This window comes from Pholcus phalangioides, unplaced genomic scaffold (genome assembly GCF_987345545.1).
Source record: "Pholcus phalangioides strain wild (caught in Gottingen) unplaced genomic scaffold, Ppha-v1.0 ptg000004l_1, whole genome shotgun sequence".
Taxonomy (NCBI): domain Eukaryota; kingdom Metazoa; phylum Arthropoda; class Arachnida; order Araneae; family Pholcidae; genus Pholcus; species Pholcus phalangioides.
Window position 1 is genome coordinate 51,512,627 of NW_028301597.1, and position 130,823 is coordinate 51,643,449.

General features: G+C 35.3%; 1 protein-coding gene across 1 annotated transcript; it reads right to left on the reverse strand.

Moving 5' to 3' along the window:
• Positions 1 to 13,881: 13,881 nt before the first annotated feature.
• On the reverse strand, positions 13,882 to 121,055 carry LOC149087818 (LIM/homeobox protein LMX-1.2). The gene is made up of 8 exons (XM_089231728.1): positions 120,855 to 121,055; positions 110,499 to 110,834; positions 92,999 to 93,197; positions 23,209 to 23,426; positions 22,465 to 22,622; positions 20,776 to 20,853; positions 17,672 to 17,834; positions 13,882 to 15,251 (listed from the first exon to the last, which is right to left on the reverse strand). The coding sequence occupies exons 2-8, from the start codon at positions 110,539 to 110,541 to the stop codon at positions 15,013 to 15,015; spliced, it is 1,098 nt and encodes a 365-aa protein (XP_089087854.1). The 5' UTR covers positions 110,542 to 110,834; positions 120,855 to 121,055; the 3' UTR covers positions 13,882 to 15,012.
• Positions 121,056 to 130,823: the final 9,768 nt, after the last annotated feature.

A 130,823-nucleotide genomic window follows, 5' to 3' on the forward strand; every position in this document is an offset into this window, starting at 1 on the left:
TGAATCGAGACATTGAACAAGATGGTGAAAGTGGGGGAACATAACAGCATGAATCGGTTGTGGCAACGGATTGTGCATGAGTAGGTTCGAACCACTGAGGCGGCAAAGATGCAGGAGAGGGTCAGATTCAGCCTTCAAATGGGCGTTTTTTTTTACTCCAATATCCTATCGTAAATAGCATTTTTTTCCCTTGGAGATTAAACGGACCCAGTTTCCAAATCAGTGACTTCACCAAACTGCTATTTCAAAAACCTGTAATGGTCATATTTAAAAAATATATACTTCAAAAACCTGGTAGAGTCGAAGGGAGAACTTTCAGTTCATCGCAGCGAGTTGTTTAAAGTGCTTTTTAGAGAGCACCGCTAACTCTTTCTGTTTTTTGAGTTTTCGCTTCGGTTTTTATTTGCATACGATGTTTTCCATTTACTTATTTTTTTTGCTTAGTTTCGCATAAAGTAATTTATTGACCATATATGAGGGGAATAGGATGATAATCTTAGGAGAAATGCGCCATTTTATGGAGCATTAATTTATAATGTTTGTTGTGTTATGATGTGATTAGGAAATCGTTCACCCCTTTAATTATAATATTAACCTTCTGCAGAGGAATTTACAAACGATGAGTTAAACATTTCAGCAATAATTTCCACTTTTTGAACCATGTATTTTCTTCTTTTTTTAGAACCTATTTTCGTGAGAGTTCATTTTAACGCGATCTTTTTTGAACTTGGGTTAAAAGTGGCAGCCATCAGGTATTGAGTAATCTCCAAACCAAAAGAACTGACTATTTCATTTTAATTTTTAGCGAAGAAAAGTTTGAAGGTACCTTTTGACATAGTGCTATAAACAATGCTCCAGTAGAAAAATATCATTAAAAATATAATTTTATGTAACCATTTGTTTATTTATATTTCAAATTTCGTAGCTATATATTTGATTGTATATGCCACTTTTATATGTCTCCAATACTTGTTTCTTACAACTTTTTTTACAAAAAATGCATTATTAACACCTTGCGCGCACGATGAAATAGCATGACACCAATACAATTGAATAAAAATTTATTCAAAATAAATTAAACTGTTCAAATCATCAAATGACGAAAAATATGTGTGATCTATTCATAAATACTTTAGTAGTAAAAAAAATATTAGTTTTTTAAAATTTAAAATTTAATTTTAAAAATATTGAATCAGTGAATTCTTAATCTTTTTTCATCATTTTATGAACTGAACTGTTTTCTTTATTTTGAATAAATTTTTATCACTCACATTGAAGTCATGCTTTTGATCATGCGTTCATGTTGTTGATAATGCATTTAAAAAAAAATTGCGAATGATTAAGTAATAAAGATGTGTAAAACACACACACATTCTATTAACATGTTACGTGTTGAGATATCTTGTAAGTATGCTGGGTGTGATGAAACATTCCAGTCTATCTCCTAGAATTTGTTTGGATGACCGAAAAAATGTGTCCTTTCCGTTCACTCCAGAAGCATGTCTCCCGCTAAATGTCGTTTCATATATAGCTTATTTCTTCACCTAGACCTCAAAAAATGTTAGAAACTTTTCTTTTAAAAATATTTTATAGAATTTTTGCTGACGGTTGAATGGTCAGTTTTGGTTTTTCGTTAATTTCTATCTTTATTACATCTTCACTGAAACAACTCGACATCCGACATTTAATATATCAGGGTGTTGATAATCATTAATCGTAGTATCATCTCCATAGATTTCTTGATCATTTCAAAAATTTTAAGCAACATATAACCTCAATTTCATTCATTTTTAAGATGTTACGAGTCCCTAAAAAAATCCAACTTTTTCAACATATTGAACAGTATTCAAAATACATCGATTGCGGTAAAAGTTACAGTAGATACCATAGTAGGCTGTGAACTTTCCAGTGTTAGCATAAAACTTTAAATTCAATATTTAAAAAAAAACTCATCTCCAACTAAAACATACGCCCATCAAAAACACTCAGAACTTTCTTTATGATTTTTTGTGACCTGATAATAATCAGAGACTTGCTATGAAATTATCTTGCTATTTTGATTGCAAAAAAGGAAATAGATATTTTTCCTGCTATAAATGCAATAATGCTGTATCGAAGAAAATAAATTTTCGACAATTGCGATAGACCAAGAAAGAGATAGACGTGTCTCGGGAAGGAAGCTTGTGTTACGTTTTGCACAGTATCTATTATTACTATGAGAGGGGGTTGGCTTGATTCGGCATTCGGTCGTGTATTTATCGTTAGTCGCCCCGGGGAAGTGGGCTATAGAAGCCCCTCGCGGGCACCAGCCGTCACCGTGTGAACAGCTGCCGAAAATGACAAAGCGATGGCTATTCGTCAGCAAACGATTGACTCACTCGCTTCTACTGCGATTCCAACATTGGGATGCTGGACGCGAATTGTCTGCGAATATAACTATGATAGATCATCACTAGGAATGATGGAAATGGTCTCTCGTTCATGGAAAATCGATTTGGGAAGAATGACGGACATACCTGAAGATCGGAAAAACAAGCATTATCAGAGAAGTTTTTTTTTCTCATTAACAACTAATAACAGCGTCGTTATAAAAACTTCAAATTGTTTTTTTGTTTTCCATGCTTAATTTACGTTTAGGTGTTTTGGGCTGGTATCACAGTATATAAAGTTCTTTGACAAAGACCTTTCATGAAACTTTTATTCAAATTTATTTTATAAAATATCTTTAAAACAATAATTGAATCATATTACACTGTAGAAAAAAAAAATTAAGTTTTAGTCAGTTTGAGTTTACTTGTGTTGTTACCGGTAGTAGCTATGAATCAAGTATTTTTAACAATTGATTTGTCCTTAATAGAGCCCGGAAGTTTAGGCACTAAAAAATGCTTAAAATCGGCACTAAAAAAAGGCATTTACAATTAATTAACGGAAAAAAGGAAAAGAAACAGAAAGTCTAGATATTAAGTGTCCGAGGGACGCGGTAGCCCAGGTCGATAAGATACTCTCCTAAAGTACCAAAGGATGTTTAGAGGTGTCGTGAGTTCGATACCCGGTCCGTCCTTGTCAGAAAACTTTCCTGATGCAAGGGTACAACACAGAAACGGCGACATGACCACAGAAAAAATTGCTACCGCTGGGAGTCCCCCATCGAGGGGTTAGCGCACCAACCTTGTCTCCAGGTGGCAGCAGAAGTGAGATTGAGATGAAAACGGGATCCTTCTATGCCTATACTTCAGCGCATCAGGCCACAGAGCGTAAAGGACTGCGTTCAATTCCCGGTGGAGACTAGTAGACTTTTCCTTCCGAGTTCGCCTCATAAAGTCTAGGAAAAAGTCTTTCCTTCATACACATTAGTTTAGGCTGAAAAAATTCCAAATCATCTCAATCTTCCTAATGGAAGGGGTTGTTTTTGTCACGTTTTTTTTCAAAAAAGAAAAAAAAATGTCGATTTTTCTATCCGCCATTATGTCATCTATAAGTCTTTAAAACTTTGTTTTTCGCAAACTATTATTAATTGAAAATAATACCCCGTTCCCTACATAATAACCTCTCAGACAAAAAAAAATTCTTTAGAGGTAAGATAAGACGTGGCACATAATACGCCCTAACACAGGGGCGTTGCCAGAAATTTCGTTCGGGGGAACCAAAGTGATAGAACAATAGATTTGGCCATCTTTTTCCCTTTTTTCGGTCATTTTCTCACATTTTGGGGGGAGACAGACCCCCCACGTCCCCCCCCCCTCGCTACGCCCTTGCGCCCTAAGAAGTTCGGATGTTTTTTTAACTTGTAATCATAGGATTACAGTAGTGATCCAGGAAAAGTACGATGGTAAATTCGGTAGTAATAGTTTTGCAATTTTTTTTGTGATGGAATTAGTTTTGAAATACAAGTCGGGCAACGAGATGTCCTGGGCACATTTGAAAAATTAATAACAAATCAAGCGATTGACATAAAAAAAGGTGTGATTTGCACTAAAATAATTTTCATTGCCTTTTTGATAAATTAACAAAAGTTTAAATTTCACTCACAGGTGGCGCAATAAAGTGAAAAACTTGACACGTAAAATGAAACACAAACGGTGTGTAATTAATGTTTATGACAATTTGCGTTGCATAAAAAACTACCATATATACATATTTTTATACATACCATGTATTTTTTTTTATATATTTTATGCTACCGAGTATATGTTTGGCCGAGCTAAAAATGGTGCTCATGTTGAAGTGTGGTCATTTTATGTGATGCAAATTGTCGTAAACATTAATTATGCGCTGTTTGTATTGCAGTTTACGTGTTATATCGAGTTTTTCATTTTACTGCGCCACCCGTGAGTGAAATCTGAATCATTTTTGAAAAACTTATAAGCCATGATAAGTAGTATTTTAGTGCAAATCCCACGCTTTTTATGTCAATCGATTTGTTATTAATTTTTAAAACGTGTCCAGCACACACTTCTCATTCTCCCTATATTTCCCCCTGATGTATATATTTTTTGAAATGAAATTATATATAGCTTCAAAATGAATTTTTAACTATCGGGATTTCGATTTAATTGAGATCATGACCAGATCTCAACATCATTTTGTGCAATTTCGTGATTCTAATTTGCATTTTGACGCATGTCGTTCAATAGGTTAGACGACACCGAGTTATCAACTTTTCATCATAAAAGTGTGTGTTGTTTTATTACCCAACAAACGTGTAATAAAATAAAGACTAGTTATTTCACGGGCTAAAAAAATTGAAATTCAGCACGTTCATGACGGATGAACAATTCGGAAACATTTTGAAAGTTTTAGGAATATTCACAGTTGGATATACTGAAAGCAAATTTACGTTCAGTTGGTGAATGCTGGGATCTTACTTGACGATGTGAAGAATGAATAAAACGGTTAAACTCTTTTTCCTCTCAATATATATGTACGTATACGGTTATTGAATACAGTCGGCAAACACTAGAAGAGTTTCAAACGCATGGGTGGGGATGAGCCCGAAGCAGCAGGGGATGAGCACTGGATAGATTATTGAACGCGACCTAAAGTGAAAAAGAAGCAAAGATGGGGAACTTAAGCTCACACTCGGTATTTGTACATAGTGACCTTTAGGATCAGTTGGCTTCATACCCCCCCCCCCACCTTTCCCATCGGCGATTATTGTGTAGGGAATGGGTGGGGGGGGGGATGATCGAGCAGGAATCGGAGTTTTGTGCTCGCTAGCTCACGATGGCCCCTTGGGCGACGGTTGTGAGAAAAGGGAGGTTAATCTTCCCAGATCTGTGTATATTGCTTCCTGGATAATACGGAGCGATAGTAAAGTGGGATGGCAGTTGTCTTCTGTCGCGGGGGTCAATACGGGAATTACTCGATGTTCGTACTGTACCTGGTACTAAGTAAGGACTTGATTCCTGCCTAAAGCCTCGGGGGTTTTATGTCTCTGACCGCGGCGTACATCCGCCTTAATCATACACGAAATGTCTGGAAGAGAGCTTTGTCTCGCTATGATACTCGTGATGCATCTCAATGCCCTGGAGAAGAATTAGAGTCGAAAGATAATAGCATCGATGAATATTTACGATTGATACTCACTGTTATCGATGGAACCTGCGCGATCTTAAATTCGCATTTTTATCAGTTTTTACCTCTTATGTGCAATGTGGTCTGTGGAAAAGTTTGGCGAGGGTTACTACTACTACAAACTAGTAAACCACACATGCACCTCGTCTGCAGTCCTTAGAATTTTGACAAAAGGGTGACACAGGCTGCAGAAAAAATACGTTCCCCTCCATTTAGGTGTGTTCCAAAATGATAAAGCCACACACAGTATTTTATAAATAGCATAATTTGTTTTTTTGGGAGTGGAAATTCTCTTTTAACTAGAAATCCCTGACTGCAAAGGACTAAAACAATAATAATAATTTAATATATATCTGCACTTCTTATAAGACAGAAAGAAAAAGACCCAATATGCTGTATATAGTGGAACCCTGTTAGTGGGACAGTGGTGGTTAACTGAAGTTGGTTTCAAGGTGCGGATGTGAGCTGATTTCGCATTCGAAAAAATCTTTCCACAGAGAGCAGGCACACCTTCAACACGATACATAACAAGAAAATTCTGGTATTTGTCATTTTCACTTCAAAATATGGAAGGTAGCTAGCAGCACAAGTGCAATAATAATCAAGTATAACTCAGACAACATAAATACGTTAAGGCCACGCATATAACCACACAACACGTTCCTGCATGTGATCACTTCATTAGAAATTCCCCAGAAGAATACTTGAGAGGTGTATGTCCGGTTAAGTCGGGGGTTCTTAACCTTTTTCAGCCGCGATCCAAAATCGACAACCCATGGGTTCATTTTGAAATTTAAAGTTAGGTTCGAAGTAAGAAGGATTCGAACTTGGCGGAACTAGTGGCGATAGATTTATAAAAGAATTGCGACTTATGAACTTATACGATCCTTCTCGGAAGCTACTGTGACACAAGTATGGTGACGACCTGTAGGTTAAGAACCCCTGAATTGAGTATTACGCTCAAGGCAGTTACTTCTTATACGGTGCAATGCATTTTTATCATTACAAACTCTCGTCACCTTTTCATTCGATGATGCCCCACCAATAAGAAAATTGAATAGTTTTCAGTATAGCCTGTTTTTATAAACAATTTAAAAAACGCATATTTCCTCAAACAAATTTATCTCTAAAAACGTCTTCGAAATATTCTCTTTATCACGTCATTTTCTTACGGCGGACGCGTAAAATCGTCGAGGAATCATTTCTCGAAGTAATTGTCCGAATGATTCGAGCTGTTGACCGCAAAACTGCTTATTTATAGACACGTACTTCCCGAATTCGCCATTACACTATAAAAAGGATGCTTCGAAATAAAAGTATTGGACGGTGGGTGGGGGCGGGGGACCATCACTAGACGCTTGAGCAGTATGGGAAGGATACGGCTCATTTGCATGTATGCAAATGAAATCGACGTTGACAGAAACCGGCTGGAAGATTCAGAACCAAAGCCCACCCCCCGGCGTCATTTTTCCACTTAAATGGTCTTGAGCTCATTCATGTAGGGTTTTCTCATGCAAACACATACGGGACTCATTCCTCCTCCATGTCTCTTCTTTGAACGGGCTGTTACACGGACTATACAGACTTGCGACATACACTCCCTGCTTCGGATTTGCCATTTTTGTCGCCACCATCCCCTTCAACCGAATGTTGCTCTGAAGCGGCTCGAACACAGTTGCCCATCGATTTTTAAGGATGTCATTTAAGCGGTTTTAAATGAGGCCGCGTGGCCGAACGGCTTTTAAAAATGAGACGACTCCCGCCCTTATAGCGTTTCTCTCTTCTTGGTTTTTTGGCGAAAGAAGAACTTTCCGAGAACTTGGTCGGCTCCACAAACACTGTTTACTCCGTTCTGCGATGTTGAACAATAAATAATAAAGAAAACAAATTTCTTGGAAAAGCCTCGAATGCAACGCGTGACAATTTCTTAGTTAATTAATTATTATATTCCGCGAGAAGAGATGTATAAAAGTGTATTAGTGATGGCTTCTCGTGAATTTCCGTCTTTGGCGTCTTATGTTAATTTTGCGGATGCGTCTAGGTTTGAAAGTAAATTAAACTGAATGTACTTTTCTTCTTGCGTGGCAACGACTGTCAACATTTTTGCAGTTTTAATGTGCGATATCGTCAAAGAAGGAGACTTCGTGTTCTGTTTGTTTTCATTCGGTTAGTCTTATTTAACACTTCTTATGCGGGCTATTTTCAGCTTTAACGGTAAAAGTATTTTTCCTTCTAGGCGCTTTTCTTTTCTTCTAGGCGCTATATTGCAACCCTGTCATAACCCTCATCTCGTTTTTGTTCCACCCTCTCCCCCCCCCGCATTTTATATTGTCTACCAACTTGAATGGAAGGAAAAATATCAAACGCCATTTGTTTTCCCTCGTTTTGAAAGTTTAACAAAGAATTACACACTTGGCAACTTTCTGCAGCTGAAGAACGGGTTTATATTTTAGTCAGACGGGGTTCTGTGGTTCCCAACTACGAGGCGCAAATGCGAGCCGATCTTCCTATTAAAAAGTCTCGCTACAGAGAGCAACAGGCTAACTTCTAACATAGTTAGAAGAACTGGTGGCAGATAGCAGCACTACACATAACAAGCATTACACAGAAACAAAAACTTCACGCAGGTACACGCACATTCCAACATGTACCAATTTATTAGAGGTTCCGCAGAGGAATGTGGACGAGGTGCATGTCTGGTTTAGTAGTAGTAGTCAGACGGGGTTGGACTGAGAAATCTCAGTTTCCCACTTACGATGTGCAAGTTTGGTTTCTAAATCAAAAGAGCATATAGATATATTTTATTGATGTTGTGGTTTCTCTACAGATTTTTAAGATTATGCGAAAGGGGGATTTTAACAGTGGCAACACTGCTGTGAAGACACTATGCAGAGAAATCTGGCAATGCCGTTTAGTTGCATATCTACCCTCTCGAAGCAATTCCACTTTTTTTCCCTCTTCATGCGCAGTGATTACAATAACGTAGACCAGCGGTTTTCAACCTTTTTTGACTCGTGGAGCCCTTTCTGGTGTATAATTCTATGGGGGAGCCCCATTGGCTTATTTTTTATTTATTCATCAAAATAACTGATTTATTTTTTTTATTTAAATTTTTTTTTTCAAATTTACTTTTTTTTTCATTTTTCTGGAGCAGCCGCTGAGCCCCTGGGGAGTGCACACGGTGCCCCAAGGGCTCGCGGAGCACCGATTGAGAACCTCTGGCGCAGACCAAATAAATAACTGGACACGTCATTCATTATACCCATCACCACCCCCATAAAAAAAAAGTAAAAAAGAGAGACAACTACAGTACTTTAAGTACGATTTAGTGTCATGTCATGTTACGTCAGGTCCGACGGTTCTATTCTTTTCTAAAAAGGAAGACCGAACGTGAAAGCTCAGAGATCACGTGATGAGCGATTCTCGATGTGTGATCTCTTAACCTAAAAGAAAAGGATAGAATCATCGGACGTGGCGTGACGTCGCCAAGTCTCAACTCGTGATACTAAAGGACTGACTATAACACTTAACATGTACACGTACATCTTGTGAACATTTTTCTGGCGAAATTTTTCAAACGAATTTAACACATGCAGGAAAATGTATGCTGAGTATATGTGTGTGGCCCCAAAAAAATTTATTATCTCAGAGTTATGCGTGTTTTATGTTCCAGTGGTGCTGATCTCCGTCTTCCATGTTTTGAAGTGATATGACAAATGTCTAAATTTTCTTGTTATGTAAGTATCGAAATGAAGATGCCTGTTGTCTGGGAAGAGACTTTTTCAAATGGAAGACTAGCTCGCATTCGCACCTCAAAAGTCAGAAACAAGAGCAGTGACTACGGTGGGCGAGAAGGTAATACGTAGTGCCGTCGCTATGTTGTAAAACAAAGGCAGAGGGCGAATTGGGATATGTGTTGGAGATCGCGCATCACAAAAATACCTCCAATGACCCAAAGACTACTGCGGAGCATTTACATAAAACAAAGGCAAGATTGGTGAGAGCCTCCAATGAAGAAAGCTCGAGTGTATGCAGCACAAAAACTTGAACCTATGTATATGGCGTGCATAGGGAAGTAAATCCCTTATAACATTAACTCACGAGCCGTTGTTCCTAGAAGCATACTTCCAATTGAAAAAAGTATCTAAATAACGTGTAGACCTCAGATACGTCATCATGTTGCAAGATGTTGTATAGTTGTTGCAATAAAATAAAATAAAAACTTTTTATTTGGTCACCATGTCCTAAAAACCTGATTAGAGCGTTGTGCCCATTACATGATTTCAAGTGCAATATTCGCCTAGATATCTGAATTCGAAAATCACTGAAAATGAAAGGTTTCATAAGAGAGAGGGAGAGGTATGTGGTTCTTTCTAAAACGAGTTTGTCGGTTAGTTTATCTGGTTCTTTCCCTCTCATCTTCAGTGGTTTTCAAATTCAAGTATCTAAGCGAGTATTACACTTCAGATAGTGTAATCTTTTTCTTCTTTTTTTTGGGATCAGGAGAGACAGGGCAACAACTTTCTAATTGGGTTTTTAATACAGGGTGACTAAATAAAAAGCTTTTTGTTTTTTATTTTATTTCAATTTTCGTTAATGGTAAAAACTTTTCTATAGATCCCATCAGCAATTGTATCAGCAACCTTTTGGTATTTGAGGATTGAAATCGTGTAATTTTTTACTGAATCCCAGATCCAAATATTTAAATCTCTCTTCAGGTCCCGCTAATATTGTTCAGTTTACTTACCACGCACGAACAGAACTTTAGTATTTACGATGGAGAGTAGAATCAGCTCGTGCATAAACTGTCCCATCCCTTTGAAGTTGCTTTTGCCGCCTTGGCTCAAGGGGCGTGATTTCAGATCAGGTGCGTAACGTTACTGCTCTAACACTTTTTAACTAAAGCGCGACCTTGAAATACCAGGGTAGCTAACGGCAATTAACCGGTTCTGTCAGAACGACGACGTCAGCTAGTCATGGCACGTCATGAGACAGCCCTTATCAGTGTTATCCGAAAATATATTTTTGAAGATTAATATCACTTCTGTCTAAAATTTAAGGGGGATACTTCGGTGAAAGGAAAGGTATTTTCTTTTCTTTTTTACCGGTGAGAAATATCTATTAGAAAAAAATTACCGTATTTTCCTGCGTATAATCCGCGGATTATCTATTAGAAAAGTGGTTAAACATTAAAAAATGTGGATTATCTACCGCTGCGGACAATCTGCAGAAAATGATGTTATCAGCCTGATGAATATTCTGATGAGTCTGAATCTGAAAGTTTTTGACTGACTGTAAATTTTGTTTTGTGCGTAAATAATGCTATTGTTTCGTAAATATGTTTCATCAATTAGCATACCAAAATGGATTAGTTATTGAAACACAAGATAAGTTTTTCTTTTTAAAGTACTTCGGATAATACTCCGCCTCGGATTATACGTTATTTTTATTTATTTCTTCGAATTTCACGTACGGATTATGCTCCACCGCGGATTGTACGCAGGAAAATACGGTATGTAAAATTTGAAAGAGTATTTTCACTCCTCAATGAAATTTGGAGAAGTAAAATTGAATTTTTATGTGTGAATCACGCATCTAGATGCGTATTGGCGAACACTGGCCTTTTATTAAATGGCTCTGGAATAAACATGCGCGTTGTTCTTCGTGCTTCGAAAAAGTTTTGATATTACAACGCTCCTCTTTCCGGAATCAAACCAATTTTATAGAAAAGAAAAAGTAAAACGAAACACAAAGACAGAAATTCTTAGAATAAGTGATTTAATTGTCTTTCTTTTTTATCTTTCCTCTTTTTTGATAAGCAGCGCGCGATAATATTACAAGGATTCGGTCAATGTGATTCCAAATACGTGTAAAACGAGAAACAAATTCAGCATAATCAATAAAAAAATACAACGGAACTAAGAATTTTAAAAAAAACCGAAATGTGTCGCATCCAGTGACCGAATCATCGAAGGTGTGAACATGACATAATAACTTTTTTTGGAACTCTCCGTGTATATATTTATATATGTATGTATACTGTATATATTTACATTACAGATTCTCTGGCTATATTACAAATGTTTGATCTCGAAGATGATCTCATTTTTAGTGGGATCATGTCGCGAGCGTTTATAGTTTCCGCTCAATTATCATAACGATAAGTCGAAATTATCTTTTTTTTTAAATTTTATTGTCCATTCATAGGAATTTATCTTCTTGTTGAATATTTACACGAAACTATAAAGAAAATGCAAACGTTTTTAAAATGAACTTCAATATGAAATTTTTTGCTAAATGTATTAGAAATATGCGAATAACCAAATTTAAAAATTTGACAAATTTTTTTTTCTATTTGTAAGTCTTGGAAACAAAGACTAATTGAGATTATATTCTGTAATAGATATTTTGTCGAATTTTCGCCAACATTTTCAATGTTGATTAGTAGGGCTAGGATTTTTATGACTTTGCATATTTTTTATGCCTTTTCCATATTTCGCTATTTTTACGCGATACAGTATTTTTTCTAGGTTTTTCAGTAATTTTAGGGTATTTTTCATGATCTTGTAATGATCTCAGAATTTTCGCATTTTGGATCATTATTTTGCATATTTCCATCATATTAAAATGAATAGGGATTTTTCCTCCCTAGCTTCATTTTCCGCAATTGGTGGTTTCAGCAAATAATTGGCAATTTGAATTACCTTTGACATCGTTTTTGGTAATGATTGATGATTTTTCGGTGACATTGGCAACTATTGGCAAAATTTTATTTGTGTACCTTTGACATCATTTTTTACAAAAATTGTCGATTTACTGTAATTTCCCTTATTTTTCTCGAGGAAATATGGTCAGCCTATTTATGAAAGTTATGAAAGCATAACTATAGGATTTTGTGGAACATTTTTAGTTTTTTTTTTCTTTTCAGTGCATAAATATATTTTTTATAGAGCATATTCTGTCGGTTTTTAGGTTACAAAAATCCTAGCCCTACTGATTAATAAGCGACTTCATTTCATGAATATATCAATCGATTTGAGTGTTTATATTTTTACTTTTTGCAGTAAACTGCTAATATTATAAGTTCTGTTTGTTTGGGTTTTTTTTTATAAAATCGCAAAAAGAATAACCCTTAAATTCATAGCTTTGCATGCGCGTGCAAAGGGTTCTTCAAATATTTAAACATTCATTACTGCAGCCAGTTTCGAAATAGAAATTCAGAATCGCCTTTGCGCATAAGGTGAGGTCATATTCTTTCCATTTTATATTTAGATGTCCCAATTAAAATGACAAAAACTCTTTATTTCATGCAGAGCATGCGTGACTGATTTCACTAATTTGTTCAAATTTTTTTGTGTTTGCATTTATTTGTTTTTTTTACCTCGAAGTTTGCAATCCATATTTTTTTCTTAATATAGTTTGAATAGAAGGTAGTATATACACAAGGAGATTATAATTTAAATTCCCATGTGCTCTGAATAGTTTTTCTCAAAAACTGCTTATCCGAATGCTGCCAAATTTTTAGGATACCTTAATAAGACCATGGGAGAGAGATTTATGAAATAAAAAAATAGTTCAATCGCCCACCAGGTGAAAAAGTGATGCTTTTTCATTGAATTTTCCTTTTTCCCACGTATCGTGTATACCAAGTTTCAATGGAATACGTCCACCAGAACGGGCGCTACATAGATCAGAGTAGTGTCAGTATACTGACGGGTGTGGCATTGGTCTGCGCAGTGTCAGTACGTATACTGAAACTACTCAAACCTATATAGGGTCCGTTCTGGTAGACGTATTCCACTGAAACTGGGTATACACGCTATATGGAGAATGGGGAAAATGTAAAATGCAATAAAACTACCAATTTTTTACCTGGTGGTCGAAAATTGAACTATTTTCCTTTATTTCAGAAATCTTTCTCCCATGGTCTCATCAAGATGTCTTAAACATTTGGCTGTATTCGGATAAGTAGTTTTTGAGAAAAGCTACTCAGAGTACAGGAGCTTTAATTATAATCTCCTTGTATATATTTGGAATGCAATATTACTTCAATGCATTTATTTTATGTGCGATTTTTGAGGCTTCATTAATGCCCTGTATAAGCAGTACAATTCAAAACAAAGTCTTTTAATGTGTTTTTGGTCTTTCAATACGTGTCATTAACTATGAAAAATATTATGATCTCGAAAAAAAAGACAAATTATATTGTCAATTGTAATTAAAATTGTATTGTTTTTCATCTTAATTGTGTAACTGAAAACTACCGAAAAAACATAAAAATAAATAATTACAATCTTCAAAAAAAAGTTGCGTTTGAATCTTCACGATGATAAGATTTAAATGCAGTCATTCATCTATAAAGAGTTGCGTTCAAAGTAATTTAAACACTTAAACAAAAACTTCTTACCGCGTCAAATTATGTAGATTTTTCTGATGCCAATTAATTTACGAGATGACCCTTCTGTAGGATTTAACGGCTTCAAAGTGCAATTTATGTCATAAAAACGTAGAAAAATTCACCAGATTTTTCTCTGTTGTTTGCATTACATCAATAAAAAAGACAAACGAAACTCAACTCGGGCTTCACGGAAAAGAAAACATCATTGTCTCTTTTTTTTTTTTTTAAATACTCAGTTTAAAATGTAATAATCAAATCACAGACATAAACATTTTTTTATTGCCCGAACTGGAATCGGGCGTCACTGTCAAGGGATTAACTATTAATGATTTCATAATAATTAGCAGGGTAAAAAGTTGAAAATACTGTAAAGTTAAATAAGTTGCTGAAAGCCTCAACTGTTATATTTTCCACATTTCCCAGTAGTAAATTTCTGTGTCAGGAAATAATTAAACCAAATTCATAACTTGTTTGAAATTTTTCGATTTCTTTTATAATCCCCCCCCCCACTTTTTTTAATCTATCATTTATTTCATTTAATTTATGAAAATTTCCGTTCTGACGATGGTCTATGATCGGTATTTAACGTCATGATTTCCTTTATAATACTTTTTAGACTCGTTTAGAGTATCGCAAGACACTGGCCTCTAATCACAATTTCGAAATACCAGCTCCGATTTCCTGAAAAGGGTGGTCAGTAACGGGCATTGCCATCTAGCTTTGTTGGGGGAAAAAGAACGTGACCGAGTCCAGAATGAAGTAAGATCTAGATTCGATCCCGAGATCTCTCTGTAATGATGTGCGATAAATTCGTACATGATATTTTATCTTTCTTTGATACAGGTCCCGATTGAATGACAGTCCTGAACTTACTCCCTTCCTTTTTTCTCTGAATATGGCAGGTTACAACGATTCGCACACAGTTCATGTCGCTCGTTGAAGAAGAGTCTCGACGTATATTTTTACACTTTTTTGGAGTCCTTACGTGCATAATTATGTATAATCATTATGTATTTCTGTCGCGATTTGCGTTTGTTTCACTAGTTCGTTGCTCCTAGACACTCACAGTCATTCGAACTGAAATATGAAGTCTGCATCGAGTAAAGCTTGTCGATGGGATTCACTGCGGGCGGGAAAATTGCTCCGGACTCGGAGAGTGGCGTCGGCTGGCCTTGGCTTATGAGGACGTCTTCTAATCCGCCCAGGCTTCCTTCGCTGTCGACGCTGATGTCGCTCTTCATGTACTGTGATTCGGGATGTGACGATGAATAGTAGTGACCTGAAATGACGCATCAACAAAAAGATAATTCAGTCAACGACTCTGCCAAGTAAAACTATAATACAGCTCAAACGTTTAGGCGATTGAAACCTAAACGATCCAAACACTGATTTTGAGTTTTTGGTTATTTAATGTAAATTGTGATTTTTTGATCTTACACATTTTGTGCAGAAATCCTACAGCAAATTAATAACATAACAAAAACGAAACTGCAAATCTTGCATATTTGCTGCATCAGAAGTTCTCAAACTGTGCACCACCCACCTTTGTCAAGGGCGTCGAGGTTTTTCGAAGAGATTCTTTGCAAAATTACTCAGGAGCCGCGAATAAGCGTTGATTAGGGAAAGGGGCGCCGTGGGTGGAAAAAGTTTGAGAAACCCGTGCTACTTTATAGCGAAAACAGTGAAAACGCATGCCACAAAAATTAAGGCACAAATTTACAATTATCTGTTTTAGAAATTATGTAAATAATTTCAGTATTTTATGTGATTCTCATTGAGTATATAAGTCAAGTACACGATTTTTTATCGAATGCACAAAGTTTTGTAGCAATTCTGGATAAATCAGACCATGCGTTCACAATATTGCGTTTTGCAGTACTGAAACCGAAAAGTATTGCTTTCCATTGCGATACTCGACATGTGTAAGGGTGCCACATAGGGTTTTCTATTTTTCATGGGGTCGAAGGACTGAAAGCTAGATGATTTAGAATCGAAACATTTTTGGCAATGGACCACTTTTTTGAAAGTTTGAGGTTTTGATGGAAGCACTACCTTGCTGAAAAGTCCAACTTGAACCCCCCCCCCCCAAATATTTCTCCAAATGATAATAAATTGTTTTGTTTCTTGGTAAATTTTTGAATTCTGACTGTCATTTAAAGTCTGTTTATCAAGTTTTGGGACATATAATTAGGTGTATCCATCTTAACCAAACGGTCATTACAGAACTTCCACCTTGCTGTTTATTGAATGAAGTTCTTGGACTATCGCTTAGATCATGCCAATAATAAGAATAATCGTTTGGGTCATCTATATAAATTTCACTTCATCACTGAAGAGTATACGCAGCCATTCACCTGAATATGATATGTGGTCAAAAAGCGGACTTCACGAATTCGTTTACGAACAGTGCAACTCAAAACATTCAATTCTATTTTACGTTTTACTTCATAAGTAGAGTGATTTCGTTGCAGAGATGGTCTTCACGTAAGTCTTTTCTGTCGTCATGTAAACTGATCACTCGGAGTCTTTAGATTTCGATTTTGGTTTATGTTGCTCACCACGCGCTAGCACGTTATAGATGCCTCGTTTAGATCTATTTAATTGAATAGAAATTTCAGGAACGGATTTGCCTTTTGTGACTTCAGCACCCATATCCTAAATACTTCCTTATTCGAGAACTGAGTGGATTTTGGCATGGAGTTTGAATCACGAAAATATTCAAAGTTCGTGTAGCAATAATAAGAAACACTCCTTTGTGAAGTAAATCTGCGTGGCATACAGGAATTTGCATAAATTTGATAAAATACCTATACTTCTGTGAGACACGGAAAATGAGAATTATAATTTGATTTCCTTTGAAGTTTTAGTTTAATGAAACTTTCACCGCATATATTCTAAAACACACACATGATAGATAAATTATCAACAAAATCTATCAGCTATTTTTTATTCAATAAAGTTCAATTGAATTCAAATTTTGTGCTGCATGGTATACAAAACATCACATTGAAATTAATTAATTGTGAGTGTTATCACTTTGGTTGCGAAAACGCGTCAAGTGCTACGAACAATGCTATTTAAAACAATTCAGTGTTCTTGTTTTATCAGCCATCCCTTGTTCGTGATTGGCTATATGCTCTCTGCTAGGAGACTTTTTCGAAAGGGAGACCGTATCGCGTTCATACCTGGAAGTTGGGAAACCGCAGAAAACCAACTTCAGCCGACAATCACTGCGCCGCAAACGGGGTGTGAACCTTGGATTCTCGCGATGAGAATCTGAATGAGAGTCTGAGTGATGCTAGAGCCCAAAAGTGTATTATTATAAGTGTATTAAGTTCAAAATGTTTGATTACAGCATTCAAATTGCTCTCATAAGAATATTAGTTCATTGCCAGTTTCGTTTAAAGGGAAGCATCTGAACACACGCTCTCGTGAAACTGGCATAAGATCCACAGCCAGGTTCAATAATAATCAACTCCCCACGCAGCCACCTCTTCGGACATAAAATTGTGGTTATTTGATTCTGCGAGAAGTATCTGATTCTTGTTAAGTACATAAGTGGCGTATTGAATCGATTCGGGATACGTTCCTGGCGTTTCATATAATGATACATGAGTATTTTTGCTTCGTGAGTACTAAATTTATGTTTGGTGTATTGAAAAAGTTATTTCCTGTCACAAAAGTGTTGGCAGTGCTTACAATAGTCTCCGGCATCCCCGTGGCTGAGTTCGTCCACAATTTTCTTGCTGTCTTTCCCTGGACTGCCGAGATCTGCCGTGACTCCGTTCTGTTGGCCATCGGAACCTTGCTTTTGGCTCTGCTGCTGCATTTGCTGCTGCTGCTTCCTCTGCATCTTTTTTAGCTGCAAAATTAGCAAATTGATCACTTCTGATTAACTCGTCAATTAGCAAATTGATTACGAAGTCACGCAAGAAAACTAAATAAAAACTCCTGAAATCAAATCTGTTAAATGAAACGAATGCACTCTAACTCGGTTATAACAACATAGTTGATCACGACACCTCGTTTATATCGTCAATACAATGACCTTTTCGCGTCCCGTATATAATAATCCTCGTCTATTAATGGTACTTTCTGATTCTCATAGAGAATAATATTAATGATTCCCACACTTTTTTTAGAACAAGGAAATGAAACGACAATGCAAAAATAATGACACATTTCTCAAACTTTTTAACACGTTTTTCTCCCCATTTAATTCTTATTCTTTCGGCTTATATCGCTGTCTCATTGACGTACGCAAAGGGAGGGTTTTGTGGTTCTAACCCCCCCCCCCTCAATCCGAGATTATAGTGTTATTTTGCAGGAAAAAACGTAACCCCCCCCTTGAGAAAATTCTGCGTACGCCTATGTACTTATATATATGTTATAGGTATTGAGCAGTAATTTTATAAGCATTACTATTGTTATAAGTATATCATAGTTATAAGTATTGAGTACTAATTATAAGTTATAAGCATTAATACTTATAAGTATTTGATGAATCCAATATTTATTGTTATTACTTATAACAATAAATATTGGATTCATCAAATTTATTGTCGCTAATTTTTCAGTTTCCATCATTTGTACAAAAGAAATATGGCAAAATATCCAGAATCAATGGATTCCATCCCCCCCCCCCCATTGACATGAAAGAGTAGATAAACTTTGTCCAATCATGCTCAGAAATCACCAACGAATAAGGAAAATACACGAAAAATGCAAAAAAAAAACCTGTAGCAATTCAACACACAGTGGATGTCGTCTTCATAGAAAAATTATAGAACCACTAATTGTGCTCAGCGAAAAAAAAAGTACGTCTGCGTCTGTTCACTTCATCTGACCACGACGTTTGAAGTGACCAAAGTACTTGTTCTCGCTGAACAACGGAGAGTTGAAATTTGATAACCAACCCAAATGGGATCCTCTGTCAGCGTGATTAGTGATTTTATAATTTTTCTCTGAAGATAACACCCATTGTCTGTCGAAATTTTGTATATTCCATGTATTTGCCGTATTTATTGGCGATTTCTGAGCTCCATTGGTATGGGTTTTTTTAAATATCTGTAGCAAAACACACACACGCACACACATATACAAATATCTCTCCAGACATCAAAATTCCCAACTGTGTTTGATCTATGCATTCGTTATCACTTCAAGTGAAAATAAGTGCACAGTTTTTCTGTATATACAAAAAAGGGTGTTCTGTAAGTGCTAATGCTTCTTTATCTCTAAGGTTTCAATTTTTAAAAAATACGCAAAATGTGTTCGAAAATTACCCTGCACCGATTTTGATAGTTTTACAAATACAAATACAACTCCACAACAGGCAAATTGCCCAACGAGGTGGCTGACTTAAGAACATCATGGATCCCCGAGCCATTTTTGGAGGCCCTACCTACTACTGCTACCGGTCAACTCAATTTCAATAGAAAAGCCACAACAGCTGTATTTTTTATTTGATAGGTGACAGCATTAGTTCCAGTTCAGTGATGCTTCTTACATGTATACAGGGTGCATAGGTAGCAGGGCGTATGACGTTTTACTGACAAACCGTTGGTCCTAGTGGCATACTTCCAATTTGAAAACGTATCCAAATAACGTGTAGAACTCAGATACGTCATTCATGTTGCAAGGGGTTATATGGTTATCAAAATAAAATATTAACTTTTTAATACAGATGCCCTGTGCTCAAAAACCCAATTAGAAAGTTGTTGCCCTGTCTCTCCTGAGGCCAACAAAGAAAATTCCACGTTCCTAAGTGCAGTATTCGCAGAGGTTTTTTTTCATTCAAAATCGGAGGAAAGTTGGGGAAAAACAGCACTAACTAACGGACAACGCTTTTTTCCGTGATTTATATTCTTTGAATCTGCTGATTTTTTTTAAGACACTATATAGTTAAAATTCAAAATAAAGAACAGCTTTGTGAGCATTAGTAACAAGAAAGTTTTCTTCTTTGAAAGCTCTCCAGGTTCCGGAATTTTTAAAGGTTCTGTGGCATTTGATCAAGCGGAACCCCCAAAAAAGCTGTCACGGAACACCAGTTGGAAACTGATGCCCTACATCAGTGATTCCCAATGTGGGCAATATCGCCGCCGGAGGGGGGGAGGAAGCAATGAATGATCACGAGGGTGGTAGAAGCTTTGAGTTTTGTATACGATCCCAAGGGTTGGCTTGAATTGAGGAGCCATGGGAAGAGAAATTTTTTGAAGGAGGAGGCGATGGAACAAAAGGTTTGGGAAACTATGCTTTATATCGTCGCACAGCCCCTGACAAAGGTTGGTGATGCTCTTGAGGAGCTGCGTTGCACACTTTGAGAAACACTTCCTCAGGGGTTCAAAAAACTATTATCAATAGTTCACACAGATTCCAAATATATGTTTCTTGGCATACGAAGACCTCACCCGGAGGTGGCGCAAGCTTTGTTTATTCCTACATTATTTACATTACGGTGAAATTACCACTACATGGTAGCATCTGACTGTACACTTTACGCAAGTGTCTAAAACACCTCAGTCATAACGACAGAATTTCGTGGTTTCCTGGCTATTTGTATCGTTTGAATGAACTGAACTGCATGGGTTTCAAGCAAGTAAATAAAATGACGTGATACCAACGAAATTGAAATTATAATAATAAATACAAATATATTAGTATATCCCGTGACGACAATTAAGAAATTACGATTTGAAAATAAATTCTGTATGATTCGAAACTATTTAAGGGTTTTCTTTCACTAGTTTGGATCAATTATAATTTACTGATCAATTATAAATAAAAACTGGGTTTTTTTTTACCTTTGCTCTCTGATTTTGGAACCAAACTTGTACGATTCGGACGCTTAAACCCGTTTCTTTCGCTAGAGATTCTCTCACCTAAAATGAGGAGAAATAGCAAATTAGGAAAAATCTTAATAACCAACGCTTTGTAGCATTAAAAGAATCAAATTAATATCTCATCGATCTGATGGAAGGATTTTGTAAAACCCTTACAGGTTACAAAAAAAAGTGTGTTTATTTTTCTTCACTTTTCTTTATTGTATTTTCTACTTTTTATCGTTTTATATTATTGTCGTTCACTGTATTTTTGTACTTCTGTCTCATTATGTGTGTCTGTCTTTGAAATAATACTAAAAAAGAAGATATACCGGACAGTGTTCATCAATAGAAAAAACTATAGTTGCGTGTGTGACAAATTATCTACTTCAAACTGGATACTACACTGCCCAACACTGATTTTGTTATCAAAGGTTTTTCAGTGACTTTGGGGCGCAATTCAGAATCTGACATTAGTTTTGTCAGATTGGCTATAGTTTTGAGATAAAGTGAAAATTAAATTTCAATAGTAATGCATAAGCAGCATACAAATCACATTCGAAATGTGCGAAATTCAAATCAGTATTAAACTTAATATCAATAAATAAAGACTCCCGATGTATGATCATGATAAAAATGTAATAAAACATTTAATAAAATTGTAAAACAACAAAAAATCGAAAGTAAAAATTCTACGCAAAAATTAGTGGCTACATTGAAAGTTGAAGTGTTGACAGTGTGCACACACTGTTTCGCAACAACTACAGCCGATTCGGCAAAAACCAACACCAGTTTTAAAATCAGAAGCCCCAACATACCCTAAAAACATTAAAATTTCCTTGGGAACATGGATTAAAAATTTTTTTTTTTAACAGTGTTAAGGTACCGTGTACAGGGTGTCCTGAAAGTGCTAATGCGGCCTTTATCTCGTTCGAAATTCGCATCAACAGCCTGTCGTAGAAGTATAGTTTCAATTTAAAGAACGCTCAAATGTCGTTCAAAAATTACCTTGTTTGTTTACCTTTACCTTACCCAGTTTTGAGGGTGAAAATAGAGTAATGAGATATTTCGATTCAAAAATCGGAGAAAAGTTGGAAAATAATAGCAAAAACTACCAGACAACGCCGCTCCTTTCCCCTTATTTATGTTGTCCTTTCCCAACTTTTCTTCGATTTTTAAATTAGAATATCTTTGCGAATATTGCAGTTAAAAACATAAGATATCCTTTGTAGGACTCAGAAAAGACAGGGCAACAACTTTCTAAGTGGAAGCTGGAGGACAAGGGAGGAGCTAAATAAAAATTTAGATTTTTATTTTGTGGCACGCTGTATTTTCAATCTCAAAACTGGTACATAGTAGTTTTTGAACACATTTTGAGCATTTTTTAAACTAAAAACCATACCTCTACGACAAACGCTTCATGAGATAAAGGTCTTATTACCACTCACCGGACACCCTTTATAGTCTTTTTACATCCCAAAACTGAAATTTAAGATATTGTTGAATATGTGAGATACCCCATCAGTACAATTTCCGATTCGTTTTTGTAAGACTCATTGGGTATCTATAGCTGTATTAATAATAATTTTAAGGGGGTGAGATGTTTGCAATTAAATTATATCCAATTTTATAAAATGCAGCAGTGATATAAACAAAAATTGTGATTCTGACCTTCCTGCAGGGTTTTTGACTGATTTCGAAGGAAGCTTTGAAGGCTCTTCTTTGAGCGGTGGTCAGTATTGTCCTAGGCCTTTTTGGGCCTCTTCGGCCATCTTGCCTCGGTTGTCCGTTCAGCGGGTTGTTGGTCGTCGTAACCTGACCATTCTCACCTGAAGCAGCAAAAAGAAGAAACGAATCAAGGTGTTGATAGTTATCGAATTCAAGTAGAAAATTATGAAAGTTAAAAAAATATTTCACACTCAAATTATCAAAACAAAACAAAATGAAGTCATCAGAGAAGATAGGGTGGCCTTCACTCATTAGCACTTGTTAATCGATTGAACGCAATTTCTTTTTTTTTTCAAGCCGAGCACAACTCAGGTCTATCGCCATGGGCAATTTACTACCTAGTGAGTTGTGCCGGAAGTGTATGTACCTAACATTCTGAGTGCGTATCTAGCGTTGTGCATGATTTTTTAGTGCTGCCATCTATATCTTAGAAGTGAAGTGTAATGACTGAATATTTGTGCTGTTTGTAGGACTGTTGCTCTCTGTGGTGAGACTTTTTAACGGGGAGATCGGCTCGCATTTGCGCCTTGAAGTTGGGAACCACAGAAAACCAACTTCAGCCGACCACCACTGTAGTGACGGTGGGGCTCGAACCCGGGTCCCACAGCGGCGATTGAACGCAATTAGCAAGCGACGCTAATCATGCAAGAATAACAGTAAAAAAAAGTACGGAAATAAGAAACGGACCTCTAGTAACGATCTGCATGATGGCCATCTCTTTTTCGAAATCGGGCCTGCAATACAGCCTGCCTCCTCTGACGACGAACTGATCGCCTTTCTGGAGCTGCCGGCCGCATCCGACGCACAAGAAACACGGCAGGTGATATACGTGGTCCAGGGCTCTCATGACCAGTTCCGTTGGGGCTATCGGTAACACGCAACCCGTGCACTTCACTGCGAACAGTCTGAAACGAAATTGGAAAATCATTTTAAATAAAAAATTTTCAATAATTTGCTTAATTTATCTTCATTTCGAAAAATTACAATCAATTTCATTTGAGTTAAAGTTGTCACCGTGTCCACGCTTTTTTTTTTTTTTTGTCTACCTCCGATGCAATAAAGAAATAAGCCATTAATAACTAGTTACGTAATCATCTTCCAAGCTTGTTTCATGACTGCAATAAGATTATGTTTGTTTTCGTACTGCGTACTATTTTTATACGCTTCGTGAGTCAAAATGCCACACAAGAGTGCTTACTATACAGGATTAAGAAAAGGACTTCTCGATGACTACTCAAGGGATTCCACTGATTTGTCTACAAATCAATATCTTTTATTTCAGACTTTGAAACATGTACAGGTGCATTTTCCTGTTGAAACAAAAACTGCCTCATAAAATAGAAATTCTTTCGAAACTCTCTCTTGAATCTGTATTTCAAAATGGCTCTGTCACTGCATAGGTCAGTAATATTTAATAATATCGAGTCAATTTAAATTGCTTCACATCAAGGAAAACATTCTCATCCCACTTAATATCGAAAGAAAACGCTTTTCAGTAAATTCACGTCACTTTTGACCGTGCTGTTTTATAAGGGAGAGCTTTGCATTTCGGTTTTGCATTCGAGACAATCAATTTTTTTATAACATTAGGCACAGTTGGACGTGTGTAAGGCAAGTTTTATTCCTTCTGAATTACATCAGAGCGATTTTTTTCATGTAAAATCTATGGGAATAAGCGTCTTTTTCTGACGAATTACCGTCAGAAAAAGACGATGATTTACGGAGAAAAAGTCTTCTTTCGCAAGCTTTCAGTCCATAATTCTCGGGCCCATTTATGAAACTAACCAACACAGTCTTTAATTCGTTTATTCTTAACATCTTTCAATTCCTTTCGTCATTTTGATAACCAGTCATCGCGTTTTCTTTGAGAGCTAGCTTTTCACCCTTTCAATGTGCAATAAATATGTTCTCTATAGCATCTTCACAATTTCAGAAAACAAATTTGATTTCGCAGCGCATGACTCATCAAAACAGTCTCGACTGTTAAGCCAACATCAGGGAAATGCAAATTTTTTTTTCTTCGCCGTCAGAAAACACGCGTGTCCTCATACTTTTTTCCCAGGTTTTGACTTTTACTATAATTTCAATAGGTTTTTTTTTTCTGAAAAAGTGCAGCACCCAACAAAACTATTTTCAGTGGATAACGTTCAGTTTCACTTGTAGTTGTCACTCTTAAAATTTTCATTCATATAAGTACATGTTTCCCAGATATGACGATTTTTCGTTTATCCTTAGACTTTTTTCCCCACCTTATGTGACGTTGCCCCGTAAAGATTTCTTGGTCTATTGAAACTGCTAGTATATATATTTTACATCAAAAGTTCCAACATGACGGGTGCGAAATCAGAAGTCTGAAAAAAAACAAGAGAAATATTCACCCCGTCAACTTAACCTCAACCGTCGTCCTCTTGCCCTAACAAAAACTGGCGGGAAGAATTGTGTCCCATAATGTCCATTGGTCAAAACCAATTTCAAATGAGATAAATCACCGTGATCTCCATTACTTTCCATGACCTGCATATACGGATACAGTGTATATATTCTACTTTTCGACTCTTGTGAGAATAACCTTTTTCCTCCCCTCTTCTTTTTGCCCTTTTGTCCGTGCTTGTGGCCCATATTGACCATTCCCTGGCCAACCCTACGGGAGATCTCGTGGTGCTCCCCAAGTGGACTCGATTTTTGTTCGAGCCAATAAATGATCACCAACCGACCGGTCAAGCTCAGCATTTCTCCCTTGCTCTCCCCGTCTTATGTCAACAAGCAGGGAGTGTGAGAATCAAAGTATTTACGAAGGTCTGAGGTCATCACTTGTGTGACACATTTGGATTTACGGCTTGAAGGAAGATGACGAAATGTGTGACCACCATAAACGCATGTTTATTTCTCCGTACAATGACCTAAAGATATTGAATAGCGATCCCATAATTTCGCCATGCGTCTTCTTTCAGTATTAGTGAAACCATAAAAAACAGCGAGACATCGTCAGCCGCTAATCATGATTACCTTTATGCCTGAAACAGTTCTTGCATTGAAATCCCTTTCCATGATTCTTGCGTAAAATTAACAGCCCAGAAAATCTTCTTCAATCTTTAAGAAAGCTTTGTAGAGCACAAGAAATTGCAAACATAGTTTATAGTCTTTAAAATAGGATCTTAATAAGTTTCTAAAAGTTTAGAAGTGGTCTCATACCTTTTAACGTGTTGAAAAACTATGTTCTAATAGAAATACCATTAAAAATACTATTTAACCATTGATTTATTTCAAATTTCTTACGAATGTTCTTGATTGTATGTTTGCTGTCCTATGTCGATATAAAGTTTTACATATCTCTGATACTTAGTTTCTTAAAATTTCCAAACCCCCCCCCCCCGTTAAAAATGGCTTGCGCGCATGATAAAATACCATGACATCAATGTAATTGAATAAAAATTGATTCAAAATAAAGAAAACTGTTCAGTCTATATGAAATGAAGCAAAGTTTGAGATTTCATTGAATCGATCTTAAATAAATTTTAAATTTAAAAAAAATTGTTTTAATTTGGAAAATTTCAAACATTTTTAAATTTTAAATTTAATTTTGTGAATATGCATGCTATTCTCATGAAAATGCACACAAGTATTTATTGCACAAAGTTAGTACATTTTTTTAAGTTGCAAGTCATTTGCAGCTTTTTCTGAGATACAGGGTTTATCAAAAACTTTTTTCCTTATTTAATTTTTTATCGGTCCCCTAAATTCACACGCGACTAAATTTTCACTGGAGATGGTGAGCATCAATATAGGGTATATATGACCGAAATTTCAGAGCGATTCGCTCAGTATTTTTCTAGAAATTCGAGGAAAAAATGTTTAAACTTCAAAAAGGACACAGGCTTTAGGGAATGTAGTGCACGCGGCACATCTCTGACAAGTACCAATTCGTTAGAAGTTTACTCAAAGGAATATTTACGAGGTTGCATGTGCGGGTTAGTAGGTAACCAGAGATACCGTGCATGCCATCATTATAATGATGAAGATAGAGACTATGATAGCTTTAAAATGAACGGAACTTGAAGATAAATCGAGCATTATACTATCCCTTAATTTCATATTATCACAATCGTTTATCTATCGATTTTTTGAAAAATAAAGCTCACATTCTGATTACCTTAATCTGAGAAATTCCAGTCTCATTAACTCTTCAGAAAACAACTAAGGGGCGTTTGGATGCCCACGTGTGGGAGTAGGTGAAACTTCTCATTAAGCTACTCATGATATTACTCCGCTTCAATCTAACAGTCCCATATTAGAGCATTCTAAATTATACGCTAGCTGTTCGCTAATCAGCATAACGCATTTGATCGTGCTATATATATATTTTTTTCTTGCTTAAATCTTAGTTGAGTTTTCTTTAGCCGTTTCATGCTAAATTAAAAAGCATTAGCCATTTTTTTCTTCCCACTCTTGTGTGGAGGAAAATGGTGGGAGACAAGGTAGATGTGCGTGGGGGTTGTTGGGTAAAATAGAATGGATCAAAAGAAAGATCTCTTTGGAAAAATAATTTTCTTTGAAGGGGGAAGGAAGGTTGAAATAAGGGCCACACCTCCAAGAAAAGGCAATATCACAGTTTCTCTCTGCTATTAGCACAAAATGGGATTTATTCTAAATGAACCATAAAAACGTAATAGCAGCTCATCATCATCAGATCGCGAGAGAAAATAGGATCTATTTTGTGTAATGACGAACTTTGGAAGGTGAACTCTTTTCTCCGTAGAATATATATATATGGTCCTATTTTTTTTGCTTTTTCTTGTGTATATCGCATTCCTCCTCCTCCTCTTCCTCCGCCAATGAACTCTCTTTGATACTTCCACCGGCGTGTTGCCAGTTTTTGGTTCTCGCCCACATTAAGACGTTCCAGCTTATGGTTCACTTTATTGCAGGAATCGATCCACCCTTTTTACTTGTTTTCTTCACATTTTCTTCTCGATTTTTATAGGGGGTTTCTTTTATTTTTTTATCCAACGTCTGTAAAATTTCAGAAATAAGAGCTCCATCCACTATTATATTATTAGAGCTAAGATTAACAAGAAGGGCTTTTTAAACTGTAATCGTTGCGTTCCTCTTTGCTGTAAGGAACGATTAGTGCTGGTGTCGCAACTGTTACCCCCTTCGGAATCACCTTTTATTAGTTAGATTCACAATTTATTTGTGTTCTTTTAAAGCTAGAACCACACATGTGTGCAGCCTGGTCCAATAGTCATTCGCAAATATGTATTTACTTCAAATGTTTGTTTCATTCTGTTGCCAGGAAGCACCAGTGGCATAGACTGACTACACGCTGGCCTAGCCTTGAAATTGCCAATATATACACCAATTATAGCCAAAAAATTTATCAAAGAAAAGTGAAGTTGCTAACTGTAGTCAAAAAATTGTCAAAACTATATGAAATTGCTCATTTTAGCCGAAATAACTGTCAAGAAAAAGTGAGGTTGCTAAACATAGCCAAAAAAAATTGTAAAAAGTGTCAAGTTGCCAACTATCGTCGATATTGCTAAATAATCGCCAGTGGCAGGAAATATAGGTCTACTGCAACTCACAATTGACTAAAAAGTAATTCACTAAAAAATATGTTTGACAAATATGTATAATGAATATATTTATCTAACTGTAATTAATTATCATAATTAAAGTGTTAATTATCATCATATAATTTATAATTTCGATCCTTGATTTCAGTAAAAATAGAAATTAGAGTAAGATTCGTTGAAAATTAGGAAAAACAGGACGTTTTATGGAAAAGTCGGGATGGCACAAAACTACGGAAGTGCCCTTTAAAATATGGGTCTATGGGTCATATGATTACCTTATACAGTAGAAGTCCGTTATAACGACAGCTCGAAATCACGGGAAAGTTAGTTGTCATAATGGGCTTCTCGTAATAAGCGGTTGTTTTTGTAACTTTCAGCTCTTTGGCAATCACCTGCGAATCACTCGTTATATCGAGATTGTCGTTATAAGCCATTGTAACGGACTTTTACTGTAAATTCCAGTTTCTGGCCTCGCGGATTGAAAAGATTGTGCACCCCTGCTGTAAATAATGAACTTTTTGCGATTCTTGTATTGCTTTCATCCAAAAGCAGCTAAATACGCCATATTACGGCTAAAAAGTCTCAATTTTGTCACTACGATGCTCAGCAACTGCTTAAAGCAGGGATTCTCAACCTATGAGTCGCGATCCAGTCCTGGGTCACATAGTCTTTCGAGATGGGTCGTTCAAATCCCTTAACCCCCAGGGATCTTGAGCTATAAATTTCGACCCAGACTTGATTCGTGAAGGGCTTCCGAGATGTGAAGTGAAAATCCACTTTTGGCCTGGACTGGTCATGGTCACGGCCAAAACTTGATTGGCAGGGGTCATCTGATATGGGTCGTTCAAATCCAGTTACAGCTAGAGATTCTTGAGTTAAAGGTTACGACCCAAACTTGATTCGCAGGAGATTCTTAGACGATTCGTGCTAATCCTCTTACGGTCGTCTTTTAAATGCACTTAATGCGTCACTGATTTTGTTAATTTCAAAAAATAAACAATTCCATGGGTCGCGAAGCTGATCTTGTTGCTGATTTTGGGTCGGGAATGGAAAAGGTTAAGACTCTTCCCCCCCCCCCGTCTTAAAGTATTTAAGCTGAGTTCATAATCATTCTGCATATTACAACATAAATGCGACTAATATTCAAAATATATTTACTTATTTAATTTTAAAGCACAAGCTGCATTTCTTTTCATACACATGATCTAACTGGTTCAAACATCGACTAATTTTGCAGAGTTATGCTTATTTCGCCAAGTATCTTAATCTGGCAATGAATCAGATTCGTTCACAAAATAGGCTTAAAGAAAACATTTATAGGCTATTTCTGATTATTTTGCAAATACAAAGAAATATCATTACGGAAAGTATTTCTTTTCGAGAGTCAATTTTCCGAGAAAAACTAATTTCTTAGAGGAAAAAAAACCTCTGGTTATATATATTTGACATTTTCCCTTCTTTCTACAATCTTCTTTTCCACTAAAAATACTCTACTTCAGTTTAAATTTGACTTATTGAATTCGATCTAAGAACATCGTATGAACTAGTTTGTGTATTTCCAAAAAGAGAAAAAAATCCTTAAAAAATGAAGCTCATTCCTTCTTTAAGGATTTTCATCTTGAACAAGATATTTTTCCCTTATTATTTATTTTACTGACTTTTATTTCACGATTAACTTTTCTGTAATTATTTTTGAACCAAAGAGTGTGCAATTACTACTTTTTCTCTCAGAAAAAAAAGGATGATCTCTGATATTGAAATAAATCTTCAAGATTTTTCTTCTCTTTTTTTTTTGAATCGAAAAGTAAAATAAATAAAATTATTCATGTGTTTGCATCGGTACTTTTTTTTATTCCCATTTGAACTCTTATTTTTAATTTCTTTCGCTATTTTTCAAGTATTATCTAATATGAGGCAGAGCCGCATTTTCGAGGGAGGAAAATCAGATCTTCAAAAAACTCTCGAACAACTAAATATGTTTAGAATTTGAATTTCAGAAGAAAAAAAATAGAAATTAAGAAATTGTAATTTTCAGTTTTAATCTAGGTTTTTTTATGTTTTCAATTTATGTAATTCTAATAATAATATTATCTCTAAATAAAGTTGCATAATTTCTGAAAATCAAATCACATGCAAGCAGTAATGTCTTAACGAGTGGGACAACGACACTCACTAAGGCCCAGGGTCCCGAATCAAACAAAGCCCCAAAAAATTATTAAAGGTTTTTATTCGTTCTGAATTCTTTCTTATTTTTGATTGAATTTTTTATTGTACTGTTAGCGATATGGATCGGTTTTTGCTTCTAAATCAATTTTCTACAGAAACTGAAATAGAGCAGCAAAAATATTTGGGGGGACTCATAAAATTACTCCATGGTCCGGCATTTATTTCAATATTTTTGCAAATGCATGGTAGAAAAACCCGTTATACCAATTTATTGCCTAAATTGTTTTGGTATTTTAGAAAGTACACCTTTTAGTGTTATTTCGGTAAAAAAGTACAGCTATATAACTGCAATACAATTGAATAATCGACGTTAGATTTACCCAAAATTCCAAAACGAACACGGCTAACACACTTCATTTTCTCCTTGACTGTAAACGTAAGAAGTTGGTTCCGAGTTTTATTGCCTTACAATGTAATTTAACAGACTCACCAAGGATCGTTAAAGCATTACGTAACTCCAAACTCGCTATTTTAAGAGCTCTCATACAAGACTGTCGCACTAAAATCCCCGACATTGAACAGGAACTTTTTGATCTCCATCTAACTCTCTCCAATACAGTTGATGACCGGAATACTATCGAGACAACAGGTCCTGGACGAGAACTATGCAATCTGTAGCTAACCATAGAATGTCTCACCAACGAAAATTTTCCAAACTCGTACATAAACATGCCACTCGGAAACATTGCCCCCTCCCCAAGGTTTACAGCAATGCTGTAATTAATTTATCGGAAGTTGAAATCAATGACCAGGAGCTCAGCGCCCTAAAATTTAATAACAATTTCTTTGTCCCACGTAGTCCTTCGGCTTTGCAATTAGTTGCCCCCATCGAAAGAGCTCTGGAAAAATAAAATAAAAATGAAAAATAAATAAATAAATAAAAAATAGCCGTGTTCGTTTTGGAATTTTGGGTAAATCTAACGTCGATTATTCAATTGTATTATCAAACCCAAAAGGTAATTCATTTGTATATAACAGCAGTTGACGTTCGTAATAACGACCTTGCGTTATAGCGAAAATTTCATTATAATGACGGGTACGAAAAGTCCCGAATTTTTTTCATTCATCCCATGTTGTTTTTCATCCAATATAGCGAAATGAAAAGACTGTCAATCCAATACAACGTCAAAACTCGGCTCTGCTCCACCTCTTTTTTGTAAATAAATGTACAAAATTTGTGTTTTTTGTTCGCCAAAATTGTGTTTAACGTTGGTATTGAAGATTTCGGTAAATAGGTGCTTGCATGTAACTAATTTCTACAATTTTATCTAACTTGTTGCATGATGTGTTTATTAATTTTGTAAAGACTGTGTAAGTAATATCGGTATGTCTGTAAACATCCTCGACTCAAGGTTCTGGTGTGGAATAGTTTGAGTTGTTTTCAGTTGAGCGTTTCGGTAAAATCCCCAAATCATTAGAGTCGCTCAGATTTGATCACGATTCTATATCAACGTATACCAGTTTATAAGTTTACTATACTGTTGTGAGAGCGAGAAAAGTAGCGTTGAAAAAAAGCAAAAGCAAATGACAAATTACCACTCAGCTACGCTTCTGTGAAATATTGAACGAATTCGAAACACTGTGAGTGATTTGAGTGATTGATTATGAAACACTTCTTGATTCCGCCGTCAGAGACATACCGCAATTCCATGCGTATACTTCGCCACGGCGTATAATCCGCAGACGCCAATTTCACTACTGTTGCTTTGACAAAAAAAAATTCATCTTATATTCTGCAGTGATGTATAATCCACATTTGAAAATTTCATTCATCAGTAATGAAAAAGATTGTCTAACACGGTTTTTTTGGAAAAAATGCCGATTTTTCTATTCACTCTAAACTTCATCGATAGATCTCTGAAAACGTATTCTTTGTATATTAATTTTTAAGATATGTGTGCTGTTCTAACCTTTCAAGAAAATAAATGATGCAGATAAGAATGAATGAATTAATTAATTAATGTATTTATTTCAATTCATGAATTCTCTCAAATCATTCATTCATTCAGATAAGACGCAGTCGCATATAATCAGCATCAAGAAATTGCAATCTTTATTCAATGCCTAATTATTATGAAAATATGAAATAATTATCGTGTTAATTTCTGGTAGGTCATTTTAGTTTTAATTGGAACCTAAAAACAAAAAAAAAGGTGTGTTTTCCAAAAAATATTTACAATTGCAAATTTGCAATTGTTACAGCAGATTAATTGACCTAGTACTTTAAAGTTTCATCAGTATTACACACTTAAATTAAAAATAGCAATTCTAATATGTTGAATAAACAGTTGCATGAACATTTATTTATTTTACCAACCCATAGAATTACACATTTGCTAGGGAACATTTTGTGGGTGTGGTGTTTTACTGCGTTACACGAAAGTGCAACGAAGAAAACACTTTTACAAGAGCTAAACATTTAACTGAATTTCATTACTAAACATATTTGAAAAAAGTAACGATCTGGTAATCGTGAAGTACTTGTACATCAAGTCATATATCAATCTTATGATTCAAAACACTATAACACTCAACAAGTTATGTAAAGGATGTTACGATATATTAAAAGGACCGCGGATTATGCGTAGAAAAATACTTTCTGTACCTATTTACTATTTACATAAGCAGGAGCATTAAATTGCCCTTTTTTTTTTTTAAATTGGCCTTCATATTTTACTTTTATTCAAAGAGATAAGTCTTTCACGGGCAGAGTTTATAAAAACATTAAAAAAGTATCATATAATTAAGAAAAAAGCCGTTGTATTTTCCTTGTTCGCCTAAGTAAATGTAAAGTACACTGCACAGGAATAAACATCAGAAAATATATTTATTTGTATTTGTCTTTAAACTCTGCTTACTGGGTCATCGATAATTTTGGATGAATAAATTATTTTTTGATTTCAATTAAAAATATTTCATACCTGATATTTATCATTTTCATTTTGGCTCAATGCAAAAGTGATTTAAGAAAAAAACCCCTGACAGCACTGGTTCAAAGTTAAGGCACGCGGAGCTCGAATATGACAAGGACAACAAAGAAAAAATATTTATTATGCAATTAAAAATATTTTAATATCGCAAAGTACAGTGAACCTTTAACTTTGGTGAACCAGAAATTCGCATAACGAGTAAAAATTTTGCGCTTTTTTTACTTAGTTACACATGATCACAACTGAACAGATGGCTCTTCGCTTTTGCCAACACACGTACTGTCCGTACAATACGGACCTTACCCACTCTGGCAGTTTTGAAAAAACTATTTTCACATCGTGCACCGCCTCAATATCGTCGATATAGCCTGGAATGGATGTCACCAACAGAAACCTTAGTTCTGCTTGGGAAAAAACTGGGATTATTACATTATTGAAAGTGATTTTGAGGGTTTGGCTCATGAACAGAAGCCACCAGTTTTCAAAGAGATTGTGTCCTTGGGAAAGACCAAGTCACTAGAATTTAATGAGGACGACATTCAAGAACTGATGGGGGAACATGGACAAGAGTTAATCACAGGCGAAGTGGTGGATTCATTACGTGCAACAGGTTATGGACGGGATCTTGCATGAAGAAGAAAAAATAAGGAGGAATTTCTCTTTTCTCAAATGAGATTAGAGAAATGTGTTAGATGTGGAAAGTCATCCGCTAAATCCTCAAACGGCAAATCCTCAACGGAGACAAAAGCTAGTGTCATAGTATTGGTTAATTTTTAAAGTACAAGAAAAAAAATAAAAGAACAAGATTGTGCGACATTGATAAAAAAATGCCATTTTTACCAATGTTGTTGTCATTTTACCAATTTTTATTATTTATATGTTTATGAATAATTGTGTAAAGAATCGTCCGAGTTCACATTCTTGAAAATATGAAAAAATACCCCATGGAAAAATTTACTTCGATACACGAGCGATTCTGATAACGATAACCATATCATTGTGATATGATTCACGTTCACGGAACGGATTATGCTCTTAAATTGAAGTTCCACTGTAAGTATGCAGGACTGGACAAATCTAAAAAAATGTACATATCCGGTCGGGCATGTAACGTAAAAAAATACATGTTTGGAATCAATATTTTAGATTCCCGAAAAAAACCTTGCTTATATATAGTTTCCCTTTCGAGCAAATTTTCTTTACTCCTTCAAAACGAATGTGCTGCTATCTATTGATGAAAATATGTAGATTATATAGAAAACTATATATATATAATAGCACATTGCAGTACATTAAAAAAAAGAAATCAAATTATTTTTTTGTTTGATGAAATCTCAAAATTTTGTACAACGCAAAGAAGTTTCTCACACAGACCGATTTTGGACAATTTTTCCCCTGAGTTTTGATCAGTGATGGCAACCTGATCTAGGCTGTGGAACTACACAAACCTTGACAAGTGCAACCAATGAGCACATCGGTTACACTCGACCTAATGCAACCTGTAACCTCATTGTTGCATTTGTCAAGTTTTGTAAAAGAACTTTCATAAAAGTTTTATAGTGAGGTCTAACGAAATTTCCCTTTTCATAATACTTTCCCCACATATTCAAAACAAATGTCTTACCATATATTGATGAAAATGCTACTGAATAATTTAAATAATGAGAAAATATTTTATATATATACAGTATATACAGATTGATTCAAAACTCAACGTGCCAATTTTTTGGGGAGGGGTAGACAACACAAAAACAAAACAGAATCACACAGGAATGTATGACCGGAAACCCCAACCTGATCAGCTGAAGGATAAACGAAGATGAAAAAATGAGACGCCAATAATGGGTGGACAAGCTCTTTATTTAGCGCTACTTTACACGAGGACAACACGTGTACACGTTAAGTTTCACGACAAGTGCTCAAAGTTTTTACCATCCACATCGCAAGGATCTCCGTCGCAGCTGCAAACGTCCGTGAAATGTCCAGGTGTTGCACATTACATAAAAAAATGCACAGGTATTTTTGAAAGGGTTCGACAATAAATACGTCGCCGTTGTGATGACTGTGAATGGTAAGAACTTTGAACACTTGTTGTGAAACTTGAAGTGTACACGTGCTGCCCTCGTGTGTGTAAAGTAAAGCTAAATAGAGAGTTTTTCCACCCATTATTAGCTTGTCATTTCTGCATCTTCTTTTATCCTCCAGCTGATCAGGTTGAGATTTCCGGTCCTACATTACTATGTGATTATGTTTTGTTTTTGTGTTTTCTACCTCCCCTAGAAGTTTTTACGTTGAGTTTTGAATCGTCCTGAATATATATGTATTTGTTTGGATTCTCCATTTGTTTGAGAACTCTTAAAATTTCCCATATATTCTAAAAAGATGTTTCCCCCTATTTTTGGATGTTTTACATGCCTGCGTCGGGCATGTGGTCGAAAACATACATGCCGGAGCCGAATTTTTACATGCCCCGGGCATTTCGGGTGATAGATTTGTCCAGCCCTGTAAATATATCCAAAGCAGTCCATGTCGGCAATGCAAAGAACGTCGAGTTCGAACGTGATTTTGGAATGTCCCCCCTCTTGCTTATATCTCTTCATCGAGACAGAGCAGTGGGCGATGTTCTGGTTATAAGGAGGAGGAGGAATGCCCCCGCCCCTCCCACTCAAGTTTCTATCGAAATATCGGCACGAGTTCGTAAAAAAAAAAAAAAAGAATATTGATGGAAAAGGGCAAAAAGAGAGAGAAAATGATGCTGGTGCGTACGTATGTTTGCGTGGTGGCTAGTTCTCGGTGGCGGCTAAAAATTTCTTTTGGGACAAGTCGAGCGGAATAATGTATACGGCGAGCTCTGGAGCAAAAACATGAAGTACCCTGTTAAAGTGGTTGTAACGTGGGCTTTTCCGCTAACGCTGTGGTGTTCTCCTACACATTCGGCTTCTTCCAATTCGATAAGATTCCTTTTTTTTCTTCTTCTCCATCTTACCACTAAGACGTGTTTTAGTTTCAAGGAGCATAAGGAAAAAAAAATGAGCAAATAGTTTTTTTTTCTCCTCCGTTCGTCCTTCTTTGTACTTAAAAATTTTCACTTTTAAACTACCCCGAAAAATTCTATGTTAAAACATCTCTCTCTCTCTCTCTCTTAAAAGCGATGTATCTCGCTGAAGAATAAAAGAAATATTTAGGGAAAAAGTGCGTGTGTGTGTGTGTGTAAAGTTACACGAACCGTGAAATCAGTAATTCGGAAACTTCATGCGGCAGTTTTCAATGATCTGCGTTTATTTAGAAGTATTTTCGCTCGATTTCTGGCGCCGAAACCATTTTTTCCCCCACGTTTTAAGGTGAAAAAATGAAAACAAAATGAACTTTTTATTGCTTAAAATTCTCAGTTGACGTTTACAGAAAATTCAGGGAAATTAATTTCCCACAAATTTTAATTTTGACCTCGAATTATTCAAACTTATCGCAGCCGTATAATAAATGCTCTTGTATAAATCCTGTGAATAGTTTAAAAACTTCAGAAAAACTATTTGACTATATCATAAATCCGTTTATATTTTCAAAAGTACACCTTCAAGCTGTAATTGGTGTAAAAACTCATTCACGTTGAACGTATGGAGATTCGAATTTTTCTTTGAATGTGAAAAGTTTTCACATCACCACGAAAATTATTTAAAGAGAAATATATCTCCCCGTCATTTGCTAGCAATAGAATTAAAATACAAAAAACCATAACTTCGACTAACATTGAAAGGCGTAATTCTAGCTAGAATTTATATGCTAGAATTTCTGAATTTTCTTGGATTGGATTTTGGGTTAACTGGCGCAAGGACCAATTAGGCCAAACTGCTCCTCTGAATTTGCAAACATGGCAAAGTCCGCTGTGTTATATAATACATGAATGAGAAGCATAACCTTTAGTGTTGATAAGTGCATGGTCCCTCATTTTGGTTCGAACAATCCACGTTTCACTTACGAATCGAATGGTGTCACTATCCCGGATATAACTGGGGTCAACAATTTGGGAATTCTTATTGATGAGCGGGCTTAGGTTTTCTGAAAATTGTTCAGCAGTGATCAAAAAATTGAATGGAATGCTCTGTTTCATTCTCAAAAAGGTCTCTTTGCGTTCTCCTAAAGTCATTCTTACTCATTTCCGAGTCTTAGTTCGTCCTGATCTGGAGTATGCCGAAAGGGTTTGGAGACCATACCTGCAGAGGGACATAGACTTGGTTGAGGGAATGCAGAGAAGAGCCACGCATGCTCTTGTTGACACACAAGGCTTGATTGAGCTACATGTACGAAGGAAAACTTGATTTCTTGAATATGTTTTCATGGGGATATGACCAAAGTGTTTGAAATTTTCAACGGATCGATAGAATTGACCACGAGTTATTAATACACCGTCAATCAACTGCTTCGACAAGGGGACCCCAGTATCATTTAGTAAAGGACAATTCCGTGTATTGGTGTCGCAGGGAGTTTTTCTGTAAAACAGATATCAATATTGGAATTGCTGAATGGTGCCTGTGCATGTCAAAAATGTATCGTGAATTTCTGATCATTAAAATAGACATGAAATTTAGCATAGGATCGATCCCAGAAAAAGATTTTATGCTATTTGAGCTTCTTTTGTACGATGCCTTTGGCGGCTTTCGCTAAAACAGAGCAAGTTCATATGCGATGATAGCACAACCAAGATACTGTAGATTAAGAATGTAAAATGAACTTAGTCTGGAGCAGTTTGTAGTACGTGTGAATTGCTACAGGATGAATTTGTGATCCTGCTATGAAAGAGGAATTTATTCAGAATGGTCAAAAGTATTTTTAATTGAAGTGATTGAAAAAAAATGAAAAAGCGCAAAAATGTTATAACTTACATTATTTTGCATCATCAGTGATATTGCTAAGCACTGGAGATGTGGTGGTTGAGGAACATGGAGCACATAAACTGGACATTGAGAAGGTCAAATTCACAAGTACTAACACAGGTTAGAGAGAATCACCAAATCCGGGAAAAGATTAAATGCAGACGCCTACACTGGTTGGGACATGTTCTCCGGCATGGCGGATTCCTGCGAGACGTGATGGAAGGCAGGATTCAAGAGAAAAGGCCCACCTGGGGGTCACCCGGTTCTCAACGTTACTAAATGACGCAGAATGCACCAACTATAACCAACTGAAGAACAAATCCTAAGACGAAGATGAGTGGTGGCTGCTCAATATGGGAGCGAACCAGTCTTGGGATTGATGTACCAATGATGATGATGATGAGCGATATCGATACCTTCAAAATGTAATATAAAGATGCACAGACACACACAATGAAAGAGGTCATGACCCTCCCTCTCTTTCAAAGGTTATCATAAATGAAAGTATATTCAAAAATATTAAAAATATTAAAATAAATATTTAAAAAAAATTAGAATGTAGAACTCCATGCAACATGTAGTATCTATGTTGCAAAGGGTTGTGTGATTATAAAAATACAAAAATTAACATTTTATACGGACATCCTGTCCTCAAAAGCCCAATTAGGAAGTTGTTGCCCAGTTTCGTCTGTGACCAGCAAAAATAATCCCGCGTTTGTAAGTGCAATATTCGCTGAGATATTTCAATTTAAAAATTTGAGAAAAGTTGTTGAAGAACGGCATAAATGAAGAGAAAAGAGCGTTTTCCGTCAGTTGGTACTGTTCTTTCCCAACTTTTTTGTGCTTTTTTGAATTCAAATGTCTCACTTGGAATTTTTTTTTCCATTTTTGTTTTCTTCACGAAAGACAGGGCAAACAACTTTCCAATTGGGTTTTTGAGCACAGGGTGTCCGTATAGAAAGTTAGTTTTTGTTTTTTAATAACTACACAACATTTCGCAATATAAATGACGTTTCTGAGTTCTACACGTTATTTTGATCCTTTGTCTAATCGGAAATATGTCGTCTCTACGATCAGCGGTTCGCCAGTAAGATGCGGCAAGGGGAGTTATGTACATCACCAATCACACTTACATATATCGATCGATGCGTGAATGTGGAAAAGCGTATACCTACCAACAACGGTGGAAACTACGGAGAAATAACGTAAAAGATATGTGGGGGTTTTTCTCTTCGGAAATCTCTATGTATTGCAAACATAAAAAAATAATGGGAAAACATGAATGTTTTAACGGAAGAAATAAGCGAGAAAACTCGTGTCTTTGTAGGAGAGAGAGAGAAACTTTTTTGTGTGTCTTCAAGTTCGGAAAGACGAAGAACGTGTGGCAGAAATTAAATAGGAAAAGAGCATGTCGCTGGAGATTATTTCATGATCCCTTACACGGAAATATTCCTCCAGCGTCATCTTGGGATCATCTTGGAGCTCCAGAACATGCCTTTTTCCACGAAAGCCTTTCTTCTTGGATGCTCCGCGTAAAGTGATCCCGTCACGATTTCCGAGGGATGGTGAAGAAACTCTCGACTTCGTGAATCTTCGGCTTCACATACAAGCCAAGCGCGTATATGTCTACACATGTATAGGTCCATGTAACTAAAACCACATTCTTTTCTATCTCGTTGCTCCGCATTATTTCCCTTCAAAAAATTTTTATATATCCTATCTCTCCACACACCCACCCACACTTTTTTTTTTCAACGCTCATCTTTCAGAGTTTCGAGTGTCGTGCTTGATTTTTACCCCACGTTCCAGCTTATATAAGCTCTACTTTTCTTCTCTGGTGAAATAAAAGATAAAAAAAAAAGCTCATTTGAAGCAGACTGAAAACCTGATTCTTTCTCGCCTTCTCTATTCTGATACGAAGAGAATGAGCAACGTTGGCGGTGGAGCGAGTTGGGGAAAAGAAGAGGTTGTCCTTTGAAAACATGGGAAAACTGTAAAAGGCATGGTGGGGGAGAAAGAACTCTTGTGCAGCGAATGACACAACAACAAGAGCGAACGTCGGACGAATAAGACAAATATACAAAGGGCGAGACGGAGAGAAAGGTAGCATCGTGTAGAAACTCGAGGACTATGGACGACGGTGGTGTTGGATGGATGGAGGGAAGATAGGGGGCGCCACCTGCGCTATGAATTGTTTCTTTCGCTTCCCCTCCGCCCGGAACGTGACGCCCCATACCTCCTCTCTCGCCATTTGCATATTACGCACGGGCAGCAAGCACCAAGAGGAGGGCTAATCGTGGATTTTAATAAACGACAATGGGTGGAAGTTGAAGAGACATGGAAGGCAAGAACCATGAGGGCGGGGGATGCGAAAGAAACGAGAGAAGAGTTGGATGGTAGCACAAGACACACACGCACAATTCAAGGAGGTAGTATGGAGAAGAGATGGTTGAGAAGATGCGACTACACAAGAAGGGAAGCGACACACGCAGTACCGTTACATATATATAAAAGATGCACGAGAGCAAAAGATGCTGGAAATGAGAACGCAGAAAAGGCGGTGCACACACACACACACATGCACATTGAAGAGAAAAAAAAAAGAGTATTGCATGTCGATGTTGACAGGGAGAAAAGGAGGGGGGCGCATGTTGATGGAGGAGAAGGAAAGTAACATAAGTGGATGCGTTTGTTCAAAGCATTCTTCAAGAATTTAAAGGATAAGGAGAATCAAAGATCTCTTTGAAAATATAAAAGGAGGATTTTTAATTCTTGAAAAAAAAATGAATGTATCGAAAATTGTTTTAAATTTATCATTGATTTTGTGATAAATTGGTTGTTGTCCTTTGTTTCAAGATGAATCGCTCATGGTCTCGTTGTTTATAAGGATTTTGAGAGAGAGAGAGAGATCTCGTGCAGTTTCTTAATTGAAAAAATCTTAAAAACTTATAATCGATTTATCACCAACTCATGAATTAGCTGAAAGTGCAAAATGTATTAAAAATACCATAAGAACTCAAATATATTGCGGGTCAACGCCATAAAGAAAAAATACCGTAAACTGGGGTGACTTGGTTACATACTCTAATTTTTCTTAGCTGCCAGAGTGAGCCTCAAGGATTAAAATTTGTTCCCAAATCTCATAATTATCAGGAATTTCTTCCCCGCCTAATTTGCCATAACCTGCGTCTTAGGGTTTCATGAATACATTGCAAAACTTTCTTTACAGTGCTTGGTGGTTAAACGCGTTACGGTCTTGATAGAAGTTTACTTTGGTAAGTACACTTATTTTTTAACCATGAATTATTAATTAAAATAAATCAGTTGGGTAATTATTGGCTGTTTTATTGATTAAATGTCTAATATTTGTGGGGTGACTTGAGGACAATATTTTATATTCGTTACAGACACACACAGTTATACAGATGCCACGAACATATAAGGAAATGTTAGGTTCCAGGAAGTATAGAAATAACGCAGAAGATCAAATCAACTTTTCAATCAATTTAAGAGATTAACATCACATCTAAAGATTAATACCGAAACGGGCATCTTCGACTAGACAGATGTACATTTTAGACATAAAATAGTTGCTCTCTGTAAAATAATTGCTTATTTGTAATAAAAACAAAATTTATGTATGTATTTTATGTATTTTTTTATTTATCCCTAATTATTTCTAGTTGAGTGAGATAGAAATGTGAAAAGCGAAATATCAAGGAAATAGTGCAGTTGCCCCACCTGAAGGGGTGTCTTGAATACGACTTTGTATTAATTTTACTCCATTATAGTAAGCCACAAAACAATTATCCTCACAACAAATAAATTTTTCTTTCTATAGTGGAGCAACTTTCACAATAAACTGTTAATTCGTAAGGCAGATAATACAAAAAAATGCTAAAATCAGTTCAAGTTACTACAGTTTACGGCATTGCATTATTCTAATTACAGAAATTGCACTTTTCATGTAACATTAGAATACTGAAAACTTTTATCCGGTCCTGTTTTTTTGTTAGGCGTACACAGTATTTGCAGAAGGTTCTCAGAATTGATTCTCTTTTATGGTCATTATCAATAGCGTCATTTATTTACATTACATTTATTGCAATAGGTCACCGTATATAAAGCAGCTTCATCAACGCATAAGATATATCAACAAATGTGCCGGCAAATAAAGACATCAGAATAAGATTAAGTCCGGAAACTTTTTATGAAAATGGTTAACATGTCACTAATTTAAGCATATCTTTGTATATAACATGAAAACCTATAGATTTGAACAAGGATTTTCATATTTATTGCAGGCAAACCAGTAATTTTTGAGTAAAATTAATAAGCATGTGAATTCTTCCTGCTACAGCGCTGAGAACAAGATCAGGCCTGATATTGAGCTTCACTGCAAATATACTCATACTGCAGTGAATCTGACTTTAAGCAGAGGAATATGGACGAGGTGCATGTCTGGTTTAGTAGTAGTGACTCGAGTTTTACAGGCGCAATTCGATCGATGTTCACGTCAATCTAAATCACGCACAAAACTTAAATCCTCGATAAATCTGAACATTTCACACATAAATCTTAACATGATACGCTGAATGTGATGGTCATTATGCATACTTACCAATCAAGACGATTGGTAAGTATTGGTAAGTATTGTTAAGCTTGATAAATTTATTACTTTCACCAGCGAACATGCATAAATGCCCAAGCGTCGTTGGCAAAATTTGATAAACACCGAAAACATTATCACTTTTTCTGGCGATTATGCATAATAACCAAGTGTTGTTGGTACATTTGATAAATACCTGAAAGTTATCGCCTTTATCTGTGATTATGCACAATACCTAGGGTAATTGGTGGGTGTGATAAATATGAAAAAAATTCCAAATGAGTCTATTATGTATGATGAGCATAGTCAGACCCAGATATAATGATAACAAACTTTAAGATTGTACTCTTGATATAATAATATATGTATTAATTGTCATTAGTATATAATACAACGACGCCACGCTTGGGTACTATGCATAAGTGCCGGTAAAGTGATTAATTTAGGGAAATTTATTAAACTTAACAAAATGCTCGGTGATTATGCATAATAACCGGTTATTTATAACATTTGCCGAGTAACATATACCCTTATTGTAAAAAAAATCAAAACCACGAAAGAGTTGCATTGCTGTGAAATTAGGCAAATGAGAGGTTGCCTTTAAGACTTGATGGAAAAGAATTCTCCCAAAGGGGGCAGCCTTATTAGAAAAAAGTACTGTCTATCAATGGATTACGCGACACTTGTAACCATTCTGAGCAGAATGTTGGGAGTTGGTCGTACGAGTAAATGAATGAGGGTCCGCGCACATGAGGTAAGACCGAATTTGGTTTTCTCTTGGCAGAGCACAACTAGAGAGGAGCGTCAGCTTCTATGAAAAGTAAGATCTGTTTCAATGGTTTCGTTGACTGTCTTCCAGATACAGATGGAACCATCTTTGCAAGTCGTATCTTCTGCTAGCCCATTTTCAAAGTAATTGGTTAAAAGAGATTTGTCTTACTTATGCTGTGATTGACATCATCTGCAGTGGTGTCGACGAAACTAAAAGAACCTTTGCCACTATAAGTGGTAAACTGGTGTTAACACCCAACAGCTGGTGTGGTGACTGGCATGATATGCAGCGTCGAGTGTTATTTTAAAACAAAAAAGTATCAGCTATAATAATGGCCAATAGATAGCGGTACAACCACAATGACGTGAAAAACGCGGGTAAAATTGTGAGGAACATTTCTTAATGTTTTATTGTTTGAGCATTGCTCAGTATAATACCGTCGACGCAGCTTATTAGAATTACGAATAATGTTATAATTCGGGTATTGTTATCACTATTGCAAGGAACGGATTAAACCCTAGCGTGGGAAAAATTCGTTTATAGTTATTGGGACTTAGGATAATGGTATCAAATATTTTTCCGTCGAAAGTTTTTTGCGAATTTTGAAGCTAAAGTTTAACCAAACTTATTTTTTTCCTGTTTTCCTGTAAGTCATCGTTACCAGGCTGCACGACTATGTGAGAGGCTAGAAGATGTCTGAACCCCCCCCCCCCCCGTTGAATAGTGCTTTTTTTTGCACTATTTGTTATGGGTGTAAGTAAACATAATATTTTAGCTTTTTTAGTTACAAATGTAACAAACGACATGCTTGTTTAATAATAATACAATAACATGAGGATTGAGCGCACACAAAATAGTCTTTTGCGCTTTGTTTACTTCAAGAAGTTTCAAATTTTTGATATTCGAATTCCTACAGACATACTCAGATCTACTTTTCACTATGAATCACTCGAAGTCCGCCGTCAGAATGCATTGATCACCTTTTTTGTGAAAATTCTGCACTTCGACTTGAATGTACCAGACATTTTAGCGTAAATCAGTTTTCACTGTAATAGCATAAATCTTCGTAAGCGAAATCTCTTGCATGTCCCACCATACCGAACAAACGTGTTGGAAAATTCTCCTCTTTTCCGCTTCCTCGGGTGTGGAAGTTATCATGTGCTTTTTGACATTTTTTTTTCTCCTTTTTTTGTACACACATATGGTATTATTTGTATTATATTTATTTTCGTTATTATTATTGTGCCGTTATTTGTATTCTTTGCCTTTCTGTATTGCAACATGCTGTTTATGTTTATTTTTTACTCTTTTCTTCACTCCACTGTAATTGGGCATATGCCTGTTGTGGGAGTTATATATAAATAAATAAATATGCGTGGTTTTTTTTGTGCTTAGTTTGTTGCAATATATATAGCTGAATTATAAATTTTTGAAGTACTTTTTGATTTTGAATAACTTTGCATGTGTGAACGATCGTCTTGTATACAAATCTGCGAGTTTTTTATCTTTATTGATGCTTTAATGAGAGTAGAAATATTTACCATTTTTTGCCAATATTCAGGAAAAGCTGCTACTATAAAAGTAACTTTAGGCTCCGACATTTAGAGATTATGCATACTTCTATCTCTAAAAGAAAAATACAATCTTCTTCTAACATAAACTTTATATCATCTATGCTTAAACCGCGGCTCATAGAGCCAAATATAATACGAAACCCATTTGAATACCAGACATTAATGATTATTTATCAATGAAAATATAAATATTACAACCCTTGACCAACCAATAATTCCGGCTTGTCAACGATTCAAAATCTATTTGAGGAGATTGTATTTCAGAAGAAACATTTTGATCCTACTCAGTGGAGCCTTAACGAGTTCGAGGTATTCTTATTTTTTCTCGTGGTATTAATATATCTTTGAGACCCTTTTTTACTTTTACTGTCTTTAAAACTGTCTTTCTTAGTAAAATGCTGAATGGAAATTGCCAACAACAAAAGTAAATCAAATTATGATGAAGCAGAAAATGTTTTTTTAAGAAAAATCCGGAATGAAATGATTCAAGTTATTTTTTTGCTTTGGGCCCTCGCCAGAGAACACTGATTCTCATAATAACCATTTGAAATTTTCATTATGTTATTCAGTTGGAAATTTTAAACCATCTAATCGCATTGTTACCTCGTAAATTATTAACAAAATATTCAAGTGGCCCATTCGCACTAAAATGTTAAGGACTGGCTTTTTCTTCTTTACACGTTTAAAAAAACCAGTTTGAAAATTTTTCCAAACGGAGAAACATCTCATGTATTTCTCGATTATCACGCATTTCTTGAAATTACATAAAAGTTTGCTTTTTATTGAATTTGATTAAACTTTTGGTTTTGTTTGCATCTAGTGACTGTTTGAAGTTTAATCTTAGTCTGAACCACACTTTGTGAGTGAACATTCAATGTCTGTCTGGAGTGATTTAATGCGGAACTTACTCAGCTCGAATTAGAGTGAAAGTTAAAAGATAAGTTCGGGGACACATCTTATATGCTTCCTCATCCTCTTAAATCACGCGTTTACTTACATAAGGCAAAGAACCAACAACAATTGCACATGGAAGACTGTTAAAACTTTTGGCGAGCTTGTTCTACAGCAGGATATTTTCCCTTCTTCGCCAGTTTCAAGTCCTCCATTTCCAGTTAATTGAAATGGATGGCGTCGTTTCCCCCCTTGGCGTCGGCTGACAACTTCAATGGGGATAAATGCCAAGAGCGGACCGTTTGGCCTCTGGCTTTAACCTTAACAGTCGCCCGCCCTCTGAGAGTTCGTGCACTGTCCGCTCTCCCCCCCCCCCCCCAGCTCTTTGCTTTTCGTCGGCTGATCCCCCGCAGACTTCACAGTGCAATATCCCCGTTGTATGTGCATGTGCCGGTGGTTCCTCTATACTATCCTCCAGAACCTCCTCGGCCTTCATATTGGATTTGGCGCGCGCGCACCACCACGCACGTTTGAGGAAAAAGAGGAGGTAGGAATCCACGGGATACAGGATGAATGGTGGCAGGAACCAGGAGAAGAGCGATGGGATGGGCATCGAGGGATGCCTTCCGTTGAATGGGCAGAGAAAGTATCTCTGGAATGCGAACAATTTTCCCCAGGCTGAGGATTTATGAGCAAAGACTGGGTAGGGAGGGATGTGCAACTACAGCCTGTCTCATTGCTCTCTTTCTCTCTCCTCTGCCAATCTCGCAAGCATCCTCTCTCTCTCTCTCTCTATTCCTTGAGCATCATCCTTCCACTGCTCACCCGACTTCGACGTTGTAGCCGGTGCACGTTTTCGCTTTTCGGCAAGGGGGCTGGAAGGATGGAGGACGACGCGGCCACTGTCACCTTACCTAGTTCGCAGTTTTGAAATGCTAAACGGGAGGAGGGTTTGAGCCCGCGTCCATTGTTCCTCAGTTTTGTTGAAGGCGTGAGTGTGGGGCCCGCCTGTCCCTTTTTCTTTCGTATTCTTTCTGGATTTGTTTTTTAAAACTCTCCTCGAAGCTCCCGGAACTTTTTTTCTTCTTTCTTATTTTTTATTCAACAACCGCCCACTTTTTTTTTGCTTCCCTTGGTGCTCTGCGAAATTTCTCATCACCTTAGTAGTCAGAGAAGATAGGGCGGAAAGAAAAAATTAGAACCAAGAATTTTTCGATTGCTTTTTTGCGTTTTTTTTTCTTTTTTTTGTTCCTTTAAAAAATTATAAAGAAAAAATAGTCAAATAGTTATTTTGCGAATATAATTTTGTTTTTGCAAGTCTTCTCGTATATATGCTTCCTCTGTAGTGGTGGTCTTTGGTGATGATCTATCTCGGATCTCCCAAAGAAAAAATCTTTTCCCCATCTTTTTTCTTTTATAATATATTTGTTACTCATTTCAATTCAATGTGACAATTTCAATTCAATTTTATTCATCACATCATAAAACTTACATTGGCAAAACGAAGAAAATTCATCCAAGGGATCATTGTCGATCCATACTGGTGGACACGATTATTATTGAGTTAATTTTCAGACACGAATAGTAAATATTAATAATAAACTGATCATAATTTAAAAAAACAAATAAAAGTAAATAAATAAATAAGTAACAAACAAAACAATAAAAAAACGCAAGACAGAGAAATCATCTAATGAATATGACATACATACACACACACATATACGCAGGCACAAAATATTACATTGATTTAAATTAAAATTAGTGATTTGTTTTATTAATATAAATAAAATAAATTATAAATGAAGCAAATAATTAGTATTAGTATTAAAATAAATAATGGCAACAACGGAAGGTGCGATTCAGAAATTTTTGAGCGATAGTGTTTTGACTACCCCATTTTAATCACAGATAATGATTAAAATTATCATTTTAATTATTATCTATGATTAAAATGATCTGAACTACTTAACTTTTAATACTCCCTAATATACTCCTAATGCAAAAAAATTTTGAATCTTCTTTAAATAGGCTACTAAAAGTCTGCATATTGATATTGGCGTGGCATCACCTTGTCTGTAAAAGAATTTTTCAGCAAACCCTTTTCTTGTAGAACTTTTCGTCCCACTTACTTATTTAGAGATAATGTCACCCCCCCCCCCTCATTCATGCAAGGCATAGCTAATTGAACGATATGATACTCGCCTAAAGCACGCGTTAAGTGAATTTGATACCCAGTTCTCTCGTCCTTGTCCAAAAAAACTTTCCTGCTGCAGGGGTACAACAGAAACGGCGACATGGCCACAAAATAAGATTGCTATCCCAGGGAGTCTCACATCAAAGTGTTAGCGCACCAACCTTTCATTGAATATAAAAACAAAGGCTGCCGTTTGGAATCGGCAATTAATTGTAGATCCCGGTCTAATTAGCCCTCGTGTGCAAAAAATGACCGTGGTGCGACAAAAATGATGAAATAGGCAATTAAATATAATGTAGAGATGATGATTTTTGGAAGCAAATTCGACACTACTAAACCACACATGCAACTCGTTCATATTCCTCTGCGGAACTTCAAACAAATTGGTACATGTCGGAATGTGTGTGTACGTGTTATGAACCTAACGTGTTATGCTTCGTCATACTGCTTCCATCTGCCATCTATATTTCGAACTATTAAGAGCTGTGAGCCATAAGTGAAGTGTAATGGTTGAAGACTTGTACCGTTGTGGGCCTGTTGCTTTCTGTGGCAAGACTTTGGGAAGATTGAAATTGGCTCTGCTAATCGAATCATCTTCCCTCATAATCCAAACTAATGTAATTAATACACCACAGAAGCATAGATAAGGAATTGCACGGTCCGTTTCTCGAATACATGCTCCAGAGAAGAAAATTATCAGTAACCATATAGTGCTTTGGTCAGGGCAGTCTCCCAAACAGCGATGAGATGGTAGTTCAATTCCCTGTGGAGAGATACTCGCCTATAGCACGCGTTAAGTGAATTTGATACCCAGTTCTCTCGTCCTTGTCCTGTAAATTTCTTTTCCTAAAGTCACACACACACATCAGCTTTATATCGTCTCTACATTATATCTAATTGCATATACCTTGTATTATTGTCCCACTCTCCATTGAAAAAATCAAATAGAAATGATTCTATTGGAGATGTTTACATTTATTTCGATAAAGATCGAACAGTTTGGCCGCATATTTGCAAAAACTCAGCATGTGCACTAGAATTTGAATAAAGAACACCCACTAATGGTGAGTGTCGGAAGTGAGTTTCTTTCTTTTAATGTCTTTCCCATGTCTTTTAAAAATGTTTTCAAAATTCATAGATTTTTGATGAGCAATTAAGGCTCAGAACGCACCCCAACTTTAATTATAGATACCTTGTGTATTACGCATAGATGTCACGTTCTTGTTGTGGAAACCATGCATCTCCCACGGTATTTTCAGATTATTTGAAAGACCTATTCATTTAAAAATATTTGAATATGATAAAAATAAGCGACCTCTATCTATGGAGGTCTAAGTTTTGTAGGTATTAAAATTCATCGTGTGTTTCTTTTGTACATAAGAAATATTTTGTGATATTTTTTTTTGATTGAGTTGAATTCATATTCCACGTACGATGTGGTATTCCTCTAATCATGTCTCATCTCTACTTCTTTGAAGGGTCTTATTTGGAGAAGTGTGAAGGAAGCAGCCCTACCGGTTCGCAAAATATTAGATGCCACAGGATGTGAGTGATCAGCATTTTATTCGTATCACCACTGCTTCATAAAGCCCTACTATTACATTTTATTATCTGATATGTAGGCCATATCAAAAGCATCAATCTAACGGCTTTTTAACAAACTCACATGCAGATATTGCAGAGGGCCTGAAGATAGACATTCATCTTAATAGAATTGTCCCTGTAAAACTCATGCAAGAGATTCACTGCATCACGAGCATATTTGCTATGAAGCTTAACAATAGGGTGAGCTCAGGAGTTAGTAGGGCAAAGAAAATTCAAATTATTATGCTTATTTAATTTTATAAAATTATTAAAGTTTCAAGAAAGTTCATAAGAATCCTTCACTGTCTAGTTAGTGACTGAAAACCTATTTTTATATGGATTTTGAATTTACTGAAGCACCTACAAATCGGGATTCGAGTCACGATGATTGAATACACATTTTACCTTTAAATAATCTTTTTTTTCTTTTTCGAGATGATAATTTTTTTATTGTTATTGAATGAAAAATAATTTTAAAAAGTCGCATTTCGAATTGCACTGCTTATAGAGGGCTTATACAGGCCTTGCAAAGCCTCAAAAATTGCACGTGATGTAAATGTATGGAAGTATTATTATATACTTTTCACAGATATAAAGAGTTACCTTCTTTGTGATTCAAACTATAGTAAGAAAAAAATTTGGGTTGCAAAACTCAAAGTAAAAAACAAAAAATGCGAACAAAACACATGTTCTGCAACAAAGAAATGTTGTCGTTAATTTCGGACATCTGCCAGCAAATTCAAAATATAAAGTGGGAAGAATATGTTCTCACCTCATGTGCAAAAGTGATTCTGAATTTTCATCTTCAAACTGGCTGCAGTAATGAACTTTCAATACTCTTTTCACATATGCAAAGCCTACGCTTTTAAGGATTAAGGCCCTACACAGAGTGTCCAGTAAGTCCTAACTCGGACTTTTTCTCATCAACCGTTCGTCGTAGAGGTATGGTTCTAATTTGAAATATGCTCAAAATGTGTTCAAACATTACCCTGTACCAGTTTTGAGAGTGAAAATACATTGTGTCACAAAGTAAAAAAATCTAAATTTTTATATGGACACTCTATTCTGAACAACACAATTAGAAAGTTGTTGCCCTGCGCTTTTGAGACCAACAAAAGAATTTCACGTTTCTACGTGCAATATTTGCAGAAATATTTGAATTCAAAAATCCGAGGGAGGTTGAGAAAGAACAACATAAATGAGGGATAGAAGCGTTGTTCGCTAGTTTCTGCTGTTCTCTTAAGTTTTCTCCAATTTTTGAAGTAAAATATCTCAGCGAATATTAGACTTAGAAACGTGATTTTTTTTGTTGGCATCAGAATTCACGCTGACAAGGTAAAAACTTTCTAAGTGGAACGTGAAGGGGGAACCATGTAAAAATTTAGATTTTTTTATTTTGTGACACACTATGTTCACATTTAAAACTGGTACAGTGTGATTTTGAACATATTTTGAGAATTTTTTCCAATTGAAACCATATGTCTACGACAAACGATTGAAGAGATAAAGGCCGAATTAGGACTTACACCCTGTATACAATAATAAAATTAATGAAAATTCATTTTCACTGAAAAAATTCATTTAAAATATTTTCCTATTAAAATATAATCCAAAATATTATCTCAAAAAATAATAAATTTTTAGGCGAGTTCTGAAGAAACTGTTTGCATTTCACACAAGAAAACAACATTTATGAACGTGAATCGCAAAGTGAAAAGTAATGTCGAATGTAAATAAAACGAGACGTTGAACGACGAAAATTTTCCAAACTGGATGCGACAGGATGTTTAAAAATGCATCGAGAAGAGTACAGAGATCATACTCGTTAAACATACCCAGAGGATACGAGATGACAACGAGCATGAAAGGCTCGCACGGGGAACAGAAATAGGTAAATTATAGTAGTATCTCTCAGAAGACGGACGATCGCAAACTAATAAGGGACTTGTCATAAGGTATATTCCTGTCATGGAACCGTTGAAAAAGAACTAGTTCGAATACACCAAAGAACGATATCAAACGGTTTGTACCCTCGAGGGGCTTAAAAAGAATCGATGAGAACAGCACAGCCAAAGAAAAATATACTATCTAGTTAGACTTATATGGAAAGAGAGAGAGAGAGAGTTGGTAACGATTACAAGAGTTCTGATGGATACAGAGAGGAAAAAGAGAAGAGGGCAAAAGCAAAAATGGTTGGAAATTCTGGCTCGAGACTGAGATTATGAATGGAGTCAGAAGATGAAGATGGAGAAGGAGTAGGAATATAGCCGCTAGTAATAAAAGTAGCAAACAACATAGAGTTATAAGAAGAAGAAGATGGAAGGCATACGGTAGAAAGAGGGGTCGCTCTCTCGCTCTCTCTAACAGGAGTGTGTTTGCCCGACCATGTGCAGAGTCAAGATTCGAGCAACCAGAAAGAAGCAGCAGCAGCTTATTCTCTCTCTCTTACTGTTTAGCTAGAAGCTACGAAAGAGGACGAGTGTTTACTCTAGTAGAAAAGAGTCAACATACAGAATCTATCTATCTGCTGTTTCAGAATTCTTCGATAAGCATTCTGCTCCCTCCGAGTTTTGTTTTTGGACCAGATTTATGCTTGCTAAACACTGGATTCAACGCTAGTCATCTTTAGTTCCTTTTTTTTTCTAAGAGCGCCCTCCCTTCTACCTGTTCATTTTTATAATTATATAATTTATCTGTATGTGTTTTCTTATGTATTTTATCTATCTATGTATATAAAATTCATTTTTTTTTGTCTGTGTGTGTATACGTTATGTATACAAATCTGCAATTTTTGATCGATCTCTGCCAAATTTTGCAAATACAGTAAAACCCCTCTTAATGGACACCTCTCAGATGAGGTCGGGCCCTCTTTTACGGCCAAATAATAATTTCCCCTTACATAATAAAAGTATGCATTTAAAACCCTGATTAACGGTCTCTTCTCTTTTACAGATTAATATTTTTGTCCCGGTGGTGACCGCAAAGGAGAGGTGTTACTCTATACCAAATGGGGACTGATTTGAACGATATTCTACTTTAAAAGTTCGTCAGAGAAGGGCAAATGCCCGAAATGGCCAAAACACTGTCGAGAAAAAAATAGTTTCCTGGACTCAAAAATGACTTTTAGAATGTTTACTTTGGTTACAGTAGTTCCCTAAAAATTCGTTTAGGCATGTATGGTTTACAATGGTTACTTCTTTAATGCTGTCAGAATATGGGGAAATACCTGGGCAGCGATGGGTATTACAGACAGACAGATCAAAATACAGAAGTAGTGTACTACTTCGTTAATAACGTTCGAAAACAAAATACAGTAGACGCCGCTTATTAGAATCGTGGATGTTGGTGGTAGTCATAGATTTGTGTGGTTTCTCTTCACACAAATGAGGACTTTCGGAACCCCAAAATCTCCAGTTTTTTTTTTTTTTTTTTTAAATTTAAAAAAAAATTTAAAAACTAAATTTAACAACTAAATTTTCGAAATTTCTGTACAACATTCTTACAGTTTTGCTAATAAACGTACTGTTTACCGCATAATTCTATTGATCTTTGTTGTAGAGATATTTAATTTTGAAATAAGGGCTTATTCGCTGATCACCCTGTATCTTCTAATTAAAACCAAGAGAAACAATCTTCGGAAAGTGCTTTCAGGACAGCACATTTACTTCTAAACAAATAGGGGAATGTCCCAGAAAACAGAGAGACATATGGTCACCTAAGGTGAGGACTCGAGCTTCAAAAAATTGTGGAACCAATGCATTAAGACAGATCCATTCTAAAGCCTTATAATGGCTTCACAATGCAAGATTTTAGGGGGAGAAATGTTCCGTTTTGGAATTCATAAAAAAATAGAGTGATCGAACATTTTGCAACCTATTGTCAGGGAAAGAAAGAGAGATTTGTCCCGTTTTTGCCAATACCTGTTTACCCCATCCAATCAAATCTGATGTATGGTCACCATAGTTTCATTTCTGGGATTTTTCGGATATAGTTATCATTCTGATATTATTGTCAGGAGCCCCGCGTACCGATGTCATCACTTTGAGCTGCGTGTACTGTATCAAGTGAAACTCGCATTATCGATCAGCTCCTCTCTCTCTCTCTCTCTCTCTCTGCAGGTTTTTTTAATCGCTTCATAAAGAACTTGGTTATTTCAACAAAAAATAAATAAATTCATCTCTAGATTAAATTAATCCCACTCAAACAAGCTTTGAGTTTTTTCGGAAATTTAAGTCTCTAGATATTAAACTTATGATAATTGGTATTTACAACAATCATTCATATTCATGCAAATACTTCTCATCTGTGTATATGCTTAGCATTGAATGTTACTTATCTTATTTAAATGTCAAATAAGAACTATACAGATGATAAAATTCGAATTTGCGAGAAAATTTAGAATATATTATTAAGCTGTTCCAACCTTGCTGATCCGGAGGATATTAATTATACGCAAAATGTTTACAACAAATGCAAACTAGCTTTTTCATTGGCTATAAACATTCCTTGTGTGAAAATTACCCAAAATAATTTGCTTATGGATATATTTTCTCTTATATTAGCCTTTATTTAAAAATATTATACATATATTAAGCCTAAATTTTATTATTTTATTTTATTTGTTGTTCTCTAACAGTCAAAGTCTTTAAGACTATTTCAGAAAATTCAATAGACTGTGTGATTGTTCTTTAAAAAATTTCTCATATCTTCTTAAGAAGTAATTAGAAAAAGCCAGCGATATCGTCCGTCAGGTGACACTGGAATGAACCAATAAGGTAATGGAAGCTAAGAGCAATTTAGTTGAAATTTTTTCGATAGAGGTGGCTTCACGAACCAAATCACTGGAAATATGCAAATAAGAGTCCTATAAAATGCAGGATTACAGCTCCTTCCTGCATTTTCCTGTTACTGGCCCTTACATAAGGTTTTCATTGTGATGTTGATATTGGTGGATAAAGCACCAATACCACCACTTTATAAAAAAAAGAAAGTAACTTTACCTCAGCATCAAATCGCCGGCTGAAGTTTTACGAACGTTTTGGGAACAGAAGATATTGAGAAAGCCCGAGTTTTAAATCAGTCCTATAGGACTGGTTTGTAAGGTCCTCTATCGAGAGAAATTTGAACTATTCTTTCTTCCTCTTTCGTGAGAATAAGTTTTCCTCAAGCCACATTCAAATATACATATTTTTTCAATTATTATGAATTTTTTGACTATTTACGAATATACGGGACTTACCCTGTACATGACCCTGTATTATTTGCCCTGTACATTCAAATACATACTGGAAAATAGAGAGCTAAAGATATGTCTACATATGCAAACTCGCTTTAACCGTGGGATAATAAATAAATATGTGAAGGACTTTTGCTTTACTTATTCTTTTTCTCACCTTCTCTTCTCCCCGTTACCTTAGCCTTCGCTGTACAAAATCCAAGAGACGCACCGCAAGTCACATCGATGTGTCGAGTCGTCGGCGGGTCGTCCCAATTTTGATGTTCATCTAGTCCACGTTACTTGGCTCGCAATGAAATATTGCGTGTGACAGCCGTACACATTAAGTGCAAAAGTGACGCCGTGGTAAGATGCTCGTCTGCCATGATGACGGTTTCCGTTAGGTCTGTGGGTTCGATCCTGGTGAAATGAAGTATATAAAAAGCTCTTTTCCGACGAACCTGAGACAAATACCGATAGATGGCGGCTTCATTTCCGACCCAAATCTATCGGTAGCAAATTGTTGTAGTGGAATATGACCGTAGTTGGTATGTGCGGTAAAGTAAGAGCAGCCGCATACACACATTGATGGGAAATTCCAGCAAACCATTCAAAAACATAAAACAGTACATGCATGTAGACGCACCTAAGAATTTTTTTTAAAACTTATGGGTATATGTTATTCATACAATAAATACGAGTAGAAATATTTTTTTCGGAAATTTTCAAAAACTTTATAATTAATTTCCAGATGGCCTATTGCTTTCATATAATATACAGGGTGGTTATAAATTAACCGAAACTACTCAGACGTATGTAGCGCTCATTCCGACTGAAGGTATTTTGATTAAATTTGGTAATGTAGGATATATATGTGTGTGTGTGTGGACCATGGAAAAAAAGAGAGATTCAATAAAGTTAAAATAGTTCTATTTTTTACAACCAGGTGAAAATGTGGCACTTTTTACTAGGGTTATCTTTTTTCCCGTGGTGCAAATAACGTATATGTACCAAGTTTCAATGAAATACGTCCACCACAATGGCGCTACATAGTCGGAGTAGTGTCAATGTAATTAAGATAATAATGCCAATTTAATTATCCTGGCACTACTTCGACTTTTGTAGCATCCGTCGTGTTGGACGTATTTTATTCAAACTTGGTATATACATCATTTGGACAATCGGGAAAAAACTGCAATAAAGATCGCCACGTTTCACCTGGTGCTCAGAAATTTAACTATTTTCTTTTATTGAATCTTTCTTTTCACCTTAGCCCACGTATGATACCAAGCTTCATCAAAATACCTCCATCAGAATGGGCGCTACATACGTCTGAGGATATAGCGTCATAAGCACCCTATATCTTTATTCACACACTTTATTTTTCAAAATGGAAAAAAAACCACAAATACAGAAGAAACAATAAAAAAAAAAACAAGGAGCGAATTGCTCTTACTGACTATCACAATTTCAAATGAAGAAAAAAAAATACAAGCAAGAAGAAAGCAAAAACAAAAATATTTACATCAATGTTATAAGTCAACAACAGTATTTATGTATAATATTAAACAGTAAATCATGGTGGCAGGCAGGGATGTGGTGAAAAAATTCAGATATTGATAGAGAAATAGGATGTGTTTAACTCTGTGTGTCAATATGCAAAGGAGAAAGGTTGGAAGCAAAGGTATAGAAGAGGAAGTTGAGCAAGAAGTTAAAAAATTTTATATATATAAAAAAATCTTCTATAAAAAAATTACTGATTGAAGCAGATATAATTTCAATATATATATATATATATATATATATATATATATATATATATATATATATATATTATTTTTATTTTATATATTTTTTTTTTAACGTTGGAAATGAAGTGTTGTTGCTAAGGAGTTGAATAGGAAGAGAGTTACAGAACTTGGGGACATGGTAGGAAAAGTGTTTTTGATCAATCGTTTTCTTGGTTCTAGGGACAGATAAGTTCTAAAGTTCTTTAGCAGGGCAAACAATCATCATCCATCTCTACTGCCGCCACCTTGAGGCCATTAGCTGAAGTTAAGAGAGGCTGCAAAATGTCTCTACTCAGCTAATCACGCTACTTTGTCTTAAGGAAAACAAAAATAGGGTACGCTGTATCATAGACACGGCCGCAAGTTTTTAATACGGTTTTTTTTTTGTGCCTTGAATCGCGTGGCAGCTACTGATATAACCTATTTACAATATATTAAATGCATTTACTGTCTGCGAGCGTGCGTGTGTTCTCTATACAAATCTGCAATTTAAGACCTATCGTCGCCAAATTTTGCATATATACCAAATGGAACCCGACTTAAACGATACGCTACTTTGAAAGTTCGTCAAAGCAGGACAAATGTCCGGAATGGGCAAAAAACTGTCGGGCAACAACGGTTTCTGGGCTGTAACATTAGGCACTTAAGATTAATTTTATATTACATTGTTAATCAAAGTTTTTTTACAACCTAAATTAAAGGTGCTCAATATGTTCACCTTGGAATGCCCTGCATATGTGTATACGGTGGTCAAATACGTCCCAAACTTTTTGTGAGCATGTTTGTATCCACAGCTGCTTTTATGCGTATCTTCAGTTCGGCTAATGTAGCTGGAATGGGAAGTACATAAACATAGTTTTTTATAGACCCCCCACAAGAAGAAATCGCACGCTGTGAGGTCCGGCGATCTTGGAGGCCAGTGATATTTAACAGAATCGTCAGGTCCCGTACGGCCGATCCATCGTTTAGGAATGCGATTGTTCGAAAATTCTCGAACGTCAAAACTCTAGTGTGGTGGTGCCCCGTCCTGCTGGAAAATTCAGTTACCCGAATCGGTTTCTAACTATGGAAAGAGCCAATATTGACAAACACTGAAGTGGCAGCCGAAGGAAGATTGTTAGCGCAACCTGTCGGCAACTGCGTGAAACTCGATATTTCCGTCTTCCTACCTATACATTATCCGATCAGAACGGTTAAAAGTTGAATAGTTAAGATTTTTTTTTAACGGATGATTCTTTTTTAAATACCCTGTATATTCATTTCCACGTTTCTTTAAATCTAGATTTGTTTCTGTCATGAGTCGCGCAGGAAGGAGCCATATTAGTTAACTTAGACCCGGTTTGCATGTCCCTCAAAGAAAGAGGGAGATATCACGTGATCCAAAAAGTCTCATTGAGGAAAACCCGGACAGCGCCGGGTATTGCAGCTAGTAAAATAAGATATAGCGGAACCCAATTTGTTACGAATCAGGGCAGTGGGGCTGGTACCCAGACGGGAAGAGATATTGAAACCGGTGTGATATCACTGAATGCACCTTTACGATGTGCATCTGACGATTCCATTGCTTTTGACTTGCGTTGGGAACTTCCTGAGATGTGAGCTTTTAAAAACTTTCAGCACGCAACTTTTTGCGGGCACTCCCAGTATTGTCAGATAATTGAAAAGACGTATTCACGTCAACAGATTGGTTCTCTGTGGTATAATGGTCAGTGCGCTTGCCCTTTATGCAATAAGTCCTACAGGTTCGATTCCCGGTGGAGAGAACGACACTTTTTCTCAGTTCACTTCGGCATAATATCTTATTGGTACCCGAGTGGCGTGGTGGTAAGGTGCTCATCTACCACCGTGAAGGTTGCCGTCAGGTCCCAAGTTCGAACCGGTGGAAGATCGTAGATAATATGGATATTTTCCCTAACGAGCATGAGGCGACCACCGAGAGCTGGCGCCTTCATTTCCAACCGTTAATGGCAGTAAATTGCAATATTGCCGTAGTTGGTGCTTGGTGAAGTAGATAGCCTATATTGATTTCACGATACACTTTGTTTTCGTGTAAGTTCACTTCCATAAAAATTCAAGGACTTTACAAAATGTCGCCAACACGAACTTATTCAGCATCACATAAGACTTCGTAAACATCTAAACAGTCCAATTTTTTTTTTTTAAACCTCAAAATGTAATATATCCCAAGAATCAGTAAAACCGCATCAAAGACGGAGAGAAGAAGCCCCTTGTTCTTTCTAAAGACAAAACTGTCCATCTTATTGGAAGTATATTGGGAAAGAGCCATTCTCTTTTGATTCTCTCTCTTTTTCTCTCTCGAGGACTCTTCGGAAAACCCACACGAAATGAAAACACTAGAGTAGTATCGCTTCTCTCTCTCAATATGGTCTTTTCTCTTAGAATAATAAGTGCCACAATCATGTGGTCCAAAGATTTCTACAAAGTCCCGGTGGATCCCACTTGTGCGATGACGACGATGATGATGACGATAAATCATCTCTCTCTCTCTCTCTCCCTTGCGAGGTATGTCGTGATGGTGGGCGGCTCTGTTCGAGTGCAAAGAAAATGTTTTCGAGCACGAAACTTTTGCCAAAACTCTCTTATGTGTGTGTCCGCTCTTTCCCCCCAACAACAACGCGAAATTCCCGTCCGGCGGAATATTTATCTTGAAGCGTGGGAAGAGGATTATGACAGAGAGCATCAACGACCGGATATTAATTTGTAAGCCTCGGTTGGGTTAAGGCAAAGTCATCCAGAGACACGAATCCAGTCTCGTTCCCCCTCTGACTGCAAATCTAGCGTGTAAGCATCCAATGCCTGTGTGCCTTGTTTGTTGCCTGATATATATATATACATAATATTACCCGAGTAACAACCGTTCGCTTCTTCTCTGAATTTCGTACTTAAATTTTAAAATGAAAAAATAAGTTTTTCATCAATACTTAATGCATATAGTGAAAACTTTTTTGAAACATTTCGATACATACCTTCACGTCTATGGGAGACGTATCGAGTTACGCATCGCTTTTTAAGCATTGTCTTACGTACACTGCCCTAAGCATGGAGTGATCATATGACCCGTGTATTACGAGTAATTCTCGTAGTTTTTCTGTCCTAATTTTCTTTATGAAAATGCCCATTTTTCTTTTACATAAATTGCGCGAATCTTAATCTTTACGCAAATAATGGAAAAAAATATTATTTTCATAACTTATTATTTTTATGATAATTATGACTCTGAATATAAACATTATCTCGCGTATTCATCACGTTCAAGGTTTTTACGTGAAATACGTTTTAACTCACTGTGTTTAGCGATAGTCCTTATATTCAGAAAAGACGGGAAAAACTTTAAGAGGTGATAGTACACACCAATACAAACAATTGTCATCAGAAAATGCATGGTCTAACATGAAACGCAAACGCCCCTAGCGCGTTTCGAAACGGCCGCTCCACAAACGTTAAAACGGCATTCGTGTTGAAATTTATCGAGAGAAAAAGAACAAAAACGCATGCAAATGTAACCTGTGGGTAAATACGCTAAGTATTTTCGTACTGAAATGCATTTCTGCTTTTTCAGTATTACTAAAGTGCGCCATAGTACGTTACAACTGTTAGAACGCGGTTGCACGCTGGAATAACTTCACAGGGCTAGCGTCCGCGCCTTTGATTCACTGTGACGCCGATTTGCATACGGTTTCTTCTTCTTCCCCAGGCTACATTTGCAGGCATGGTGTTCTTTTTCTCGCGATAAATTTCAACAGGAACGCCGTTTTGAAACGCGCTAGCGCGTTTGAGTTTCATGTTAGACCATGCATTTTCTGATGACAATTGTTTATATTGATGTGTACTATCACCTCTTAAAGTTTTTCCCATTTTTTTTGGATCACCCTGCATTTCCCACCATTGGCAATATTGAAATAATTTTAGTGGCAATCGGCGATTCTCCTATAGCTGTCGCATTTCATTTTTTGGCGAAAATTGGCGAGTTATCATATTTTCCCGAATAAAACCATTTGATTTCGCGTATTTTTCTCGATGATTTATGGTCAGCCTACAATGTTTTGCGACATTCATGGCACCTGTGACATAATTAGAAAATATTTCACTAATACTTAATTATTTTGACAAGTTGATTTAGTTAAATTTTTCAATCAAAATATTTCTTTAACATTCAAGAACCGAAAAAAAATTTAAACATGATGAAGATTGGGATTATGGGAAATTAATTCATCTGTGGTGCTTTGTGTTATCTTCTATAATATGGGACTGTTGGATTTGCCCAGGCCAAGATCTCTCAATTGACACCAAAATCTCTCACATGCTTCATATACGTCTTGAAATAGGAGCGTTTAAATCCGGTTCTCTCAGCCTTCCGTGTTCCACGGACTCGGTGAAGTGTAAGAGCATCATTTATTTCATTGAACTTTTATTTTATTGACCTCCTGTACCAATAAAATCACTGTTCCAGACTTTGCCACGAAGCTGGGCTGGAAGAGATCTCGGCAACGGGATAAGTCCGGTCACAGAGTCCTGTGTTCATTCATTCATTTCATGCCAATAAAATAAAAGCCATGTACTCTCTTTGTGCCAATAAGGTGGCACAATTTTCCAAGGGCTCGCATCCTTGCGTCAATAAAATAAAAGCCACGGAACCTTCTTACAAAATAATATTCAGTACAGTATACAGGGTGTCCTATAGGTGACAATGGGGCCTTTCTCTCATCAACCGTCCATCGCAGTGGTATAGTTTCAGTTTGAAAAATGCTAAAAAGACGTTCAAAAATTACCCTGTACCAGTTTTGAGAGTGAAAATACAGTGTGTAACTAAATTTAAAAATATCTAAATTTTTATACTCTCCCTTTGTCTTCTAATTAGAAAGTTGTTGCCCTGTCAATCGTGAGGCAAACAAAAAAAATCCAAGTTTCCAAGTACAATATTCACTGAGATATTCGAATGCACAAATCGGAGAAAAGTTGGGAAAGGACAACATAAATGAGGAAAAGGAGCGTCGACCGTTAGTTTTTGCTGTTATTTCATAACTTTTCTCCGATTTTTGAATTAAAATATCTCAGCGAATATTGGAATTGAATTAGAAACATAGAATTTTTTCTGTTGGCCTTAGGAGATACAGGGCAACAACTTTCCAATTGGAAGTTAGAGGACCGAGACACCGTTTAAAAATTTAATTTTTTTATTAATTACACACTGTATTTTCACTCTCAAAACGTGTATAGGGTTATTCTTGAACGTTTTATAAAACATTTTAAAAAACGTTCCTTTGAAGTTCCTTCTGAGCGTTTTTTAAACTGAAACTATAGCTCTACGATGGACGGTTGATGAGATAAAAGCCGCATTAGTACTTACAGGACACCCTGTCTACTGAGATAAAAACAATGAGTTGATACTTTTCTAGCGCAAACTCATTAACCTTCCCTTCCCTGAGATCTCTCGAAGAACCTCCAAGGAGCACCGTGAGTCTCTGGTTTGAAGCATCACGTTATACCGTCTTCGTGGAAATAATGCCAGTCTAGTGATATAACTGATTAATAATACACAAAAAAAATATTTTGAAATCAACTTTTTGGAACCGAAAAACTTTTTATAAAATATTTCTTAAGTTAAAATAATGCAATAACTCTTTTGTGTTAAATGAACACATTTTGATTATTTTCATATCGGAAAAAGAAAAGATAAAAGAAGTATGATATAACAGAGTTATCTCTATGTGGATAACTCAATCTATTTTTAGGAGGGTTTTTTTGTGTGTGTGTTTGTGTAAAAAAAATAGAGCGAGAGAGAGAGAGAGAGAATGACGTGTGGGCAGATCAGCAAACACACAACGTGAAATCCCCATGATTGAGACATTTCCATTTTATCATCTTTTTTATTCGGGCGTCGGGACTCGTGTCAAAAGCAAACACTTGAATTCGCTACCGAACCGCACGCTACTTTCGATGAGACATTTTTCATCCCCGAAATCCCGAAAAATGACCTTAAAGACCCTCTTCACACCTTTCTGATAACAACGATGGATTTATAACACTTCTCTTTTTTCACAAATATATTTCCCACCGTGTGGCCGAAAATCTCTCTCTCTCTCTTTTCCCCGCTTTACTTTACCGACCGATCTCCTAATATTTGCTCTCATCTCTCTCTTTTTTTGTTTCCTAAAGCACGTGGAAGCCGGACTCGCGCATGAAAAGGCTCGAGAATAAAAGAAACAGCTTCCATGAGAGAAGTGAGGGGACCAGCTTTCATAAGCCAAAAAAAAAATGTCTTTATAAATTAGCGAGTTTTTAAGGCAACTGACTACGTTCAAGTGACGAATTTTCCGAAAATAATCGGAAACTGTTTTTATGAGTTTATGTCAAATTATGTTTTAACTGAAATCTAAAACTGTTTTATTTCTGAACACGCAATAAGTAAAACCAAACTTATGACTGATTTAAATCATTTGAAACAATGGTTTCGAAAGCAACGAAAAATACTTGAACGCGTTTTTTAAAGATTTACTTCTTCGTTACTTTATTCCATAGGACACGAAATTTCTCAAAGACTATGCAAGATATTCTCCCGCGATATTTTACAACAGCATTTCCGATAATGAACTAGTTATCTTGGATACATGTTCAGAATTTAATATTTTACAGCTGTTTGATAATAAAATATCAAATTTGAATTTTTTCCTCAAAATTCACGTGTTTCACGAAAACTGACATATCTTAGAGAATATTCTGTGTACATTAAATCTTTTAGCTCCAGTGGTCATAATAACGGACTCGCATCGCGAGGACTCGGGTTCAAACCCCACCGCCGCCACAGTGGTGGTCGGCTAAAGTTTATTTTCTGTAGTTCCCAACTGGAATGCGAGCCGATAGCCCCTTTAAATGTATCGTCACAGAGAGTAACGGGCCTACAACGGTATAATTATTCGATCATTGCACTTTACTCATAGTTACTACTATTACTAAACCAGACATGCGCCTCGTCCATATTCCTCTGCGGAACTTCTAATGAATTGGTACATGTTGGAATGTGTGTGTATGTGTAGTGAACCTGACGTGAAGTTTGTTTCTGTGTAATGCTTGATATGTGTAGTGCTGCCATCTGCAATCAATTTTTTAAACCGAGTTTTCGCAACTCATAGTGAGTGAAATGTAATGAATGAATAATTGTAGCGTTGTAAGCCTGTTGCTCTCTGCAGCGAGACTTTTTAAAGGGGAGATCGGCTCGAATTCGCACCTCGAAGTTGGGAACCACCGAAAACCAACTTCAGCCGACCACCACTGCAGTGACGGTGGGGTTTGAACCCGGTTCCTTGGGATGCGAGTCCTTCACTATGACACTCGACCTCCACAGCGGCTTACTCATCGTTAGAAAAAGTTAATAACAGATGGCAGCACTACACATAACAAGCATTACACAGTAACAAACTTCATGTTGGCTCACAACACATTCACCCACATGTACCAAAATGTACCAATTCGTTAGAAAATCCGCAGAGGTATGTGGATGAAGTGCATGTGTGGTTTAGAGTATTAGGAGTATAGCGTAAGTACTGGAAATAAGCTAATTTTGAGGACATCATTTACAATATTTCAAAAATGGAGCATGTTTGCATCCACTGCGAGTGGGTTTCTGTGCAAACTCTGTCGGATGCTCTCCACATTTTCGTCTGACATGCTGGGACGGCCAGGGGGATATTTCCCTTTACACAGACAACACGCGTCTAGGAATTGTTTATACCATCGCCTAATGCTTTGAGCGGTAGGAAGTTCAACACCAGGGTATCGTCGACGAAAAGCACGATAAACAGTTGTTACGGACTCACACTTCGCGAAGCTTAGAACATAAAACGATTTCTGTTGTGCAGTTGCCATCTTGACAAGCACTGAAGTGGTGGCCGAAGGAAGAGCATTAGCTCTACCGGTCGGCAGCTGCGCGAAACTCGAGTTCTCTACCTATACATTATTCGATCAAAACAGATTAAAAACTGAATAGTTACGATTTTTTTAAATCGGATGATTCTTTCTGAAACAACCCGTATTCGTGTAGCCCAGGGGTTCTTAAGGGGTTCAGTTGCAAGAAAGAGCTCCTGAGATGAGTCGTATGAATCCATTTCAATCCGATTATAAATCCATTTTTCAATCACTGGTTTTATTGGTCGTCTTAATAATTTCGGCGGACTGTGCTGGGGCCCAGATATTTAGGGGCCCTCTTAATATATGGATTTTATATACGTTATTTTTGGGGGGGGGGGGGAATATGAACATATTAAACAAACATCAATGAAAATGCACAAATGATGAGAAATCAAAATTAATTGCAATATATAATTGCAAAATTAATGAAAACAATTCCATAAATAATGGAAAATTATTTCAGAATGCATAAAAAATAATTCCAGAATGCAAGAAAAATAATTAAAATTAATGAGAGCGATAATTTCCGAATAAGGCTAACGGAAATTAAGAATTAGGCTAATGAAAATGAAGAATTCCTTAAAGGAACAATTTCAGAATTTGTTAAAAAAATAATTTCAGAATTAAAAAGAAATAATTTCAGAATTAAAAAAAAATAATTTCAGAATTAAAAAAAAATAATTTCAGAATTAAAAAAAAATAATTTCAGAATTTAAAAAAAATAATTTCAGAATTAAAAAAAAATAATTTCAGAATTAAAAAAATAATAATTTCAGAAACAAAAAATAATTTCAGGGAATTTATGAACGAAATAATTTCAGAATTTATGAGACATAATTTTTTTTCAAAATTTTTTAATTAATCACATTTACCGCAACTAATCGATGGAAGAAAACGGATATATGTCTGGATACAATAGCAACACAAAATAGAAATATTCAAAGCTATATTTTTACATGTTTCACGGTGATTGTGCATTGCTCATTGTGATTTTTTAGGTGTCTCGATATTCGGCTTACGAAATTCAATATACTGACGGTCCCTTTCCCGCGCATAACGTGTCGTTGAAGGATTATCCCATAATTTTTAGTCGCCTACAAAGTTGACACGTCGGCTTTTGGTCGAAAGATTAGCGGCTCTTGTGAATCCGTCATCATCGTGTGGATGGGAGAAGTTTCTCCAATAAGAATCGCTGAGAGAGCGACTTGTTCCGGCTTCTGTGAGAAATATTCTGTTTGCTCAATATCCTAAGCGAGCACTTTTCTGCCAAAACTCACTCCCGCGGCTGGCTCTTTTCATTTCTACCGCCTTTTCACGGCAAAGGGATTCCTCTCTCTCTCTCTCTCTCTCATTCGGAGAAGAGTACGTCAATGGCCGGATTCGGGTCCTTTTCTAGAGGTACAAAACCCACGAGAGAGAGAGAGATGTTTCCTTCCTTCACACAAAACTGATGTAAGGAGCTCAAATTCTGACAAAAGAGTGTCCTACAAAAAGACGGACATTTCTTTTTAATTTTTTTTTCAGTGAGGTATCCAATTTCGTTTAGAATCGAATTTATCACCGAAAAATGGAAAGTAATACTTAAAGACTCATAAGCCCAATACTATTTTTGTGAAGGAAATAAGATTTTTATTTCTTCCGAATTCAAGCTATTTTTACACATTATAAATTCTTACTTGTAACTAAGTTACAACTTTTCTTAGTGTATATTTTTTTTAATCAATAATATATCAGTTACGGTTAATGAGAAAAATCCGGTTGTTATGTATAATCACATAATCACCGAGCATTTTGGTAAGTTTGATAAATTTCCTTGAATACAAATACAAAACCACAACAGGCAAAATGCCCAACGAGGTGGCTCAGAAAAAGATGCCCATAACAAATATGGTTGTCATGTATTTCTAAAATACAGCAACCCCCAATTCAAAATGCGATTATGAAAACTAAAGACTATAAGCATGATAAAATATGATACAATGCCCATAAAAAAATGTTTATGGTCATCTTATGCATAGTACCCAAGCATCGCGTCGTTGGATATGATCACAAACCGAACTTATTCGATATACTATCATGATAATTCATTATATCGGGGTACGATCGTAAAATTTGTTACTATCATATCGGGATCCAACTGTATATCTATCACATATATTAAGCTCATTTGGAATTTTTTCATATTTATCAAATTCACCAACTACACTAGGGTGTTATGCATAACCATATGTTCAAATAATTTAATTTTTAAAGAATAATAATAATTATTATTATTATTATTATACATTAATTATATAATAACAAATAATTATTACAATAAATAACATAAGTTTCAAGAATTTATCAAATTTACCAATGACTCACGGTTGTTATGCATATTCACCGGTAAAAGTGATAAATCTATCAGACTTACCAAGACTGACATGACAAATTGATTGGTAAGTATGCATAATAACCGATTTATCACATTTACCGTAACATACATACAGGTAGTACCGAAAGTCGCTAAGTCACATTTTACTGGCGAACCGTTGATCCTAGAGGCATACTTCCAATCAGAAAAAGTATTCAAATAACATTTACAACTCATATATGTTATTCATGTTGCAAAGGATTATATAGTTATTATTAAAATACAAAAATTGACTTTTTATACGTACACCCTGTTCTCAATGACCCAGTGAGAAAGTTGTTGCTCTGTCTCTCTCCTGATGCCAACAAAAAAATTCCACGTTTCTAATTTCAATATTCGCTGAGATATTTGAATTCAAAAATTATAGGGGGAAAAGGGATAAAAGAACAGCATGTATACGAGATAAACAAACGTTGTCCGTTAGTTTATGCTATTCTTTCTTAACTTTTTCCGATTTTTTAATTCCAGTATCTGAGCGAATATTGCAATTAGAAACGTGAATTTTTTTTATGGCCTCAGGAGAGGCACGGCAACAACTTTCTCATTTGGTCTTTTAGAACTGAGTATCCGCGTAAAAGGTTAGTAAATGCACAATCCCCTTGCAACATGAATGATATATCTGAGTACTACACGTTATTTGGGTGCTTTTTGTAATCGGAAGTATGTCTCTAGGACCAACGGTTCGCCAGTAAAATGCTGCAAGGGGAATTACGGAATCACCCTGTATAGTGGCAGCTATGTAGCACGGCCGGATCAAGACACATGAAGGTCCCAAGGCCTGAAGTAATTTTGGTGTGAATGGGAAGGTTAGGTATTTTTTATCCCGCGTGGTGGGGGCACTCGGAAAAATCACTTTGTCCGAGGACTTATGCAGGATCGAACTTTCGAAGAGGCAACGAGGAATCTTTCCAGGGAAATTTTGAGTTAATAACTTTTTAGAAAACGTTTTAAATTCAAAGGAATTGATTTGGTATAACAATAACTTATTTATAGAGGTATTATTTTCTTTCAATATTTTGATATTTTTACAAAAAATATTTTTAATTTTTCAATCGTCTTTGGCAGGAGGACCTCCTGAGCTCCTACCTGCGTACGCCTCCGGAGCCTGCGATACTGCTGAGATGCCCCTGAGGTTTAATGAGATTTATTAAGCACGAATTACTAATCAGGACTCTTCTTAATAATCGTGGCTACAAATTTATGAACTCATTGTAGAAATGTAGGAGGACTGGGTGTCCCATAAAAATTCTTTTAAAGTTCATAAAAATTAAAGAAATTGGTAAATTTGAATGCGGTATGCAAAATATTATTCTCACAAGAGATTTTTTTTATACAAATTTTTTCCGATAGAGTGCCCTTACTCGAAAGTAAATGACTGGAAATATTCAAATCACAGTCCTATGAAATGCTAAGTGTACGATTAACAGCTTGTTTCTGAATTTTCCTGTTACTGGCACTTATATACATAAGGTTTTCATTGTGATGTTGGCATTGGTGGATAAAGTAGTATTGGTGAAATTGTTTATCTCAGCCACGAATCACCGGCTAAAGCTTCAAGAACGTTTCGGACACAGGAGAGAATGAAAAAAGTTTCAGGTCCTAACCGGACTGATTTCCCTTTCCCTCTATGGACAGAAATTTGAAATATTTTTTTTCTGCACTATAAAAAAAACTACTTTTAAACTACTTAAGAATTTATGGGACACCCTGTATATCAGCTACCTTGTTGGGAAATTCTTTCTCTTTGTGACTATTGAATTAATAATTGTATTTGAGCAGTCACATATGTTGGGGGTTGAACATATTTCCTTGAGAGAAATACGGGAAATTCGGATTCCAAATACACGAAAATACGGGACATCTCCATTTATTGCCAAAAATTATGTCAAACGTAGAAAAAAAAATGCTAGATATTGCTGAAATAACGGAAAAATCAAATGACGGGAAATGAAACATTAACTGTGAATTGCAGTAGATTAAAAGGAGAGAGAGAATTCCATGAAATAAAACGTTCTGGACGTATGGTCCAGTATTCTCTACTGGATCAAAACAAAAAAAAAAAAACAATGATGATGATTCTACAGTCGAATCCCGTTATAACGAAGACCGGATAAGTCACTTCGCTATAACGAAATTTCGTTATGAAGGAATGCCAGGTTTTTGCATTGTTCCTATATAAACTTATCTGTGTGGGATTAGAAAAAGCGTTCGTTAAAACAAGATTTTCGCTATAGCGGTATTCATTAAAACGGGATTCGACTGTAATTGTTGTATTACACGCAGACGGAGAGCTTTAATGGCTGAATTCGATGCATATTTATGGATGTAATACATCTTTTTTTAGATTTATTTGGCACAACTTCAATACTATATTAGTTTTGTGTGTCACATGAAAAAATTGTCATTCATGAAATGCAACTAGTTACTCGAAGCAACATTGGGGAGAGAGTCCAAGACACACAAAAAGGCAACTGTACAATTTTTGTAACAGAACGCGTCTATGTGCAAGGTGGTGAGAAACCGGAATTCCTAACTCTTCAACTTGACGTTTCATTGGATAACATTGCGTTCCTTCGAGTCTCCGTGGGGACTGTAGCCATGGCGACCAACGACACGTGCAGCATCACGGGACTGCACCATCACGACGGCGATTCCCGGCTAAAAATATGTGTAATCGGGAAAACAACGAAATTCTTATATATTCACTTCTCAACAGTATTGTGTCCGAAATTTGAGATGTTATTATTCATCTTATATTGTGCCTAAAATGATTTGGAATATGTTATATTCTTAACATTGTATTCACGATAAAGTAAAATTCCCGTACCCTCTTAACGAATACCCCTCAGATGCGGTTACCCCTCTTTTACGGTCAAATAATAATTTCCCTGTATATAATAAAAGTATGTATTTTTCAAACTTCTAATTAACGGCCACCCTTCTTTTACGAACGAATTTTTTTGTCCCGCCGTTTTGCGCAAAAGACAGGATTTACTTCGATTGTTGAAAAACAAGAAAAAGCGCGTTACAAGTAGACTCGATAATCCGGCCGGGTATTAACGTGACCTTCGAAAGTAACAAGGCCCCCTCAATCGAAAATGACGTCAGCACTCGTGGGGCATCGCGTCGCTGGACAGGGAAAAATTTTCTCTTTAGCTGTTGGATTTTTTTTTAAGGTTGTGTTTTTGACGGAATATTAACCTCGATGTGTGTGGCTCACTTCCATAAAAACATAGTGAATATTTCTTCAAATACGGATGAAATTTGTGATAGCATATTTCCAATTTAAACCTTGCATCAACACAGGAATTTAATTAAGTTTAATGGGCATTTTAATTAGTTACAATGGCTTTGAGGATGAAACGTACAGTTTGCCTTTATTTTACCGTGTTATCTTTCAATCGATAAAATCTTGCTTAGCAACCAGCAAAATCTCAAAAAATGTGCCAACACGGGATCCACTGTTTCTGGATGAAAAGTATTGTATTTGCGTATACGTTAAAATAAATTGGTATAATGAGTTTTCTTTTTCCGACTATATATTTGCCAAGTATATTCAGATATACACCAAACAGCGGTTCTCAACCGGTGCGGGCTCCGCGACCACTCGACGATAATAAAATAAATCAGTAAATTTGATAAACTAACAAAAAAAAGAGGCCTAAAAAGGTACCGCCAATAAATAATATACTAAACAGGGCTCCGCCATAGAAAGTATACACTGAAAAGCGAGTCAGAAAAGGTTGAGAATCGCTGCTATAGAGGATTGAGAAGTGTATAAATGCGAACATTAAAACAATAGTCAGAATATTATATCAGTTTTTGAAAAAACAATATGCATTTTAAAGCTCTCTAAATTATGTTTGAGTAAGTAAACTAAAACACATCAATGATCAGATATAACAAACTTTTTATTTCAAGATAATAAAAGCAAATGTTTGGCACATCTGAAATTTCAAATTTAGAAATTTATTTACTGTTACACACACACAAATAAAATATTATATATACAATATGCACAAAAATCACATTAATTACAAGCAAAAAATACAAGTATTTATAACCGATTACGTAACAGCACCAATGATTAAAGAATCCATCTAGAGCATCTTATTGCGAAATTAAAGTATTTAATTTTCGCTTCTGACTTTTTCTTTCGACTGAAGAATCGTTTCTTTGCTTACAGAAGTTGTTCAAAAATATGTTTGTAGATGACCACAAAATTTTACTTAAAATTTCTGTTGCATTGTGTCCAAAAGAACAAAACTCATCAAACACAAACAGATTTTCATCAGTTATGTATTTCTTTGAAACCTTGAATAGAAGGTTTCGATGGTTTTTGTTTTTCAATAATTCATTTTCTTTATTGCTAAGTAATTTATCAATAATCAGATAACTATATAACACCACATTCACTACTGCAGATGATGGAAAAAGTTTACCACGATCGAATTTCATAATTAAACTGTGAATTTCTTCAAAATCAAATTCTTTATCGACTGTTAATATAGTTTTACAGCTATCGCATTTACTGTTTTTCAAAACTGAGAATACACAGTACCCAGCTATGTATGCCAAAACAGGTAAATATTCATGTGCTTGTTCAATTTCATTTTCTCTTACTTCATCTACTTCAAAATTGGTTATTTCAGATCTTTCATCAATTGAATTTATATCTCCAAAATTATCATTTAAAATTATGTCATTCACAGGGATTGTATATTTTTTTGAAATGATGCCTAGTTTCATATTTGCTCGAATTCTCAGCTTGTTTTCAGATTCAAACAATTGACGAATAGTTATATGATAATGACTGCCTGCCATTTGTCGATATAAGCTGAATCTGAGCTCGAGATTGTCAGTCTGAAATTTTCCTGGAAGGATGTAATCCATATTGAGCTCATTTTTACAATATGATGTTATTTCAATTATAGCATATGTGGTTACTTTTAGTGCCGAAAACCGAACACCTTTACTTTGGGGCCGTTTTTGTAGTTTCCCCTACAATTTACTACTGAACAAGTTTGTGGCATATTTCACAACATATATAACAACTATTAATTTGATGTTTAAACTGGAAATTCATGGAAAAAAATGTTCCTCAACATGCTTTGTGTCGTAGAACTAGAAGGAAAATGTACAGAGTAATGGAGTTTCCTTAACATTATGGCAGAAGAACCTGTTTCTACTAGGGGCAAAGCTTCTTAATACAGCTTTGACTAGGGGTCTTTCCGATCCGGTTAGCCCCAAGGTTGGTGACGTCAGAGGTATGTTGATGGGGATTGAGTTGGCCTTGTCACTCACGTAGGTCACGGTATTAATCCTGCCCGTACAGTATAATCCGGCGTTTTTTAGACAGATTTTCGTGAAGCATGGAAGAGGAAAACATACATCACTGCATGTCTTTGCGCAGAAGTTTATGCAGTATAACCTGTCACTTTGGACACCTCTAAAACCTTCGAAAGTGAGTTTATCGCCTTTTTTTTTTTTCTTCAAATTTACAAATGTAGTTGAACTTGGATGTCACACGACATGTCGGATACAACATCGACATGTTGATCCTGGCCGATTCTTCATGAGAATGAATCTCTCTTTCAGCGTCAATGAAATGCAACGATATCCCATATAAGGAAAATATTATTGAAACTATGCTTTCATTTTTTTGTTTTGTTTTTTTGGCTTATTTAAATTAAAAATTACTGATAAAAAAAACTACTTAAAAAGATTCATAAAATGTTTGATTTCCTATTCTAGTGAATTACTATAACAATAAAAACAGAATTCCGTACACGATTGTCGATCATATTGCAGTTTCCATTCGTTGTTCATAGGAACATTGGGAAAGTTCTTAGAATGGGTGGATTCTTATTGACATGTTTCAGTTGGTATCCATAGTGAAACATAAGTATCGCTGCAGGGATCGCTGTTTCATGCATTCGTTTTATACTTTGGTGAAAAGACTAGAGATTGAATTCGCGATGTGGATTGCATTTTCTCTGAATAGCCTTTTGTAATTCCGGAATGAATTAAAGTTACTCATTTTGAAATGTTTATGATTAATTTAAAATCCAAAGGTGTTTGCAGCATCTATGTCAATTAAATATTTATCTATATATAAAGATTTACTTGTTTGATTATGTGTTACTTATATGAGCGTGAAATAACCACGTTATGGTAACATTTATTGATGTTTCATACCAATATCTAAAACCCTCAACCTCGACAAAACTTTCAATCATAATGAAGTCAACCGAGTTTGACAAAAACTGTCCTCTTTCTTTCTTTTAATTTGAAAAATATCGAATTCAAAATACTTGAAGAATTGAAATATATAAAAATGGATACAAAAAAAGTAATTCGTACATATTCGTCCATTATTAAACACATACAGCCGCATAAAAATGTCTGTATTTCAAAAATAAATAGAAAGTGATGCTCGAAAACTACGGTGTGAAAAGGATAGAAAATGAATACAAGAATGCTATTCGATACATTCAGTGAGGTTTTTATTTGCGTATTAATTAGGTTGATTTCCCTTCTTTAATCTTATTAATTTAATTGTATATTGATGACGTACAGGGTGAAATTCAAATTCAAATAAGTTATGATAATAAATCATTTTCTATCCGATGAACAATCATTAGAGCAAATACAACTCTTTATCTAAAGCTTATACAGCAATTCATTTTGTGATTTTTTTAATTCTGAATCCGGAGAAAACAGTTTCCTTATTTCTGAAATTTTCAACTTTAAGAGAAATTCAAGAAAAAGAAATCGTAAAAACATAGTCTAAACGTATTAGCATGGCTTTAAGGAGACAGCAAAAAAAAAAACCGTACAAAGCCCGCTTAATCACTGAATAAATTGTTATAATTGAATTCTAATGGGTAATTGCTTGAAAAATTTTAATTAATGCTACGTAATTAATTAAATTATCGTAAATGATAAGGATGTTTCAACTCGCCGTTCTTTTTAGGGGAAACAAAAGCAACTTTTTTATTATTATTTCGACGTCTTTTAATTTTCGAGGTTTCTTCGTTTGTTCGATTTATTTTTTTCTTCTCACACACGCTAATATTTTGTTCTTTGCTGAGTTTTAGCGAATATTCTTATTTTGTTATTTTATTTACTTTTTTTTGTGTCTATTTTTTTGCCAAAGTTTCTGGGAAATTACTTCCCTGACCGCAGGTGTGGCTCTTGGAAACAGGTGGCGAATGAAGTGCGAACTGAGTAATGACTTTCTAAAAGTCCTGCAAAAATTCTCACGAATTTTATTTTTTCTCTCCTCGTATCCACACTTTTCGTGAACTTTTTTCATGGTAAAAAAAAATTAAATTTTTTTCTTAGCAACCACGAAAAAAACTGCAATTTTTTTTCCCTTGCGTGTACATTAAAAGGTTTCTCCCGTGAAATGACGCATTTTTTGTAAATATCTAAAAAAACTTCACTTTTCTTCTACCCCGGCTTCTCCTGTGTGATCATGAATGCGTAATTGAAACAGTTTATACGCATTTTAAAGGTGAAAATATGTATATACCATGTAGTTGCCACGCTAAATTCAATTTCTTAAACCAATAACTCAAAATACACTTCAACAGACTTTTCACTAATTATATTTTTTGATACGGAGTATACATAACATTTTTTCCTAATCTAATCTTTTTTTTATTAAGCGTCATATTCATGTAGGGAAAATTAGAAAAATCTAGAAATTCAAATTTAAAAAGAAAGAAAACCGCGGAATATCTATTAATTTTTATTTTGAGGTCATTTTTCAATGGATTTTTCCTCTTCATTCTGTTTTTTCAAAACTTATTGTTTTGGAACATTTTGGTTTTGGGCAATATATATTTGCAGAATATCACGTAAGCTTATGTATCATTCAAGTGCATAGAATGGTGGTCTGTCTCACTTCTGAAAACTGTATAAATTTCACTATCGAAATAATTATTATTGGCATGCCCAACACTCTGGTAAGTTGGAATGTTAGAGTCATTGAAAAAGTAGCCATTTTCTAGGTGAATCGATGTATTTGCAGTTATTTTTTATCATTTTGTGTGCGTTTGCACCATGTAATGTTCTGCAGAGGTTGACTATTCTTCCTTCTTTCCTGCATCTGATATATATATATAATTTATGTATATCATTTGATGAACATGTAAACTCACAATCCGGGGATGGCCCTAGCATTTAAAGCTCTGTATAATATTGAAGTTTAAGTAGTCGTTTGTGAAAATAAATTTGTACACGTGTAATTCACACAAATGTTCGGAAAGTAAATTTTCCTATTTGTTTACTTCGTGACTTCGGAGAATATTTTCCATATTTATTTTTTGCCATTCCACAGATTATTCCTGTTTTTAATTTTTTTGCTATTTCAGCAAATAGTTTTTCCTATTTATTTAGTTTATGAAGGTCTGTGTAAAAATTATTCCTTCCTTTTTTTTATTTATCTTTCCTCCAGTCCGGAAATATTTTTTTTTTTATTTTTTGCGGATCCGCAAACTATTTCACTATTATTTCCGCCGATCCGTAGTTATAAAAATGTTGAAGAACACTGTTCTAGAAATCTTTCTTCAAGCTCTAAGAAATTTCACACGAGCGTTACGAAACTACTCAAGTGTTTTCTCAGGTCTCACTGGTCCGAATTCAAAGGGACTAGCCACTTAATACATAGTTGATAATTTCTGCTGTTCAGAAATTATCAGTTATTATGAACAGCCTCATCGGGTAATTGAACATTTCGGTATTTTACTTGGTTTTTTTTTTTTTCATCTTTTCTTTTTAAATTTATCTTAAAGATGATTCTTCTAGAAATATTAAAATCATTCTGATCAGCACAATTTTTTCTGTTTGGGATTTTGGAATGCAAACTGCCATTCAAAGGTGATGCAAACTTTGAATTACAATTTGAATACATTTTTATGTACTTAAATTGCAAGTCTTTATAAAATACCACGTGCTCTAAAGCAAAAGTCTTCAACTTCTCTGACATTGCTAGCCAAATAAAAACTTTTGACGGAACCCGTGGACCATTTACTTATACAAAGGTTTTTAACAGCTAACTGATGCGAAGATATATTTTGGAAAGAGAGAAAATTCAACTGTCCCTGCGGGGGAATCGAATCCATGTCCTTTTACTTTCCGGGTGAGCGCACTAGACCAGTAGTTCTCGACCTAGGGCCATATGGCCCCCCTTGTGGCCCTGGGATATTCTAAGGGGGCCATGGTTGAAAATCAGATGAAAGGGGAGCCACAACAAGTGGTAAAGGGGTCCACAGAGAGCTGTGAAAAATTAGAGATTTCAAGTAGAATATGATGGGACAAAATGTTACTACTTTCAGAATAAAGCAGAACTGTCCATAAAAACAGGGTCATCTTAACCCACGGGCTTCATATCTAGGAAATTATTTTTCATAAATATTTTTCAAAAGTGACTATGGGCTGAAAAAGGTTTAGAAACACTGCACTAGACTACAGAGGCAACGAATTTCTCAATCTTTCCTTGGAGCTCATATGCACTGAGTGCGACCGTACATGGACGGTCGGACCTAACTCAGGCCAATTCTCACAATTGCTGACAATGCCACCAGATGGCGACTTATCCGAGAATGTCACTCTCTAATAGTGGCATCATCCTCGGACATTAACTTATACTGTAATATAGTGAAATCTCGATGTAATGATACTCTGCGGACCAAGAAAAAATATCGTTGGGGGGGGAGGAGGGGGGGGTTATCGTTACATCGAAAAGTAGCATTATCATCAGTTACCGCCAAATTTATGCTGTTGTTGGCATCTATCGCGTTAAAAGCCTTCGTAAAGATTGCGGAGAGTGACATCATCCCTGGATAGCTTATTTTAATCGAGTTACTGAACATCTTTTTCGTGTGAAATCGTTAGCTTCGTTTACTTACCGCTGTGTAATTATTCAATAATGATTATTCGTCTTTTTACAGTTATAACTATTAGCCCTTGAATGCGTAGCTTTGCATATGTGCAAAGGGTTTTTTTAAACGTTCATTACTGTAGCCAGTGTTAAGATAAAAATTCAGATTCACCTTTGCACATCAGATGAGATCATTTTCTTTGCATTTTATGTTTTGAATTTGTCCCAAATTAACGACAGCAACTCTGTTTTTTTTCAGAGCAAGTGTAGCTGTGATTTCACTAATTTGTTGAAACATTTTGTTTCCGCATTTCTTCTTTTTAATCTCAAAATTTGCAACCTGAAATTTTTTCTTACTGCATTTCGAACCACAAAGAAGGTAATTATATATTTATAAAATAATATCACTTCAATACAATTATTTTAAGTGCGATTTTTGAGGCTTTGCATATCTTATTGCCAGAGACTTCAATTTCTGGGTTTACACTCACTGGAATGGCGTAGAATCGCTGCAGATCTGAAGATGTGCTACAAACTAGTCCACCAAATTGTTTATCTACCATCGAGAGAGCCTTTCTTTGAGATCATAGACAGGCGAGTTAACCTACGTAGGCATCGCTTCCAAATAAGTATACCAATGGCTAGAAGGGATTGTTTTTTCCACCGATATAGATGCCGTGTGGCAAGAATATGGAACAGTCTTCCATCAGAACTTGTATGTGCCTCATACGCAAGATTTGCTTCCACTATTGGGGATTTCGACCTGACTCCGTATGCGAAGTGCTTCCCGTACTGACTATTTTTTTTTTCTTCCAGTATAAGTGCATTTCATGCCTTCTGGGGTTATTGTAAATAAATAAAATCTTCACCAAGTCCCTGTATAAGCAGTACAATTGGAAACAGATTTTTTAACTATTTCTCCATCTTGTAATACGTGTCATTAAATTAACAAAAGATTATCAGCTCGAAAAAAACTGAGCATTTAATGGTAAGTTTAAGGTATTTACAAAATTTCGCAAGATTTGTTTTGTATTTGCTCTTATATCTTATATTCCCCTAAAAATAGATTCTCTTATAAAAATGGAAATAGAAATGGATCCTGCAAGTGAGAAAAAATGAATCTATTCAGAAAAAAAATGAAGGATCTGGAAAAGAAAGCCCCAGTGTGTGGTCTCGACGTCGCTTCTCCACAATTTGAATAAGAATACGCAACGGGAAATCGAATCTCTACGGGACGTCACCAAGATCCGGAAACAACAAAAAAAGGAGGAATTCGACAGCTGGGAAATAAAAGAAATCCACTGGACTTTCTGGTCATGAATTCTGTATTTGTGGAAACGGCCTGGAATATGATCAACCAGAATAAGGGGAAAAAGAAGAGAAAAAATTTCCAAGTTGTGTGAGGAAAAATTTTCAAAATTTTCGCAAATGTACGGGGTGTTCCATAAGTAATGCAGCCTAGAAGTATAATTTAAATTTAAAAAATGCTCAAAATATTTTCAAAAATTATCTTGCACCAGTTTTGAGAGTGAAAATACAGTGTGTAACAAACAAAATAAAAAATCTTATTTTTTATACGGTCCCCCCAGTTCTCTACTTTCCAATTAGAAAGTTGTTGCCCTTTCTCTACCGAGGAGGCTAACAAAAAAATCTCATGTGCAATATTCTCTCAGGTATTTGAATTCAAGAAATCGAAGAAAAGTTGGGAAAGAACAGCATAAACTAACGGACAACGCTTTTTTACCTCACTTATATTGTTCTTTCGTAGCTTTTCTCCAATTTTTGAATTTAAATATAAGAGTGAATATTGCAGTTAATAACATGTTTCTTTTAGCTCAGAGGAGGAAGAGCAACAACTTTCAAATTGGGAGTTGGAAATCGGGGGATTGTATAAAAATTTAGAGTATTTTTATTTTCCGACGCAATGTATTTTCACTCTCAAAACTGATACAGGATGATTTGAAACACATTTTGAGCATTTTTTCAAGTTCACATTTGGAGCATTTCTACCACGAACTGTTGATGAAATAAAGGCCACATTAGGGCTTTCGGTTTGACGTTTTAATGCTAAACTGATAAATCAAGATGATCGCAGCTAGTGTTGTTAATATTCGACAACCTATACTAGGGCGTATTTTTGAATTTGAATATTCAAATATTGAAATCGCAAACTTGGATTTTATTTCTACAACAAACTTTTGGTTTCAAACAAGTTATAACATTGAAGAGCTCTAGACTGGACACCCTGTATATTAAATAGAAAGGAATAAAAAACTTATCTGGGGATTTTTAGTTTAAATGCTAGGGGAAAATGACAAATTGAAATATATTTAAAATAATTATTACTTTTATGACGAACACATAATTCTAGGAAGAAATAAATCTATACTGAACGTCCTAATAGATTTTCATTCACAAAACAAATTCACCGCATACATAAAACAAAATATTTTGTGCGCACCGCTATCCTGTTCAAAGTCTAGTGACTTCGCGAAGTGGCCAACAGCTGGTTGGTTGCTCCCCGAATTAGTTAGCGTTTAAGGTCTGGGAAATGTGCGAAGTGAGTAAATATTTCATGGAGACGCTAGGGCTTTGCACTTGGCCAATAACTTATACACAGTATATACAGGGTATGAAATAAATTCGTAATGTTAGAGTGTAGTTTAAAAATCCACAAAAATAGGAGGAATGAGTATATTTGAATGTGTTCGCGAAGTCATTCTCACGGAGTGGAACACCCTACATTTCATGACTGATTTTCATATTCCCACTGATTGCAGCGCTCTCTATCGACAAAATTTGAAGTTTCGTTTTCTTTACCAAAAAAAAAAATACCCCTCCCTTTCCTGAAAATAATTTTTTCGTTATATTATATAACTACATTCAAAAATACACCGATTCCTTCAAGTTTTATTAATTTATGGGACACCCTGTACATATATATATATTATTTGAGGGAGAAAAATATTCACACCGTTGAAATCTATTTTGAACATCTCAGTCAAATGAATTCATTTGGTGATTCACTTTCCTTTAATCAAAAATCAATAATGTTAAAAATGGGAAGAGATATCAGTGTTGGCAGAAGAGTAAATGAGCCTCCAGTTCCCATTTCGTAAAAGACTGCAAATACTTTCTCATGAATCGAAAACTGAAAAACGATTTTAATAATCTTGAACAAATCAATAATTTATTCTTAATTTTCAAACTTGTTACAGAAATTTTCATTTTGCAGTTTTCCCTTGCGCAAAATTATCACTCTAGATCTTGCGCAAAACTAGAGATATCTTATTAACACAGAATTATCTTCTCTCGCTACATCCGGGCAAATGATATCTATTTAAACGCCCACTGGGGAGTTATTGATACTGCAATAATCCCATACATTAGTTTAGCAACGGGAAAAAACTAAAACAGTCTCTAAAAGAAATCAAACAAAAAATGTTTTTTGCCCTCCTACACTCTGAATTTTCCCGTTTTTTTAAATTCCCGTTAATCCCGTACAGCTTGTGTTTGAGGGAAGGAAGGTGGGGGGTGGGGGGGAATGATCTATTGTATAAGCTGGATAATCTCTGCAGTTTAACTGCAGGTGGAGTGCATGACCAGTCACAAAGTCTCTCTCTCTCCCTCCTTCTACTAATACGGGATTTACATTTGCATATATGCTCTCTCCTAATACTTGAAAGCACTGCAATCGAAAATCACTTTCCCGCTGATATTGTCATTTCTATTGACGACGAATAAAGAGGGCGATTTCCGCAGATATGGACACACACATCGCTTATTTCCATTCATCGACATGAAATTGTCTTTCTTGAAAAAAAGCTGTGGTGTCAGTGCTCTTTTACGAGAACGAAAAAATGTAGAATTCAAATAATATATAATGTATTCGGCTAATATATAAAATATCTTGTATTTGGTTTTTGTACTTTGATACATGCTTTGCAATACATCGATAATGCATTGGAAATTAGATTTTCCAGTATAAGATATATGCAGGGTGGACGAGAAGTCCTGGACACAATTTGAAAATTAATAATAAATCAACCCCTTGACGTAAAAAGATGTGGTTTGCTCTAAAATCCTAAAATCATGGTGGTTTTTTTTAAAAATTAAAAAAAAATCTAATTTAACTAACAGGTGGCGCTGTAAAACGTAAAACTTGACATACACGTACAGTGCATAGATAATGTTTATGACAATTTTCGTTTCATGAAACTGCCATATTTCAGTACATGAGTACCCTTTCGTCGTTTAGATGTAGCTCGAGCTAAAAATGCCACTCATGTTGAAATACCATAGCTCGAGGAGCGCAATTTGCCATAAACGTTAATTATGCACCGTTTCTGTTGCATTTATGTGTTATGTCGAGTTTTTCGTTTTACGGTGCCGTATGTGAGGAAAATTCGAACTTTTTAATTTATCAGAAAAACTTTGGGCCATGATAAGTATTTTACGGCAAATTATGCCTTTTTATGTCAATTTGAAAATTTGTTTCTTAATTCATTTTTAAAATGTGTCCAGGACTTCTCGTCCACCCTGTATTTTAACTACAAGCTTTCAAAGTATTACTTTTGATATAGATGCGTCCTGCAAATTGATATACCAGTTTGACAAGTCTGATGAAAATATAGAAAACTATTAAAATATAGAGTATATAGAATTTAAATCGCAATAACTTCTTGACAACATGTGCGAAAACAAAATGTTCGTTCGATACCTCATTACAAAGAGAAAGAATTCAATACCATCTAATTCGAAGACAAGACTCTGACCTCGGTGTAACGTAAACGGATGGCATAACAGTTCCGGAAACATGAGGAATTTGTAACATGGCTAAAATTTGTATAGTTTGGGACCCCGGCGTACTATCGCGTTATGTAAAGTGCCGATCGGTTTGTCTTAGCTGTTCTATGTAGAAGTACGTAGTGAAAAAGGAAATAATGAACTTTTATAAAAAATTTATGGGGTGACAAATTCTCTCATCCAAACGCATTTAAGAGGTCAGGAAGAAGTTCCCAAAAAGTCACTAATGCTGAGCGTCAAATGCTTTATCCCAAGTGTGTCACAAGGTAAGTGTCAACTCTGAACGTCATTTTATATTCAATCAAAGATGACAGCTAACCGAACTAACACATGTAAACAGGCAGGAATTCGGTTGAAATCTAGTAAAAAAGAGAAATCTTGAAATAAGGCAGAGTAAGGATAACATATGATTCATTGACTGATATGATCACTAAAAAAACACAAAAATAGGCAAATGCACCGAAAGATACGAAATTCGTATGCATTTCGACACACTATGGGTACCGTCTTCAGGGACTAAATATACAATAACTATCTTCATGCTGACCGAGGATCTCACTCAGGCCGGATACCAAATCTTAACTTCCGGTTGCTGAGCGAAAAAAAGGGCGTTTGCTTAAGTCAGACGTCTGGTCAGAATGACTTGAGCAGGTGTCTTTTCCGCTCTGCGTCCGGGAGTTACGATTTATTATCCAACCCAAGTGGGCTCTTCGATCAGCGTGGATATTGTATTTATTCCCTGAAGACGGCACCCATAGTGTATCGAAATGCATTAGATATTTCGTATTGTTCGATGTATTTGCTTTCTTTGTTGTTTCTCCATTCGTGAAAGGCATGTAAAGTTGCTATTTGTCACTGAAAAATCGTCAATGGCGGGAAATGAAGTTCTACCGCAAATCGCTGTTTATTAAAATATAATTCACGAAAAAATTCTTTAGTTTCATAAATATGTGAGATATATATTTGTATGATCATAATTGATTATGATAACAACAGTCATAATGATCCATAGTATAATTTATAAGTTATGAAAGTTATTAATCCTTCATTTCATTAAAGAATAAAAATTCTAGTTTAAAGGACTTCCAGTCAACCATGTATCAGTTCGGATCTATAGCCGATACAATCTATGGCCATAAAAAGCGTATGTTTAATGTGACGTCGACTGTATGCTGCAGCGTTAAAAAACTTATCACTGGAATTAGTCTTTTTTATCAACATTTTTTTTAATTCAAGAAATATAATTCTTAGAAGCTGCATGTCACTTTTCTATGCAGAGATAAACATGTAATTGGACATATTTTTCCCCATACAAACAGCCTTTCTCTAAGTTATACATGTTATAGTTTGTCATAAGAATAGTCAGCAATAGCGGTAGAAGATTCTCACCCTGACAAAGGATTACAACCACATTTCTATGCAAAAAAAGCAGCTTACAAGTATCTTTAGCCAACCCTAAAGTGCGAAATTCGTCCCCTCGCCCAAACACTCGCTCACTCCCACAAAGAAAAGTTCGACGGCAAAAAACTGACACCTTACTAACAATGCATCAGCAGGGGAGATGGGAGGCATTAAATTAAGGGAGCAAAAAGCGAGAAAAAATGAGGAGAGAGCGCTTCTCTCTGTGAAAAGTGTACAGCAGCACCTTATGGTTCGAAGGGCACCTACAATGCGCCCGCCCAGCTTTCCATCATCACCGCAACAAGGGCTCGAAACTCACTGGGGGGGATCTGGTGGACGTCACGTGCGAGTCGCGATTATTGTCGGCGAAGTCACGTGTCCACCACCCAACCAACCTCCCGATCACTAATCTCCGAACCAAATTAATTCGATGCGAATCCGTGACACCACGTGCACGATCCAACATTCTTGCCTTGAAAAAAAAGTCGAACGCAAAATACAACAAAAAACTGGGAGAAGTAAGGCAGGAAAGGCCCCCCCCCCCCCCGAGTAGTGAGTGATCCCGGGATCGACCACCGCTGGTGGCCGCCGCATATCAAAGATACTTCCTCCGATAAAGAGACTCGCACACTTTCATGAAAGCATCGAGAGCATATGAACTTGCCCAATACATAAAGATAACGTTGGCGACAGGACACATATTCCAGCAATATCTGATCCGAGTCCTATTGAGAATTTTCGAATCGCCACAAAACCGCGGCGCGTGTTGTAGGTTTTTTGCCCCCTTTCAACTAAAAATGATAAATTTGTGCAATAATAAATTTAAATACATCGGGCTATCAATAACGAAGTTAACGTCGAAATTTTCAAGTTCTTTTTATATATAGTGAGTCATGATTGAAAATTTTTGAAAACGAATCTGTGGTATGCTAATATTGGATAATTTAATTTTACATAACAACGTGATTTTGACGATAAAAACGATTTTTCACTCCAAAAATGAAAAAAAATCACACGCTTTTGTCAAAGAAAATTTTTTTACAGTCAAATCCCGTTATAACGAACTCCAAGAGACCGTAGAAATCACTTCGTTATAACGAAATTTCGTTATAAAGAAATTTCAGGTTATTTAAAAATGCCCCTATGTAAACTTATCCGGAGGATTAGAAAAGTGTTCGTTAAAACGAGAATTCCACTATAATGGTATTCGTAAAAACGGGATTCGACTGTATTTCATAATTTTTATCTATTCTTATAATTCAGAAAAAATTTGCTCTTGTTAGTGTTGCATATTAATTTAATATTTTTCGTTTTGTTTTAATCTAACATTACGCACTTTGTTTTGTTTGTGTTGTTATGTATATATCGTCTTTTTTAATGTTCAATATACACAATACAATATACCTATATATATATTATCCGCATATTTCATCATATTTCCTGGATAAAAATACGGGAAATTGCCAATTATTGCGAAACATTGTTAAAAGTAAGTAAAAAGAGTAATTTTAATAAGGCTGAGTAAGGATTCCTTGACTGATATGATCACTAAAGAAAAAACCAAAAAAAAAAACAAATGCACTGAAAAATAGGAAATTCCTATGCATTTCGACGCACTATGAGTGCCGTCTTCAGAGACTAAATATACAACAACTATCCTCGTGCTTACCGAGGATCTCACTTAGGCTGGATACCAAATCTTAACTCCCGGTCGCTGAATGAAAAAAAAGGCGTTTGCTTAAGTCAGACGTCGTGGTCAGAATGACTTAAGTAAGTGTCTTTTCCGCTCTGCGTCCGGGAGTTACGATTTGGTATCCAACCCAAGTGGTCTCTTCGATCAGCGTGGATATTGTATTTATTCTCCGAAGACGGTACCCATAGTGTATCGAAATGCATTAGATATTTCGCATTTTTCAATGTATTGGCTTTCTTTGTTGTTTCTCCATTCGTGAAAGGCAAGTAAAGCTGCTATTTGCCACTGAAAAATCGTCAATGGCGGGAAATGAAGTGCTACCGCAAATCACAGTGCATTAAAATGTAATTCACGTAAAAATTCTTTAGTTTCATAAATATGCGAGATAAATATTTGTATGATCATAACTGATTATGATAACAATAGTTATAATGATCCATAGTATAATTTATAAGTTATTTAAAACACGAGGAAAAACGGGACATTTTAATGAAAAAAATTCGGGACAATCAACACCAAGGGTAAAGAATGGTCATGTCATGCGGTCACCCTATATGTGCCTGTTTCTACCGCACGGACCGAAAAGGTAGTGTATATCTGCTATAGATGGTGAATACCGGTTTCTTCAAACTTTATATCAATTTTTCTTTCTACTTGAAACGAATAAAGTTGATTTGATTTGATTATAAAAATAATCTTTCGTCAAAATAATCCTGAAAAAATCAGCATTATATATATATATATATATATATATCAGCATATTATATATATATATATATATATCAGCATATTATATATATATATATATATCAGCATATTATATATATATATATATATATATATATATATATATATATATGCCAGAGAATACCCATTTTACAGGGTAGTACATTTCTATTTTTTTTCTTCTTCGTATACGAAAAGAAATGAACTCATTATAATCAAATCGATAGTCTGTAATGTTACAAGTAAGATATTCGACAACATAAAAGAATACGCGGAATATAATGCAAAATACCAAAATATTCTTATATGGTACATTATATCACAGTAAACAACTGTATGTAAAGAAAGTCATATCGGTGCGCGGCTGAACAGATGTCGCAGCTCTTGCACATTTCACAAGCTGTGTAAAAAAAAATCAGAGAAATGTTGTAACAGTGTTCCGCTTACAGCTTCGACTCTTTATACCGATATGGAGACCGTAATCGATGGAAAGGAGCCTATCCATAAACTATCAAATAACGATCAATTCTATGCTTTCTCTCTCTCTCTCTCTCTCTAAAGTTCCTCCTGCCCTTACACTTGGCTTTAAAAAAAAAACTACAAGGCGAGACTTGATAGGCCAATCTATAACAAACCTCTCACCTTCTATCCCCCTGTTCCAAGAAATTTCTTGATTTTTCTTTTCTGTTTTTTTGTTTGGTCGCCATCTTGAAGTAGGACTTGCGATCAATCTCCCTCCATTACCTCTTCTCCACCAACGCTGAAGGGTAGGAGGAAGCACATCATATGTTGGAAGCAAATGCAAATGGAATGAAATCGATTTGACGAAAATACGAAGAGGATCAGCAGCGACGTCGTCTATCAAATACAGCTTTGAATCCCGTATAAAAGTAGATTAGATAGACAGAAAGAAGAAAGTCTCTCTCTTTGACTTTGAAGAGTCGAATTATTAGACGGGGAATCTGTGAAAAATGAAGACGAGGGAGGATAAGATAGAAAGGGAAGCACATCATCGACGAAGGATAAGATAATGCTCTGACAGCACCCCATACTTTATTCATGAGATAAGCCGTTGCCCCCACCCCTTCTTTTTATGGGGAAAAAATGCTATCAAATACATTTAAGAAGTCTACAGAACTTGAAATTTCTGTTTTCTTTTTTTTTTTAAATATCATTTGCATTACATTATTAAATTACTTTGATAATTCTGCCACCAGAGAGTGCTCAGAAAATGTCCAACGTGCTGCTTCATTATTTAGATATTTTTACTCTCTCTATGTTCGCTTTATATCTGGATAGTGTGCGATAACTCATATTTTTACCCTAAAATGCATTTTTTTTTCGAGCTGTTAATTTTTTTCATAGTTAATGACACATATAGAAAGCCGAAAAATCCTTTAAAAACTGTATTTAAAATTGTACTGCTTATACAGAGTCTCGAAAATGGTATATAAAACAAATGTAGTGATGCGTAATATTATTTTCCAAGTGACTAGAAAAAACTTCGTGATAAAAACTTGAATTGCAAACTTTAAGGTAAAAAAGAAAATAAATGCAAACAAAACATTTTAACAAATGAGCTAAATCATTGCCACGCATGCTATGCAACAAACAAAGAATAGTTGTCGTTAATTGCGACATCTACTAGCAAAGTCAAAATATAAAATGGAAAGAATATGACCTCACCCTTGTGACCCTTGTACAAAGGGGCAATTTAAACATTTTTCCTTCAAAATAGCTGCAGTAATGAATGTTTAAAGGACCTTGGAATGTTTAAAGCGTTGCATATGTGTGTAAGGTAAGGTAGTGTTTTTTGACTAGAACTTACCAAAGAACTTGGTCGAACATGAAGGAAAACCAAGAAATGCACGAACTATCACTATGACATAGCCGCTCGCTGTTTCCATTCCGATTCCTGCTTTCTTTTGAAACATATCACTCGGAAAACTATCTAAAACTAATCCCTTGTCTATCTAAGCCTATCTAAAACTAATCCTCTTCTCACGGACCGTCGGAGTCGATGGACTACCTTTCGGAAGCCACTATAATAAGACGATATTTGTCTATTTTCAAATTATGAAACGTAACTGCTTGCTGTCCCTCTTATCCTTGAAAATAACCATAAGCATAAGTACATCGGAAACCCATTGATCGTTACGTGGCGCATCATAATATAAATGTGTTACAAATCTAACACATTCATGCCACGTAATTGTAACATTGCCTATTAACACAGAGTAAGTAATGAAGTGATTTTTCTACTTACTTTTATTTTTATTTTAACTTATGAAAATAAAGTGATTTTTATCGGCAACCTGTTGATAATTTCTTTTTGTGCCTCATCGAACAATTAATTGCCGCATTTTTTATCAATTTTCCCCCCTTGCGAGTTCACAAATCATTTTAAGATATAATAATTTGTTTTTTAATTCAAGCTGTATACTAAAGATGAATTTTCAATTCTGTCCCCCTTACGTTTCAACGATTGGGAAATTTTATTTAAAGTGAAGCAAATCATTGATCTTCACTCTCACCAAGTACATAGTTTCACGTCATTATCAACATTTTATAGAAGAGTAGATACACTTTAACTAATAATACTCAGAAAAACACCAACGAATAAGGCAAAATATAAGAAAAATACAAAACTCCTAATGCATTTCGACACGCTGTAGTTGTCGTCTTCAGATGATAAAAAATATCACGTTGACCGAGGATTCCATTTGGATTGGGTGTCAAATATAAACTTTCGGTTGTTCAGTGGGAAAAAAAAAGATATAAGCCTGTCCAAGTCAAACGTCGTGAACAGAATGAAGGTGAGCGCCTGCGTGTAGGTCTTCCGCAACGCCCTGATTTGGTTGCTTGCGAAATGGAGCTATCCGATTTCTAGTTAAAAACCCGATTAAATGAGCACGCTTGCTGTGTTACAAATCAAGAATGCGAAAAATCGACCATCACCACTCACTGCTGGCAAGAGGGCCATAGATTCAAATTTCAAGAAGCGAGAATTTGTTTCCTCGTGTGAATTTCTTGTTTGTGCCTCTTGCAATACGTATGACGCTTGTTTACTTCAAGAAACGTATAAAAGGTATGCACATCCCAGGAAATGCGTAGGAAGCTTAAGTACCTCATTGTCCGTAACACGTTTTGTACTTTTTATATCACTTTAATTGTTTTTCCGCAAGTGATGGTTATTTTTGAATGTGACTTGTAAGCTTTTTTTAATGACCCCAAGAGGTGCGCATACGACAAGGTTAGGAACCACTTCTATAGAAGATTATTACAGTAAATCTGCGTATCAGAATCTCTCATATCCAGAACAGGCAAAAGGAACTTTTACATGTCCATATACAAACATGAGTGCAGGCTGAGAGAGCGTACGCGATGTCGGGATAACTTACAAAACAGTATATATAAGTTATTTTTTCACTAATTTTTTTATCAGATAAATATAAAATTTATATTATACACATGATGCAAAATTTGGTGGTTGTTGTTTTTGTTTTTCTTCTTCTTCTGTGTGTCTATATATTGCGTACAGTTTTGAAAATATCAAGTTCAACGTTGGTGGCGTTAAGTGTATTGGTGCGAGAGGTATTAACACACACACAAACGGTTGAATCTTAATTTTTTTTCTATAGGCACATCAAAATTTTTGAAAAGTTAATTTCAAAATATAATTGATGGCAATTTATATTCAGTTCTATCAATAGTTAGCAAAAAAGTCATTTCTTTCATCAATTCAATTGAATGGGGAAAATTTTCATTCTGGGGGAATGCGGTGTTATGTGCAATCGCGTGCGATTGCGCATAACGAACGTTGCTTCTATATCATCACATACACAAGTGTCTCATAAAAATGATTCTAATCACCAAATTTAATGTTTTAAAGCGGGTAATTGGAACAGAGATAAAATATTCATTGCTTGACGGAAAAATACATGCGTATCTCCTAATTTGTTGTCGCCTAGGAATCAACACAGAAATACAATTGTAGCGACCTGTCACAGAAATAGAATACGGTTACGGGAAACAAAAATAATAAAATAAATAAATAAATAGAATATATTTGAAAGGTTTCTTCTCTAGAAACTGAACACCGATGGGGGTAAAGCCTCAGATATGCGCTATTTCGCCAGATTCCTTGGATCGCCAGAGTTCTTTTCGCACCAATATATTGTTTTCTCTATCGTTCGCAACCCTATCCTCACCATTCACTAGTTTTCACCCAAATACTCCTTTATATATATAAATAGATTGATTCGCTTCCCCCCCCCACCTCCAGCCATTAGAGGGGTTTCACTTTCCCCTTCGAAGCATAGTATTGCTCAGTCTTGTTGCTCGGATCACGATGATCGCTCATCCTGCAAACATCCCGTTAAATAACGCGAAACGAGAGCCCCGTAATACTGAAAAAAAATGGAGGGGGGGTTTTCATTGGTTGCCCGTGCGTTTATTTGTTCACCCCCCGTCGCATCGTCGTTCATCCATTCAACCGCTAAATACGGGAACGAGAATGAAAGGTTCGGTTCTTTGTCAAATGTTTTAATTTGTCGTTTTCGTGATACTTATCAAAAAGACATCGGAAAAGCCCATTTACATGGAATATTCGCTAATTTGGTTATTCAATGTAATTCGCGTGACTGTTAGAGTATCAACCCAATTTGTCCTGTTTGACGGTATAAAATGTTTTATACCTTGAAAAAATAGGTCTGGAAAGTAGGGTGCACGTAAAATACGCAGACAAAGACGGTAACTACATTATTGGCATTCAAGGACAGCGGTATCTCGGCTAACGTAGATAATTCATTATGGAAATTCCGAAAGTGGTCTCTCACAGGTTTCCATACAAATCATTTAATTCGTTTCGGGCTGTGCCTAAAATGTGACGATAAGTTTTGTAAAATACCAAAAAGCACTGGTAAAAAAGAAAAAATTGACTGAAGACTAAAAAAACTAATATGACAGCTTCATTAATTGGATAAATGAGAATTTACAGGTTAGTTGAGAAACTGAAGGTCTATATATATTTTACAATACGCACACAACCCAGTCGGGTTCGTAGGTGTCCGGATATATGTGATGGGCTCAGCCCCAGGGCCGTCATTTCAACTTCTTCTGGGGGGGGGGGGGGGCAAAGAACATGTACTCAATGTATGCATATATATTTGCATATATATACACCATTTTTAGTGTATTTTCAAAAGTCGGGGCGGGGGGCAACGGCCTCCTAACCCCCCCCCCTCCCCCAAATGACGGGCCTGGGCTCAGTTCATTTCTGTCCCGATACATGCATATGAAAAATATAAGCTTCTATAATGTCCAGAAAGGTCGGTTTGTTGCCAAGAGTTGCATTGAAAGCACGAGTGCACTGAAAATAGGCAATTCTAGGCTTTTTTAGATACTTTTTCTCGCTTCGATTTTTCATTTTTCATGAAATGGTTCGAAAACCTTCTTAAATAAAAGTGGAGGTACAACTGCGAAGAGCTTCCGAGGTGGACGTAAACAAATCGGGATCGAGTGATAGATGATGAAATTCAGCTCACAGCACGGCTATGTTATATTAGCATGTGCATCCATGTCAACTAAAATGTTCATTAGCCGAGATTTAAATATCCATAAAAATATCGGAGAAAAAAATCTTCGTTAGCCGGAAAATTCGTAAGTCGAGGCCAGGCTTTCGTTAGCTGAGGTATCTCTGTAATTCTATCAGTTATATCTTCATGTGAGAGGAGTAAAAAATTTCCATATGCTAAAACAAATGTCCTAATTGATTTTAGATGCTTAATTTCTAATGTAGCAAAGATTATAAAATTATAACTTTAAGCTCACGACTGTGGGGAAAATTGTCGTTATAAGTGAATTTAGATCTTGTTTTTTGTTTGGGTTTATCAGGCAATAAATTGCAGAACATTTTTTATTTATTTGCATTATAAACGTCTTTTCAGATCTTATGATGCTAACATTGGTGATTGAATAGGATGAGAATTTTTGGTATTTTCTTGGGTCACGATAGCTGATTCGCCAAAACTCTTGTATAGAAAAAAATGTCTTTCCTATTTTCCAAAAATGTTTTCAGTCTCACCGTCAAACGATTGAAATTCGCAATTTTCATCTCCTCGCTCATTTTTGCGGCCAATTAAAATCTTACCACTAATCGTAAGACTTTTAAAACGATGAAATACCATAAATTTCTATTTTGATTTCAGGAACCAGTCTAAACTATAAGTTTTGGTAAAATTAGCCCTGACAACGAAAGATGACCCTGGTCTGTCAGTCACTGTAAGCAGGCTGACCTTAACAAGATACATAAAACAAAAACTCATAGCATTTTCACTTAATTACACTATAATGCCATACATTATAGTGTAATTTTCACTGCATGTACCAATTCGTTATAAATTCTCAGAAAACTTTTAACGAGATGCATTTACGGTCAACTAGATGTATTACAAGTCCTTGAAAGAAACAAAAGCCAAAACCGTATAAAGCCGAAGCACGAGCATCTCCTGTACCGTTCCATTTGTAAATTTGGTAAAGCTATGGATGTAAGAAAAGATAAGGTCAATTTTTCTTTTCCTATCTATCTACAGTTTCAAGTAGTCCAGAAGCATGTTTACAAAGAGCATGTGTGTTTATCGTGGTAGTAGTCCACATCCCTAGTGTCACTCTTGGAAGAGAGAAAAAAACCTGACTTTCTTAAGAATACCTCGTGATAGCGAGATTCTCTTTATAGGATGTGCTCTTCATACCGAAATTTTGATGAATCGGTCAGTGACAAATTTTTCAGCAAGGAAAAGGTACATTCGGGGAAAACATTGTTTTGTAGATGAATCTTTGATGCATTCAGCTTCCCTCGGCTATGATTTTTTAGGGCTACTGCAGTAAACAATGCAATATATGGAAAAAATAGGGAGGGTGATCCACGGCCCGTCAGCCTTCTATACGTAGGAGCTGTTGATATTTGTATCAGTTCGATACGCTCTCGGTTCGAATCAGAATTCACAATTCTACGCACAAAATACTATACAGAAGACATAAAATGCACTCAGAAGTGTGAGAAATATTGTTCATGGGTCGTATATTTGATTTTCATACATTTTGTCATACCACAAAATCTTGTTTAAAGTATATACAATTTGGAATAAAGAAATTGTTCTCAACTCCGTCCGGAAAAGTTTTGCGTATAATTTTTTTTCTCCGAAGTCGTGCACATTTTGACATTACATAAACTATTGGCATTAGACACATACTACGTTGCAGATATCTCAAGACCTGCCACACTTTCAATTATGCACCAAAATTCATAACCTATGCCGTATATAGAGGATGTAAAGTGAGTACCGCAGCTAACTAATAAATGCTGGAATGTGTGTAATTCAGAGACTTACTTGTCGTAGTCAGCCTTGCAGTATAATTTCCGATCTCTGGAATAGCAGGTCTGTGACAAATGACTGTGGCACACACAGCAAGTAAGGCACCCTTCGTGCCAGTAATCATCCATCACTCGCATGATGTACCTGTCCACGATCGGCTGCTGGCAGGCGGCGCACAGCTCTTTTTTCACCTTCCGGATGGCACCCGCTCCTCCTACAAAATACATACAATTTCAGCAATCCAAACATGAATTACACTCTAATTCTTAATCAGTTTCGATCAACTATCATAAAATCATTTACATTTGTTTCATGGAGATTCTGATAAATGACGTCCAGAATTGTCTAATTGACTAGTTTATTAGAGATTACTATGAAAAAAAATGCAATAAATAATAATACACGTGTCTTAATTTCACGTGTTACGTTATTAGTTATTACACGTTATATGTTATATAAGTGTATATGTTACGTGGCGTCTTAATGAAGCCAAGACACCGGAATTCCCAGTCAACCCAAATAGATGAAGGTTTTCAATCATTCTAATTTTTCACTAATTTGTTTACATTCTAGTCGATATTTAATTTCACTTTGATGTTGCCAATTCCACTCGAAACTGAAAAAATAGGGCCTTCAAAACATTTTGTGCCCCGGAGACGCCGAATTCGTTGAGACTGCCCTGGATATACTAGGTATATTTTGCTCTAATTGCCGTACTTTTATGTTATTAAGAAAAATTCTTCAACCTCCTCTAAAAAGCATTTAAAGCAGGGACAATTTTTAACAACTAACCTGTACAACACACGTACCGTATTTTTCTGAATATTAATCTGCGAAAAAAACATCCGAATATATATGTTACTGCCAAAGCTCGAAGTGCGGCCAATTCGCGAAATGGCTGAGACATTTGGCCAAAGTCCGATTTGCGGGAATGGTTTGAGATTCGGTCGGCGAATGAGAAATTTGAGAGAAAAGACAATAATATAGACATATAGTTTTTTCTGTCAAATTTTAAAGAAAAAAATTGTTACCGAATCGTGACTGTGATATGATGGGTTGCCATAGCTAACGTGGCCATAATTATCACGAAAAAATACGCTAACTTGGTGATGACTCCGAATCGTATCTTTTATTATCAGACTTTGGACAAGAATCTCCTGCCACTTTATGAACTGGTCAATATTTCGGGTTTTGTCAGTAACATATATACGGGTAAGAGTGAAGATTTACATCTACAGACGCTCACCGTGTCGTGTCGGACACCGCAAACATTCTTTATCATAAAAATGCCTGTCTGCACCTGCGCAGCCACGATATGATAGATATGAATACGTTGATTGGTTTTATGTTGAGGAATGTTCTCCGCGTCTGAAACGACACGGTGAGTATCTGTAGGCGTGAATCCACCCTAATATAATATATGTATACGTACAGGTGATGTACCACTACGTATTATCGGCAGCTTTTTTATGATGGGTTAATAAAAATTTTAAATTTGTTTAAAGTGCGTTAAAGCAGCAGAAGCTAATCACAAAAATTTACAAAAAATGCAAGATACAAACAGAAGAAAAAAAATACATGCACATTTTCGTAAATAAATAAGAAATGTTCAATTAAATTCGGTTGTAACGGCACCTCGACTATAACGTCAATAATTGGCAATCCAGACTGATTCCCAATTCAGAATGATTTTAACGAACCTCTTGCTTACAACGTCGATAAAAAGCAATTACCTCGGATAAACAAAAAATTTTCCGTCACTATATTTTTCCGATTTCCCAAGAAATTCCCAAGGTTAGAGCTGAGCACATGCAGGAATGTTCGTCTGTTGTTCCATTTACACCTAACGTTAAAACGAAAGATTTATTGCATGTTTGACGTTCCGACTTGCTCATTGACGTGACTGCTATGTGTAACATTTCCGTATTTTGCCTTTCCCGACTATTTTTTATAAAAATATCGAGTTTTTTTTCAACGAAGAGCTCGCTTCAATTTCCAATCTTCCCAACTAGAATCAGGAATAAAAAAAGTTCAAATACTTTATAAATTATGTTTTGATGAACATGACCAGAAATATTCATCTCACATATTTGCCAAATTTTTATTTTTTCCCCCGTGAAATACATTTTAGCAGACGCTGTAGCATTTTTTTTTCACCAAGGGTCATTTATAAAAAATGTTTGGCAACGACCATTTGGCAATATGTTTCGCGAAGATCGGCGATGTCCCGTATTAATTATCCGAATTTCCCGTATTTTTCTCGACCAAATTGGTCATAATAATCATAAATAAAAAAATATTTCGTGAAAAGTATTTGATTGCCTCTGATTATATTTATCGTCAAAAAAAAAAGTCTGGAAAACTTTAGCCTCGGTTGTAACACCTAGGTTGTAACGACAAATCTTTGAGGTCGTTATAACCGAGTTTAACTGTAAATCACATAAATAAATAAAAAATAATATTAATCAATAAAAATTAAATGAATAATATTAACAAATAAAATCAAATTAACAATATAAACATCCTTAAGTGAAGCAAATATTTTTTAAAAATTGGTTTGTACAAAAAAAGTAACTTTTTAAACATTTATAGATGGCGTGTGGATATACAGGCATAATGATCGACATAAAAACAATCAACAGCCTAGAGACTATATACCCCTTCCATTCCTTACGATTTCATTAGTGATGAATGAAACTTTCACATGCAGATTGAATGCAGCTGCGAACTTATACGAAGACCTTTTTTTCCTCAGAGTATGAGGTTTTCATCTGCGGATTATACGCCGCCACGTCTTATACGCAATATAAGAAATACGGTAGCCTGAGAATGCATTTGCAGTAGTCAGTATACTTGAATATTTCTTTTTTTTAATAGTAGCATAACGCATAATGGCTTCAAAGAACCAAAATAAAAATCATAATACGTTTCTAGTACAGATTGTATTTAAGAGCAGGATTTATATTTCAAAACAACAAAAAAGAACCTGACAGAGTGATATAGTCCATTTTTTTCTTGAAAGTAAGCCAGTGTTATTGGAGAATGTGAAGATATGGAAAAAAATTGTCCGGTAAAATTATTTTTGGCGTGAATAAAATCAAATTTCCTCTTCACAAGAAATGCGTATTTCACAAGATTTCGCAACTTAAGAAAATTTTCTTTATACAGTCGATGCAAGTGCCTACAGTGTGTGGGCTCTCGTGATTTAATAACTAATGTGGAAGAGTTCTACTCGAGTACAAAACGGTATTTCATTGAGGTATTGTGGGTAAACTATGCTAGTCCAGCCGATTTTTAATCTCGATAAGAAAAATGCCATGTTAAAAAGCATATTATGAGAACTCTCTGACTTCCCAGTGTTGCTTTTTACGGAAGCTCTCGAATCGCGCGTCCTTTGATGATCGTAGTGTGCTTGGTATAACGGTTTGGTACAGCCTCGGGGTAAATAAATGAAATTGAATCTTGCACCTAAAGTTTCACAACGGTACTACTTTTTTTTTTCAAGTTGTCCCGTATAGACGAGCGGGAACGAATAAAGTACTTCAAACTTGAGTCCTCTTCTGCGGAACGTTTACTTGGCCTTTGTCCTCTTGCCTGTACACTCGAGGTTTGCGTACAGCGTATTCTTCCCCATGTCGCTCGTGCTTATGATGTCGAGGTGTCGTATAAGTAGGTACTACTCGTTCAGAGGGCGGCAGTTTTGGGGGGGGGGGCGTTTCGAGTATCAAATCCAGAATAGGCAGACCCCCCCCCCTTGTGGGATTCACACCTACTATACAGACATATCTTGAATCGTGTCTCATTTTCTATGAAGTGTTTTTCTCAGTTGGGAGTCCGCGTGGGAAACTACGAATTTCTCACAGTCCACTCACACATACACTATTAACGTGCAGTTTCCGTGCACGAGAAAACAATTTCATAAATGCTAATTTTTACAGTTATCCTGCATTCAAATTTTTCAATGAGAAAGTGATTGTGATCAGTACGTGGAACACGAAGGACAATGTCAACAAAAAACACGACATTAACTAGCTGACTGTTATTGGCAGATGATAAGTCATGCACGTTAACATTGCACTCTCGATAATACCAAAAAAACGATGGCCGTATATTTTATTACTGCGAGGTTCTCTGATGTTACGAATGAATTGTTTAATACAAATACAAATACAATACAATTGAAAATCCAAATCATAGTATCCATGCATAGTATTTAGGAGGTTGGGGGGGGGCGTGGTCACACCTTCCAATATGATCAAAATGAATCGCAAACTATGCTTCAGTGGAAATATCCTTGAAAACATTATTTAACCATTGATTTATTTCGAATTTGGTACCCATATTTCCGATTGATTGTAAATATTATTCTATGCCAACACAATGCTTTACATGTCTCTGATATTTATTTTTTTGTAACTATTCAAACTTTAGGGGGGGGGGGAATGCAACGCTAACACCTTGTATACATGATAAAATAGCATGGCATTATAGTGTAATTAAATAGAAATCAATTCAAAATAGAGAAAAATGTTTAGTTCATCAAATGAAGCAAAATATTTGAGATCCATTCATGAATGCATTTTTTTCCTTCTTTTTTTTCAATTTTCAATTCAATTTAATTTCAAATGAAATTGAGTCAAAATGAAATTTAAATATTTTTCCTCATTTAATGGACAGAACAGCATCCTTTATTTTGAATTAATTTTTATTCAATTACATTAGTGTCATGTTATTTTATCATGCAATCAAGGTGTTTAGCAATGCATACTTTTCTTAATGTTTAAAAATTTGGAAATAAATAAGTATCAAAATATACAGGGTGTCCTATTGGTCGTAATTCGGCCTTTATCTCATCAGAAAACGTTTGTCGTAGAAGTATGGTTCTGCTTTAAAAAATGCTCAAGATACGTTCATAAATGACCCTGTACGAGTTTGGAGTGTAAAGACACAGTGTGCCATAAAATAAAAATCTGATTTTTTTATACTGTCCCTCCTGTCCTCAAACTTCCAATTAGAAAGTTGTTGCCTTGTCTCTCTTGAGGGCAAAAAAATGCCATATTTCTAAGGGCAATATTTGCTGAGATATTTAATATCTCAGCAAATATTGCCGTTAGATTAAAATTTTGAATTCAAAAATCGAAGGAAAGTTTGGAAAGCACAGCAAAAATGGGGGAAAAGCATTATCCGTTAGTTTATGCTGTTCTATTCCACCTTTTCTCCCATTTTTGAATTCAAATACCTCAGCGAATATTGCGCTTGGAAACATCGTTTTTTTGGCGTCAGGTGGAACAGGACATCTTCTAATTAGAAGTTATAAGACGGGGGGACCGTATAAAAACTTAATTTTTTTCATTTTGTGACACACTGTACTTTTACTCTCAAAACTGGCGCAAGGTGATTTCTGAACAAATTTTGAGCATTTTTAAATTCACAGAAACATACTTCTACGCTGAACGGTTAATGAGATAAAAGTCGAATTAGGACTTGCAAGACACCTCCCCCCCCCCACCCCTATATAAATAATTTTATTATCATAGTACAGCATATACAATAGAAAATATGTATGCACCAAATTTGAAATAAATCAATGGTTAAGTAGTATTTTTAATGATATTTCTACTGGAGCACAGGCTTTTTCAGGCTTTTCGATCATGTCAAAATATATGAGATCCCCCCTTAACGGCATTATACGCGAATCACTCCGTTTTCCCATAATCGATAGAATGAAAATTTCTAAACCTTCCCAACAATAATAAAGTAAAATATTCGTAATGGAATTATCTGAACCTTCAGTGGCAACATTTTTCATGATATAATTTTCTACTAGCTTTACCCCTAGATGAAGAAACAAAAACGCATAATTGCTTTAGTGAAATAAATCATTGAACTGATAGCAACTGCCATTAATGTGAGAGATAGAAATTCATCAAAATTTCATATTTAATACGCAATTGCTTCATACAATCCATCCCTCACTCGTTCTTCTTAGTCGAATGCTGATATGTCAGTCAAATACAGTGCACGAAACTGAAAAGCTAAAGCTGAGTCCATACCCGCAGGTCTATACGATTCTCAGCTGCGCAAAACTGGTTTTGGAGGGGTGGCTACGCATAGTCGACCGTTAAAACAGCTCGCATGTTGCTAGCTACACCTCAAATCCTGTTTTTCCGCGAGTAGAAGCTGCGTAGCGCTGCGGGTGTGGATACGGCTTAAGGAATCGAGTAACCATGGTCATACTATAGTATAGAGGAACTCATTCTTATTCCATGAAGGGATACACGCTGTACGTATTTATATCCTTCGGGTTATTCTTTATATAAGTATAGTTATTCCTTGCTCTTGCATTAAGTACAGTCGAACTTCAATTTACGATAGAACCAACATTAATGTTCTTTAAATTAAAGAAAGTCATTTTATCGGGGTTGAGATCAGTGCGAATATAATCACAGATATTTTACACACAAAAATTGTTAAATTAAATCGACTAGAAAAATTGTTAAAACAAAGTTCGTTATATTGGGGTCCAACTGTATTGATTTGTTTATCAATTTAAACTCATTTCTTCACATTCGGTCACCATGTATTCACATTTTCACATTTTCTCCCCATGAAATTTTCACATTTTTGGTCGAAGGATTTGGTCGAATAATCATTCTCTAAATCGGTAAGTCCAAAGCACTTTAAATACCACAATAAAGAATTTAATAAAAGTTCATTTTAAAGCATTTGAACCGTAATTTAAATAAATTATTTCGAAATTGAAACCAAATGTTTTGCAAAATTCTGAAAATGATTAAATTGGAAAATGTTTCAAATAAAAACTCAACATACTCTTAGTTGCAAAAAGGGAAACTTCTCCGAGTGGATCGTCCTCCATTTTTCAGAAAACTATCCGTTTGAAGAGATTGCCTTTTGATAAAGTCCCACTGATAAAAAGTGGGAAATTGATCAGAAGAAATTGACCTGTTAGAAAGCGACCTTAATACTGTAGTAGTAATACCAACCTTCTAGGTAGAAACGCGATGGCAAATATTTACCATAGTTAAAAACGAGTGAAAGTTAAATGTTATGGAATCAGTGAAAATTTAACAAATAAAATAATCACCAAAAAATATTTCCATCCACTTAATCAGCGTTATTTTGAGTTAAAAATAATAATAATAATAAATTGAAATTAAATTTCTTCGTGTTCACAAACATTGAAAAAATAAATACATAAATACATAATAAATAATACATAAATAATAAATAATACATGAATAATAAATAATACATAAATAATAAATAATACATAAATAATAAATAATAATAAATAAATAATACATAATAAATTGAAAACATTGAAAGGAAATTACTTATAAATTAAAAAAAAAACTGGAAATTTAAGCAGGAAAAAAATAAAATTAAATATAATAGAGGAAAAAAAATTATCATAAATTTAACAAAGTAGTTACATATTTTAAATTGTACACAAAAATATCTCTACAATTGGCTATTGTATGAAATAATATACTCTACATAACTGGGACTCAAATAAAAAACTGGGTCAAATATAGATTTTGTACTCAAAATTGAATGATATTAAAAAAATTGGAAGGTTCAAAATGAACTAGAGCAGTGGTTCTCAACCTTTGGAAGCCCGCTGCCCGGTAGATATTTCTTGTGTGAGTGGAAGACCCGGACATAAGGCCGCAGCTAGGCTGAAGCAGGTGGGTCTGGTGCCACCGGTACTGTACCAGAGGGGGCTGCTGAATTCACCCTTTAACTAGGGGTTCTTAACCTTTTTCAGCCACGGCATAAAATCAGCAACAAGATCAGCTTCACGTTAAATAAAACTGTTCGTTTTTCAAAATTAGCTAAACCAGTGACGCAATGAGTGCATTTATAACAGGACAGTAAGGGGATTTGTACGACCCATTTCAGAGACCCATGCGAATCAAGTTTTGGTCGTGACCCATAGAGCAAGAATCCCTGGGTATGGGTAGATTCGTTTGGATCCATCTCTGAAGCTCCCGCCCCCCAAGTTTGGGTCGCGACGAATAACTTTTAATAATTCCTGTTTTAACTGATCCTTCTACATTACACGGGGTGCTAAAATGAGTGCTTGCACCGGCTGACAAAGCATCTAGTTGCGGCTCTGCCCGGTCATACACTCGACTAATAGGAAATAAATAGGAAAAATGAAACGGTGAATCATCACCCATGGCTCAGTTTGACTGATGTCAGGGCCCGGCGGTAGAGAAATACTGAACTAGAGGAATGAGATTCTAATAAAATCAAGTACAAATAATGTGTGGGATAGATTTTGATTTTTGATGTACTTCCCTGGCCATCCATGCACCACACACACATATCCTAGTCTATCACCATTGAGATCATTTTCCATGACTTCACTCGAATTTTTCCAAATATTTCATATTTTTATTAACTTTCCCTGATTTCCCTGACTTTCCAGGACGAACTCTGTAAAGTCTTGAAGAACAAAAATGGGTCGGACTGTGTTAACAAAAAATTAGGAGGTGATTATGCATTTAGCACTTGATTATTAATATTGGATGTCGTTTGGTTTGTGAATTAATAACCATATTTGAAGACCTATTCCCATGACGTTACGTTATTTAAAAAGTATGTAGGCTATTCGATCATCACGTCGTGGATTTTAAAAAAGAATTGTTCTAGTGTTATTCTTGTTCTACTGGGTGTTTTTCCTCTGTTACTCTGATTGTAATAACCCGATGTCATATGCAGTTTTCTTTGTAATGCAAATCAATTTTTTCCTCATCAAAATAGTATCAATTAATGCCAATTAATTTATAACTTTGTAACTTTTCCGATTGCTTTTCCGCCCACTCTTCTCCTCGACCACGGAGCTCGACAGATCATTGATCTGCCCTTTTTCCCGTGATTCGAATGTACGTGTATACTTATGTATTACATTGTTTAATGTTTACTTATCGGGAGCCACTACCATTGTAGTCACCATTAGCCTGTGATTGACATAAATTTCCGATTACGTCTATCATTATATTCAGCTTTTAAAATATTCTGTAAATTTTTCATGTGCGGAAATAAAACTGAAATTGAAATAAAACAAATGTTCTAGAACTATTTCAGTTTTATAACTTTATGGGAAAAAAATTCAATTTGCAATTATATATAATTATTTGTATTTATGTGCGAAATTCGTTTATAAAACAAAACTCGAACCTACATAGCATATAATAACTGATAAAACATAGTAATATTGGAAAGTTATTTTGCAAATTACTGTTGACGAGGAAAAGTCAGTTAAGATCTTTTAAATGTCTCATATGTCTTAACTCATTTCATGCGGGGGAAAACCAATTTCATTCAGTTAGAAAATTATATACCTTAATTCCAAAATGAAAACTAATCGCAGTGCAGAAGTGTTCACAGTATGAGTAATAACGCAGAGCCACTCTTGCTAGTTGCGGAGCCGGTACGAGAATATTCGCACCGGGTGAAAAATTCGAAAAATATACGATAATATTCGAAAAATGTATTTTCTGTGAAAGAACACAGAAAATTCATTTTTTTTTTTCAGAATTCCTTGTGTATTCAAATTTATACACATATACACAGGGTGATTCAGAAAAGATGGGGAAAACTTTAAGAGGTGATAGTACACACCAATACAAACAGTTGTCATCAAAGAATGCATGGTCTAACACGAAACGCAAACGTTAAAACGGCATTCCTGTTGAAAATTATTTGGAGGAAAAGAACACACCGTGTTGTATGCACACGTAACCTGGGGTAGAAGAAGAAACCGTATGCAAATCTGCGTCACAGTGAATAAAAGGCGCGGACGCTAGCCCTGTGAAGTTATAACAGTTGTAACGTTCGGCATAATGACGCACTTTAGTAATACTGAGTCAGCACCTTCTATGTGACGCAGATTAGCATACGGTTTCTTCTTCTTATCCAGGTTACATTTGCATGCATGGTGTTCTTTTTCCCCTGATAAATTTCAACAGGAATGCCGTTTTAGCGTTTCCGGAGCGGCCGTTTCGAAACGCGCTAGGGGCGTTTGCGTTTCATGTTAGACCATGCATTTTGTGATGGCAATGGTTTGTATTGGTGTGTACCTCTTTAAGTTTTTCTCATCTTTTCTTAATCACCCTGTATGTAGTTATAACCGTAGTCGCCTTTCTTTGGCATTAAAAAAAATTAATTAGCAATTTGTTTTCATTTCATCACTATAAACGTAGAGCCTGGTGCTGTCATACATCCATTTGGGTAGCTCTGCTATGCATCGATGTAAATACCAATTACACAGAACAAAAATTGGTATCGATACGTTCAATTTCATTTAGATTACTTACTATGTATATGGTGTTGCTGGGTTTGCTATGTTTGCTGCACGTGTTTTTTGTTTTTATATTAACCGACAGTTAATTAAATTCGCAATCATCACAACTGTGACGACTAATTGTCATTTCTGCCGTGATTAGTAAGGGGCCGTTCAAGTATTACGCCAGCGAATTTTTAGCCATTTTTTCGGCCCCTCCCTACCTATTGTTAGCAAAAGTCGGCACAACTCTGACCCCCCTTGTCAGCAAAATTTCGTCATCAGCTCTACCCCCTGCCTCCTAACGAATATTGGTGGGATCAGTGACGTACACGGGAGGCACAACGCCCCCCCCCCTCCCCCCAAATCACGATCAAAAATTTATTTTTTAATGCCAAAAATATTTTTAAATTAAAATTCCGGAAGAAAATACCTTTATATGTTATTATAGTCGATTTCTGTAAATTTCAATGCTATTTGAAGAACACAAAATTTATTTTTAAGAAATTCATTGCGACCCATCCTGTAAGCCATATATGACAAACCCTTGGCCGTCGGACCAAATGTGTCCCTGGGGATATCTGCCCATCAAACCTAATTTTATGAAAATGAACTAAGCGGCACATTTACAGATCACTTAAGTGACCCGTGGCACGATTCCAGAGCATTTAAGCGACGCGTGGCACATTTTCAGATCACTCAAGTAGACACGTGGCACATTCATAGATCGCTTAAGTAACCCTTGGCACAGTTCCAGATCACTTAAGCGATCGATGGCACATTTAAAGATTCGTTGAGTGGCATGCGGCACAGTTTTAGAGCACTTAAGTGGCCCCAGTGCGATTCAACATCACTCAAATTACACGAGGCACATTCCCAGATTACTTAAGTGATCCGCGGTATAATTACGGATCACTTGAGTGATGCGTGGTACAGTTCCAGAGCACTTGGATCCGCGAAACATTTAGAGATCACTAAAGTGGCTCTATAGGGGACATATCAATAGGGAGAATGTTCAGGCACCCACAAACTATCGCAAGGTTTTTCTCGTTTTTTTGGCGCACCGAGTAAGTTGCCATTAAGAATATTTCATATTTTCATAAAAGATGGTTGATGACGTAAGCATCTTCCAACCCCCCCCCCCCTTGTCATCAAAAGTCAGCAAATATCGGAAACCTCCCTCGGTGTTGACTTAATACTTGCATGATCCCTAACAGAAAAATTTCAAAATTAATTAATTTGAATGTTTTTATCACGAGTTAAAATGTGCATGAGAGAGAAAGATGCACAATTTGATGACAATCCAAATGATTTCGATAAATATATATATTTTTTTCAAATCAGAATATTGTAAAAAAAACTATTTGATGCAGGCCTACCGAAGTCTTTATTGCACAAAAACAGAGATTTTATGCAATCTTCTACTGGACAGTATCAATGAAAGTTTTAAAAACCGATGTAACTAATTAATTTGATGAAGTGAGTAATAAACTATAAGCCTGTTGTGGCGGCGTTTTCATTTGTTTTTGTGTTTAAATTTCTTCAATCTGGAAATTATGAGAAAAAAATGGTTTCATGTAGAAACTCGATTTTATATGATATGAGATGTTCCTCAACTCATTCAGAATCAAAAGACGCGTTTGTCAACGGAAAAAATAGCTCATTATCTTGAAAATACAGTAGAACTTGCATAATTCGAATTTTGCGTACCTAACTCAAACTTTTACGTGCTCCCCTTTAAGTTTTTTACTTAATTTAACATTGCATTTTGTTTTGTTTAACTTGAACTTTTGGATAATTCGAAATTGGAGGAAGACAAATCATGATTTTTGAATGAGCAAATTTAGTTTGGAAAAATTCGAAGGGAAGCCAGACTTTGCTTTTCTCGATCAAGTTGTCAAACAGACAAATAAAAGTTTGAAATTCTGTGTGTTTTTTCTATTCTTTCTTTGATAATTTAATGGCCATTTTAACATTGTTCAGCTGGAGTGCACACACACACACACACAATGAGAATGTGTACCACTTGATACCGATTATGCTTCTCAACCTGTAGAACAAGGTCTGCTATTCAAAATCTGAAATTCTATTATCGTCAATAAAAGTATGGAATACGTAAATGAAAGCACATTTCCTTGATAGCATAAGAATGATAAGCAAACTTTGAAAAACAGATTCATGACGGATAATCATGAACTGTTTCCGTAAATCAGGCTTTGAATATGGCCAAGAAATTCTGCAGTGATGCTAATTCCAGAACAGTGGAATAGTTTAGCAGTTAAGATCAATTATAAATTATTAAAATTCGGGAAGCAGTTTCGTAACCGATGATATTTTAATAATGGATAATGATTATCCTATGTTAATGTTGATAATTAGGTTGGCATTTGTAGTCATTTTACAGATCCAGGATAGACTAATTCGATAATTCGAACTTTTTTCGGTGACTTTTGACTTCATATTAACCAAGTTCGACTGTGTTTCAATAAATATTTGGAATTATGAGTGCAAAGAATGAGTATGAAACTAAATTAAAATTTTATTTTCTAAAACTTGAACTTGAAAATCGATTCCGAAACTAAAGATTTATCTAAAAATAAATTTAGTCTTTCATATATATATTTATTATCTCATAATTATTATTTATCTTCAGACATAGATTGAATACGTATTAGAAAAGACATTCATTTTGAGGAAAATACAGTGAAACCCCTTTTAACGGACACCACTCAGATGCGGTCACCCCTCTTTTACGGCCAAATAATAATTTCCCTCTGTATGATAAAAATATGCTTTTCAAACCCCTGATTAACGGTCAGTCCTCTTTTACGGACGATTTTTTTTTGTCCCACCGGTGTCCGCAATAGAGAGGTTTTACTGTATAAAGCAATAGAGATAGAAAAGATTTTGTAGAGAGAATGGATGAAAATAGCGTGGAATAGAGAGGAAAAGTCGGCGGAAGCAGATGATCGTCGAGCGGTGATATCGCGGTGTTTGTGCCGCTGAGTGGGCGACGAGTTTTCTCGTCGAGTTACTCGGAAGTTGCTCGCGTTCGATGTCGGAGGGAAATCGCGACTTCCCCCATCGGATGCGACTCCTCGAGCCGACCACCGACAACAACCTCATCTCGGTCCTCCATCATATACATCCAATTGGCCTATTGTGAAGATCTTTCTTTTCCAGATACAAATGCCTATTCTTTTTTCTCTCATTTATAGCATACAGAAGAAAAGGCTGCGAATATCTGCAGTTTCTTTAACCTTATCTCTCCTTTTCTTTTTCTGTAAGTGTTATCCCCTCGAATAGGAAAAAAAAATACTTATTTGACGCTAGCATTCATAACGCAATCAAAGAAAAAAATCGAAAATTAGTGGTAATTGGCAGTCATACAAGCAGTAAACAGTTTCTAATAGGTTTCTTCACAAGAATGATGGAAAAGCAATAATTAATTGATGAACGTACAGTGAATAATGTGGCAATTATAAAAGTCGCAAATGTGTTGTGCTTACACTTTTTACAACGTAGTTTCAAGGTTGAGCTTTTATTTTTAAAGTGAAAAAATAATAATAACAAGTTTTAAAAAATAATAGTAATAACCGTAAAAAATGCTATATGATCTAATGCTGTTTTTCTTTATTTCCCCTCCCCCCCCCCTTCACCTTGTTGGGATATTTGCTTGTTGTGACTTCAGTATTTGTATTATCTGCGAAATATAATTATTATTTGTTACAGTCGACGCCGCTTATTATAATCATGGATAATGTTATCGTTCGGGTATTGTTATCGCATTTGCGAAGAACGGGATGGACAAATATTATTACATGAGAAAGAATTCGTTTTTTGTCATCGGGACATCGGACAATGTTTTATTTTCTTTTTTCCCTTGAAAATTTGTTTTGCGCATTCTGGAGCTAAATTTTTGCCACACTTAGTTATCGTTAGTTATACCTGTTAGTTATCGTTATCAAGCTGCAACACTATGTAGGAGACTAGAAGATGTTCTCTCCCACTTCCTTGTTGATAAACATTTCCGTACTTGATGTCAAAATCAGTCCGTAGTATTTATTCGCTGTGATTCATGTACGTGTAGAACTACTTTTGCAATGACCTTCCTATAGTGAAGGCAAATGTATGGGAAAAACCCTTTCTTGATCAGTTTCTTTCAGTTGAACAGATTCAAATGTATTTTTCCGAGAGACTTTGTCAAGGGATTTATGGAACGTATTGTACACCGAAAATAATACCGTGATTCGTGATACTCACTAGACAGTTTCAAACTTATAATTTCGCCTCACAGTGGCTGAATAAAAGAAATGCAGTATTTTAGCTCAAAAATCCCGTCTTCGATTAAAATTTAAAAAAAAAAAACAGTAATAATTGAGCGGTTGAACATTTTGCAACCATACGGCCAAACTGGGAGTATGATCACTTGCAAACCGAACTTTTCCGATATAGTTATCATTCGGTCGTTGTTACCAGAAAACCCGAGTCCCGAAGTGATCGCATTAAGCGGCGTGAACTGTATTATTATGAATGAATTATTATTAATTATAATTTTTAAATAGATTATTATAGTTTGCAATTCAAATTTAATGTGGACGGGTTTTTTTTTATTAAATGCAATAAATTAACTTATTATATTAAATATTTGATAACTAATTTTGTTACAATAAAGCAAAAACAATTCTCAAATTGAAACATTAAACAAAAATCTGAAGTTTTATCAATTTAATTCTTTAACTAACACAATTATTCGTATACATAGACGTATATTATTCGCTTTGGGCACAGTGTGATCTTATATGTTCTTTCTTCCTAAGATATTGAAGATTCTTCCATATTTTTAACTCGAAACTAGAATTCTGCTACATTTTAAAAATATATGACGTTCATATTTGTTGTGGGCATCTTTTTCTCAGCCACCTCGTTGGGCATTTTGCCTGTTATGGCCTTGTATTTGTATTTGAAATGTGATAATGACCATAGAATATAACCGTATTTGGGCATTGTAAGACCACCACCTTTAATAATCCACCAATTGTTGGTGGACTGAAAAAAAAGTTAAAATTAATATATTTATTTTCGTAAATGATTTATCGACAATACTATAAATTACGATTTGTCATTTACAAGCTAGCCCTTTCCAATTCGGTATCCATAGGACAGTATCCCATAATTTTAGTAACATTTTCACCCAAAAGATGGCAGTGATTTTTTTTTTGGGGGGCCAATGTCAAAAGAAATTACAGTAATTTTTTTCCGATTCAATTTTCAGTATACCACATTCTAAAATTTGGATTATCAAAGTTATTTTGAAAACTTATCATTCATTATGAAAGTTACGTACACTTTTTACGCATTGACGCTAATGAGCGACGTTCAAATATTTGAAACTGTTCATTAATCGAAAAATTTCAGTTAATCGATTTTCCTGAAGAATTGAATAACAATTTTCATTGTCCAAAAAGAAACAATTTCTGTGAAGCAACGTAAAATTCAAGAGAAATACTTTATGCAAAAATTGAATAATATTCGCAAATGGATGCTCAAAAGTTGAACCAAAAACATGTTTTTAATGAGAAATACGGGACATACACTCGAAAATTTCTGGTAGATATACATACTACTGGTATTTAAAAATTTTATGGCATCTATGCGAAAGTAAGGCTTAAATATTTCGTAATAGAATAATTCTACCGTATTTCAGAGCGTAAGTGCAGTATTAAAAAAAATATTAATGATTTTAACGTTAAAGCCGTGTCTTTTTACAGGATAAAATTCGAATTTCAAATAACTAGTGTTTTCTCCTAATCTAAAAACAAATTTTAGCTTGAGAGTTCTTACTAAATGTTCAGAACCAATGCTGAACTGTTTAAATGAATCGCTTCATAAAAAAAGAGCGTAAGTCCTTTTTTTTGCAAAATTTACTTTTTGAAATTTCCGTATATTTACACTTTTAACATTTCTACTTTCTGACATATCCTTTTTTGACAATTCAATATAGGTTTCTACACGTTTTCTGCAAAAAAAGACATCATTTTCTTTGTTCTTTTACAATATATCTGTTACGGTAAATGTGACAAAAACCTGTTAATGTACATAATAACAGGCTATTATACACAATAACTGGTTTTTATTCATGCTTGCCAATCGTCTTGGTAAGTTTGAAAAATTTATCACTTTCACCAGCGAATGAGCATAATACCAAAGAGTCGGTAAATTTAATAAATACTGTGTATGTGAAAACATTATCACTTTTACCTCCAGACTAACCGTGACCCCTGCTCTATCCACCTAGGGGATATAAGCTGGTTAGCCTCAGGAGACGTGAGCCAAGGTGGAAAATATCACTTTTACTTACCGGTGATTGTGCATAAATAACGAAGTTTCGTTGGAAAATTTAAAAATACTTGAAATTTATCTCCATTATCTGCGATTATGCATAATACCCACGAGCAATTGTTGAATTTGAAACATGAAAAACATTTGAATTATGAAAAAAATTCCAAATGGGTCTAGTATGTGTGATGAATATGATCGGACTCCGATATACTTATAACAAATTTTACGATCGAACACCAATATAATGATACAATATATGTATGAATAAATTATCATATATAGTAGTATACCATAGACTACGATTTGTCATGTTTATCAGCGACTCAACGCTTGGGTATTATGAGTAATCGTCTGTAAAAGTAATTAATTTTGGGAATTTATCATACTTGCCAAAGACGTTTGGGAACTATGCATAATTGCCAGTAAAAGTGATTAACTTAGTGAAATTTATCAAATTCACCAAAGACGCTTGGGTACTATGCATAATCGCCGTCAAAAGTGATGAATTTAGAGAAATTTATGAAACTTAATGAAATTCTTGGTAAGTATGCATAATAAGTAGTTATTACGTATAATAACCGCGTATATCACATTTTTCCGTAACTTATCTATCTCAAAAGTTTCACTATTTATGCAAAAAAACTACATTCAGACACAGTCTTTTGCTGTTTTTTAAAAACAAGTATTTGTGACCCGTTTTGCATGAAGCGATTCAGCAACTTGTTTGGTTGGTATATGAATGTTAAGCAACAATTCCCCTTCTTTTTAATGCATAATATTACTGTAATTACTTTTCACGCGGGGAAAAAGAATTGAAATATGGTGTGATATTGTATGGATATATAAGTTGTTGTGCCTTACCGTTGGACGAGATGAAGCTGTTCAGCTTCTCGGGGGAGTCCATCCCACGGGTGTCCTTTAAACGCACCAGCTTGACACCGATGAGGAACGGGGCACACAAAAGTTGAGAAATCGAACCGAACCCACTCCGCTGGAAGCTCACTGAAGACGTAAGAGTCCACAATCATCAAGTTGAAAAAACGATATCAACATCAAAACGTCACCAGTCGAAACAACAGAGTCGATTCTCCAATCAGTTAATTAGTTATCCAATAAAGCGAGTCCTTAATTGTCGAGTTTTATTCCGAGGGACACATCACCTTCCTCTTGATCAAAATATTCTTTTTGGAGAAGAATCTGCGGATTAATGGAAATAAAACAAATAAGTTACAATTAAACGTGTAAATTGAAAGCAGCAAAAAAAAAGCAATTACCAAAACACACGTAAAAAAACCAAATATAAACAAAATTAAAAGTGTTATTGTACAGTCAAATTCGGTTATAACGACATCGAAGATTCCACGAACTTTAACTTTTGTCGTTGTAACTAAGATGTCGTTACAACCGAAGATGATATTTACAAGGCCATTTAGGTATGAAAAATATAATCAAATACTATATACGAAATTGTTGTTTCATCATAATTAGGGTGGCCATGTATTGCGAAGAAAAACTACGGGAAATTGGAGTAAAATAAATACAGGTATCCCTCGCTTTCAACGATTTCACTTTACGTGATTTCGCTATAACGCGAATTAGAAAAGTTGATTTTATGAATTCCAACCTGTGAAATTCCGGTTTAAGTTTAACTTTAATTGTGGAAATGGGCTTGCAAATTGAAGATATAACATAGTTAAATCCTTAGACGACGGAATACGTTGGGTTTGTATTGTAGACAAATACAGTATGAGAGGAAAATTCTCAGATACATCTGACAAGATCTCACTAATGAACAACGTTTGACAACAATGTTTAAAGAATATTGACAATTACCTGAGAAACTTAACCTTTAAGCGGCAATGACGAGATATCTCGCCTCTATAAAAGCTTCTTATTTCAGCATTGACAATCCCCGATGTTTTGTGATGATTTCTCAATGGAAAACTCATACCCTTTAGTTTGCACCTGTTGAAAATCTGAAGAATGCCTACTTCCTTAAAAGAAGATTTTGAAGAGAGGTGTAGGAGGGGGTGGGGGAAATTAGTGATTTATATTTACCGCTTTAATCGAAAAAAGCAGCATCAGTGAAACTAGAATTTTCGTACGATTAAATAATCGACGTTTCGGTTCACCTAAAATTCCAAAACGAACACGGCGGTTCGTTCGTTTTGGAATTTTGGGAAAACCGAAACGTCGATTATTTAATCGTATTATCAAACCCAAAATGTAATCCATTGCTAGAATTTTCGTATTTGCGAGAAATATGCGGAATTCTCTGGCTTTGCTACTAAAGTTTTTATAAGGAGACAAAAAATATTGCTTTTCTCAGCCGAATCTCGACTGTTTCATTAAAAAGAGTTATCAGCCTACCATACCATGAGAGAAAACATCCAGACTCACTAGAATCAATTAGAAGTAGTAAAGACAGACACGTTTTAATTTAATACTTCATTCATATTGTTTAAATTCACAGATTATTCATAAGTTTGAACAATTACTTCATTAAAAAAACGTTCCTTTGATTTTCGGTTCAATTTTTTTAATCCTTCTGAAGAAAGTCATCCCCTTATCCCTATCTTTCCCATGTTAAATTCAACGCTCTAAGCGATTTCGTCTTACGCGACTATTTTGCGGAACCAATTAATAGCGTAAAGCGAGGGACGCCTGTACGAGATATTGCCAATTTTCGGCGAAATTGCCTAAAGCAAGTCCACAGTGACATAAAATCTATTTCACGAAAAAAAAAAGCTGAGCATATAAAAAATGTAAAAAATCAATTCATAAATATTACCTCCATTCTCCCGATTTCAGTAAAGGTTGTGAATTAAAGTATGCTTCATTGAAAACAGGGACAATTTTTTGAATAGTCGGGCAAAATTACGGGATAACACAGGAATTATTCATTCAAATTGAACCACTAAACACGCAATAAATCTTTTGTTATTGTTAGGTATCAATAGAACGCGACGCACATTCCCTCAATGTAATAAGTTCTAATTCCATTAATTGCTGGGAAAAACGCCATTAAAACGGAAGCAAAGCGGCGAAAAAGTGTCGTTATATCCATGGTCGTTGAGTTTCATCAACGTTATAAGCAATTTTCATTACCATTATCCTCTATGAAAATCAATCGTGACCACCAATCATTGACGCGTGTGTTCTTTATAACCGAGTTTGACTGTATATTGTAGTTGAAATATTAAAATTATAAAATTTCTTTTTCATTCCAGCTTGAGATTAAAACGAATGATTTATAAAGAAATTTTTTCATTATAATCATATATTTTTAAAATGAATATATTTTAAAAGTGTAATTTGTACCTTTCAAATTTTTCCATTATAGTTTTATACAGAAAAGGGATTCCAAAAAACACACTCATATTCTGAATAAATCTGACGAAATCATAGAAAATCATAATACAGCGAAACCTCCTCTTAATGGACACCCCTCTTTTACAGCCAAATAATAATTAAGTTCCATATGGAAAACTACAATAGGAAAACTTTTTTACGGCTCCTGTTTTACGGGTAAAAGAGTGGTTTTACTGTAATTGTTTCATGAACAGTCGAATCTCTAGTCATTCTCATCCGATCAAGTTTCTGTATAGGAACTATTTATATATTATTGTTAACATGGCTGTGTAAAAAAGTGAAATTCGTTTCGTAAATACGTATATATAATATGCAAATCAGAAACAGTATTTTTTTTACAAAGAAAACTACCACCCATCACATAAAGGGTTTTTATTTTTTGCTTACTGAAAAATATATTAAAGCTTTCAGGTGTGTATATTAAAGAAAAAATAATTTATTTTTATACCAGTAGAATAAGTTACTTAAATCAGATTGCAAAAAAATGAAAATCATTATAATCAGAGATAATAGAATAGATAATAATAGAACTAGATAATAATCAGAGTCGTCTTAAACATTTCTCATCATAACGCATCAGCAAAAGTAAGCATCTTCCAATCTATTAGCCAAATAGTGAAATTTTTTGGGGAATAAAATTTGGTTCAGGATTTGAAAATACCACGTCGTCGAAGATACCAATTCGTCTAATGTTTGGCTTGCGTACAATTATATGCGTTAAAAAATACTTCGGGAATTTAAAAGTAGCATCATTAATGTTTTTTACAGATAAATAGTGTTGAATTTTTAAGTAAACTACGAACAGAAAAAAGCGCAATCAATGATCATTATACGATTAATATCTTAAATATGAGAACATAGACAGTACTTTATCAGTAACACAATGGTGTGGTTTTTTTTAATATTTCACCGGAGTAATACGACGACACTCATTATACAGGTCTATAAAAAAATTGCTTTTTGACAGCTTTTTTAGTTGTGATATAATTGATTTTTTTACTATTTTCAGTGATGATTCCAAAAATGCGATTCATTTTTTTTTCTATCACGTAAGGCTTTTTCACACAACAATTTCATATTTTAGGAAATAACTCAAATCTAAATATTTTGGCATTTTTTCTTTTATCCCCCTCATAAAGATACATACAGGGTGGGCAAAAAGTCCGTAGAAACTTTAGAAATTGATAAAACCGGAAACATAAGCGACATAAAAAACGGTTTTCAGAGTTAGCAGCACTAGGTCACGGAAATTTTTTTAAACAGAAAAAAAGCCGATAGGTGGCGCTGGTACTAGCGACTTCGGTGGAAATATGCAAATGGACGGTTATAAGAACTTGCGTTCCTAATCCACAACCACTTCACCGTTGTAACCGTGTACGTGGACCTGCGGCACTCTGCCATTGCTGGATTTGTGACTCGCCTGCAATGTGTTATCCCCTGTGGTGGTGGTCATGTGGAACACATACTGCTGTTATAAACGATTTAGAGGCATTCTGTTCGTTATTTGCGTATCTTTTCTTTGACTCTTGTACGTGAGCGCAACCTATCAGCTGTTTTTTTTTAGGTGGGAGGGGGGGGGAGGTTCCTGTCTTAAAAAAATTCCCGTGACCTAGCTAACCCTGCAAACCGTTTTCTATTTCGGTTATTTTTCCGGTTTTTATGAATATTTAAAGTTTCTACGGACTTTTTGCCCACCCTGTACTTCACATTTATATCCTAGATCTGCGTTATAATGATGGGCCCTAAAATCACCGAATTATCTTTGGCAATGATTTATTATATTTGTTGATAGCGCACACATATACATGTGATACTTATGTTGTTTATGTATTACCCCATTGAAATTTGATTTCCATTTTATGTAAAATTGTAGAGCCTACATGACAAAACCAATGCCAGATTCGGATTCAGCGTCCCAAAATCACCATAAAATTACTGAATTAGCCTTGACAATGATTTACTGCATTTGTTTACTGCGAACAGTTTCAATATGGCTTGTATGCTTGCTGACTATGCGTTAATATTTAAATTTAATTTTCACTTTATCTTAAAAACTAGAACCGATGGAATTTTTAAATTATTTTTCCAGTAAATAGGATCCAAAAAGCTATAAAAAGTACTAATTGTTTTTAAGAAAGCTTTTTCATTGCAGACCTGTGTTATCAGAATACTACAAGCGTGTTCAGTTGTAATGCCAGTTCATTTAATACGAACTTTTGATTAACCGCAATCATATATCTAAGTAAATACCATGCGCTTTTTATAACTTTTTTTTTTTGGAAACTGAATAGGAAAAATTATTCAAATAGCAAGTAATCAATTTAAATTATAAATGAATTTATATGAATGAATAATGTGTTGGTTTTGAGCAAAGGCGGAGATGAACTTGGAAGTCTGGGGGCACGGTCATTATTGATGAGGGGTCACGATGAAGATTATGTCAATTCATCTATACATATATGCATTAGATCAGTCGACTTCACCTTAGATGCTGGGGGGGGGGGAGCAATGCCCACACACACGCACCCCCGTATCTCCGCCCATGGTTTTGAGGATTGAATACGAATTTTCCTTATCCTGGTGCAGGTCTAGACGCGAAATCTCCGAAAAGTCTCAAACGCCAATACCAATCGAATTGATACTGAAATCCAGACTAGAACAATGATAGGCAGACAAGATGAAACATGTTTTAGAATACTGGTGTTTTTTGATCCAATCAGCCTTCGACGGTATAGTGGTATGTCACAATTGGAGTACATTGAATACACATTCCGGTAAAGAAAACTTCATCGTGCATAAATGCTTAATTGTGAATAAGATGATTAATCTATGAGATATTCAGTAATTGCGTGGATACCTAAAACAGTTTGCAAGTTCTGAAACTAATGAACTATTGGTATTTATTATTATTATTATACAGTATTTCTAATGCTACTGGGAGCAGGTTGTTCGTGCTAAAAATTTCTGAGGAAATCTTAATTTTTTTGAGGTAGGTTGTTCCTGTGTAAGTAGAAATTTAATTTGATATGCTTATTAAAAATCTTGTGATATTCGGTTATCCCAACAAAATTGATTTGCAAATTTTTATCTTCACTAATAGAGTACCAAGTACACAATATAAGAGTGAAATTCAAAAGTACAATAATTTTCTATAATATAAGAGTACAATAATTTTCTATAATATAAGAGTACAATAATTTTCTATAATATAAGAGTACAATAATTTTGTAATACTTGTGAATATTTTAACTTCAAAACTAAATTGAAATTTTAGCTATTTAAAAATATTATTAATTATTTGATGATCATTTGGAAATTTAATCACCTCAAAATATCAAAAATTATCACATTCTGGTGAGCATGGTTATTTTATACCTAATAGTACAAAAAATATGTTTACGAGCATAAGCATGCAGTATATGCAGTATGTACTGTATAATATATATGAATGCGCTCATCAAAATTCATCCGGAAATATTTTAAAAGTGATACGACGCCAGACTAGACTAAAAAAAGAAGCCTTGCAAATACATGCACTATAAGATTATTAAATTTTTCCTACTAAAGCTAAATATAAGTCAACATTAAAAAAGTACATTATCGTAGAAATTAATTTTTATGTTATCATTTTAAGATGGATTTCGAGAAACTAATTTTGTTTCGTACATTTTCTTTGAATTTTTTATTTCTTTCAAACACCGTTTCAACTTAAAATTTCAAGTTTTAATCCAGAAGGATACTTAGCCATCCTAAAGTTATTCATTAAACTATTAAATAATATGAAAAATTATTTCGTTTCACTATCAAGTGCCTAGTTTCCCTAGTAAAATATCATTATTTTATCGTTAACATTCCCAAAAAAATAACTGTTATTTGTTTTCTTCGCTATCCTAATCTTTTGAACAATGAATATTCAGTACTGTATATGAAAGCTTCATAAATATAAGCATATAGAGTATAGACATCTTAATATTATGTCTAACTAATTTATAATATCATTTAGCTTGTGACTGATGTTAAGAACGAAATTTTCAAATTTCAGCTGATCAGATTCGACGTATACAAAAGGGTTTGATGTTTTTTTCTTCTATTGCGAGCACCTTTTAAGAAATGAAAGTTTCCTTCCCACACACATATTTATTAATAAAATGTGCATTAAGATAAATCATCGTCATTGATTGTTTATTTCGAATGCAAAAAAACAGGAAAGCAAATTTAGTTTCAAATGCATAAATGGTACACAGTATATTCGTGATCATATTTATTTGATACTTCAACCTGTAACAAAGAGGGATATTACGTATATAAAAGATAATGTTATATTACGATACATGATATTACGCAGTTTTATTTGCAAACTTCGAGACTGTTTTGGATTTTACATTTGCAGTTCATGAGTTACATAATTTAAGAGATCAGAATAAATTAACGTCTACTCTTTTATACTTACACCATTGAAAGAACTATAGCATGGGGAAAAAGTTTTTAAAAGGTCATCGAGATGTTATTCACTTTTATAATTTTTAAAATTTATAGAAGGGTTTTGTTGAGGATTCTCATCCCTTTTAACATGATGAAAAACTATGGTCTAATAGAAATATTATTAAAAATACTATTTAACCATTGCTTTATTTCACATTTTTTACACACGTTCTTGATTGTATGTGCTATCCTATGCTGGTATAAAGTTTTACATATCTTAGATACTTAATGTTTTGTAAGTTTTCAAAAAAAAGCAATAAAAACAAAATCCTGTTATGCGTCTGTGAAAAAAAAAACGTAATACACGCACAACATATCAATATTTGCTACGTTGTTTATTGGTGCTCGAAACAGAAACGCATAATAACAATTAAAATTGCAAAAGCGTTGAATCCAGATTTCACCATAAACAAGTAATGCATTTGCCAAAGTTTCTCATAACATTTAGGAGCCCTGAGATTTAAAAAACATAAATCCTCTGGCTAGCCAATCATCTGTAAGCATTAAAGACCCCGATAGTTCGTTTCTTGCTAAGATTCCGCGCCTATCTCAAGTCAGAGTCGAGCCCTGTAGAGAATTAAAGCAATTTAGCTACAATAAACCTCGACATTTTTTTTCCTTTTGTGTCACTAATTGTATAAAATCATGTTTTTTATTTTGTTATAACTTTACTTTTCAAGGTTTCATACTGGAAGAAAGACGTACTGGAATTCGGGAATGTGTTTATCTTATTTCATTTTATACTGAATTGGAAATTCTCTTCCGATCGAGTTTGTAGGAAAAATTGAATTTAGGGACTGACTTGCTCCATGATATAATCAGTAAATTTTTTTATGATTATTCCTCATTCTTACTACATGTATTCATAGCGTTAAGATTAAATTACAAAAATATCTGTTATTGCAAAAAATTCAAACCTATCGTTTGATAAAGAAAAAGTTGCTTTGGTAAAATAATTTGGTCTTAAACTGAACTCATTTTCGAAAATAATATCATCGACATTTGAAATCACAAAATAATTAATAAACAATGTGATTTAGCAGAAATTATCGATCTAAATTACGAGCACACTTCCAAAAAATTAAGTAATCAATCACGTTAATTATGTTTGTGTTTTGTGTCTGATCGAAAACATTGCGCTCGTCTCTTTGTATCTCACCGGTTTAATTTAATTTTAAGAAAACTTTGCATGACATTAATAATGATTTTTCTTTTTTTCTGTAAACGAAATGAGTCATAAAAAAACATTATCGATTCACTAATGTCTATTTCAGTGGCACCTACAGCTCGCAGTGACTCAACTTATCGATATAATTCAAGTTATGAATAAAAAAATAAAGAATAAAATATTTTTCGCAAGAAACTAATAAATCCTCCCAGAGATTAAATATTCGACCTAAGAGCTTAAAACGTACGTTCGACAAGTGAAGCTCGGACACTTTCAACAGCATTATCCGATTATACTTTGCCGATGAATTTTTATACGAGTATCATAATTTTTGGAATATGGAATGAATTAATGGGTATTCATTGTTTTATAAGGAAAAGTTTGATTTGCGATACGATATTTTTTATGATATGCGAGCAATTTTAGTAACAAATAACCTCCGTACTTTTTCAAGAATAAACCTAAGCTCAAGTTTAATAGCAAAATTGAAACAATTAAAATTGTGTAGAAAACTGAATTATATAGAATAAAAAATTATATCGAAACACATATACATCATATTTCCGTGAACTGTTAGAAAAGTTCTGTGAAGGAATTTTTCGATTGTTCGAAATCGATTCATTACTTTCAATCAGTTACATTATTTTCCAGTTAAAACAAATGTTTGGTTTTTTTTTTCTTTTAACGCGTACATAATTAAAAATTCAATTTATTTTCATTTTGTAACGTCACATCTGGTTTCTAGAAAAGATATGATATCTATGTTTAACACACACACACACAATTGCATCTCTTACAAATTCTATTTATTAAATAGATTTTTCAATGAACAGTTTGAAAAGCGTGTAATCTATATTCTAAATTAATATTTAATCTATGATCAGGTTGAAAATATTCTACGTAGTTAGTATTCTAATTACATTCTTAAAAGCATTAAATTTATGGAAAACAGAAAATAAAAAAAAACTCCGTTCATTCATTTAAACACCACAGTTATTATCATTAAATCTTCGCGATACATATCATATTAATTACTGCTGTTGCAAAAAAATATTTCTATTCAGAACAAAATAATTTTGAATTACAATAAATATCTGTAGAATGTAAAAGGAAAAAAGTTGTATCATTGTATTGGAATTAATTTTTCGTAGGGGTAAAAGTTAGAAAAGTTTACAAAAAATTTAACCTGTTCCTTCGTAAATACATGTATTTATTTCAGATAATGCATGGGTAAGCGATTAAAATTGTCGTGAATTACTCGATAATTCATCATTATTTTCCTCCATAACTTTTAGCAGCCTCATCTTTTCTTTGGACAATTATAAATAAATACAGTAGAACTTGGTTGATTTGAATTTTGGATAATTCGAACTTTCCGTTGAGTTTTCTTTCTAATTTAATGTGAAAATTTCTTGTTTAATTCGATTTTTTTCGAAATTTTTGGATAATTCGAAGTTGGAGGGAAAAAAAAATATGTCTTTTGTATGACCAAATTAGATTTAGAAAAATTTTACAAGACGTCACAGACTTTGCTCGATCAAGTTGTTAAACAACTTTAGAAGACAAAAATTTAAAACCTGTTTTTTCCGCTTTTTTCTTTATAATTTAATGCCCATTTTAAATTTGTTCAGCTGGAGTTCACACATCGAGGATGTGTACCGCTTAATACCGATTATGTTGTTCAACCTATAAATCAAGGTGCAACATTGAAAATTAAAAATTTTTTGTCACCATATTAAGAACATGTTAAGTATCGGAAAATTCAGATTTTAATACGTTAATGAAAGTATATTTCCTTGATAGCATAAAAATAAGCAAAATTTGAGAAAAAATTTTATAACGGATGATCGTGAACTGTTCCCGTCAATGGTCAAAAAATTCTGCAGTGATGCCAATTTCAGAACAGTGGAATATCGTAACAGCTAAGATCAATCCATTATTATACTATAATTGTAAATTATTAAAATTTTGAAAACAGTTTCGTAACCGATGATGGTATTTTGATAATTGATCTTTTCTTTTCTTATGCGAATGTTGATGATTAAGTTGCAGTTTGTAGTCATTTTACTGATACGAAATAGAATTATTGGCTAATTCGAACTTTTTCCCAGTGAAGTTGGACTTCGAATTAACCAAGTTCGACTGTGCATGATAACAAAACAAAAAAAATCGGGTTTTAAATATATATAACTCACCTAAATGTAGAATCCGTCAATTTGCTTCATCCATCAAATTACAGATTTCAATAATTATTTTCTGTATTTTTTTCCGGCACCAATGAAAATACTTTGATTATATGTGTTGGAAATGAAAATCGAATGTAAGATACACACAGCGAGTTTTTATTAGGTTCGGGAACAGGTTGCTGTTGCGTGCCAGTATTTAACACTTATCAAAAACGTTTAGCTGTTTGATAAAAGCCCGGGAGGAGCACCAAGATCAGATCTCGAGGGTGAGAGGAAACACCTCCTCCTCATGTAAATGGTGGCAGCGCCACCCTCCGGTCAAACTTTCTAGCACCGACTGAATCAATTGCCAAACCCTCCCCCTCTTGTTCCCCTCAAACCGCGTACTGGAGCAGATGTCTTCTGTCTCCATGATCAGGTGCTATCAGCTGATCGGGTCGCAATATCGACTATTGATTGGTCCAAAATACACGCATACAGTCACACAAATACAGATACAGAGGTTACAACAGGCAAATTGCCATCGAGGTGGCTGAAAATAATTGTGCCCATAAAAAATATTGATGTCAAATATAACCAAAGTACAGCAACCCAATATAAAAGCATGCATCATAAATAATAATAATTAATAATATATATAATATACCGCCCATAAAAAAAATGATTATATTATCTAAGTACGGATAGCTTCTCGATTTATCCCACTATGTCTATTGCACTTCTTTTTAAACGTACCAATTATTTTAGACGTACCAAATAGTTATTATGCATAAAATGTTATTTTTACAATTGCTTAATATCGTTGTTTGATTATTGTCAATAATGCTCTTAACCTGCAAATGCTCAATTTTTTTTATCGAGCTGTTAATGTTTTTTATAGTTAATAACACGCACTAAAAGCCGGAAAAATCCTTTTAAAAAATTGCATTGTGAATTGTACTGATAATACAAATACAAGGCTGCAACAGGCAAAATGCCCAACGAGGTGGTTGAGCATTGATCGCACATGAGATAAATTTATTGAAGTAAAGCAGTATTACTTTCCAAATACTGTATGTATAATTACTTTCTTTGTATTTAAAACTACTGTAAGAAAAATATTCGAATTGCAAACTTATAAGCCAGTTTAAAGATAAAAACTGAGAATCGACATTACAAATAAAGGGTACATTTTCTTTCTGTTTTATTCTTTGAATTTGTTGGTAGATGTTCCAATTAACCACAAATATTCATTGTTTAATGCAGAGCATGTGTGGCTGAGATTTTGCTGGTTTGTTCAAATGTTTTGTTTGAACTTTTTTTTTTTTTTTTTTTTTTTTTTTGGTTTTACTTTGAAGTTTGTAATTCGAATATTTTTATTACTTTAGTTTGAAATACAAAGAAAGTAATTATACATATTTGGAAAGAAATACTGTTTTATTTCAATAGAAATTAAGAACCATTTGCACATATGCAAAGCTGTGTATTTAAAGGTAAAACTATTCATATATCATGCACTTCTTGGTTTGACACTCCCGAGGATCGTTTTATTTCTGGTATTTAGAGTAAAACTGACATTGCATTAATGAAAACGTCTGACAAAATGCTGATCTTTATTTATTTTCGTCGCCCTCCCTCGACAGTATATGCTATTAATCACTATGACCTCAATGATTTACTTAAATTACAGTTATTATTCATAGTGTCATCGGCTGGTATTTAAAGTCTGTAATTAAGAAAAAATTCAAGAAATTTCGGAAACATTCTTTGAACTACTGTAACATTGTATTGTGTCCATAAATACGAAAATCTGTATTTTTCTCCAATATAAATGCACATTGCTGGCATTTTTGTACAGTACTGGCCGAAATGCCTGGGCTTCCCGCGCTTTCTCCATAGTACGAGTATATAAAAAGTTAATTTTTTTTTTATTTCAACAACTATACAACCCCTCGCAACATGAATGACGTATCTGAATAATACACGTTATTTGGATAATTTTTCTAATTAGACAAAATGTCTCTAAGATCATCGGTTCTCCAATAAAATGCGGCAAGGTAAAATAATTATGGAATCACACTGTATACTCATATATAGTTTTCTTCAGACTAGTTTCACGAAATATTGGTGAACTGTATTTTAGGAATGTTTAGAATTTCTCTATTAAGGTTTTATTGGCCAATTTAGTGTTTTCTTCTATTTATACACTTTCATGGCATCGTAACCGATGCACGAACAGGTCATCCTATCTCATTCTAAAAATTCTCATTTTTTAAACTGAAAATCTCGGATTTAAACCTTCAAAGAAACAGTCTAATCCGTGATTCACTTAAAGCTTTATCATCTCTGTGGACTTACTAAGTACAGTAGAGTCTAGACCATAGTTTCCCAATTTTTTTTGTCCCATCGCCCCCTTCAGAAATTTTTTTCTCCCATCGCCCCCCAACGCAATCTAACCCATAGGATCCTATATTATACCCATAGTTTCTACCACCACCCCCCCGGAACATTCCATCTCTCCCAAGGGGGCGTTAACGCCCACGTTGAGAATCACTGGTCTAGACTATGAGGCCTAATGTGGAAGAATGGCGGGCCAGATAACAGAAAAGTTGGATAGGTCGGGGAGTTATTTTAATATTAACTTCCTACCCCCATCCATGCCATCAAAAACATCATTTGACGCTGTCTCGTTCCATAACTTATTTCATGCAGATTATGAGACATGTTGATTCTCGGATTCCGGTATTGATCATGTGCCGCACATTATTTCAATCATAGCATCTTACGAAACTGATAAGTTGTAGATACAGTAAAAAATACTTGATATTTGAAGTACCCATAAAAAAAACTTAAGGGGTGTCACGACCCCTGAAGTCGAGTTTTCAAAAATGACTTTAAAAATTGTTTCATTTAATTGCAAATGGCAAATGCAAAAAAATTCCGTGTTAATCGGTTAATTTTTTGTTTCATAACAAAAGAAAGAAGTAATGAATTAGCTTAAATGTATACAAGAAAAAACACTTTGAACGTGATTTTTTCATATTGAAATTATTGAACTCATTGGTAAGATTAGAAAAACTACTATAACCAAATATTCTGAAACCTCGCAGAAATGTTTGTTCAACTTATGTTAATAAAATGAACCTTGGAATTAGTAATTGACAAATGGGTGAGTACTGTTAAAAAATTGTTGAATTCAGATTATTGAAATTTATATATTTTTTCAAACTTCAAAAATTCATAAAATTCTAACGAATTGTTAAATATCCAACAGTGAGGTTCATTTATCTACCACATGTCGAATAAACATTTCTGTGTAATTTCAAAATTTATGTTTTTTTTTTTTTTTTTAATCTTACGGATGAGCTCAAAAACTGCAATTTGACAAAATCGCGTTCGAAGTGTTTTTTTCTTGCATACAATTTACACTGTAATCCATTCGCTCTTTCTTTTATTTTAAAAACCAATTGACACGAATTTTTTTTGCATTTGATTTGCAATTGAATGAAATATTTTTTTAAAATTCATTTTTGAAAAATCTACTTCAGGAGCCTTAGACATTTATTTTTGTTACAAATATTATTGATTTAAGTCAAAAAATTCCGTAAAGTTAAAAACTTCGTTTGAACGGAAATAATAAAAATTTATTTTCCCTTAAAAGAAATACAATTTTTTTATGAGACAATTTTTCAATTTATTTTCTACGCGTTGTTTTACCGAATTATTGTTGGAAACCCCGAAATACTTTTCGTTGCTTAACCTGTACAAAACACGGAATGAAGTGTGACGTGCATTTTCTTGCGGAAAATGCGCGATATTTTCGCAGGACGTCTCCCTCCCTGGCCATGCCGCTGGATCCGCCCACGAATCACGTGATTCACGACAGAAATCCGATTGGCTGATTATTAGTGTGACCTGCCTCTTTTCTCCGCATCCCTTCTCTCAACATTGCTGTTTGTTGCATCTATTGTCTAACGAACTGGAAAAAAAATACTATCTGCTTGTTTTTCCGGATCTTGTTGTTCAGAATCTATAATTCTTGAAATACTGCTGTATCGTGCAGACAACAAAACACATGTTTTGGCACGTAACGGTGGAACATATGAATCAATAAATATGTTCACGCGTGAGCAGGGCCAGTCCTAGAAATTCTGCCGCTTGAGGCGAATAATATTTTGCCGCCCTTAAGATACGACTATGTGAAAAACAATTTCTTTCTTCACCTCTATTATACCTTGATACAGTGGTTTCCGATGTGTTGCTCGTGACCCATTGGGGGCCGGGAAGAGGGTTGCGTTTATGATTTGAGATGTTACGGAAGAAAATTTCGTAAATTAAAATCTCCTGAAGGGAGTAAATATATAAAATCTCTTCTCTCTGAAGGAGCGGGGGGTGGGGGCGGCATAGTGGGGGCAACTGTTCAGCTTCTTCCTATGGGTTTTGGAAAAATGTCTGCCCTTCAACGGATTAATTGAGCTATACTGTATAGCACATACATATATCATATAACGTATTAAAATTCTTCATAAAGTTTACTGAAAATAATTTGAAGAAAAATTTTATTCAATCAAGTATCACAAATGTGCTTTTGCGCACTTTTATGAGGAAACATGAAAGTTAACAAAATTATATTTATTCTGAATCCAAAGACGAAAATTATTTATTCAGAATTCAAGAATCTCTCATTTTCTAGTTTTTACAATCGTGATTCATGTTGCCTGTATGTTGTTATGTTGCGTAGCGTAAAAGCAAGTTTTTCCTACCTTTTTATTTGTACGTTGCTGTGAAATTCTGTAGCGAAGTGACATCCCTGAGTTCATCCGTTTGTGACCAGAGGCGTACGCAGAAGACAGCATAAGGGGGGCCGTGCCCTAACCAAGACTATCAAATATTATAAATATTTTTGTAAAAAGTTAAAATATCGAAAGAAAATGCCTTTTATGCTGCGTGTTATCTTTATCTATTTTTGTTAATTTAAAATGATTTTTGAATGTTAGTAGCTCAAAATTTCTCTGCGAGAGATGGCCTGTGCTCCACAAACAGAATGTGCTCCTTCTAAAAGTCTATCTTGCGTACGTCAAGACTCGTGATAAGGGTGCAGGCTATTGTAATGTTGTAAGTACGGTGCATCTTGGGTAACGAAAATTCTACCACCAGTCGTTGTACCGCTTGATTATTATTTGGCGCAACATAGCCTTGATAGTCCTTGCACCAATAAAAAAAACTCCAATGCAATCCGAAGGCGCATATGCAGCCTCGGATGTGGTTGATGCCATATATCGCAGCAAATCCGTGGGGAAAATATTATATTTATTTTCAGTGAAGTGCTGTTGTGCACTTTCCAAAAACCACCCTCGACCGCACATTCTATGATCAAAAATGCTGATATAGGTGTCTTATAAATGTATCATTTTTTAAAGTTTGTCCCATGAATTTAAAAATCACCCTGCATTTACATGTGAGAAAGACATCGATGAACTAGAACCCCTTCCACCGCCTAACAAATAATACTGTTACAATTCTTCGATTGAAATTAGCAACCGGATTTTGGTTAATGTGCCGCATGAAAAAAGCAATATGATATGATATTAGTCCAGATTTTATAAGCAATATTAGTTGAATTGTCAAGTTCACTTCGAAATTTCAACAGTTGTTATTTGTGCGTAGTATAACAACGTTAGTAAAACTCGCGAAATGTAGCGACCTTAGGCTTTCTGTAATTGTAATCAAAAACATACGAAAGCCAAGAACCGCTACACTTTGTGGTCTTACTAATATTTTAGTTTACCACGCACAAATAACAACTGTTAAAATTTCGAAGCGAACTTAACAATTCAACTAATATTGCTTATAAAATATTGACTAATATCATATCATATTGCTTTTTTCATGCGGCACATTAACCAAAATTGTGTCGCTAGTTTCAATAGAAGAATTATAACAGTATTATTTGATAGGAGGTGGAAGGGGTTCAAGTTCATTGATGTCTTTCTCCTATACAATATAATACTGTACTGTATAATTTGTTCCAGACTCTACCACGAAGCTGGGCTGGAAGAGATCTCGGCAACGGGATAAGTCCAGTGGCAAAGTTCTGGCGTTCGTTCGTTCATTTGTACTGTATAATTGTTTTTAATATTTTCTAGAGAAGGCATATTTTTGCTGATGAAATTTTGTTTTATCCGTTTAATTTGTTACCGACAAAAGTGCCTGACAAAAACACCATTTTTTCATGGTGAGGACAGTTTGCAAAATATGGACGTTTAAATGAAGAGGTGGTATTTTTCTCTCCGGCCCGAAATATACTGAGAAACTGAATTTTCTGGATGTTGCGCCGAAACTGATTTTTGGAAAGAAAAGTGATTTGTCTCCTCGGTTATAAAGACACCTCAGCTGTTAATAACAGGTGGTCCATACTGATTCCCAAACAGAATATTGTAAGTGAACCTTGCTTACAACGGCGGTGAAAGACAACCTCATCCGTTATAACGACAAATTTTCCGTCACTTTTGTTTCCATTTTAAAGCACTTAATCTTGTTAATTTTTTAGAGAATTAACAAGATGAAGACACCTTGAAAAATCCCTAGTGGACTCATCGAAGGTGGAAAAACCAATTTTATCATCTGATGGTTTTTAATCGTCGGAATTTTTTTATAGTGGTTTTCTGAAAAACTTTATAATAGTGGGTTAAACTGTATTTTGGTTTTTATATAAGAAATTTACAAAATTAGTTTCGCTCATAAATTATACTTGCAGTGCATCAGATTATACAAAAGGTGGACGAGACGTTCTGGACACATTTCCCAAAATAATAACAAATAAACCAATTAACATAAAAAGGTGCGGTTCCCACAAAACACTCATGATGGCCTAAAGTTCGTTTGTAGTTAATAATTAGAAAAATAATTCAAATTTCACTCACAGGTGGTTCTGTAAAGCTCGACATAACACATAAAACGCAAGACAAACAGTGTGTAATTAATGTTTTTGAAGATCTGCGTTGTATAAAACAACCATATTTCAACATGAGCACTCTTCACCCGTTTAGATGCAGATCGAGCTGAAAAGGGTGCTCATATCGAAATGTGACAGTTTTTATGAAACGATAAACATGAACAGAAAAACTGGGGGCAGATGACAGTACTACACATAACAAGCATTACACAGAAACAAACTTTACGTCAGGTTGCACTACACGTACACGCACATTCCCGCATGTACCGATTCGTTGGGGGGTTCCGCGGGGGGGGGGGTGCATGTGTGGTATAGCAGTAGTAGGTAGGGGCTCGGGGATCCATGATGTTCTTAAGTCAGCCACCTTGTTGGGCAATTTGCCTGTTGTGGCGTTGTATTTGTATTTGTATTGTATTTGTATTTGTATAATTATGCACTTTGTTGCAATTTATATGTATGTCACGCTTTCCGTTTTACAGCGCCACCTGTGAGGAAAATTTAAACTTTTTTTTTTTTGAATTTATTCAAAAATAAAACTCTAGGCCATGATAAGTGTTTTAGGGCAAATCGCAACTTGTTATATACATGTGTCTATTTGTATATTTTTTGTATATATATTTATATACAGTGTATCGGATTCGAAGATATCTGGGGACCCAGAGGGATTCTGGAACACACACTCACACTGCCGGCACAACTCAATCGGTAGTAAATCACCTATTACGATAGACAGGAGTTGTACTCGGTTTGAATGAATGAATGAGACTTTTTATGACAAGACGTTGATTTGTTATTGATTTCTAAAATGTGTCTAGAACGTCTCGTCCACCCTGTATTTGTCTTTCGCACAAGTTAAAATTAAGAAAATAGAAAACACAAAACCCGAAAAATAATAATCTGAATTGCCCAACGAGTCAGCCACCTCGTTGGGCAATTTGCCTGTTGTGGCGTTGTATTTGTATTGTATTGTACTGTATTAACTCAAAAATGAATTCCTTCACGTTCTTTCTTTTTTGGTTCCCAGGTTGTATTATTATTTGTAATTCCATAAAAGTGGGAAGTGGGGGGAAACGGATGCAGGAGATCCATATTTTCTCCGTCGTTATAAAATTGGCTCTCACCGCAAAAGTAGGCGTTATACGCCCCTAAAGTTATTCACTGCAATGCAGTTTCCTCACCACCACTGAACTTTCGTACTCCCCTTTCACTGTCTAATATTGGCTTTGTCTCTCCCCCCGACCCCCCTTATTTTATATACAGAGCATTTCCAAAAACGGCCACGTGGCCCCGGTATTCGGCCCGGAAGGGGGATTAATTTCTGCTCCGGGGACATCGGGACGCGTGTCGTCAATTCCATAAACCAAGGGTTCGATCGCCGGTTCGAGCTTAATGAAGCAATAGCGGGGTTTTGCAACGCGTGTCTCGGAAAACATACAATCCCGTCTCATCGCACTGTTTTCACCGGAGAAGAGAAAAGGTCGGCCTTATCCAGTTTCCGGATATTCCGCCTCGATTTTTCACAACGCCTCGATTCTCCCTGGGGGATGTTTACCACCTTCAGAGTTTGATGAAAGAAACGAGGGGGCGGTTCGAATACTACTGCGCCACCATAAGAACCACCACGACCTGTTGTCAGTGAGTCCCCGCGGGACATATACCCTATTCTCACGCCTGCACAGTATATATGTCTGAGCTACCATATACCGTAGTGAGTCAGTTACACAATGCTATGCGCATATACACACGATTCGAACAAATAGGCGCGTTCAAAAGGTGAAATGAATTGGATGTGGTTCCCAGGATTTCGATTAATTTCACTGTGCAGCTCGGAACGATCGCCTGCGTGCGTAGGGGACTAGATTAGCTGAAATGGTTGTTTATATTTTGCTCAAAATCCTCTTTTTCTTGGTATTTCGTGCAGCACATGTTTTATCATGAGGCACATGCTTTTATCATGAGGCACATGCTTTTATCATGAGGCACATGCTTTTATTTACGGCAATCAAACTTAGGTTCTCAAACTTTTGCCAACAGAGAATTCTGCGCCTCGGGCTCTTTTCCGCGGCTCCCCAGAATTGTATGGCCCAGCGCGTTTCTCAACCATTCTGAATCCATTAGAATGTCTGAAATAATTTGACGGACCACTTGTGTCCCGTATTACGGGGCATTCCTTTAATTTTGGTTGATCCGATTTTTCTATATAGGCCTAATAAATATTGAATTTGTAGCATTTACTAAAGTTATGAATACACAATGTTTTCATAATATATACATTTTATTATGATAATAAATCGCTGCTGTGGTGGTCGAGTGGTTATAGTGCCGGACTCGTGATGCGAGGATCCGGGTTCGAACCCCACAGTGGTGGTCGGCTGAAGTTGGTTTTCTGTGGTTCCCAACTTCAAGGCGCAAATGCGAGCCGATCTCCCCGTTAAAAAGTCTCGCCACAGAGAGCAACAGTCCTACAACGGTAAATCATTCAACCATAACACTTCACTCATAGTTTGTATAACTGGGGGCAGATGACAGCACTACACATAACGAGCATTACACAGAAACAAACTTTACGTCAGGTTGCACTACACGTACACGCACATTCCCGCATGTACCGATTCGTTGGGGGATTCCACGGGGGGGGGTGCATGTGTGGTGTAGCAGTAGTAGGTAGGGGCTCGGGGTGGGGGGATCCATGATGTTCTTAAGTCAGCCACCTCGTTGGGCAATTTGCCTGTTGTGGCGTTGTATTTGTATAAATGTTTATCTCGCGTATTTTTCAGGTTCAACGTTTTTTTTCGCTATTTTTCAGAGATTTTAGTAACAATTGGGTGATTGTGCTTACTTCTGGCAACGTTTCTGATGGCAATTGGGGATGTAACGTATTTTACCCCATTTAAGATTCCTAGTTTAACGCATATATCTCAATAAAATACGTATGTGGTCATTTGAATATTTTTTTCCTAAGAAGTACATTTTTTAAATGTGATTTGTAGCAGTCCTTCATCCTTCCTTCCCATGAATTTCAACAATAATTAGCAAATTTGCAT

What these genes read in the sequence shown, in the direction of transcription:
- LOC149087818 (XM_089231728.1), bottom strand. Translation starts at nt 110,541, where the DNA reads ATGGACTCCCCCGAGAAGCTGAACAGCTTCATCTCGTCCAACG. An exon ending in CAGCTTCATCTCGTCCAACG is followed by an intron (nt 93,198 to 110,498) that starts GTAAGGCACAAC and finishes TGTATTTTGTAG; the next exon opens with GAGGAGCGGGTGCCATCCGG. An exon ending in CGGGGATGCCGGAGACTATT is followed by an intron (nt 15,252 to 17,671) that starts GTAAGCACTGCC and finishes GCGTCATTTCAG; the next exon opens with GTCACTACTATTCATCGTCA.